At 33.9% G+C, this 107,608-nt stretch overlaps 7 protein-coding genes and 3 long non-coding RNA genes across 18 annotated transcripts; 5 read left to right on the forward strand and 5 right to left on the reverse strand.

Annotated features, from left to right (window-relative positions):
* Nucleotides 1–3,635: 3,635 nt before the first annotated feature.
* Nucleotides 3,636–4,181, reverse strand: LOC109120959 (uncharacterized). Its single transcript, XR_002028383.3, has 2 exons — nucleotides 4,040–4,181; nucleotides 3,636–3,863 (listed from the first exon to the last, which is right to left on the reverse strand). It is a non-coding gene; the product is annotated as an uncharacterized lncRNA (long non-coding RNA).
* A 2,342-nt stretch (nucleotides 4,182–6,523) lies between these two features.
* Nucleotides 6,524–8,755, forward strand: LOC138337795 (uncharacterized). The gene is made up of 2 exons (XR_011211241.1): nucleotides 6,524–6,639; nucleotides 7,846–8,755. It is a non-coding gene; the product is annotated as an uncharacterized lncRNA (long non-coding RNA).
* A 2,911-nt stretch (nucleotides 8,756–11,666) lies between these two features.
* On the reverse strand, nucleotides 11,667–12,266 carry LOC101266057 (uncharacterized protein At5g43822-like). The gene has a single exon (XM_004245386.3). It carries the CDS (start codon nucleotides 12,264–12,266, stop codon nucleotides 11,667–11,669), a length of 600 nt encoding a protein of 199 aa, XP_004245434.1.
* A 4,390-nt stretch (nucleotides 12,267–16,656) lies between these two features.
* Nucleotides 16,657–21,116, forward strand: LOC101249567 (probable cyclic nucleotide-gated ion channel 14). 4 transcript variants are annotated; one of them, XM_004245262.5, is made up of 8 exons: nucleotides 16,657–16,919; nucleotides 17,009–17,043; nucleotides 17,123–17,663; nucleotides 18,243–18,455; nucleotides 18,565–18,866; nucleotides 19,158–19,269; nucleotides 19,529–19,765; nucleotides 19,929–21,116. In XM_004245262.5, the coding sequence occupies exons 2-8, from the start codon at nucleotides 17,015–17,017 to the stop codon at nucleotides 20,673–20,675; spliced, it is 2,181 nt and encodes a 726-aa protein (XP_004245310.1). In that variant the 5' UTR covers nucleotides 16,657–16,919; nucleotides 17,009–17,014; the 3' UTR covers nucleotides 20,676–21,116. The 4 variants fall into 4 exon arrangements, with proteins under 4 accessions (XP_004245310.1, XP_010325200.1, XP_010325199.1 ...); XM_010326898.4 differs by having other exon boundaries at nucleotides 16,657–16,840; XM_010326897.4 differs by having other exon boundaries at nucleotides 16,663–16,840; nucleotides 16,991–17,043.
* A 2,589-nt stretch (nucleotides 21,117–23,705) lies between these two features.
* LOC101249843 (trihelix transcription factor ASR3) lies at nucleotides 23,706–29,104 on the forward strand. Its single transcript, XM_004245263.5, has 2 exons — nucleotides 23,706–24,332; nucleotides 28,413–29,104. The coding sequence occupies exons 1-2, from the start codon at nucleotides 23,885–23,887 to the stop codon at nucleotides 28,913–28,915; spliced, it is 951 nt and encodes a 316-aa protein (XP_004245311.1). The 5' UTR covers nucleotides 23,706–23,884; the 3' UTR covers nucleotides 28,916–29,104.
* A 2,606-nt stretch (nucleotides 29,105–31,710) lies between these two features.
* Nucleotides 31,711–37,566, forward strand: LOC101266357 (pollen receptor-like kinase 4). Its single transcript, XM_004245387.5, has 4 exons — nucleotides 31,711–32,575; nucleotides 34,209–34,802; nucleotides 35,822–36,149; nucleotides 37,001–37,566. The coding sequence occupies exons 1-4, from the start codon at nucleotides 31,903–31,905 to the stop codon at nucleotides 37,356–37,358; spliced, it is 1,953 nt and encodes a 650-aa protein (XP_004245435.1). The 5' UTR covers nucleotides 31,711–31,902; the 3' UTR covers nucleotides 37,359–37,566.
* Nucleotides 37,567–37,813: 247 nt separating this feature from the next.
* LOC101266660 (U-box domain-containing protein 52-like) lies at nucleotides 37,814–45,349 on the reverse strand. 6 transcript variants are annotated; one of them, XR_002028292.3, is made up of 11 exons: nucleotides 45,061–45,306; nucleotides 42,274–42,503; nucleotides 41,728–41,831; nucleotides 41,479–41,600; nucleotides 40,897–41,102; nucleotides 40,743–40,818; nucleotides 40,310–40,601; nucleotides 40,088–40,189; nucleotides 39,600–40,028; nucleotides 38,309–39,132; nucleotides 37,814–38,220 (listed from the first exon to the last, which is right to left on the reverse strand). XR_002028292.3 is itself a non-coding variant. In XM_069288179.1 (10 exons), the coding sequence occupies exons 2-10, from the start codon at nucleotides 42,470–42,472 to the stop codon at nucleotides 38,359–38,361; spliced, it is 2,304 nt and encodes a 767-aa protein (XP_069144280.1). In that variant the 5' UTR covers nucleotides 42,473–42,503; nucleotides 45,061–45,306; the 3' UTR covers nucleotides 38,308–38,358. The 6 variants fall into 6 exon arrangements, 1 of the variants encoding a protein (XP_069144280.1); XR_002028290.3 differs by having other exon boundaries at nucleotides 37,814–38,225; XR_002028291.3 differs by lacking the exon at nucleotides 45,061–45,306 and adding an exon at nucleotides 42,595–42,623 and having other exon boundaries at nucleotides 37,814–38,225.
* A 23,017-nt stretch (nucleotides 45,350–68,366) lies between these two features.
* Nucleotides 68,367–70,136, reverse strand: LOC104648867 (uncharacterized). Its single transcript, XR_003247688.2, has 2 exons — nucleotides 69,834–70,136; nucleotides 68,367–68,751 (listed from the first exon to the last, which is right to left on the reverse strand). It is a non-coding gene; the product is annotated as an uncharacterized lncRNA (long non-coding RNA).
* Nucleotides 70,137–74,787: 4,651 nt separating this feature from the next.
* Nucleotides 74,788–75,443, forward strand: LOC101266962 (mitochondrial import inner membrane translocase subunit PAM16 like 2-like). Its single transcript, XM_069288534.1, has 4 exons — nucleotides 74,788–74,845; nucleotides 75,016–75,146; nucleotides 75,212–75,271; nucleotides 75,357–75,443. The coding sequence occupies exons 1-4, from the start codon at nucleotides 74,788–74,790 to the stop codon at nucleotides 75,441–75,443; spliced, it is 336 nt and encodes a 111-aa protein (XP_069144635.1).
* Nucleotides 75,444–84,467: 9,024 nt separating this feature from the next.
* On the reverse strand, nucleotides 84,468–89,802 carry LOC101250142 (uncharacterized). The gene is made up of 3 exons (XM_004245264.5): nucleotides 89,532–89,802; nucleotides 84,830–84,961; nucleotides 84,468–84,710 (listed from the first exon to the last, which is right to left on the reverse strand). The coding sequence occupies exons 1-3, from the start codon at nucleotides 89,667–89,669 to the stop codon at nucleotides 84,624–84,626; spliced, it is 357 nt and encodes a 118-aa protein (XP_004245312.1). The 5' UTR covers nucleotides 89,670–89,802; the 3' UTR covers nucleotides 84,468–84,623.
* Between the last annotated feature and the right edge of the window lie 17,806 nt (nucleotides 89,803–107,608).

Here is a 107,608-nt window from a genome sequence, read left to right on the forward strand (position 1 = left end):
ACTGCTACAACTTCCACACTCACTTCTGCACAAACAGTCACTGGAAACACATCAGTGATTGATCACAATCACCCTTATTATCAGAAGCATTCATGCTTCTGATGCTCCTGGTATGACTATCGTGAATAATCCCTTTGATGGAACAGGTTATCAAGGATGGAAGAGATCTGTTCTTATAGCCTTGTCAGCTAAAAACAAGCTGAGATTTATCACCGGAACACAATCAATCCCAGCTGATGGTTCTCCAGATTTGCAGGCTTGGAATAGATGCAGTGACATGGTGACCTTGTGAATCTTGAATTCATTATCAAAGGAGATCGCAGACAGTGTGATCTACTCAAAAACTGTGAGAGAGCTATGGATAAGCTTGGAACACAGATTTGGGCAGTCCAATGGTGCAAAATTGTATCACCTGCAGAAGGAACTCAGCATGTTAATTCAAGGCACATCCAACATTGTAGGATACTTCACCAAGTTGAAAAGACTATGGGATGAACTAGATTCTCTAAATACTAATGTCAAGTTTAATTGTGTGTGCATGTGTGAAGGAAAACAAAAGTTACAGAAATCTTTGGAAGATGAGAGACTCATCCAATTCCTTATGGGATTGAATGACACTTATTCACAAGCTAGGGGTGATATATTGATGATTAATCCTTTACCAGATATTAATTTTGCATATTCTCTGATGCTGCAGGATGAAAATCAAAGAGAATCTTATGTCAATTCTACTATCAATCCTGATTCTTTAGCTTTTATGGTTGGAAATTCATATCAAAATAGAGTCTCTAAGCAGGGACAGAGATTTATGGATTCTTCAAACAAATCTGGAAATGCATACCCTAGATCTGCTCCTGCTACATCTCAACAATCACAGGCATTTCAAAGACAGAATCAGTATCCAAGACCCAAAGTCAAGAAAGCAAAATATGACCCCAATGTAACCTGCACTTATTGTGGGAAAACTGGACATGTGGAACTTAATTGTTTCGGACGAATTGGATTTCCAGAAAATTTTCAGTTTACACATGAGAAAGGTTTCAACAATCAGGTAAAGGGAAATGGAGATCAAATTAGGGGAAATGGAGTCATGACTATGGAAGACATAGAGAACAAACAGAACTTTGGAATGGACACTTCAAATCAAAACTACTCCCAGGAATAATACAATCAGTTTGTGAAAATGTTCAAACACATGAAGATGGAAGAGGGTATCAACTCAGGGATGGAGATCAATGCTAATGCAGTGGCTGGTACGATTGTTAAATATCTTGGTTCATGCTTTTCTGTGACTAATTCAAGCACCTGGATCATAGATTCAGGTGCTTCTGAGCATATGTGTTTTGATTCAACCTTTTTCAAATTATTATCCTCTCTTACTCCTCCCTTGACTATTAATCTTCCTAATTGTCAAACTATTCTTGTCACTCACATTGGAACTGTATCTCTATTTTCTAATCTTGTTTTAGAAAATGTCTTATATGTTCCCAGTTTCAAATATAATCTTATGTCTGTACATAAGTTTTGCAGTCAATTTTCTTACACACTATTTTTCACTCTTAATCATTGTGTGTTGCAGGGCCTTTCAATGAGGAGGTCTCAAGTTTTTGGTAAAGTTTCAGAAGGTCTATATCTGCTCAAGCCTAAAGTGAAAGAGTCTGTTTTCAATTCTAGCAAGAACAAAGCTATTTTACATTCGACAGTTTCTACTAGTTCTTCAGTTTCTTTACCTAGTTTCAGTAATCCTAATTGTAGTAGTACTACTTCTAATGTAAAGTTATGGCACATTAGGTTGGGCCATTTACCTTTCTCATCAATGAGGAATATCAGTTTCATTTTCATTCCTTCTAATTCTGATTGTTTCTGTGACATTTGTCCCAAAGCAAAGCAGTCCAGACCACCTTTCCCAATCAGTAATATATCAACTAAGTCAAGATTTGATCTTATTCATATAGATACTTGGGGACCCTACAAAGTTGTTACACATGATAATTATAAATATTTTCTTACTATAGTGGATGATTTTAGTAGAGGGACATGGACTTACCTCTTGAGCACCAAAAGCAATGTTTTTTCGGTTTTACAAAATTTTCTTTATATGATAGAAAGACAATTCAATCATAAAGTGAAGAGGATCATATCAGATAATGCAATGGAATTGGGGAAAAGTAATGCAACCATCAATTTTTTTCAATTCACAAGGTATCATCCATGAAACATCATGTGTTTCCACCCCTCAACAAAATGGAGTTGTTGGAAGGAAGCATTGACATTTACTTGAAATGGCTAGAGCACTGCTGTTTCAAGCTCAGATTCCTTTAGCCTACTAGGGGGAGTACATTCTTACTGCAACTTTCCTAATAAACAGATTACCTTCTAGAGTATTTCATGGAATCACACCTTATCAAATACTTCACGGAAAAGCACCAAATTATGATGGTTTAAAGTGCATTGGATGCTTATGTTATGCTGGCACTATTTCTCATGGAAGGGGCAAGTTTGAACCAAGAGCTAAGGCTTGTTTTCCTTGGATATCCCTCAAATAAAAAGGGATACAAAGTCCTCGAATTGGATAGCCAAAGAATAATCATATCAAGAGATGTCTCTTTCTTTGAAACTATTTTCCCCTTCATTGTTACTTCTCCTATTTCTACTTCTATTTTTTCCTAATCCTGCTACTCCCTATTCTAGTGTCAATGATTCTACTTGTGATGTTCCAGTTCCTAACATTTCTTCTCCAGATTCTCTCCCTTCAGACTCTCCAATTTCTGCATCTCCACTTCAAAACTGTTCTTCTCTTAAATCATCCTTTATACCTGATTCTAATTTACCCACTACTTTTCTTCCTTTAAGAAGATCAGAAAGATCAAATAAAGGAATTAAACCAGTTCATCTTCAAGATTATTTTTGCAACAATATGTTTCTTAGTCCCGTCTCTGAATTTTGTTTTGCTGCACCAATCCCCTCTACTGGTCTATCTCATACTGAGATTTCAACATCTAATCAATTCTTCTTGGAGTCAGTTTATCAAATCACAGAACCTAACAGTTACTATCAAGCTTCTCTTCATCCAGGTTGGTCAAAGGCTATGCAAGAGGAGATAGCAGCTTTAAAAACAAATCACACGTGGGATGTTGTTCCTCTTCCCTCGAATAGAAAGGCATTGCCTTGCAAGTGGGTATACAAGGTAAAACATCGTGCAGATGGTTCTATTGAGCGCCTAAAAGCCAGATTGGTTATTCGAGGAGACATTCAGCGAGAGGGTATTGATTTCAATGGAACTTTTTCCCCCGTGGTTAAAATGACAACGATCAGGTGTCTTTTATCGATTGCAGCTAAGAAACAATGACCTATATCACAATTTGATGTCAATAACGCATTTTTGCAAGGAGATTTACAAGAGGAGGTATACATGAAATTCCCTCCTGGTTTGGCTCCACCTGATTCTACTATGGTTTATCGTCTTCGCAAGTCCTTATATGGTCTCAAGCAAGCTTCCCGGCAGTAGTATGCCAAACTTGCTGGTGCTTTGCAATTCAAGGGGTATAATGCATCACTGAATGATTACTCTTTATTTTTTAAACATACAGGTGATTTGGTTTCTATTGTTGCTGTATATGTCGATGACATTCTCATTACAGGAAATGACGTGATAGAAATTCAACGTCTCAAAGATTTCTTACATGTTGAGTTCAAAATCAAAGATTTTGGTTTGCTTCATTATTTCCTAGGAATGGAAATTCTGCGCGATGAAAATGGGATAATAATCAGTCAAAGGAAATATATCTTAGATCTTCTTGCGGAGTTTGACATTTCTCATCTGCACTCCGTGTCTTCCCCGATGGATCCATCTTGCAAATTAACTGCAGATTCAGGAAAGCTTATGTCAGATCCAACAATTTATCGGCACCTCATTGGAAAGCTTAATTATTTGACACACACACGTCCAGATCTATGCTATGCCATTTTGAGCCTCAATCAATTTATGCAACAACCTTCTGAAAAATATTTTACAGTTGCTTTAAGAGTTCTTTGTTACCTGAAAGGTTCACCTAATCAAGGCATTTTTTTCATAGCTTCTCATTCTTTCACCATCTCTGCCTTTTGCGATGCAGATTGGGCGTCCTATCCCGACTCTCGTCAGTCGATAAGTGGGTTCTTTATTTGTTTGGGAGGTTCTCCAATATCCTGGAAGTCGAAAAAAACAAGCTTCCATTTCTTTATCATCCGCGGAAGCTGAGTATCGCTCAATGTGTCGATTAGTTGCCGAGCTGACTTGGTTAACTCGCCTTCTTGCTGATCTCTCTGTTCCTCCTTTGTTGCCGATCCCTATTCGTCCAGATAGTCAAGCGGCCATTCATATAGCCAAAAACCTAGTGTTTCATGAGAACGAAACACGTGAAGCTTGACTGTCATTTTGTCTGGCAACAGTATCTTTCCGGGCTCATTTCTCTTCAATTTGTTCCCTCCAAGGATCAACTTGCTGATCTGGTCCTGCTCATCATAGAATTCTTAACAAGATGGGTGTCGTTTCCCTACCCTCCATCTTGAGGGGATGTTGAAATTACAGATAAGATGAAGGATATGAAGAAACAGGAACATGGTCTGAATTTTGACTCATTAGTACGTGGCAATCATCAAGACCTATCAAGGAATATGTTTAATCTCAGCCACACATGTAAGAGATCAAATCCCAACCATCCATCTTATAAGACCTAGAAGTATCTACAAGGTCACGTGAGAAACACAAAAAGGAATAAAAGTTTGTTTTAGAGGTTACATAGACAACCAATAGGATTTAGACAAATATATTTGTATTTAGAATGATTTTAATTCTTTTAATTAGTTGTGCAGTATTTAAATACATGTATGTTGTACTGAGAAATACACAAGCAATTCTTCTTCAATCTTCCATTGTTCTTCAATTTTTTCTTCACAGCCTATGGTTTTCTTCGGTTCTCATCTGAATTTCTCCTGATTTTCTCTGTGAGAAAACCTTTGTGCTTTGATTTGATTGTGAAAATGAATTTTTGACATACCTTGAATATATTGAAATCTCAACCGAGCTATAGATTTGCGTTTGATGACAGGAATTAGTCAGATCAGGTGTTGATGATAGAGATTGTACCGGATTCAATGGAGCTCAGATCAGAAGGTTACAATATTGATGATTCAGCCTGAAAAGGCAAGCGTAAGAGAGGAGAAATCAAAAACAAAAAGAAGTGGTTTGTTTTCCTTAATTTTAATTTAGGGTTTAGTTTACATTTTTTTTTTCATTTTTGGTGTGAGAAAAGAAAAAAAATCATGAAATGTTTGTTTTTTGAAAGCTTGATGAATTGATTTTCTATTTTCACTTCATTACAGATGAAAAATCTATCTACGGAAAAAAAGGATAGGTTTTTCATCTGCAATGAAGTGAAAACAGAAAATCAAATCATCAAGCATTCAAAAAAACAAACATTTCATGATTTTTTATTCTTTTCTCACACCAAAAATCAAAAAAGTTAAATGTAAACTAAACCCTAAATTAAAATTAAGGAAAACAAATCACTTCTTCTTGTTTTGATTTCTCCTCTCTTACGCTTGCCTTTTCAGGCTGAATCATCAACACCACAACCTTCTGGTCTGAGCTCCATTGAATTTAGGTACAATCTCTATCATCAACACCCGATCTGACTAATTCCTGTCATTATACGCAAATCTATAGCTCGGTTGAAATTTTGATACATTAAAGGTATATTGAAAATTCATTTTCACAATCGAATCAAAGCACAAAGTTTTTTTTCACAAGGAAATTAGGAGAAATGCATATGAGAATCAAAAAAAATCATAGATTCGAGCACTTTAAATAATTGTTTTGCTTTATTGTTTAATTTGTACTTTAATTAATTACTAATTTTCATAATTGTTTGTTGTGTAATGCACAAATAAAACAAAAATTTTAAGCCAAATTCAATCATCATTTCAATTATGTGTACTTTTTGTAGATAACTGCAAGAGTTTATGGTAAGATTCTTTATTATGTGGTGTTTCTTGAATCATTTTCCTTCAGCTCTACACTTGGAGGGAGGGGATGTCATAGATAATATTTTTCATATTTTTAGAGCGAAAAGAACATGTCATGTGATAAATTTTATATATATTATTGACTTCTTAAACTAATATTATAATTAAGTCTTATTTGTATAATAAAATATATTTATTACTTTTGACTTGTCAAACATGAAAGTTTTTAATGGATTTCGTGCAAAGCCAACTTCAAGTCTCCAATCATATAGATGGCCTTGAATGAATCTTTCTCTCTATCGCAACTTTGTCTCAAATTGAGGCGTAATTATTATGGTTAACTCCAGAGAACTTTTTGTGATAAACAACCTAATAACTTAATGAAATATATTAACTGAACATCCACGTTATCTAGCATTTTTCAAACTAAAAATAGTTGAGCACATATAATATAATATTTCTGAATCTGTCACTGAGTTAACCAAATGCTTCAATTTCTTCAACTTTCAATAACACAGATATGTCAGATCTCTATGAAGAAATTGAGTCTCAACTTTTGTTAATTAGAACATAGATGGACTGCAGCGCCTCCAAGACCTATTTACAAGGCTGACTCTAGGGTTAGAAAATGAGGTATCTATCTTAGGTCTCGAAATTTGATTTGTCGAGTTTTAAAGCAATAAATGGAATTTATTATAGTTTTGCTTTAGAAAAATTATTTTGTTGTTTCATTTCAATTTGTTTGTCTTATTTATTATTTTTAGTCTGTTTTAAAAAAGAAAAAAAAGAATATTTTTTTTTGGCTAACTCTTTAATTTTTAACTTTGCATATTGAATGTTTAAAATCATGTGATTTAAGTGACATTTGAGTATCTTTTACATATCTTTAGTTTAACACTACAAGATTCAAAACATATTTTTTACTTTCCTAATGATCAATGATAATTCATATGATTAAATCTAAAGTTAGGAGAGAATGAGATTTTTGAAGTGTTAAGTATATTTGAGTCCTAAATAAAACAAAGTAATATTTGAACGCAATTATCAATACTTAAGTGACTATTTAGGGAACTAACTCCTATTCATAATATACATAGTTAATGTATACTTCCTCTATCCCATTTTATTTGAGTTAGTTTGACTTGACACAAAATCTAAAAAAGAAAGAAAGACTTCTAAAAGTTGTGGTCCAATTAAATGAATGATATCAATTTGTGTGTAATATATAAATGTGTCACTCTTTTTGAAAAAAAACTGACTAAAAATGAAAGTAAGTCACATAAATTGCGACAGAGAAAGTAATTATTTTTCAAATACACTCTACCAAACAACTAGAGAGTATAACTCGTGTACCAAATTCAATCAACTATTGTAAACGATGGAGATGGTGGAAGTCAGTTCTGATTTTATCTGAAAATAATATCTTTATTCTTGTTTTTCTTAAAGATCACTGATTTAGACATCTTTATCTATATGGATTTGAGTCTTTTTCCCCCTAATAATAAAGAGTCTTTCTTTTAGTATTTTTTTTTATGGATGGTGCATAATTGTTCTCTTTCTTTTTTCATGTTTCTTTATAAATTATGTATAGAAATTTGTTTGTTTGTTCAAACGCCTCTTATGATATAAAAAGGCAGAATAAAGAAAGAAATAAATTTCCTAAACCTTTTTCTTGCATCTAAAATTTGTTTGTATGAATTCATATTGAAGATAACTAGAAAAATTAAACGATTTTCTAAGTTAATATTACCCTACTTCTTATTCGTTTTAAATGATTTTCTAATCAATATTATCCTATTTTTTATTTGTATAATGTATATCATCATTTTTCGATTGCAGGTACCACATGAAGAAAATTAAGAAGTCCAGATGGACAACCATAAAGATGGGTGTTAAACCTACCCTCTCTCGGATATTGAGTGGGTCAATCATTTCCAACTTTGATATGAAGGTATGGGGGAGATCAAAGGGAAGTATGTTAGTCAAATAGAGGGCTCTCACGGGGATGTAGTCCACGACTTTAGCCTTAAGCTAGGTTGAGTTGTAGTTCTTGTATTGGGCGAAGCGAAGCGTTAAATAGCGTCGTTTAGTGGCGTGCAAGGAGTATTCGTCTTGTTGCTGGTAGGTGCGACTATGTGAGTTGACAACAATACACTGCGGTATGTGTGAGTCAAGATTTTACTTAGTGATTTGAAGGAGCAATTTGAATTACTGCAGATTGGTTTCCTCCCATTTACCCCCGCTGATGCCTATTTCCTACCATTGAAGAAAATAGAGAAAACTGTTAATTCCACCCACGTCGTAAACGGATGCCCTACCTGATCCATTTCAAGTCTAGCCAGAGGTTTTCGAGCCTTGTTACGGACTAAAGTCCTAAAGAAAAGCGACCCCAATCCCTCCCCAGCCCAGTTCAAAGGTCTTCCCGCCCTTTTGGGGGCAAAGTCAAGTTCGTTACGGTCAGCAAATCAGCCCCACATCGTATCGATAGCGATTCTTACACATTTACATGTTAAGTAAGAATCTTTGTTAGAATTTGGAATTGTTTACTCATGCTAACTGTTGGAATAGTTTATTTTCTTTGAATAATTGCATAAGCCAGAAAAGTGTATTCCTCTGCCACTACACTAAACAAATCACCTCATCATCTGTAGTTAATTGTGTATACTTCGTGAAATGGTTTGCCAGGAACAACAAGATTGAGCAAGTAAGAATTAACACTTTAGTTCTATTTCTATTGTTGATGATCATAGTAGCCCTTTTATCATTCTGTATAAATGAGTTTTTTTATTTTTACATATAGTAGCCCTTGTCAAACATATTTTTTTTTGACTTTTTTTTGTTTTAATGACTAATTTATAATTATTATTTTGATAATCAAATTTATTTATGTTTCACTAATATTCTTGTAAAACTTATCATAGATGACCAAATTTTTTCTTCGAATACGAAATTAAATTACAATACACACAAAAAAAATAGTTTAATTTTTTTTCTTTAAACTAAGGAATGAATGAAAAAACAAAATAAGAATAAGAAAATCAAATAATTATAATAAAAGAAGTCAAAAAATAATTTATGTATGAAAAAAATTAAAATATACCTTGAACTTTGATAAAAGAATCATATATACCCCTAAATAATTTTTTTTAAAAAAATTAGAAGTAACAAATATAAATTTAAAACTAATTTTTCAAAAAAAAATTAGAAGTATATGTGAGCCATTTTGTAACGGCAGGGGTATATGTGAGCCGTTTGTATAACGGTAAGAGCATATATGAGCCACTTTTATAATGAGGGGTATATCAGCTCTAAATGACAAAGTTGAGGAGTATATAAGACCCTTTTCCCTTCTTTTTATCTAATAGTTTTCAGTTCTTATCTATGGCGTGTGGTAGAGCAATTTGATAGCTCACAAGTCTCGTAACCTTGAGGTCACGGAAACTGCAGTTACTTTTTTATCCTCATTTTGTAGTCATATTCCTTTGTACATGACATGTTTTATAACATTTCATTACAAAATTTCCTCTTGGATACATCCCTCCCTTTATGAATCATGCTCATAATTATGTATTGACATATTGAGGAATGTATCCAACACAACAGAAGAGTAGAAACCAATGTATCCAACAATAGAGAAATGTATTTGACACGACATAATGAGTAGAGATCAATGTATCTGACAATGGAGGAGGAGTGTATCTGACACAACAGAGTAGAGACTATGTACTCGACAAATCCAACACAATTAAATCTTAAGTAAAGTCTCATTTGCAATGTATCGCACAACCGAGAAATGCATCTGAGAGTAATGAAAATTTTAAAATTATTGTAATTATGAAGACTTTCGAAATAGTATGTAATTAGCACCATATAAAATTTTTCTGTTTTATACAAATTTTAAAGAACATTTTACATTATGCCTGACATGTTGGGCCCATGCACAACTCTAGTCTTAAAATATTTGTCAAGTTTTGTTTTCGAGTATAATTTTTTGTCAATATTTTAAGATAATTTTTTTTAGAAAATCATATTTATGAAAAAAAATATAATTTATAGTATTTTTCTCACCGTTTTAAATAGCTAACTCCTCATTTAAAATATTGAATTAACTTAATTCAGTTAGCTTCAATAAATAATCAAATTCGCTCTCAAAAATCACATGGTAACAAATATACTCTTATATAAAAACTACATAGTATTTCTTTTTATTTTGGTTATCTTTTATCTACTCAAATTATTTATGTTCATTTTGTATATTTATCTTATATGTATTTTCTATTATTCCAAATTTTATAAGAGATTAGCGGATATTATGTTTTCCTCGCACGTGCCTACAACATTATCAGGCGGATTTTACGCTCCAATTTTGGATCATATCGCACGTGCATTTTAATTCGAATTTTATCGAGCTGTGAAAATCAATATTAACACCACTATTCTCGAAGACAGTTTTAGGACTTGTCTTGAGGTTGAATATCAAAAAAATATTTAGAGATTCATGTTATGAGGTTTAATACTGTGCTATTTACGTCATTAAATGTTTATTATAAATCTTAAATATGTCTAACAACAAAATTATGTATCAAATCTTTTATTAATATTATTGACACTCGTAAATCCTCATAAATGAATCAAGCTTCATACTGTTTTTCATCTATAGATATAAATTTTTTTGAAGTAACTCAAATAATAAGTTATAGTATTGTTTATTTACTTGATATTGTTAAGGTAAATCACTTAACATTTCTTTATAAAATATATAATTGAATTTACATCTTTACTTATCATTGATCATCACATTTTACTTAATGTCTCAAAATTATCATATATTTACCTATTTCTCTATTTGAAAATAATTTGACATTATCCAAAAAAAAAAAAGATTGTTCTAATTATAATATCGACAAAGTTTATTGATTATTTTCTGTTGAGAAAATAGTTCAAAATATATTTGAACTTTGATTAAAATTAAAGATATATACATTTCCATGTAGATATTATAAATATGACATCATCATAAATAGTAACTTGTCAAACTTGACACTTGTATACTTTTAAAATATACCATTAAATAATTTTTAAAAATAATAAATATGATTCAAAATTTAAAATTATTACAATAATTTCAAATAAAATTTAAATATATTTCAAACTTTCCCCCTTCCCTTTAATGAGTTAAATTGTATAACATGATTGATTATAATTTTTTTTTTTTTTTTTGTTAAAATTGTATTATTGGATTTAGCTGTTTAATCAAAACCATGCTACTGACCAAGGAAAAATAAAACAAAAGGTTGTTTATACAAAGTTGCAGACATATAAATAAATGAAACTGAGTATACACAACACTTAAAGTCATCTCTTCCATTTCCAAGGTCCAAAACCTTCCATCTACAGTGATCAATCAAGATAATTCTCTGCTTCACCAAAGCGGTGTTGCTTGGATTCTCCAAAAATGTCGCCACACCCATGGCGGATCCTCTAAAAATACACTGGTTTTTGGAAAATCTGACACATACACTTGAAGAGTTCGAACACTCTAGCACCCAAGTGCAAGATATTTCCTGCTCTTTAGCCAGAACTGAAGTCTTCCTTAACTTAAAACACATTGCAAGTTCCAAAAGCACTTCATCAGTCCAAGGATCCATGCTTAGTAGACATCAAGCTATCTCTTCAGCAAATATGATTTCAAAAATGACTTGAACTTCCTCTTTGGGGATGTTAGGCTGATCATCCAACAGTTGCTGAAGTGCAGCTAAATCATCAGTTGCACTAGGCTGTAAAGCAAATGCTGAAATTGCTGATATGACCGACAATTTCAGACGGTACTCTGATTGGTGCATCTCATAAAGAAGTTGTAGCCCATCCAAGCAATCAGCAATGCTAGGCTTCATCCCGACGTGTTGCTGTAGCTGTTTCACATTCTTCTGAACGGATCCCCCTTTTATGAGCTGTCTACCATCACGAACCATCTTATCAAGCGACAACACAACCACATGAAACTTTTCCATAGTTTCATTCATTGAAAGCAAGATATTTTGTAGAGAATTCATCTGTTTCAGCAAGACAGCTTCCTGAATGGCTTCAACACATGTCAAAGCACCATAGTTCTTAGAATCCTGAAGAATCTGTAACCTCTGAATGATGGAAGAAGCATTGTTGAATTGAGATAGTAATCGAGATTGTAGCTCATTCCACTTCTCCATCTCTTCCTTCACTTTCCTGAATCTCTGCTGATACTTTTTAATTATAACGTCCATCTCCAATTTACCCAAACCTAACCGGAGTTGGCCGGAGAAAGAGAGGTAGCGAGGGGAATTAGTGGTTGTTAGTGAAAAGTGGGATCATCTTAATTAGGACAAAATATGTTTCGCCACATCATCAAACACGTGATAGGTTTTAATCAAAATATGTAAATGTTTTTTTTATTATTATAAAAAAAAATTGCAAATCATTTTGAATGTGTTGTTTGCCAATTTTGAAGCGATAGAAAATAAAATTGTAATCACAAATAAAATATAAAAAAATAACTTTATTGATAAATAGCAAATAGCGCGGGTACAAATATAATTATGCTCCTCTCTTAATTCTTTTCTCATAAATTATTTATTCGTGATTTGAAAATCATATTTTTTGAATTAGGAAGATTTTGATTTAATCTCTTGATTTGATATGTCTTTTAAAGAAATTTAATAGCCTAAAATATAAAGAGTTTAGAATTGAACAATCTCCAAAAATTCTAATTAAAATTTAACACATATAGACTTAACTCAAATTTAATGAATTTTGTAGAGTCTCACAAAATTTGAATGTTTCCATATGAGCATCTAATGAGGACATTTGGCAATTCTTTTGCCATTTATATTTTATTATATTATAACATTGCATTATTTTGTCACACCTAACACAAGCTATTGTCTTTATGTTTACACAGAAAAAGGGACTCTACCGACATATGAATATACTCATTTTGAGTTTTGACACATGAAAACCACAAAAGTTGATTTTGGGCTTATTCTCAGTGGGACCTGTGATTACATCATCTGTTTTAATATATTTTATAAAAAAATAATAATTAATTTTAATATATGTATGACATATTTATGATTGAGGTGATAAATGAGTTATTCATACGGAATTTAAGTAAAATAAAATGAGTTAAACCAACAAATGAGTCACGATAACTGATTTTTTGTTAGTTAAATATTTTAACGAAAAATAATAGGTTAGTTTGGTTATATAACTTAACTCAAATCGATTTCAACTTTCAATTAAACTAAATTGAAATGGATTGTATAACTAAATAACCAAGTCATTATATATTTTCAAACTTAAATAAATGAATTAATCATACTTTCACGAGCTAATTATATTATTTATATTCAAGACTATAGAATTTTAAATAATATATTTATACTTTTTTGTTTATCCTCATACACAACACATAATTTGAGTAATAAAAAAACTTTTTATCTCAAAGTTTTTCATATATAATTTAATTAAATATTATTATGAAACGGAGAAAAAAAAAGATAAGTTGTGTACTTTAAGCCTATTTTAAATTAGTCGCTCAAAAAGAAAAGATAAGTTTTAAACAGAAACGAGAAGATAGAGTGATTGGTGAATTGTGTGATGATTAACCTTGAAAAAAGATTCTTTAGTTTCAATTTCGTGAAAAGAAGAATTGAGGGAGCGTGGATTGAGGTCCGTGGTGAGGAAGAGGGGGTGGGAAGTGACGTGGTTGGGTGGGTGAGATAACATGGGTCGTAGGTGGAGGGTGGTTGCCACTGGTAGAGGCGGGTATGGTGAGTGGTGGGTATGGAGTATTAGAGTTAGAAAAAATTACTATTGATGAAACGTGACAACTTTTTGAGGAGGGGTGTGCATCAGTCGGTTCTGTTCGATTTTATGTATTATCGGTTTGGTTTATCAATTTTTGATTTTTAAATATGTTATTCCAGTAACAAATCAATAAGATATTATTTAGCGATTTTTGATTTATTTGTTTTTGATTATTATCGATTCAATTTTTGATTTATCCGATAAGAAAGTGTCCGTAAGATAGTATATGCCTTCTCACTTCTCTAAATGTTTTGATATAGTGAAACAAGAAAGAAAATAAGAAATTGCATCAACAAGAGAAATATAGTGTGAAGGCTATAATAGATGTTATGTTACCACCAAAACATAGCATGAAATTTTATACGTTAACAAAATTACGAATCTTCACAAACTTGCAAATGCTATAACCTACAATTACAGACTAAAACTAAAATAAAATAGTCCATTAAAACTAAAACTAAAATTAAAATCAAATAGCTATAAATATGAACCCCTTACTTAAATCTTTAGGTTTTGATTAACAGTAAAAACTAGCAAAACGACCTAGTGTGAAGTTGATAAAGTACTAATAATTTGATATATTTATAGTATCTAATCATATATTAAATTATTAATATTTAATAATTAGGAAGAGTAAAATAATCGTCTTATTGAGTTATCGGTAATAGTAAAATTGATACCGGACCACTAATTCAATAATTTTTTTATAAACTTATTAGAAATTCAATAATAATAACACAATAACATTTTTTTCGATTCGATTTATCGATCATTCAATTTTTGCACACCTCTAATTTACATAGAATATTATAGACTCAAAAGATTTATATAGAATCTTATCATATAAATAAGTACTACTTACTCCGTCTAAACAATAATTGCTTACTATACTATTTTGGAATGTCTAAAACTATTTATCCTTAGTTCCTAATCTAACCTTATCATTAATTATCGTCATTTTCCTATTACATTTTTCAAGAGATTATATTACTTTTGCTAGTCACTTATTTTAAAATTTTTATCTTTACTTGTTACTTTTGATATATAAATTTTATTTTCATGTTTTACCCTCAATATTAAATACTTACTTATTTTTTAAGACATTATTTCATGGAGGACAATTTAGTAAAAAAGTTTATATTATTAATTATTTTTTTAATAGTAACACGAACTCAATGGTTGACAAGTAAAATTAAACAGAGAAAATAATAAAATTATATTTTTATTTATAATTTTTAGTAAGTGTGTGAAATTAATAATGGATGAATATTATTGATAAGATAGCAGTACTACAAGTTTGTTCATTCAACCCTCTCTCTTCTTTAACCAGTGATGCCTCGTAGTTTCTCCGTTTATTTTATTTTATGTTTATTTGATTAATTTTTAAAGTTAATGTAGATTATATTAATTTATATTTTAAATTAAAAATAATTTTGATATTTAAAAAATTATATGAAAAATATTATAAATTATAATTTTTTTTTATATCGATATAATGAAAAATCACATCATAAAATTTTGATCAAAATTTTATAATTTAATTCTTAAAAAGAAAATTATGAAAATTAAAAATATACGAAAATAATATTAAATAATTACCAACAATACTTTTTAGCAAGTTGTTTATGCCACCTAGGTGGAGTATTTGATGCATTTAGTAAATGCATTTCTTGATATTAGTGTCCATTTCATCTGTCCCAAAAATTCTCTAATATAATTTTATGCAACTCTTGATTTCCTAATTATTAAATTTTTTCAGCTGAAGATATTATTCTCATTTCATAATAACTGATTTTTTTATTTTATAAGATTTATAAGAAACTATAAATAAAATAATTAATTTATTAATTTATCATTTATTAATATTAATGAATTCAAAATAATTTATGGGCATAAAAAAGGTATACATACTTTAAAATGAGTGAGAGCAAGAGTACAAATGAATAAGTAAGTATATAATGAACTCTTTGGAAAGTTCAAAAGTTTTGGAAGAGAAATCATGGAAACATTAAACATGATGATGATATTAATTATAAGGGTAAAATAGAAAAAAATTAATTCATTTTATCATAATTTAGTAAGTGATCAAATAATTTGGGATAAATATTTTTAGAAAAATGATCCAATAATATGAGAGAAATCGAGTATTTATTATTTCTTTTCATAAAGAATAATCTGGTTTGATTTAATACGAAGTTTAAGAAAACAAAGAAAACTTTTGATCATGTGATCTTAAGTTAAAGTTATGTAAAATGTACAAAGTTGCTCTTTAATCTTGTGACCTTAAACATGCCACGTAAAAAATTGTTAAAAAAAAAAATGTTATTCTTTTTGAAATAAACTAAAAAGGAAAGAAATTATTCTTTTTAAAATGGAAAAACTTTATCTATCTTTACTTGTTCATTATATTAAAAATAATTATCTACCAATACTTATTCAGTTTGAAAATGAAGAGATTATTTACACTTTTTTATTTATTTTGTTGATTTTTTAACCGTATTAAATATATTAGACATTTCTCAAAACGTTTAAAATTTATATATTCAAAATATTACCCTTATAATATGTCAAGATAATAATAAATAACTAATGTTGAACAAAATAAGTACTTTTTCTTCGAAAAATATAAAAATATTCTTTTCGTCCATTTTTACTTGCCTAATCTCAATTAGACTGTTTTTTCTTCTCTAAAAATAAATTAAAAAGAAAAACTGCCGTCTATTATGGCCTGCACGACTGTATTCACTTGAACTTCCATATCCAATTTGCAGTATCAATATATATATATATTTTAGTTATATCTGAGCTGTTTTTATCTATTTTTCTTTAATCTACTCTTTGTCTTTTTGTGATCTTCCAAGTAAAGTCAACCCCTTTAAATTAAATATACACAGAAAACCAGAGTTGTTTCTGCCCACTTCAACTCCTCTTTCTTCATTTTTATGGTTACTTTCAAACCCCATTTGAGAAAATTCTTGAATTTTTCAACTATGTGAGTATTTTTGAGCAAAGTTTACATTTTTATTTTATAAGTTATAAGCATATACTTGAAATGGAACTTCTTGAAAAGGGTAAAGATTCAATTTTTTTTTACCATTTCGGTATTTTCTTGGCTTCTGCATTGTGTATTGAAGATTTGTAGGTATTTTTGTCTGTAAAGGTTCTGATGGAGTTCAAGAAAGCCAAGACGGTTAGGTAAATTTTCAAGTGTATTTTTTTCTGTATTTTTTGATCTCTAGTTTTTTTTTGTTGATATTTTTGAGGATTTTATTAGGTTTTATAATGATGGGAAACAGAATCTTGAAAGTTCATGGGAGAAGAATGAGAACCATGTTCTTGAAAAGCAGCTACCTTTGTATCTTGATGGTAGAAATGTTGACAAAGTTGGAGCTAGTAAAGTTCCTAAATTTGGGAAATTTAAGGTTTTCCCAGAAAATTATGTACCTGGGAAAAAGAAAATTCTTGATCCAGGAAGTGAAATTGTTATACAATGGAATAGGGTGTTCTTATTTTCTTGTTTGATGGCTCTCTTCATGGATCCATTGTTTTTTTACCTTCCATCAGTGGTGAATAGGGGGAAATCTTCATGTATGACAATTGACTTGAATCTTGGGATTAGTGTTACATGTTTTCGAACAGTAGCAGATGTTTTCTATTTGTTACATGTGATATTTAAGTTTAGGACTGCTTATGTTTCAAGAAGTTCAAGGGTGTTTGGAAGGGGTGAACTTGTTATGGATAAGAAATTGATTGCAAGGAAGTACTTGAAGTCTGAATTCTTCATTGATGCTATTGCTGCTCTGCCTCTTCCTCAGGTACTTCATAATCATGATTCAACAATGAAGTCCGCTTTAGTTTGTCTTTGTTTAGTTGATCATTTGTTTTAATAAGATCGAAGAACAAATAATCCTGAATTAGGCTAGTATAACATGTCTTGACGAGTGGAGAATTGTTGTTAGTGTGATTGTTGTTGTACATTTTGAACATTATGTATCGAAAAGCTATCTTTATAAATGGAGAAATGGCCTTTTCCTAATAAGTGCATCTGAACCCCCTTTGGCGGAAATACATTGTTTATACATGGTTAAAACTATCTTTTATGTATATATGAGTAGATGTTGAATTTCCTTTGGCTTCTTCGAGTGTTAACTTCTTCATATATTTTGACCCCCTTAGTGAAAATTCTTGTTCCGCTATTGTTTCTGCCTAAACAAATTCAGCTATGTACGGTTCTTTTAAACTATTGGAATCTATGTCGATGCTAATTATTATAGGAAACAATTACATTACAAGTCATGATAGATCAATTAACCATTTAGTATTGGAGTAGAATCCATCTTCATGTTATAAAAAGAGAGAAATACTCATGGATTTAGCTGTTTGTCCTTTTGCAGATTGTAATATGGTTCATCATACCGGCAATTAGAAGTTCTCATTCCGATCACACCAACAATGCGCTTGTATTAATAGTCCTGCTGCAATATCTGCCAAGACTCTATCTGATTTTCCCATTGAGTTCTCAAATTATTAAAGCTGCTGGAGTTGTCACGAAAACAGCTTGGGCCGGGGCGGCTTACAATTTGCTACTCTACATGTTGGCAAGCCATGTAAGTTTAGTCCTGTCCTTAAATTTAGGTACTTGCAATTTGTATAAATAGAAATATTTTGTTAATGTCTTTGATACTGTTGATAGTGAATCAGGTTCTTTTATTGTAGGTCCTTGGTGCTTCCTGGTACTTATTGTCAATTGAGAGATATGCTACATGCTGGAAAATAGCTTGTGAAAAGGAGCTTAGTCCTTTACAATGCTCCAGTCGTTTTCTCGACTGTGGTACCACAGACCATGCAGACAGGATAACATGGGTAAACAGCACCCAAGTTTTCAGCAACTGCTATCCTTCTAACTCGACCATTTTCGACTTTGGAATATTTGCTAATGCAGTTACAAACAATGTTGTATCCTCTAAGTTCCTTGAGAAGTACTTGTACTGTTTGTGGTGGGGTTTACAAAATTTGAGGTATGGTTTCCAATAGGACCATTAACTTGGCCACTAGTATCGTCGATTATCAAGCAAAATTTCTTTAATATCAATTGCATATATCTCAAAGGTCCAAAATGGTTTTTGTTTATGGTGTATAAGGTTTTATCTTTAAGTCAATATTCAAAATCAGTTATTATATATTAAATAGCCATGTAAATAACTTTGCTTAAGTATATCTTTGGTAATTACGATTATCTGCATTTGTGCTATTTGCTGCAGCATCACGAATCAGGGATATTGAGCACTTTGTTTTCTGATCTTTTGCAGTTCTTACGGCCAAAACTTGACCACAAGCACATATATATGGGAAACTTCATTTGCCATTCTTATTGCTATTTTTGGGCTAGTTCTGTTTGCTCATTTGATTGGAAACATGCAGGTATGAGTGACAAACCTTGTCTTAATATCACATTTGAAATGCTCATATAGACTACAACTTTGGATTTTGGCGAAGATTGGCCTCTCTTTCTTTTGATGCTTTTTGGTTGATGTGTATTTGGACCAGTAGTCTTTCATTGTTTTTGCAGTTACAACAGAGAATGCTGCTTTCTACATCTTCTATATTGTGAACTTAAACATTTCATTTTGAAGAAAGCTCTTCTAACTCGAGTCTAATTTCTCCCTTTTTATTGATGAAGACATACTTACAATCTATCACTGTGAGGCTTGAAGAGTGGAGGCTCAAGCGACGAGATACTGAAGAATGGATGAGGCATCGCCAACTTCCTCAGGATCTACAAGAACGTGTTAGACGTTTTGTACAGTACAAGTGGCTTGCGACTCGAGGAGTAGATGAAGAATCTATCCTGCTTGCTTTACCTTCAGACCTTCGTCGTGACATCCAACGTCACCTATGTTTAGACCTTGTTCGGCGTGTAAGTCATTCTCTCTGGGTTCGCTCATTACACCCATACTTTGTAATATCAATAGTTATTGAAATGACGCAAAGTACTTGCATTTTGGTACTGCGATAATCTCAAACAGGTGAAATGTATTTTTCTTTCTTCTTTGATTTGCTTGAGTTGTTCTGTTTTGCAGGTTCCCTTCTTCTCGCAAATGGATGATCAACTGCTTGATGCCATATGTGAACGTCTGAGTTCTTCGTTAAGTACTCAAGGAACGTACATTGTACGTGAGGGTGATCCAGTAACTGAAATGCTCTTTGTTATTAGAGGAACATTAGAGAGCTCAACTACAAATGGGGGGCGGACAGGCTTCTTCAACTCAATTACTTTGAGGCCAGGTGACTTTTGTGGTGAGGAACTCCTTGCCTGGGCGTTGTTGCCACGATCCACTCTTAACTTGCCTTCATCAACGAGAACAGTGAGAGCGCTATCAGAAGTAGAAGCTTTTGCATTACATGCAGAGGATCTCAAGTTTGTAGCCAATCAATTCAGACGTCTTCATAGTAAGAAGCTACAGCACACTTTCCGTTATTACTCTCACCACTGGAGAACTTGGGCTGCCTGTTTTGTTCAAGCTGCTTGGCGTCGTTTCAAGAGGAGAAAGCTAGCCAAAGAACTTTATAGAGGTGAGTCCTTGTCTTATGCTCCTGAGGATGATCAATCAGCATATGAAAGTGAATGTGAACACGAGGATGATCAACAAACAAAGACTACACCAACAAACTCTTCAAATGTAAAGCAAAACCTTGGAGTTACAATATTGGCATCAAGATTTGCTGCAAACACAAGGAGAGGAGTTCAGAAGATGAAGGATATGGACATGCCTACGTTTCAGAAGCCCGAGGAGCCTGACTTTTCGGCTGAGCCAGATGACGACTAGCTCAACATATGCCCGATTTAAAGACCATTTTCCACAGGTGAAATTATACAGAAAACCAAAGAAGCAATATAAAGACAATACTAGTGAATTTGAAGAACATTATTCAAGTTTCTTACTAATAGAAAAGAAGGAAAAGAAGACAGGTTGTGCTGCAGTTGATTAATTATAATCATCAATAGACTGTACTTGTAAGTAAAAATTTGGTGAAGGGAAAATAGGTCCCTATAAAATGTGAGAAGACTTAACAGGAATTGTAGGATAGTGTTTGTTGAAGAAAAACAAAAGGGTAAATTTTATGTTTCACTCTTTATGTTGGCAAACTTGAGACTTTTAACTTAGTGAACAATGTATGTTAATGTAAAGTTATATGAAAACTAGCTTAACATTTTTTTTATAGGTCAACTGTGAAGCATGTAATAAATTTTACTAGTTTTGATCGAATCATTTCCATTTACTATGTTGAATATTTTAGTAACTTTAAAGAAACTTCTTAATTGATAATGCTCTATTACTCTTATCACATAGACCTGCAACGCGCCCCAGCCCCTGCATTAGTTTTTTAAATAAACCTGCCTCGCATTCCTCTCTGCCCCGCACAACCTTAAACATGTGTCGTTTTGTTCCCGCGCCCTCATTGTCAGACTTAATCGGGATGGTCGTGATAAATGATGGTGTTAGGGGTAGAGATCAATGGTGATAATGAGTAACAATAACGATTAACAATGATAACTGATGGTGATAGTGATTGACACCATGTAATAGTAACTAACTAGTTAATGATAATAATTATTAGGATAATGATGATCGTAAATAAGGATCAACAATGATGATGATAATTGATAATGAAGTATGACGGCTACCTGCAGGGGTGACTAGTAACATGGATAGCGATATTCAAGGCATGAAACTAAAAAAAGAGAAAATGATCAAAATAGTCCTTAATGTATGGACTTGGATTGTCTTTAGAGTTAACTCAATCAGGATCCCCATCTTCATGTAACATCTTTTTTTGAATTTCAGCAGTAACAAGCTTTCTGTCATCGTCAAAACAATGTTTATAGTGTCCTTGTTTATCAACCATCATCTCGTCGCTGGAGAATTCATTTTCATAATCCTCAAAATCATCTCCCAAGGATAAGTTTTCCCTTTCAAACTCTTTGTCAACAGGTCCAACGACATCTTCATTCTCTGGAATGCGACTAGTTCTGCAACCAAACTCAATTGTATCGACTATTCCAATATAAGAGTCCAAATGCTCAATATATAACTCTACTACTCTATCTTTAAGGATGAATTTTTTTAACCACATAAGTCGACCATTATATTCAAGTCAGTTAGATTGAGATTCTTCAATTTAACATAATTAAAGTAATCAATGATACCACCAACATACTGTTTGTGTGGTTGATGTTTTATCAATCCTTCATGATATCATTGAACACAAAATCTGCAGTTAAAAGATTACATATTTTAGCCGATTAAGACCACATTCTAGGTGTTAAAAAACTTGTATACTTTTTATACCATAACATCTAAATATTCTTGAAAAGTTGATTTTCGTATCACCAAAAAGAAAAAAATAATCTTATATAAAACATTGGAAAAATAGTACTAACAACCCAACAAATTTTGAATACCAAATAGGCGCTGGCCCTTGGATTTCCTCGACTAGAAGCAAAGTAAATTCTTACCATATATAAGAGGGGCTCGATCTATTGGAGTTTCTTTTGATTAACATGGTTCAACGATGGAAAAAACTTGTATAGTTTGATTTTACAAGAAAAAGAGGTTTTTTTTTAAAAGACGAGAGTTTTCATTCTTTGGAATTGAGTTAAGAAAACGGAGATTTTGTTTAAAATCTTTGTATGTCATGGTGAGCTGCACATTTCTGTTTAATTTGACAGAATTTTTTTTTGTGTAGTTAAGGTTTTCGAGTGAAAGACTAAATTGATAAGTTTTTAACATAGATAAAAGACGTTTTCCATAAGCTTCATATACGAGGGACCAAATCAATCTAAGTCCATACATTTAAGGACTATTTTGATCATTTTTTCCTAAAAAAATGTTAATCTTTATAAAAGTCTTAAATAAACATGTTATAATATCTAATTCTTTTATAAATTTATTTTCAAATTTTTAAAATTGAAATAAAATAAATTTCTTTTAGGTTGATTTACCATTCACTCCCTAGACCTTGGTATGAAATCGTTTTATTTGGGAGTATTAGCCGAAATATAAAACTATTTAAGAATAATTCAAAAATGCTATTTTTTGAATGCGCATATTAACTCGCAAAGCTCATAAACAATAATTCTCATTAAGTAAGGGCCCGTTTGGATTGACTTTTGTCTTGTAAGCCAAAAGCCATAAGTTGAGATTTCTAACTTATGACTTTTGACTTATTTTTGTTATTTTAGCTTTAACACAAGTGCTTGTAAGCACTTTATAACTTTATCCATGCACTTTAAAACTGTAAAAATTTCTTGGCTTAAAACCCCCAAAATTAGTCGATTCAAACTGACATTAAGGGTGTGTTTGGTATGAAGGAAAATGTTTTTCTGGAAACAAGTAGATTTATGACTTATTTTCTCATGTTTCATTGGTGAGTAAAAAATATTTATAGGAAATAATTTTTAGTTTTTAATTTATGAATGAAAAATATTTTTTAAAAATAAATTTAATTTTTTTTGGGAGGAGAGGAGGGGGTTACCGGGGGTGGGGGTCTGAGATCGGGTGAAAAAAATAAAGTTTTGAAATTAATTTTTTTTAAAAAAAATTAATTCTTTTTGGAGGGGGTGGAGGGATGGTCGGGATAGAAATATAAAATTTTCAAATTGAAAATACTTTAGAAATTGATGTTTCTCCAAAAAAAAAATGTGATTTGAAGTTAGATGAGAGTTTTGAAAAATATTTTCCGACTATTTTCTTTAAATTTGAGGAAAATAAATTGATTTGAAAAACACTTTTTTCCCGACAAAACATTAGAAAATTGGAAATTATTTTATACCAAACACACCCTAAGTTTCAAGTTCACAAACCTCTACTTTGACTGAATAAATTTCTAAAAAATATTAGTGTAAGCAAGCAAACAAATTGAGCACAAGTTCCCATAACATCATCTAACTTCTTTCTTCATACTGCTCTTCTTCCCAATTCCAGCAGCTATGTTGAGCGTCAGGCAATAGATTCAGAAAAATTGGGCGTCAAAAATGGAGAGGAGCGGCGGTTCACTAAGGACGCGTTCACAGGCGGCGCCTGACTGGACATTACATGAGTCAGTTACCCTTGTGAACGAAATGAAAGCAACTCAAATTGAATGCGGCAACTCCCTAGCCTCTTTCCAGAAATGGCAATCGACCGTGCACAATTGCAACTCACTGGGCGTGAATCGGAGTTTGAATCAGTGTAAACGGAGGTGGGAATCTATGTTGGAACAGTACAATAAAGTGAAGCCCTGGGAATCGGCCTATTGGGATTCCTTCGATGAGGAGAGGAAGAGGGAATTGGAGCTGCCGGAGCAGTTTGATTTCGAGTTGTTTAATGCGATTGCTAGGTATTTGAGTTTAGAGGGTGAGGATGGTGGCGGTGCTGAAACTGACCCGGATACCGACCCGGAAGCACAGCAGGTTCAAGGAAATAATGCTTTCTTGGAAATTGGTACTGCCTCTGTTCTAATCAACTTTTGAAGTATCATGAATTTGTTGTTAACCAGAAATATGACATGCAATTTTATCAAGATGACTCTTTTGTATCTTTCTCTTTAGAAAATAATAGTTGTTTGCTTCTATTAGCGAGAAACTTTTTAGTTACTAGTTTGTCGAAAAAATTATGAAGGGTGTGCTTTTGTTTAGAAGAGTCCTCTGGTTAAGTCTTAGTATAGATCATTAAAGAGAACTTCGTGCCGATAATTGATGACCCTGTTTGTAAAATTAAGATTGTATTCAATCTTATTTGATGATTTAGTGGAGATTTGAGTTCAATGTTATTGATAGATTTTGTTGGTGAAAGGATTGTAGTTAAGAAAATAATGAGGCACTTGGCTAAAGTAAGGCTGAAAAGAAGTTAGACCAGCTACTATAATATGAATGGGAACAAAAACCTCTCATCGGTTAGACTGGCTGACCAGCAACGTAACAGAAGATGACAGGGATTAGTGGAGTAGTACACTTGAGTCTTGAAATACCTGATACTCTGTGATTTTTTACTACCGAAGGGAAAGATTTATTTAATAACCTCTTTTTTTATATATGTTGAATAATGTTAGGAAAAACTTTTGGATTCAGCCTGCTACCATTGGTCTAGCATCTGGTTCTTTCTAAGAGTTCTTACACAGTTCCACTTTGTGAGTATGTGTTGATGAGTACTGAGATTTGTATGGCAAACCTCATAGAGTTTGGGATCGAGTCACAATTGGTTGATTGATGTGTGTGGAAAAAATTTATTTATAACTTCAAAGGTTTATAGAGTCAAAAAGTTGATTCAATTCTAAGCTATTAAATTTTGAGGGAATGTGAGATTTGGTAATTTAGAAGTGTGAAAGGAAACTGACAGGGTGGAAGGCTCAATACTTATCTTTGAGGGGCAGGGTCACTCTCATTAGTTCAGTGCTTGATGCTCTGCCAATATATGATGTCTTTATTCCCCAGCACAGATAGGGTTATACAGAGGATTGATAAGATTAGGAGGGATTTTCTGCGGAATGAAAGGAGGAGTAAAAGGGGTTTCATTAAGTTAAATGGTGCAAGGTGACGCATGGGAAGAGAAAAGATGGGTTAGGCGTCAGGAATTTGAAATGGCACAGTAAGGCACTCAAATTGAAGTTGCTGTCGAGATATTCTCAGTAACCTCAAGCTTATTGGGTGGGCATAATAAGAGCTAGATATGATGGGGGATCACACCTCTGTTTGTTGAGATCCATTAGAACACTTTGGCTTCTGATGAAGGCTCACACCTCCACTAGGGTAGTTAATGGTTGCAGAACATCTTCCTGGGAGCACTAATGGCTTGCTAATTCTTGTATGGAAAATCTCTCTCCAAACATCTATGGCCTGGTTCTACGTTAAGAGAAAACAGTAGAAGGAGCATTGACAACACAGTTATGGAACTTCCCGTTCAAAAGAAACCTAAATGATTGGGAAGTGGATACATTAGTTGTGCTCCAAAGGTTTGAGCATATTCCAAGACTCGCCTAGCCCCTTGTAGGAGAGGAGCATACCTTGTTGAACGCTTGCAATTGCAAAATCCACATCTAAATTAAACCTTTTGGAAGAGAGAAAAATCCATAAAAGGAATTGACCAAGTAAGCATTATCAATGATCCTGTTTAGAAAGAAAATAGTAATGAAGTACAACCTAGTCTTCACACCTATATTTCTTTAATGAGCAACTAGATCAGGTTGTTTTTTTCCTTCACAATATACTTGTAAAAGAAAATAGGTGTGAAGAACGTGACTGATTGAAGTAGTGATCGCAAAAAGCTATAGCCTGTAGGTGAGGCGTCTGGAATGACTGGTGGTAACAGCGGCTTCAAGAGCCAGTGGACAGAGAGAAACCAAATGTAGAAGCAGCGACCTTGAGATTGAAGTGAGGAGATTTTACAAAGAAACGAGAAAAAAACATTTTGGTCTTAACTTATCCAACTCTAATGGGCTATTTGTTTGTGTTTGGGAAAAGAACTAATTAGCTCTTAAGAGATGAAGAAACAGGAGGCTTATCTTTATTGTACAAATTGTTCGTAAGATTCTCTGTTCACTTAAAAGCTAATGTCGGGCGTTCAACTTTTGTACAAATAATACGTGAAAATGTTTAACCAAAAATCAGTATTTTGATGAAGAATGATTTTATCCTATTGCAGTTATTTTGCCTTGACAAGAAAATGGTTATAGTTTCATCTTATAATAGGAAATTATATTATATTTCCTTATACGCTTTGTTTTTTTTTTTTTGGAATTTTCTACAACATTTATGTAATTTAAACTTTTCTTTTGTAATTTATGTTTACAAGCAACAACAACAAAAACAATATCAACATTACCTTATCAGAAAAATATTAATATGTTAAATATTCGTTGGACTTATGTCCCACATCTTGGGAACTTGTACAAAGATTGTGCCAATAATTACATACAGAGCAGTTCCTTTACAATTACTGTAGGGAACTGAGAAAATCTATCATCCTATAAATTGTACTGACATCTTCTAGTTTACACCGAAAACCTAAAAGGGAAATACATCTGTATTACAGTGTAAATATTCTCATATTTAATCTCAAAAACATCTTTGGTTCCTCTCCTACCAATCAACCACCAAACACACGCAGGAATGTCTGCCATATCTTCCGCTTCCCCTTCCCCTTCCCCTTTCCTATGCCCTTTCCAGTCCAGTAGTGTGGCAGTTGTCTAATGGTTCTCAGTATAACCCAACTGACTTTGGAGAGATTAAAGAATAGGTTCTATATCTTAGGAAAGTTATAGTGCAGAAATAAGTGATTAGCTTCATGTTTATTCTTTTTGCACAGCAGGCATTTGCTACAGTGTAAAGTAAATTGCTTGGGAACTACGGCTCATACAATGTAAAGCAAAGTGGTTGGCCTTGCGCCTCTTGCTATGTTGCTTGACTCTTCAAAAATTCCATGGGTGTGTGTCCGATTCTCCAAAAGTAGTGTATTATTGGAGAATCAGACACGGGTGCAGCATCTAATGTGAAGAGTCCGCACAACTTAGGCCTCTTGTACCTCCACTTCTTAAAACATTGATTAGGTTATAAGGATAAAACGTATCTTATTTCGGTAAGTTTATTAAGTATGCCACCAAGCTCTCCTCCACCAAAAAACGGAAGGGGTTGATTCCTTGGAATGCACATGTCAGCATTCAGTATTTTTTTTAAATCGGCATTCAGTTCACTAGCCATGAATATGGTTCTTTTCTCTCTTTTCCCTTCTTCATTTAAGTGAGCATATGAATTTGTAATTTTATCTGCTGGGATCTGCTGCCTGATTTAGTGCAAAATGACTTGGTGAATCTTGTCATTTGCCGAAGTTAATGACTGCAGATCTTCATTATTATTATACTAGCATTCTAGAATTAATTAGCACAACTATCCATCCTGCACTCTATAAAACAAACTTTGTAGTGTAGTCATGGTTTCTTATATAATAGTGTAATATACCAAAGATAAAGAAGAATTTAAAAAGAAAAGCAATCTCTTGAAAAGAAAATTGGATCCACCCTATGTCAAGGGGGTGTCAACCGACACTGCTTTGTTGACTTCTTTGTATTATATATATATATATATATATCTGAAAAGAACAGAATATAATTAGAAATAACATAAATGACATTGCTTGAAAAATGAGCTTCCATGGTTTGGCACATGGCTAGTGCAGTGGTGCTCCTGAGTTCAAACCTCAGCAAGCGCAGCTTTATGTTTGATTTTTGAGCTTTTTCAGTAACTTTTGTCTGTGATAAACGTAAATGTTGTTAAGGAGTTTCGAATCTCCAACCTCCAAGTCCTAGTCAAATTAGGAAGGATAAAATAGACCAGTTGAACTAGAATTCAATTTGTGTAGTAATTTACTTGATTTATGTTTTATTATTACACTTTAAATAGTTTTTACTAATATAATGTTGTTAGATCAATTTTCATTTGTTTATTTTTTGAAATATCGCTGCTGCCTACAAAAGATCTTGTGTACGCCACCTGGCTATCTTCTAAATGTGTTAACATTCTTGAACCACAGGTCCTAAAAGGCAACGGCGGAGGACGAAGACAAAAAGGTACAAAATTGAGGAAAGATTGAATCCATGGAGACGCATCTTAAATGAGAACAGGAAGTATGAGCAATCGAAGATGGGTATAAAGCATGAAGCTAGCATAGATGCAGGTTTGGAAGCCCCAAGGCATGAGAATTCAAGTTTAGAAATAAAGCGCGAGACATCCAGTCCGGAGGAAATGACTGAACTTCCAAACCTTAGCATGGTTAATAAGGTAAAAGCTGAGCAGTTTCATGTAGATAATCCAGAAGAACTGATGGCTGCAACTCTTAGAGAAAATGCAGAAATGATCACTGCAATAACTGAAGGAAATACAATGGATGATAGAGATTGCAGCCTTGCGGGTTTGAACAATTTTGATGCTGGTCGCCTTCATTTGATCAGAAGTCAAGGCAACCAACTTATCGATTGCCTTGGAAAAATTTCAGACACCCTTATTCAGCTTTGTGATGCAATTCACAAAAAATAACTAACCTTAAATAGTTTAGATTTTCAACTATGGCATGCTTTGTGATGTAACGATTAATCATCACATGCTTTTACTTACATCTTTGTCAATGTAATGATGAGGTAACCAGTATTGTCAAGGATCACAGGAAGTTTTGAAATGGTTAAATTTTCTCTATGATACAAGAAATGCAAGATATTTTCACTGGAATGAAGTGATGAGGATAATTTTAATAATGAGTTTACAGGCAATATTCCAATGACGTTATTATGAATTCTGAAACTTGTTGAGCTGCAGGTACAACATAATCAGTTTGATGGTAGAGTACCGGCATTTGCTCAACAGGATTTACGATTATACGTTGCAGCCAATTTTATTTATTTCGTTCTATTTTATGTGAGTTTGTACTATTTGCGGGGATTTTGAATCGTTAACTTGTACTTTTTGAATGGTTTTGAAATATATAAATTTTATTTTAGAATTTTTGAAGTATCTATTCATAGTCAAATTAAGTGTTTTAATCTAGTTATTTTAAATTCCTTCGCATAAATTCCAACGGAGTAACAAATAGTAAATTTGGATCATATACTTTTAAAAGTGTAATGATTTTTATTAGCGAAAAGAACTTGAATATAGCGTTGAATTCATTTATTTAAATTCCTAAATCGCCTTAGAACAAAGTATTTGTAGAATGCATACAAATCATGAGCATGCATATGCTCCAAATACTTTTTAATTTTAGTTAATATAAACATTACATATAATTTTCTTATATTGTGCTCACTTTTTTGTGTGGATAAAACAGGAAATTTGGGCCTACGTGGGAAGCCAATGCCACCATGTCCACCTTCAAAGTAGAAGAAAAGAAACAATGAAATATATATATTATCGGTCGAGGCGTAAGAAAATTAATTTTAGATACCATATTTATTAAAAAAAGAAAATTAAAAAAAATAAGTTGTTGAAATGTAGTTAAGTTATGAAAAATACAAAGTATATGTTATTTTGTTTTCTTAGTAATTATTGACTAATGGAAATTACGAAGGTAAAGATGTATGTGTTTGTTTGATATTAATTTTCAATTAGTAAAATTATATTACTTGGTTTGATGTAAACATGCAAATGAGAAATATTTACCATATTATAATCAAAAGTCTCAATTGTAATCAAGTTTAGAACCAACTAGTTTTCATCAATTAACAGTTACTTGCCAAATTTAATTGTAGAAAAATTCAATACATTTTTTTTTATCTTAGAATTAAAATGAGAAGTTACACACTCCATTTTATTTTTTTTAAAAAAAGGCTTAATCTTCTTAACATTAAACTGTGATACTCTCCTACTATTTTTACTTATTTCTATACTAAATAAATAAATGTTTATGTTTATTTATTTAATTTAAAAATTTAAGAGATAGTTTGTCATTTACATTCTAATTTATACTTATCATCAATTATAATTACATTTTTAAATATTAATTTTTTTATATTCAAAAAACGATATAACAAAATTGATATTTTATTTATTTATTAAAAGTATGTCAAATCAATGCAACATTTGTCATTTGGTGTTAGGCCTTCCTGATTAACAAGAAAAAGTTGAAAGAGAACAAGCAGAAACGTGTAAATTAAATAAATAATTTGTCCAAAACTTTTGAGATCTCTAAGATATGTTTGGAGAAAAACATTTTATGTTTTTTAATTTTGGTTGATTATAGGATTTTTCTTTAAAAAATAAATAAATGATATTTTCAAGTTTATTATCAGCTCTCCAATTATTCAACGTCTATATATTGATAACACAAATATTTTTCATAGACTATTGTATCACCTAAAAAGTAATTAATGATATATATTCATGAGAAGTAATATTAAAAATTCATAGAATAACGCAAGTTACCTTTTATGAATTTCATTTATCGTGAAAAAATTGTTTATACTGTTTTGATATGGAGTAATTCATATCCAAATAAGAAAGGTCAAAATCAATAAATCCATTTTTGCTTGGTAAATATTTTTCTATTTTAATTCGTTTGATTTGATTCGATTTTAAGTACAAATATCAAATTAATTAATATTTGATGTGAATTCAAACATAAAATATTTGATAATCAGCATATGTAGAAAATATTTGAAAAAACTTGTGACAAAAATAAAAAGTGATAGTCGAAAAGTACTTTTTCTGTTTCAATTTATTTGTTTCACTTTTCTTTTCAATTTATTTTTTCTTACTGATTTCTTAGCAACTCATTAATTTTTAACTTTCAACCTAATATGTTTTAAGATTATAATATTAAAAATATTTTGATATTTTTATACTTTATGACCACAACATACGAAAGTATTTTAATTTTAAAACTCAATATCAAATAAAATTATGATGAACAAATTAAAACAAAAAGAAATAACTCAAACAAACCAAACTATTGTTTTTGCAAGAATATGGAGGAATTCCACTCCCTCCAATGTAGCGGTGGAACTAGAGTACGTCGAGGGGGTTCATCACTCGATGAAAAATTACATTATATATTTAAGATATTTTTAAGAAATTATATTTATATATTGATTTTAAATCTCCTTAATATAAGATTAGAGGTTGGCCTAGTAATTTAAGAGTTCAAATCACTATTTTCTTTTTCTTTTTCCGAATAATTCCTTTCAATAAAAATTCTAAATTCGCCAGTGCTCCGATCCCCGTTAGTCAACCTCTCACCCCACCCCCACAACCCACCCAGTACAAACTATGTGAACAATATATCTGGAAACTGGCAAACAAGTTATACTAAAATAGCCGGCGAATACAGCTAATCAGACCTTGTCAATCTCACCATTACTCAATTTGTTCTCTATCCTTATTGCCCTATCTATCTAATCATCGCAATTCTCTCTGAATATCATAATCATCGCAATTCTCTCTGAATAAATTATCAAAAATATAACATCCTTCATTTTTATTTCATCAAAAATAAAATAAAATATATATATAGAAGAAAAAATCACCTTCAAACGATGGCTTCTTCAGCAAGAAACCATCGCTGCTTGTTGTTGTTTTGTCTCCTGACGACGATGATGATAACTTCATCTTACGGTCAAGAGTCTGAACCAGCACTACTCATAAAATTCAAATCATCTCTCGAAAATGCCACGTCATCATCATCACTCGGAAACTGGAATTCATCGGTGCCGCTTTGCACCGGCAACGATTCCAATTGGAACGGATTGCTTTGCTTAAACGGACAATTCTACGGTCTCCGTCTCGAATCGATGGGATTATCGGGGAATCTCGATGTCGATACGCTTTCTCAGTTGACTAATTTGCTTACTATGAGTATTATGAATAACAATTTTGAAGGCCCGTTACCGAACGTGAAGAAAATCGGAGGACGATTGAGAGGTTTGTTTTTGTCGAATAATCGATTTTCCGGTGAGTTGCCGGACGATGCTTTCGCCGGGATGAAGTCGATAAGGAGGATTTTAATGGCGAATAATGAGTTTACGGGGAAGATTCCGACGTCGTTATTGGGAATTCCGAAGCTTGTTGAGCTTCAGATACAAAATAACAAATTCAATGGAACAATACCGGCGTTTAATCAACAGGATTTTCAAATAAATGCTGCAAATAATAGACTTGAAGGTCCAATACCATCTCAGCTTAGCACCCAAAGTGCAAGCTCGTTTGCAGGTTAGAGTTTAAAGTTATACTCTCTGTACCATTTTGTTTTCCTTTACCGAGAACAGAAATTTGAACATAAAATTTTTAAAATAAAATTTATATATTTATAAATTTTATAAAAATTATTATAAATTATAATAATTTATCATTCAAAATATTTTAAATATAAAAAAATTATTTAAATTTCAAAATTCAAAAAAAATATCACATAAAAAAAAACATATCAAAAAATAATATAATTTTATGGTTCGATAAAAGCGTTAAATACTAAAAGACCAATTCGAATTGAAACGGTAGAAAGTGAGAAAGCATTTTTTTACCATCGTGTTAAACTTTATTATTATTACTACAAGAAAGAAGTTTACTGGAAATTGCTTTAAAAATAATTACTATTTAACTTACGCCTATTAATACGTATATTAAAATTTATATGTTTGAATATGAATATTAAAATTGAATTATTAAATAATTAAAATTATTTTTTAATTATTAGATTTTGTTTTAAAATGTAAAATTACTAAATACTATAAAACTTTTAAAAATACTGTATATTAACTAATCAAATACATATGAAAATAATTTTTTAAAATTACATGAGGTGTCGTTGGTGGGATGATGACTACCAATGATAATTGTAAATTTTGTTTGAAAATGGTGTTGGCTAATTGTAATGATTAATTGTGGTAAATTCATCGAGACTAATAATTGTGATGGATGATAGTGATAACTAATGATGATAGTTGACAATATATAGTGATGACTGATGTTAAAATTATCGATAGTAGCTAATGATACATATATCTTGATTATCAATTAATAGAATCGAAAGACCTTGTCTGAACTATTAAGTATCGTGCCATTATACATTATGGTAATGAAGATAATATGTCAATTAGGGTGATCTATATAAGATCCCATGAGATTGATATATATTGTCACTACTACATGAGCGCACGTCCTAATTAGGTTAAGTCAAATATTGATACCCTCTCGATCTCTTTAGCTGTATCAAATATAATAAGTAATATTAATTATTATTATTATGCTGTAATTTTTTACATTACAATCTTTTAAATAGACGTACGTGGCAACTTTGTTGATCTCCTATACATCTGTGTACTCTATGAGTGTATGACTTTTCTTTAGGCCGTTTAAAAAAGAATCATATATTTTATATTTAGTAAATATGTATTTATTTTTAATAAAATGATTTATGATAATATACATATTTATGATTGATTTTAAATCATAAAAGTCTTTTTTTGGGTTAAAGGTTTGATATATATCTGAATTTTGATTGAAATTGCTGTAATAATTTCAAATATTGGTCAGAACGTATTAACTTCAACACTTTTTAATAGTGTATTTTAAAGATATATAAGTACCGATATAGAGAAGTAACTATTTTATAACAATACAACATTTATATATGATGTTCACGTGGACACTTATATATATCTATAAAACACACTATTAAATAGAATGGGGGTAATAGGTCCCGTCTAAAATTTGAAATTTTTATAGTAATTTCGATTAAAGTTTGAATATATTTTGAATCCTTATCCGTTCTTTTTTTTCTTTTAAATCTAATAATAAGTCAGACTAACTCATATATAAGTTCAATGTTGTGCGAGTGAATCAGGAAATTTGGAGCTATGTGGTAAGCCAATGGCAGCATGTGCAACATCAAAGAAGAAAAAGAAAATCCCAATAGTGGCCATAATCCTTGCATCCATAGGAGGATTAATCATACTAGCCATTATATTATTTGCTCTTTTCCTTGTCCATAAACAAAGGAAAAAACCAACTCAATATGAAAAATCATCAGTAAAAAATCTGAACAAAAAACCCTCAGTACTTGGAGAAGAAAAGTACACGAAAAGTCGTCACCATCATCATCATCATCATGACAAGGCTGGTAAATTATACTTTGTAAGAAGGGATAGAGAAAAGTTTGATTTAGAAGATCTTCTTAGAGCTCCAGCTGAAGTGTTGGGAAGTGGAAGTTTTGGTTCTTCTTATAAAGCTGATGTTCCTATTGGAAAACCAATTGTTGTGAGGAGATTTAGACAAATGAGTAATATGGGCAAAGAAGATTTTCATGAACATATGAGAAGCCTTGGCAAGTTGTCACATCCTAATGTACTTCCTCTTGTGGCTTTCTATTATAGGAGGGAAGAAAAGCTTTTGGTTACTGATTTTGTTGATAATGGAAGCTTGGCAAGTCATTTACATGGTGAGTTTTACAAAAAAGAATTACTCGCACTTGATATTTTACGTGAAATTATGCAATTTAAATTTTAATCAATTACTTTTTTCATGTCAAAATAAGTGATTTTTTTTATATTCAAGACAAATATAGTAATAATTGTTTTCAGTGTACGTTTATATTTAAGTACTAGTTCTTTTAAACAATGTTCAATTCTCAAGAAATATCTAATAAATAAGCATGCATTATAGTATTTGTTATTTTTCATAATAAATTTGAAATGAGCTAAAATAACACTTATTTATTTAGAAAAGAGAGCGAAACTTAAAAGTAAAATTAAGACATGTCACTTAATTATAGTTAAATGATGATAGATATGTGTATAAAAATACATGGTATATTTTTATTAATTTAAGATCCACATGAGTGCAAATAAATTTTAACCACTCAAGTTAAGCATGATATCTGTCTCAATTTGTATGAAGCAGTGACATCATTTGAAGTATTAGATTATAAAAAAGTTTTAAACTTTTTATACAGATTAAAGATCCTTTACAATAATTATAGATAGTTGTACATAATAATTGGAGTTAGCTAGTTATCTCAAAATCAAGTGAATAGTGTAAAATTAATGTTTGTATTGCCCATGTATTAAAACTAATTTCTATTGACTTTAACTTATATATACTGATTATATAAAAAAGTGTTACACTATTTTAATATTTTAACATATGTAGTACCTAATTTTTTTAGAAGATTTATTAGTGTAAAAGCATTGAAGACCATCTTGGTCAATTATGAGATAAATGGTCTCTTTATATAGATTGAATAATTTTTATCTACTTGAATTAATTTTTGAGATTAAATCATACTTAACATCCATAACATGACATCAGAACAAAGCATGACTCATCTCAAATCTCCCTTACGATATGGAGCCTCACCCATGCTCGAGATATATATCCAGCCCGCCTCTCTTGAACTAGTTTTGAGGTTGACTTTGGGTTTCTCTTGATTTTGAACTAATTTTAGATTTTCTTGATCAGGCAAAAGAAATTTTAACCAACCAAGTCTTGATTGGCCAAGTCGTTTGAAAATCATAAAAGGAGTTACAAGAGGATTGGCTTATCTTTACAAGGAACTTCCAACACTAACACTCCCTCATGGACATCTTAAATCCTCAAATGTTCTACTAGACTACAAATTTGAGCCACTTGTAGCAGACTATGCCCTTGTGCCAGTAATCAACAAAGACCATGCCAAACAGTTCATGGTGGCTTACAAATCACCAGAATACATGCAAAATGAACGTCTCACAAGAAAAACTGATGTATGGAGCCTTGGCATCCTCATCCTTGAGCTACTAACCGGCAGGTAATAATACTCCATCCCCATCTCTAAGAGACAGTCTGATGCATAAAGTATCTCACATTCACATAGAGACAGAAAAAATACTAATACTTTCTCCATTGCAAATTATTTTGCTTTTTCACATTACGAGTCCTTTATAAAGTAGTACTCCCTCGTTTCTCAAAGAATGACCTGATTTGACTTGGTTCGGAGTTTAAGAAAATGAAGAAAACTTTTGAATCTTGAGGTTCTAAATTAAAGTTATGTCAAATGTACGAAATTGCTTTTTAATCTTGTGGCCTTAAACATACCACATGAAAAGTTTAAAATTAAAATGTACAAAAAAGAAAAGAAAAAAGAGACCATTCTTTCTGAAACAGACTCAAAAGAAAAAAAAATCATTCTTTTTGAAACGAAGGGAGTATTAATTACGATAATTATAGTGCTTTAACGACCTTATATATCAAAGTTATACATCTTAGTATGCAATTATCAAGATCATTTTGTGCATATACCAACACAAATTACTTCATTTTGAGTTTCATATAGTGACAAGGAACCAAATATTAACATTTTAGGTTCACAAATTTTGATCCACCAACTTGTGAAATAAAAAGAAACCTCATATCAGGAATGTTAGTTGTCCACGACTTTCATGATCGCCTAATTCGGGTTAAGATGTGGCTAAGGTCTCTCAGTAATGTTAGTTGTGCACGACTTTCTTGATCTTCTTATTCGGGTTAAGATGTGGCTAAAGTTTCTCCGAGGATAGGAATGTTTGACTGGATACATAATTTTAAGACTTTTAAGTATACAAGTCATTTATGTGAGTAATATAAAAGCATGTTACTAAATATTAAGCTTAATTAACACAGGTTTCCAGCTAATTATCTAAAGCAAGGCAAAGGTGCAAATGCAGACTTAGCAATGTGGGTGAATTCAGTAGTAAGAGAAGAATGGACAGGTGAGGTTTTTGATAAAGACATGAACACAACAAAACATAATTGTGAAGGTGAAATGCTTAAGCTATTGAAAATTGGAATGTGTTGTTGTGAAATGGATGTTGCAAAGAGATGTGATTTAATGGAAGCTTTACACAAAATTGAAGAATTGAAAGAAAGTGATGAAGAAGATTATTCTTCTAATTCTTATAGTTATGCAAGTCATCAAGGAGAAATGTATTCTTCTAAAGCCATCACTGATGATGATTTTTCCTTTTCTAGAAATGCTTAATAAAAGTATACATATATTTGAAATCTAAAACATAATATTTTGTCTTTTAATTTTAATTAAAGGGTAGATATATGTGGAAGTTAGAAAAATTAAAGGAAGCTTGCATCATGTAATATTCATGGATACTCTTTTTTTTTTCCTATTGGATTTTAAGTGTATAATTTGTTACAAGTTTTTTACTCAATAAAAGATGTTTGTTCATTCCTAATTGAGTTAGAAAATGATCTACTTTGCTTTTGGAATACAAGTCTTTATTTGTTTAATACTTCTTTATTAATGATATTGATAATTTCTTTTGCTGTCAGTGGCGGAAATAAAATTTTTATTAAAAGGTCAAAATATAAAAACATAAATACACAAAACGTCTAGAAGATTTAACATATAATATGCGTATAAAAAAAGATTGACCTATTTATTACATTGTATTTCCTTTTCATATAATTTTAAAGATGACCTTATGCAAAAAAGAAATAAGGATAATTTAGTTAAACAAAATGTCCAGAGAGATAGATGATTTAGAGTAGAGAGGGAGCAAAGTTGCACATTTGGATTTATTAACAACCAAATGTGTAAAATTGAACACTACTGGAATCAAAATCGAAATAAAATAATAAATGAAGGACTAAAAATGCTATTTTCACTATTATATAAGGATGGAAATGTACAAACCTTTGTTATACTATAAAAAACAATGATCATGTCAAACTTTCTTTACTTCTCTTTTGGCTCTTCCCTTCCCTCTTGAGTACGTTAGAACTATTCTCCGCTAATCTATATGAGAGGACTGTACGTGCTTCATGATCGATGTGATCATCGAGCTCTCAGAGCCATATCATCTTGTTTTGGTAGCTAAAGTTTTGTCCTGCACTGATTATGGTGAAAAATGTATCAAGAATAACACATTGTATCAAAAGAACAGAATATGTGGATATAGTAATATATAGTCATACCACTACTAATTAACAAGTTAAGTATTCGTCAAAGATAGAATGTTGTTAATCTATTCGTGTTGACTTGCTTGGGAGAAGGAAGCTTGACTCGGATTTGTTGAGTGGCTTGAACTATAGAAGCCTGTTTGGCATGGATTTTCTTCACCAAGTGTTCTCAATCTCTCTAATTCCGGCATAATAACCTTGCTTAGATCTGGTCTATCTTTCCTTCTTAGCTCAGAACATTTCAATGATAACTTAGCTAGGCTTAAAGCATCATCACGGGGCCAATCAGGAACGGATGAATCAAGCATATCGTTGAATGTACCTTTATCGATTGCCCTCTCAACATGGTGAGTTAAACCCATAGGTGGTTTGGCTGTTAGTATCTGCAAGAATATGATACCTAAAGAGTAGACATCAGATTTTATACCAAGCATCCCCGTTTGCTGATATTCGGGGTCTATATAGCAGAAAGTTCCAGCAGTTGATGTCATTCGATACTGAGTTACAGTATCTGCCACTGATGGAGGGACAAGCCGAGCCAAACCAACATCACTAATCTTACTCACAAAGTTTCGATCTAGTAGAATATTTGCTGGTTTTAGATCACGGTGCACTATTGGTTCTGGTTTGCTTTGGTGTAAGAAAAGAAGACCAGCACCTATTTCAGCAGCAATTCTAAATCTATGCTGCCAAGAGAGTGCTGGTGAATTTCCTTTCTGGAATAGACGGTCTTCTAAGCTTCCGTTGGACATAAACTCATATATTAAGCAACCATACTCGGGACATGCTCCAAGAAGAAGCACCATATTAGGATGCCGTATGCAGCTCAATACTTCAACCTGCAATGAAAGAAGAGAGTGAGTGAGATAAGGGTACAATGCTACATATGATGTTCATTTATGAACGGAAAAACAGGACTCTTATGTGCATATTATCCGCTTATAAGTGGAATTACATGAAGATGCATTGGTTCTTAGTTCTACTTTTACGATGCATCTTTTTTTTTTCTTTTGCAGACTATATAGCAATTATTGGCTAGAAATGGATGCTAATTATATTGTTGTCCTGTTCCGGTGCCATCAACAAACCAATATAGCCATTCATCTTGTTTTATTTAAACTATTTTCGATGTACTTCAGTGGCTTGTTGCATTATTATCAACTGACAAATATTTTTTACAGATCATTCAATTTTATATAGCTTTAATAGGTTTTATGGAAGAGTCATTGACATGTTGGTATCAGGGAACACTATTCTTTTTCTTAGGTACATCTCGAAGAATTAATAAGTATTATTGGCTTTATACCTCTTGTTGAAACTGTTGTCTTCCATGAGCTGCATCGGGGCGAAGGACCTTAACTGCAACATGTGTGTGGTCCATGTAACACTTGTACACTGGTCCATAACCTCCTTCTCCAATTTTATTAGATTCAGCAAAGTAGTTCGTTGCAGATTCGATCTCCTCTATCGAATACCTTCTATACCTTACATCTGAATTTGAAAGTTTATTTAGTACTTTATTCCTCTCTTCTGCTTCTTTTAGAGCTTTCATTTCTGCATTAATTCTCTTCTGAGATTCTAGTTCTGCAAGCCTCTGAGCTGCCTCTGCATGCTCAAGGGCTGCTCGAGATTTTGCCTTCTCCTTCTCTGCAAGTGCTAATGCAGCTTCTTCTGCAAATCTTGCCTCTTCTATTCTTCTTTGTTCTTCTGCTTTCCAACGCTGGAGTTCTGTCGCCTACAATTGACAACGCGTTAAGTCATTGATGCAAATCACAAAGAAGCAGAATTCCCTACCTTTTGTTGTGCTGTGAGTGCTTCTTTGCATGCTGTACTATACATTTCCATTGTTTGCTTGAGCTCCAGCTTCAGCCTTCTCATTTCTGCTGCTACGTCATCCTTTAAATGAAACGAAAAACCTTTAGAGGCTTAAGTGCTTGGAGTATAATTATGTGTAGCAGTTCTGATCTTAGTATCTGTAGTTTTCAAAAGCTCAAAATGATATCTTTGATTGCCTACCGGTGTCGAGGAGAATGATGGTCTATCACCCTCCATTGAAAGCAATGACATCTCTGATGGCATGATGTCCAACGATCTGCGCCCCATGGGCATGGGTTCAAAACTTTGCCCCTCATAATCAGAGAAACCTGATAGCCGGGGTGGGGTTGTTCCGCTATCAAAGGAATCAGCAAATGAAGGAAACATATTGTCAATACTTGGCCTACCAGAACTGACAAAGGATATGTCAGTATCTGGCTGAGAAATCTCATATGGTTTGCCATTTGGGCCTTTCCTATGAGTGAAAGGGGACCTGTTTACAATAGCGATACACAACTTAGGTCTCGGAATGAAAAAAATATGCAACATTGTCCATTTTCCCTTACTTAGCAGTTGATTATTGTAATAAAAACACGATATGTTTTGAGTAGGAAGTGAAGATAATTTGACTTACTTCATGTTGAATGTATCACTATGAAGGTTGGACATGGGCATATCAGATACAGGCTTTGGAATCCCAGATATAGAACCTATTCGAAACATATCATAATTAGCTTTGCACAAAGAAATGAGCTGAATTGAAAAATTTGCTTCTAGTGTTTGCATACCTCTGGGAGGGACATTAAAATCTTCAAATGAATTAGATTTGACGTTGCCATTCTGCGTGAACTGGTGACGTAGTGGGTGAACAAATGGTGCGAGACGAGCAGCAGATCGTGTTGATGAAATCTTTCCAGATTTGGAGATGACATACACAGTGCAGAAATCAGGAGCACCTTTTAACACATTTCCAGGAATATCTTTGAGTTTAAATCTGATAAGCAGAAAGGCTACTGTAATTAGTCCTTCTGAAGATGTTATTATCTTCCAAATATAAACGCATAACTAAAACAAACGGTCCATATAAGAATAGTGCAATGAAATGCAGATGTAAATCTTCACTTTTCTTCTTCACAAACTTCTGATTTAGCTTCGGAATCAAATTTGCTAGTGTGTTTTATGTATTACTTAAACAAATATAGCTTCAAATGAACTGAAACTGTGACTATACATATAATACAAGTTACTCATCTAGGTAATTCCTTCATTCAAGAGATACCTCGCATATACTGCTCCCTCCGTCCCAAATGTTTTTGGCGCCTTTCCAACAAGTACAAATATCAATGCATGCATAGAGAGAGTAATCATACCTGAGAAGGCCTCCTTTCGCTGCTGCACCAAGAATTAGTACTTCTATAGCTGTTCGATTAATATATTCAACGATTGCTTTGACCACATCGGCATCCTCTAGCACAACATCATGACACTGAATCTGTTATTTATTGATGCGAAGAATCTATATTAGAAAGAATAAGGAAATGACTATGAAAATAAGCAACTCTAAATGCCAAAGATGGATTCTTGATCTATGTTTGAAGGTTCAGTGTTTGAATACTAACATCTTTACGTGTACAAAATACTCGGAAAGGAAGAAAGAGTTCCTTCAACTGTGGATCCAATTCAGTCATTCCTGATCCATCATTGCTACCATCCTGGTTTATTCCTGATATGTAAAAGTAGATCAGTTAGTCCTTGTTACTCTTCTCATAAAATTAACTCCAAAGAAAAATAATCCTCACTTTTCCTTTCTCCACTTTTTGATTGAGCGAGGGACGGATAGAAATGACACAAGCATAAACTAAATTAACTGATATCGTAAGCCCCAAACAACCAACCAAACAAACCAAACCACATTTCGCGAATAAGACTTCACACAAATTTGTCTCTTAAAAGGAATATGGTGATTAAGAACAATCTCCTCTTTCCAAAAAAAATCTCTAAGAGTCAATATTTGTACATGATCCCAAAAATAAGTTTATTTGTCATATTATATCATAATAACGTGACTTTCTCAGATAATAACTATTAGTTGAATAACCATCCACATTCCAACTTCACATATTGATCCACAAAATCATATAGATATGTAAACTCGAGAGACTTACTGTTCCCTGATTGAGAAAAAGGCGTGCCGGATGGTTTCACTTTGACATGGATCAAAATAATAGTCTGTCCCCTGGCTAAAAGGTTATCAACAGCCCATTTTAGAGCAACTTGGCTTCCTCTATCTTTGTCTATGGCCACAGCTATCAATTTATTCAATGGAGGTCCCCCATGATTCATTGCTGTTGGTGGAGCCCACATTCTATACTATTTCTCAAATAATTTTACCCATCTGTTTTTGAATCAACAACACATTCCAAATTCTGTTATTCTTGAAAAATTCAATCATGAAAAGTTACTCTTATTTACTCATTTGCTTCTACCTTTTTTTCAGATTCAAGAAAATTGTGAGCAAAAAAAAGTTTAGCTCTGTTTGTTTAGAATGCCCAAAAAAGAATGAAGATGATTTTGAGGTGTAGTTAAAATTTGAAGGGAGGCCCATGTTTGGCGGGTATTTTGGTTGTTACAACATAACAAGGGGTAGTACTATGTCACTCATTAAATATTAGGGAAAAATATAATTTTAATAAAATAATATTATTATTTGATAAAAAATTAAATATTTACGTTTGTGAATGATGCTAGACAGGTTTGTAGTTGTCCTGTGGCTAGTAAAAGTGGAGGTAGTGATTGTTGGTATTAGTGGCTAGTAATGACGATGATAATATTTGTGATGGTAGAGATAGTTGGTAGTAGATTAATCATAGTGATAGCAGTTGCCTATTATTATAATGGTGATGTGGTAGTAACTAATAATAGCGCGGTTGTCATCAGTAGTGATTGTGATGATAGAGATGGTTGGTGATTGACGATTAAGGTTTCGGTAGAAGTGATTAATGATAGTGACTAATGGTTGTAGACAAAGTGATGATAACAAAATAGATTTTGTTATTAGGAAAGAATATCTCTACCAACACAAATTAAAATAAATAAACGGTGAATGACCTAAAATATTCTTAAATTATTGAATTGATATAAAAATACTATACATTAACCTAGTGCCAGAGTTATACTGGAAATAATTTAGGTTAATGGGTTTTCGTGTTTAGAATAATTGGGTTTTTTGTTGGGTCAGATATTAGGTGGACCTGTGTTAAGGTAAATTAATTTTTCTAACGAATCAGATCATGCCACATATTGAATGAAAAGATCAATTAATTCAATTAATGGGCCATTTGTGAATAAGGGTGATAAAAAGCCACATAGGTTTACTCCAAGGACATTTTGTGATCAATAGGTTCACAAATAGTATTTTAAAACCAGTTTCAATAGCTTAAGAGTATTTTATGCCCTTTCACGATAATGAATAATAATATTCAGTATGAAACACATTTACATTATTACTTTTTTCACAAGTTTCACATCCTACAAACAATCACCACTTATTCTATTTTCTTATATAAATTATCACCAATTTTGAATTAACATAGAAAAATAAGTTATGAATCCGTCATTTACTAAAAATTGTATAATGGAAAGGAGTAAAGAGTACCCCTTAATTTTAATTAATTAGTTGACTATATCCTGTTAGAATGATAAAGATTTTGATAATTGACAAATACAGAAACAGATGAAAGAAACAGGTTGTACAGACGCGTTCCTTACAGAACGAATTCGACTTGGATAAGGAGAACGTCAACCACGTGAATTAGAAGTTATAAAGCTGTGGAATTATTATTTTTTCGACAAGCAACAAGCACAAAAAGTTTCCTTTTATAAAGGAGTTCAAAGCCAAGTGAAAGAAGGAAAACTAATTCCTATTTAAGGAAGTCTATTTAAGGAAATTGTGTTTTCTTATTTATTAAGGAAATTCTGTAGAAAAGGAGTCCAAGTAGAAGTCAACAAGGATTTGTAGAAGGCAAATACAAGTTGAATTATACAAGGTTTTGTTGAAGTTTTGATCTATAAATAGGGAGCTATTTGCATCAAAAAAAGTGTGCACTTACATAGAGAGAATATCAAAACACGATCAAGAAGTTTGACTTTTGAGATTTATTGGGAGTGTAGCAATTTGTGAGGAAAAATTGTAAGATTGTATTCAAGAGTCTTGTTTACAATTTGAGTTTTGTGAGTAGGAGTTGTTCAACAAGTTGTAGAACTTGAAGAACATTGGAAGATATTAAACCGGGGGTTTTGTGTCTTTGGGTAGCTAGAAATTAGAGTTTATAATTCCTTAGGTTACATAGCTTTGTAATCTTTTGTTGAGACGTGAAATTTAATAAAGTGGAGTTAAATCCTACAGAGGTGTAGGTCGTGGTTTTTACCCTTGTGAGTTGGGGTTTTCTGCGATAAAATATTGTGTCATTATTTTATTTACTTCACAAAACGTATCTGCTGTAATTTCTCAAAGGAACATATAGAATAAACCTGTTCCTAAGGCGAATTTGGGGGTCAGAAATCCAACATATCCTTACTTTAAAACAAAGTCGTTCTTACCTCTGCCGTTACAAAAGGATTCATGCTTTTCCATAGAGTTACAATGCTATGCATAATTTATAATTCAGTTATTGTATTACTACGTTCCAATCTTTCTTCTTCATCCAAAACAAATGTAGTATTCTCTTGAAAAGTCAGTTTTCGTATCCACGGTATTATTTCAATCTTATTTTCAAATTGGATTTAAAGAAATCACACTCATGTTTTCTCGTTCTATCGAATTAAATTAGTGTACACATGCATAAACAAATTAAGAATAAGATCCAGTAGTTCATAAAGCAATCTAAGAGAAATTCATTTTCACAATCACAACTAATTCACAAGAAAATCATAAAAATGAAAGAGAATTTTGCCTCTATTTCATCCTGTGCCTCAAAGGTGTTTCTTCTCCATCAACGTGAAAAAAACATCTTCAAAATTCAGCAAATAACTCAATGGATGTTAATGAAACTTTGTAGAAGAGTTTTTTTTGGATCGATTCGATCCATTTAGGACGAAATTATATCTTGTGGCTTTTGGGAGGTTACTAGGTTAGGAGAAACAAAGTGATTGTGTTTCTGAGATTTGCTTTAGAGATGGAGGTGAAGTAGGTATGAGTTAAGTTTGTTAGGTCGGGTTTGGATTATATTTTGTTATTTTCTTGGGTTGATTTTTGTTGATCATGGGAATTCTGTCCAAGGTGGGGCATGGATGATACGTTTTGTAACATTATGGGTAAGAATAATTTTATTTTAACGATAAGAATATAGTCAACTAATAAATTAAAGTTAAAAGATATTTTTGATCTTTTACCTGATATGTGTATTATTCTAAAAAATATGTAGTATTATCTTAAGACACTTATGGTCGAAAGAGATTGGACTGATGCATTTGATGAGAGGTGATCTTAACTGCTTCAAGTTAAATATTCGAATCTCACTTAATATCATTTGATTCTTTTTTAAAAGGCAGAAGTATTATAAACAAACTCAAACTCAAAAGTGGATTATTGGTTTCTTGTACAAACTATTGATAGGCTTAAAAAATTCTTATTTTGACGAACTAAGCTTAAAAACACCCCTCTCATTTCATATACAAAAATATGTCATTTAGGCGCTACACGTGGATTTTCCAAAAGGCAAAAGGGTCTGGTGAACCATTATACTTGTATAAGTTTGTATTGTAAATCTTTTTACTTGCTCATTTTTCATCTGAACCTCTGAACTCATCGAAACACAATATTTTAAACACTAGTTTTGACTTGGCAGTCTATGTGGCAGTTAATTTCAAAGAGTGCGTGACACACACCTATTAGGAATGTGAGACTCTGGAAAAAGGGTTTAACAGTCATATTAGGGCATTATAAAGCCACCATCTTCCTGTTTGTATCTAACACCATTGTTGGACAAAATTTGAGGTTTTCTTGACCTTTTTTTTTTTTTAATCTTTTCCCCCATATTTCTTCTCTATTGTTTTTTCATTATACTACTTCTTTCGTATGAAACATGCCTCGGAAGACCTAACACTACGACCAAAATATCAAACACTAGAATTAGGCACAAAAGAAGCAAAATCCCAAAAGATTTCAACAAAGTTAATGTAATAGACTAAAACCCCAAAATCAAATAAAGACACAAACAGAGACAAATCTAGACTACATAACAAATAAATTCGAAAATAATTTTAAAAACCTACCTAGATAAGGTGAAAATCAAACAAAAAAACTAAAATAATTTTTTAGCTTGACCTCTGTTTCAGTTCCAAACCAAACCCAAACTTATTGCCTTCTTCTCATATCCTCCTCACCTTCTTCGACCAAACTGCCTTCGTTCTCACCATCTCCGACAAGCTTCAACCAGTAACTATAACCAAGAACAGACAACAACAATTAAAACCCCAACCTAATTCCATTAATAAATCTTGACTTTCATAACACCGCCAGTTGTAAACATCTGGAAACAATCATACCACCCAATAGAATCCCAACCTTCCTTAGTGCCACTAATCACCACCAAAACCACTATCTAACATAACCCAAAATCAACACTTAACTCCGACAAGATTGTGAACAATTAGAAATCATGCCAATATTGTTACTTCGAACCAGATTTTGTAGCACTATTGCTTGAAAATGAGCCTCAAACATTTAAAGCAGCTATGTCTTCGTCAGGGTCAACTTATTGGAAAGAAGCAGTCAACAGTGAGATTGAATCAATTTTAAGCAATCACACTTGGGAATTGACTGATCTTCTTCCAGGAAATAAACCTTTAGGATCAAAGTGGATCTTTAAAAGGAAAATGAAACCTGATGGGACTATCGACAAATATAAGGCTAGACTGGTAATCAAAGGGTACAGACAAAAGGAAGGTCTGGATTACTTTGACACATACTCTCCAGTAACAAGAATAACTTCAATTAGGATGTTAATAGCACTAGCAGCAGTGCACGATCTTAAAATCCACCAAATGGATGTAAAGACAACCTTCTTAAATGGAGAGTTGGAGGAAGAAATTTACATGGAACAACCTGAAGGGTTTATAGTTCCTGGTAAAGAAAAAAAAGTGTGCAGACTTGTGAAGTCCCTTTATGGACTCAAGCAAGCACCCAAACATGGCATGCTAAATTTGACCAAATAATGTTGGCAAATGGATTCAAAATTAACGAATGTGATAAATGTGTTTACATTAAAAATGTTATGAATCATGAAGTCATTGTTTGTTTTTATGTTGATGACATGTCAATAATGAGTAAAGAAATTGATGATATAAATGTTACTAAGCGCATGTTGTCTAGCAAGTTCGATATGAAAGACTTATGAGTTGCTTATTTGATATTAGGGGTCAGGATTATCAAAACTCCCTAGGGACTAGCATTATCTCAATCTCATTATATTGAAAAAGTATTGAATAAGTTCAAATACTTGAATTTCAATGTTGTCAAAACTCCAATTGATTTAAGCTGTACATTTAAAAATAATGAAGGTCAAAGTGACTCTCAATCGAAATATGCCAGAGTGTTGGGAAGTTTGATGTATATTATGAATCGTACGCGACCAGATATAGCATGTGCTATTAGTAAACTGAGTCGGTACACTAGTAATCTAAATCAAACTTACTGGATGGCTATGAAACGTGTGTTGGGTTATCTAAAATATACACAACATTATGCTTTGCATTATAATAAATATCCTACTGTAATTGAAGGATATAGTGATGCAAATTGGATCACCGGGTCAAATGATGTAAAATCTACGAGTGGTTATGTGTTCATACTTGGTGCAGGAGGAGTTTCTTAGAAATCGTCCAAACGGACATGTATTGCTCGCTCCACAATGAAATCTGAAATCATTGCTTTGGATAAGGCTGGTGAAGAAGCGGAATGGCTCCGGAATTTCCTAGAGGATATTCCATTCTGGCCCAAACCTGTTGGACTAATTTGCATACATTGCGATAGTCAAGCAGCAATAGGTAGGACAGGGAGTGTTATGTACAACGGGAAGTCTCGTCATGTACGAAGTAGACATAACATCGTTAGACAACTGCTCTCTAGTGGAATTATTACAATTGACTATGTAAAGTCAATCGATAATGTGTCAGATCCACTAACGAAAGGCCTAGTGAGAGAGGCAGTTGAAAGATAATCTAAGGGAATGGGTTTACGGCTTAGGACAAGTCAGCATGACGGTAACTCTATCTAGAAGACTGGAGATCCTAAGAGTTAGATTCAAGGAGAAAAACAAAGTTGTGGCTAACGGTTCGACATTGTCAATTAACTCAATCCATTCCCATGATGAAGACAATGTTCAGGAAAAGGTTAAGACTTTAAGGCTTGTTAATAAGGTAATAAAGCTTAAAGTTTTTAATGATTTGCTAAGTTTGGTAGATTGACCAAATAGTGTATCTACGAGATGACACGGTTAGAAATCACCTATGTGAGTGTGAAGTGGAAGTCGCTTCAAAGAGAATTTTATGTCAAAAGCCTATTCTCTATACACTCATGAAACCAGGAGGTGTTCATGGCTAAAACGAACACAACCGTAAGAATCATAAACAGTAAAGGGTTAATTGTGTGACATATGGTTGTCTAGGTATACACCAAAACTCGACCGTTCAAAGATATCACTTTTACCGATTGACCGAGTATATCCGACATATGTTCACTACGGAAAGTCCAAGGGGAAACCTACTTATCCAGATGCAATTAATCCTTGCTTGTAAAGTACACAATTGTCTGTGCATTCCTATGTTAACCATTCCCCATCAATGTGGGGGATTGTTGGGTATGTAGAAAGAATTGATGGGAAATAGAGGGAAGGAGAGGAATTTGAAAAGTTGAGAACTTGAAAAGTCCTCTTATGCGTTAATGAAAAAGGCAATTGTCCCTCATCGGTAATGGAAAGGAAAATAGGAGAGTTTAAATACATAAACATTCCTACTAATTGTTAAAAGGGTTGGAAAAAGGAACCCCCCTCGCGCCGTCGTCGTCGTCGCTCGCTTCGGCTTTGGCAAATGATCGATCGAGAGATTATTTTTCGGACAAAATTTATTTTATTTATTTATTTAATTAATTAAATGGACAAAAAATATTTTCAATTAATTAGTTTATAACAAAAGTTAACCGAAATGTTTTCAACTTTTTAGTTAACCCGACGCAACTCCGATCCGCGCGCGTGACCCTTTTGGTTTTTCATTTTATTTAAAATTTCCGCCATGACTGTTCTGAAAGGTTGCAACTTTCAGGAACAGTCAATACCATTTGAAAGGTTGTAAACTTTCATTAATGGCCGTGTAAATTCTGAAAGGGTTGCAACCTTTCAGAATATATTCTTCTTGCCTATAAATACCACTCAGTATTCAGAGTATTTTTCAACGAAATTATCTGATCTTTCTTCTTCTTCTAAAACACATTTTTTATTCTTATACTTTCCTGCTGTGGATTGATTTGCTGACTGTAGAGTTTTTGGTATCTACACTCTACTGATTAAGATTATTTTACCCTGGGAGGTTATATTCCAAATCAAACCTCGGATACTAGAGGGGAATAATTTTTTTAAGGGGACACTGTGAGTTCAGTGGATTTTATCTTCTTCCAAACTAAAAGATTGTTTCAGATTCTGGTACGTTCGTTTTAAGTATTTTGTCATATAAATTCTGGTTCACCTTGCTTACTGATTCTATAAATTTCAGTTACTTCGTATTTTTGACCAATTTATTACAATCAGTAATTTCTGATTTTGATAACACAGATTGGTTGATATGAGTTACGGTCATTCGAAGTTTCAACAAATGTAACGTTAAAGGGGTAGTTGTGAAAAATTGAATTTCAAACGGACATAAAACGCACCTTCGATGTTCGATCGAGACAATTTTTTTCCAATATGATTATTTTTCGATATCTATGCAAAAAAACACCACATACAGCCATAGGACTTATAGTTTTACGTTTATTGATTTTTACCATATATAGGGCAAAACTATAATAAAAAAATAAAGTCAAATCTGATAAAGGGATTGAATTTAATGCGTAGATATCAAAAAAATAAGAAACTTTTAAAAAAGAATCGCCTCCAAAAGATACTCGAGGAATGAGTTACGACCATTTGAAGTTTCAACAAATGTAACATTAAAGGGGTAGTTGTGAAAATTTGAATTTCAAACGGACATAAAACGCGTCTCCGATTTCCGATCAAAGCGATTTTTTCCAATATAATTATTTTTTCCATATCTACTCGATAAAACAACATACACAGTCATAGTACTTATAGTTGTATGTTTATCGATTTTTCACCATATATAGCGCAAAATTATATGGAAAAAAAGAAAGTCAAATCTGATGAAGGAATTCAGTTTACCCCGTAGATCTAAAAAATATAAGCAACTTTAAAAAAGAATCTCATACAAAAGACACTCGAGGAATGAGTTACGGTCATTTGAAGTTTCAACAAATGTAACGTTAAAGGGGTGATAGTGAAAATTTGAATTTCAAATAGACATAAAACGCGCCTCCGATATCCGATCGAAGCGATTTTTTTCCAATATAATTTTTTTGATATCTACGCGACAAAACAACACACACAGTCATAGTACTTATAGTTGTATGTTTATCGATTTTTCACCATATATAGGGAAAAATTATATGAAAAAAATGAAAGTCAAATCTGATGAAGGAATTCAGTTTACCTCTTAGATCTCAAAATAATAAGCAACTTTAAAAAAAAAGAATCGCCTCCAAAAGATACTCGAGGAAAGAGTTACGACCATTTGAAGTTTCAACAATTGTAACGTTAAAAGGGGTAGTTGTGAAAATTTGAACTTTACACTGACAGAAAACGCGCCTCAGATGTCCAATCGAGGCGATTTTTTTCCAATATGATTATTTTTTCGATATCTATGCAAAAAATCACCACACACAGTTATAGGACTTATAGTTTTACATTTATCAGTTTTTCACCATATATAGGACAAAATTATAAGGAAAAAATGAAAATCAAATCTGATGAAAAGATTGAGTTTACCCCGTAGATCTTAAAAAAATATGCAACTTTAAGAAAATAATTTCCTTCAATGATACTCGAGGAAAGAGTTACGACTATTTGATGTTTTAACAAATGTAAGGTTAAAGAGGTAGTTGTGAAAATTTGAACTTTAATTGGACATAAAAAGCGCCTCCGATGTCCAATCAAGGCAATTTTTTTCTAATATGATTATTTTTTTGATATCTATGCAAAAAAAAACCACACACAGCCATAGGACTTATAATTTTACGTTTATCAGTTTTTGACCATATATAGGGCAAAATTATATGAAAAAAATGAAAGTCAAATATGACTAAGGGATTGTGTTTACCACATAGATCTCGAAAAATAAGCAACTTTAGAAAAAGAATCGTCTCCAAAAGATACTCGAGGAAAAAGATATGGCTATTTGAAGTTTCAACAAATGTAACGTTAAAAGAGTAGTTGTGAAAATTTGAACTTCAAACGGACATAAAACGTGCCTCCAATTAGAGATCAAGGAGATTCTTTTTTTCAATATGATTATTTTTTTGATATCTACGCAAAAAACACCACACACAACCATAGGACTTACAGTTTTACGTTTATCGAGTTTTGATCATATATAGGGCAAAATTATAAGGAAAAATTGAAAGTCAAATCTAATAAAGAGATAGAGTTTACTGCGTAGATCTTGTAAAAATAAGCACTTTTAAAAAAAATCGCCTCCAAAAGATACACGAGGAATGAGTTACGACCATTTGAAGTTTCAACAAATATAACGTTAAATGATTAATTGTGAAAATTTGCACTTCAAAAGGACATAAAACGCGTCTTTGATGTCCGAACGAGGGGATTTTTTCTCCAATATTTTTTTATATCTACGCAAAAAACACCACACAACCATAGGACTTATACTTTTATGTGATCGGTTTTTGACCGCTTATAGTGCAAAATTATAAGGAAAAAATGAAACTCAAATCTGATAAAGGGATTTAGTTTTCCGCATAATTCTCAAAAAAACAAGCAACTTTAAAAAAAGAATCGCCTCAAAAAGATACTCGAGGAAAGAGTTACAACCATTTGAAATTTCAACAAATGTAACGTTAAAAGGGGTAGTTGTGAAAATTTGAACTTCAAACGGATATATAAACGCCTCCGTGTTCGATCGATGAGATTTTTTTCCCAATAAGATTATTTTTTAAATATTTACGCAAAAAAATACCACACACAGCCATAGGACTTATAATTTTACGTTTATCGATTTTTGACCATATATAAGGCAAAATTATAAGGAAAAAATGAAAATATGGTCTGATAAATGGATTGCTTATACCGCGTAGATATTGAAAAAATAATCAACTTTAAAAAAAGAATCACCTCCAAAAGATACTCGAGGAAAGAGTTACGGTCGTTTGAAGTTTCAACAAATGTAACGTTAAAGAGGTAGTTATGAAAATTTGAACTTCAAACGACATAAAACACGCCTCCAATTTTTGATCGAGGCGATTGTTTTTTATAATATGATTATTTTTTTGATATATAATTAAAAAACACCACCTACAACAATATGACTTATAGTTTTACGTTTATCGATTTTTGACCATAAATAAGGGAAAATTATTAGGAAAAATTGATAGTCAAATATGATAAAGGAATTTAGTTTACTGCGTAGATATTGAAAACATAAGCAACTTTTAAAAAAAATCGCCTCGAAAAGATACTCGAGGAATGAGTTATGACCATTTGAAGATTCAACAAATGTAACGTTAAAGGGGTAGTTTTGAACATTTGAACTTTAAACATATATAAAATGTGCCTCTGATGTCCGATCGAGTAGATTTTTTTTCCAATATGATTATTTTTTTGATATCTACAAAAAAAGACATCACGCAGCCATAGGACTTATAATTTTACGTTTATCGGTTTTTGACCGGATATAGGGTAAAACTATAAGGAAAAAATGAAAGTCAAATATGATAAAGGGATTGAGTTTACCGCGTAAATCTTGAAAAAATAAGTAACTTTAAAAAAAATAAACACCTCCAAAAAAAACTTTGAGAAATGAGTTACCGCCATTTGAAGTTTCAACAAATGTAACGTTAAATGATTAGTTGTGAAAATTTGAACTTCAAACATACATAAAACGCGCTTCCGATGTCCGATCGAGGCAATTTTTTCCAATACGATTATTTTTTCCATATCTACGCAAAAAAAACACCATACATCCACAGGACTTATACTTTTACTTTTATAAGTTTTTGACCGCATATAGGGCAAAATTATAAGGAAAAAATGAAACTCAAATCTGATAAAGGAATTGAGTTTACCACGCAGTTATAATAAAAAAATAAGCAACTTTAAAAAAAGAATTGCCTCCAAAAAATACTCGAGGAAAGAGTTACGGCCATTTGAAGTCTCAACAAATGAAACATTAAACAGTTAGTGGTGTAATTTTGAACTTCAAACAGACATTAAACGTGCCTCCAATTACCGATTGAGGAGATTTTTTTCCAATATGATTATTTTTTCGATATTTACGCAAAAAAACACCACACATAGACATAGGACTTATAGTTTTACGTTTCTCGATTTTTACCATATATAGGATAAAATTATAAGGTAAAAAATTAAAGTCAAATTTGATAAAGGGATTGATTATACCGCGTAGATCTTAAAAAAAAGAAACTTTAAAAAAAGAATCGCTTCCAAAAGAAACTTGAGGAATTAGTTATAGTCATTTCAAGTTTCAACAAATGTAAATTTAAAGGGGTATTTGTGAAAATTTGAAGTTCAAACTAACATAAAACGCGCCTTCGATGTTCGATCGAGGCAATTTTTTTCCAATTTGATTACTTTTTTGATATCTACGCAAAAAAAAAACTACATACACCCATAGGACTTATAGTTTTACGTTTATTGGTTTTTCACCATACATAGGACAAAATTATAAGGAAAAAATGAAAGTCAAATCTGGTAAAGGGATTTAGTTTAACTCGTAGATCTCAAAAAAAATATTCAACTTTACTTCAAAAGATACTCGAGGAAAGAGTTACGGCCATTTGAAGTTCCAATTAATGTAACGTTAAAGGGGAATATGTGAAAATATAAATTTTAAACGGACATAAAACGCGTCTCCGATGTCTGATCGAGGCAATTTTTTTAAAATATTATTCTTACTTTGATATCTATGCAAAAAAATACCACACACTAACATAGGACTTATAATTTCACGTTTATCGATTTTCGACCATATATAGGGCAAAATTATATGAAAAATGAAATTCAAATCTGATAAAGGGATTGTGTTTATCGCATAGATATAAAAAAAATAAACAACTTTAGAAAAAGAATCGCCTCAAAAAGATATTCGAGGAATGAGTTACGGCTATTTGAAGTTTCAACAAATGTAACGTTAAAGGGGTAGTGTGAAAATTTGAACTTCAAACGGACATAAAACGTGCCTCAAATTACCGATCGAGGCAATTATTTTTCCAATATGATTATTTTTTTGATATCACTCCAAAAAAATAACAAACACCACACACAGCTATTGGACTTATAGTTTTACGTTTATCGAGTTTTTACCATATATAGGGCAAAATTATAAGGAAAAATTGAAAGTCAAATTTGATAAGGAAATTGATTTTACCACGTAGATTTTGAAAATATAAGCAACTTTTAAAAAATAGAATCGCCTCCCAAAGGTACTTGAGAAATGAGTTACGGCCATTTGAAGTTTCAACGAATGTAACATTAAACGGTAGTTGTGAAAATTTGAACTTCAAATGAACATAAAACGCGCTTCCGACGTCCGATCGATGGGATTTTTTTCCCAATATGATTATTTTTTTGATATCTACGCAAAAAACACCACACAACCATAGGACTTATAGTTTTACGTTTATAGGTTTTTGAACGCATATAGGGAAAAATTAAAAGGAAAAAATGAAAGTCCAATCTGATAAAGGGATTTAGTTTTTTGCGTAGTTCTCAAAAAAATAAGCAACTTTAAAAAAAGAATCGCCTCCAAATGTAACTAGAGGAAAGAGTTACAGCCATTTGAAGTTTCAACAAATGTAACGTTAAAAAGGGTAGTTGTGAAAATTTAAACTTAAAACGGACATAAAATGTGTCTCCGATGTTTGATCGATGAGATTTTTTCCCAATATGTTTATTTCTTTGATATCTACGCAAAAGAACACAACACGCAACCATAGGACTTATAGTTTTACGTTTATCGATTTTTGACCAAATACAACGTAAAATTATAAGGAAAAAATGAAAGTCAAATCTGATAAAGGAATGAATTTAACGCGTAGATCTCAAAAAACTAAACAACTTTAAAAAAAAGAATCGCCTCCAAAAGATACTCGAGGAAAGAGTTACGTCCATTTGAAGTTTCTACAAATGTAACGTTAAAGGGGTAGTTGTGAAAATTTGAACTTCAAACGCGCCTCCGATGTTCGATCGATGCAATTTTTTTCCCAATATGATTATTTTTTTTGATATATAAGCAAAAAAACACCACCCACAACTATATGACTTATAGTTTTACGTTTATCGATTTTTGACCATAAATAAGGCAAAATTTTAAGGAAAAAATTAATGTCAAATCCGATAAAGGAATTGAGCTTACCGCGTAGATCATGAAAAAATAAGCAACTTTGAAAAAAGGATCGCCTTAAAAACATACTCGAGGAATGAGTTACGCCCATTTGAGGTTTCAACAAATGTTATGTTAAAGGGTTAGTTGTGAAAATTAGAACTTCAAAAGGATATAAAATGTGCCTCTGATATCCGATCCAGACGATTTTTGTTCCAATATGATTATGTTTTTGATATCTACGCAAAAAACACCACACACAGCCATAAGACTTATAGTTTTACGTTTATCGGTTTTTGACCATATATAGGGCAAAATTATATGGAAAAATTGAGAATCAAATCCTAAGAGGGATTGAGTTTACCGCGTAGATCTTGAAAAAGTAAGAAACTTTAATAAATGAATCTACTCCAAAAGATACTCGAGGAATGAGTAACAATCATTTGAAGTTTCAACAAATGTTATGTTAAAGGGATAGCTGTGAAAATTTGAATTTCAAACGGACATAAAACGCGCATTCGATGTCCGATAGAGACAATTTTTTTCCCAATATGATTATTTTTTCAATATATACGCAAAAATAATCCCATACTACCATAAGACTTATAGTTTTACGTTTACTGATTTTCCACCATATATAGGGCAAAATTATAAAGAAAAAATGAAAGCCAAATATGATAAAGGATTGAGTTTACCCTGTATATCTCGAAAAAAAATATGCAACTTTAAAAAAGAATCGCCTTCAAAAGTTTCTTGGGGAAAGAGTTACAACAATTTGAAGTTTCAACAAATGTAAAGTTAAAGAGGTAGTTGTGAAAATTTGAACTTCAAACGGACATAAAACACGCCTTCGATGTTTGATTGAAGAAAACATTTTTTCCCAATATGATTTTTTCGATATATACGCACCAAAACACCACACACAACCATACAAATTATAGTTTTACGTTTATCAGTTTTTTACCGTATATAGGGCAAAATAAAAATAAAAATCAAATCTGATAAAGAAATTGAGTTTACCGCATAGATCTGGAAAAAATAAGAAACTTTAAAAGAAGAATCACCTCCAAAAGATACTCGAGGAATGAGTTACGGCCATTTGAAGTTTCAACAAATGTAACGTTAAAGGGGTAGTTGTTAAAATATGAACTTCAAATTGACATAAAACGCGCTTCCGATATCCGATCGAAGCAATTTTCTTCCAATATAATTATTTCTTGATATCTACGCGATAAAACAACACACACAGACGGTCATAATGCTTATAGTTGTACGTTTATCGATTTTTCACCATATATAGGGCAAAATTATATGGAAAAAATGAAAGTCAAATTTGATGAAGGAATTCAGTTTACCCCGTAGATCTAGAAAATATAAGAAACTTTTAAAAAAAGAATCGCATACAAAAATATTTGAGGAAAGAGTTATGGCCATTTGAAGTTTCAACAAATGTAACGTTAAAGAGGTAGTTGTGAAAATTTGAACAAACATAAAACACGCCTCCGCCGTCCGATCGAGGCAATTTTTTTTCCAATATGATTATTTTTTTGATATCTACACAAAAAAATCACACATAGACATAGAAATTATAGTTTTACGTTTATCGCTTTTTGGCCATATATAGGGCAAAAATATAAGGAAAATATGATAAAGGGATTGATTTTACCGCATAAATATAGAAAAAAAACAAGCAACTTTAAAAAAAGAATCGTCTCCAACCCGAGGAATGACTTACTGTCATTTGAAGTTTCAACAAATGGAACGTTAAAGGGGTAGTTGTGAAAATTTGAACATCAAACGGACATAAAACACGCATCCGATGTTCGATTGAAGAAAACATTTTTTCCCAATATGATTTTTTTCGATATATACGCACCAAAACACCACACACAGCCATACAAATTATAGTTTTACGTTTATCAGTTTTTTACCGTATATAGGGCAAAATAATAAGGAAAAAATAAAAATCAAATCTAATAAAGAAATTGAGTTTACCGCATAGATCTGGAAAAAATAAGAAACTTTAAAAGAAGAATCACCTCCAAAAGATACTCGAGGAATGAGTTACGGCCATTTGAAGTTTCAACAAATGTAACGTTAAAGGGGTAGTTGTTAAAATATGAACTTCAAATTGACATAAAACGCGCTTCCGATATCCGATCGAAGCAATTTTCTTCCAATATAATTATTTCTTGATATCTACGCGATAAAACAACACACACAGACGGTCATAATGCTTATAGTTGTACGTTTATCGATTTTTCACCATATATAGGGCAAAATTATATGGAAAAAATGAAAGTCAAATTTGATGAAGGAATTCAGTTTACCCCGTAGATCTAGAAAATATAAGAAACTTTTAAAAAAAGAATCGCATACAAAAATATTCGAGGAAAGAGTTATGGCCATTTGAAGTTTCAACAAATGTAACGTTAAAGAGGTAGTTGTGAAAATTTGAACAAACATAAAACACGCCTCCGCCGTCCGATCAAGGCAATTTTTTTTCCAATATGATTATTTTTTTGATATCTACACAAAAAAATCACACATAGACATAGAAATTATAGTTTTACGTTTATCGCTTTTTGGCCATATATAGGGCAAAAATATAAGGAAAATATGATAAAGGGATTGATTTTACCGCATAAATATAGAAAAAAACAAGCAACTTTAAAAAAAGAATCGTCTCCAACCCGAGGAATGACTTACTGTCATTTGAAGTTTCAACAAATGGAACGTTAAAGGGGTAGTTGTGAAAATTTGAACATCAAACGGACATAAAACACGCATCCGATGTTCGATTGAAGAAAACATTTTTTCCCAATATGATTTTTTTCGATATATACGCACCAAAACACCACACACAGCCATACAAATTATAGTTTTATGTTTATCAGTTTTTTACCGTATATAGGGCAAAATAATAAGGAAAAAATAAAAATCAAATCTGATAAAGAAATTTAGTTTACCGCATAGATCTGGAAAAAATAAGAAACTTTAAAAGAAGAATCACCTCCAAAAGATACTCGAGGAATGAGTTACGGCCATTTGAAGTTTCAACAAATGTAACGTTAAAGGGGTAGTTGTTAAAATATGAACTTCAAATTGACATAAAACGCTCTTCCGATATCCGATCGAAGCAATTTTTTTTCAATATAATTATTTTTTTGATATCTACGCGATAAAACAATACACACAGACGGTCATAATGCTTATAGTTGTACGTTTATCGATTTTTCACCATATATAGGGCAAAAATATATGGAAAAAATGAAAGTCAAATTTGATGAAGGAATTCAGTTTACCCCGTAGATCTAGAAATATAAAAAACTTTTAAAAAAAGAATCGCATACAAAAATATTCGAGGAAAGAGTTATGGCCATTTGAAGTTTCAACAAATGTAACGTTAAAGAGGTAGTTGTGAAAATTTGAACAAACATAAAACGCGCCTCCGCCGTCCGATCGAGGCAATTTTTTTTCCAATATGATTATTTTTTTGATATCTACACAAAAAAATCACACATAGACATAGAAATTATAGTTTTACGTTTATCGCTTTTTGGCCATATATAGGGCAAAAATATAAGGAAAATATGATAAAGGGATTGATTTTACCGCATAAATATAGAAAAAAAAACAAGCAACTTTAAAAAAAGAATCGTCTCCAACCCGAGGAATGACTTACTGTCATTTGAAGTTTCAACAAATGGAACGTTAAAGGGGTAGTTGTGAAAATTTGAACATCAAACGGACATAAAACACGCATCCGATGTTCGATTGAAGAAAACATTTTTTCCCAATATGCACCACACACAGCCATACAAATTATAGTTTTACGTTTATCAGTTTTTTACCGTATATAGGGCAAAATAATAAGGAAAAAATAAAAATCAAATCTGATAAAGAAATTGAGTTTACCGCATAGATCTGGAAAAAATAAGAAACTTTAAAAGAAGAATCACCTCCAAAAGATACTCGAGGAATGAGTTACGGCCATTTGAAGTTTCAACAAATGTAACGTTAAAGGGGTAGTTGTTAAAATATGAACTTATAGTACTTATAGTTGTTCGTTTATCGATTTTCACCATATATAGAGAAAAATTATATGGAAAAATTGAAAGTCAAATTTGAAGAAGGAATTCAGTAAACCCCGTAGATATTGAAAATATAAGCAACTTTAAAAAAAGAATCTCATACAAAAGATATTCGATGAAAGAGTTACGGCCATTTGAAGTTTCAACAAATGTAACGTTAAAGAGGTAGTTTTGAAAATTTGAACTTCAAACAGACATAAAACGCGCCTCCGGTGTCCGATCGAGACGATTTTGCTTAATATGATTATTTTTTGGATATCTGCGCAAAGAACCACCACATAGACATATGACTTATAGTTTTACGTTTATCGTTTGACCATCTATATACCAAAATTATAAGAAAAAAATGAATGTCAAATATGATATAGGGATTAAGTTTACCCCGTATATCTCGAAAAAATATGCAACTTTAAAAAAAGAATCGCCTTCAAAAGATAATCGAGGAAAGAATTACGGCTATTTGAAGTTTCAACAAATGTAACGTCAAAGGGGTAATTGTGAAAATTTGAACTTTAAATGGACATAATACGCGCCTCCAAAGTTTGATCGATTGAGATATTTTTTTCCCAATATGATTAATTTTTCGATATCTATGCAAAGAAACACCACACACAACCATAGGACTTATAGTTTTACGTTTATCGATTTTTGACCACATATAGGGAAAAATTATAAGGAAAAAATGAAAGTCAAATTCGATTAAGAAATGGAGTTTACCGCGTAGATCTCGAATATAAAAAGCAACTTTAGAAAAAGAATCGCCTCAAAAAGATACTCGAGTAAAGAGTTACGACCATTTGAAGTTTGAACAAATGTAATGTTAAAGGGGTAATGGTGAAAAATTGAACTTCAAGCTCAGATAAAATGCGCCTCTGATGTCCGATCGAGGCGATTTTTTTCCAATATGTTTATTTCTTTTTGATATCTACACAAGAAAACACCACACACAGCAATAGGACTTATAGTATAATAACGATAATTTCACCATATATATCGCAAAATTATAAGGAAAAAATAAAATTCAAATCTGATAAGAGATTGAGTTTACCCTGTAGATCTCAAAAAAAAATGCAGCTTTAATAAAAGAATCGCCTTAAAACGATACTCAAGGAAAGAGTTACGGCCATTTGAAGTTTTAACAAATTTAAGGTTAAATGGGTAGTTGTGAAAATTTGAACATCTAACGGACAACCTCCAATGTCCGATCGAGGCTATTTTTTTCTATTATTATTATTTTTTGATATCTACACAAAAAAACACCACACGCAGTCATAGAAATTATAATTTTACGTTTATCGGTTTTTGACCATATATAGGGCAAAATTATATGAAAAAAGTGAAATACAAATCTGATAAAGGGATTGTGTTTACCACATAGATCTAAAAAAAAATAAGCAACTTTAAAAAAAGAATCGCCTCCAAAAGATATTCGAGGAATGAGTTACGACCATTTGAAGTTTCAACAAATGTAAGGGTAGTTGTGAAAATTTGAATTTCAAACAGACATTAAACGCGCCTCCGATATCCGATCGAAGCGATCTTTTTCCAACATAATTATTTTTTCCATATCTACTCGATAAAACAACACACACAGTCATAGTACTTATAGTTGTATGTTTATCGATTTTCACCATATATAAGGCAAAATTATATGGAAAAAATGAAAGTCAAATCTGATGAAGGAATTCAGTTTACCCAGTAGATCTAAAAAATATAAGAACCATTAAAAAAAGAATCTCATACAAAAGATACTCGAGGAAAGAGTTACGGCCAATTGAAGTTTCAACAAATGTAACGTTAAAGGGGTAGTTGTGAAAATTTGAACTTCAAACAGACATAAAATGCGCCTCCGATGTTCGATCGAGGCGATTTTTTTAATATGATTATTTTTTTGATATTTACGCAAAAAAAACACCACACACGGACATACGACGTATAGTGTTCCGTCGATTTTTGAACATAAATATGGCAAAATTTTAAGAAAAAAATGAATTTCAAATTGATAAAGGGCAATATTTACCCCGTAAATCTCAAAAAAAAAATAAAGCAATTTTAAAAAAAGAACCTCCTTACAAAGATACTCGAGGAAAGAGTTACGACCATTTGAAGTTCAACAAATGTAACGTTAAAGGAGTAGTTCTGAAAATTAGAACTTCAAACGAACATAAAACGCGTCTCCAACGTCCGATTGAGGCGATTTTTTTCTCCAATATGATTATTTTTTTGATATCTACGCAAAAAAATACCATACATAGATATACAACTTATAGTTTTACGTTTATCGATTTTTGACCACATATAGGGCAAAATTATAAGGAAAAATTAAAGTCAATTCTGATAAAGGGATTGATTTTACCGCGTAAATCTGGAAAAAATATGCAACTTTAAAAAAAGAATCGCCTCCAACTCGAGGAATGAGTTACGGTCATTTTAAGTTTCAACCAATGAAACGTTAAAGGGTTAATTGTGAAAATTTATACTTCAAACAGACATAAAACGCGCCTTTGATGTTCGATTGAGGCAACTTTTTGTCTAATATAATTATTTTTCAATATCAACACAAAAAAGAATACCACACAAAGCCATATGATTATAGTTTTACGTTTATTGGTTTTTTCACCATATACATAAAAAAATTATAAGGAAAAAATAAAAGTTAAATCTGATAAAGGGATTGAATTTACCCCATAGATCTCGAAAAAATATGCAAGTTTAAACAAAGATCTGCCTTCAAAAGATAATTGAGGAAAGAGTTACGACTATTTGAAGTTTCAACAAAGATCCGCCTCCGATGTTCCATCGATGAGATTTCCTTCTCAATATAATTATTTTTTTCGATATCTATGCAAAGGAACTAGGACTTATAGTTTTACGTTTATTGATTTTTGATCATATAGGGCAAAATTTTAAGAAAAAAATGAAAGACAAAGCTGATAAAGGAATTGTCTTTATCGCATAGATCTAAAAAAAATAAGCAACTTTAAAAAAAGAATCGCCTTCAAAAGATACTCGAGGAAAGAGTTACGACCATTTGAAATTTCAACAAATATAACATTAAAGGGGTAGTTGTGAAAAATTGAGTTTTTAAACAGACATAAAACGCGCTTCTGATATCCAATGGAAGCAAATTTTTTTCGTGACATAAAATTTTTAGTTTTACATTTAACGATTTTTTACCATATATATGGTAAAATTATAATTTTACGAGTCCTCAGGGCGCACGCCCCGAGGCCCCCACCCCCCCACCCCCGGAGTCCTCAGGGCGCACGCCCCGAGGACCCCACCACCGGAGTCCTCAGGGCGCACGCCCCGAGGACCCCACCACCGGAGTCCTCAGGGCGCACGCCTCGAGGACCCCACCCCCGGAGTCCTCAGGGCGCACGCCTCGAGGACCCCACCCCCGGAGTCCTCAGGGCGCACGCCTCGAGGACCCCACCCCCGGAGTCCTCAGGGCGCACGCCTCGAGGACCCCACCCCCGGAGTCCTCAGGGCGCACGCCCCGAGGACCCCACCCCCCACCCCCGGAGTCCTCCGGGCGCACGCCTCGAGGACCCCCCCACCACCGGAGTCCTCCGGGCGCACGCCTCGAGGACCCCACCACCGGAGTCCTCCAAGCGCACGCCTCGAGGACCCCACCCCCAGAGTCCTCCAGGCGCACGCCTCGAGGACCCCTCCCCCCCCGGGAGTCCCCAAGGCGCACGCCTCGAGGACCCCACCCCGGGAGTCCCCAGGGCGCACGCCTCGAGGACCCCACCCCCGGAGTCCCCAGGGCGCACGCCTCGAGGACCCCACCCCGGGAGTCCTCCGGGGCGCACGCCTCGAGGACCCCCCCCCGGGAGTCCTCCGGGGCGCACGCCTCGAGGACCCCACCCCCCCCCCCCCGGGAGTCCCCAGGGCGCACGCCTCGAGGACCCCCCCCCCCGGGAGTCCCCAGGGCGCACGCCTCGAGGACCCCCCCCCGGGAGTCCCCAGGGCGCACGCCTCGAGGACCCCCCCCCCCCCGGGAGTCCCCAGGGCGCACGCCCCGAGGACACCCCCCCCCCCCCCCGGGAGTCCCCAGGGCGCACGCCCCGAGGACACCCCCCCCCCCGGAGTCCCCAGGGCGCACGCCCCGAGGACACCCCCCCCCCCCCCGCCGGGACCCCACCCCGGGAGTCCTCCGGGGCGCACGCCTCGAGGACCCCACCCCCCCCCCCCCCCCCGGGAGTCCTCCGGGCGCACGCCTCGAGGACCCCACCCCCCCCCCCCCGGGAGTCCCCAGGGCGCACGCCTCGAGGACCCCCCCCCCCCCCCGGGAGTCCCCAGGGCGCACGCCTCGAGGACCCCCCCCCCCCCCCGGGAGTCCCCAGGGCGCACGCCTCGAGGACCCCCCCCCCCCCGGGAGTCCCCAGGGCGCACGCCCCGAGGACACCCCCCCCCCCCCCCGGGAGTCCCCAGGGCGCACGCCCCGAGGACACCCCCCCCCCCCCCCCCGGAGTCCCCAGGGCGCACGCCCCGAGGACACCCCCCCCCCCCCCCCGCCGGGAGTCCCCAGGGCGCACGCCCCGAGGACACCCCCCCCCCCCCCCCCCGGGAGTCCCCAGGGCGCACGCCCCGAGGACACCCACCCCCCCCCCCCCGGGAGTCCCCAGGGCGCACGCCTCGAGGACACCCCCCCCCCCCGGGAGTCCCCAGGGCGCACGCCTCGAGGACACCCACCCCCCCCCCCCCGGGAGTCCCCAGGGCGCACGCCTCGAGGACACCCACCCCCCCCCCCGGGAGTCCCCAGGGCGCACGCCCCGAGGACCCCGCCCCCCCCCCCCCCCCGGGAGTCCCCAGGGCGCACGCCCCGAGGACCCCGCCCCCCCCCCCCCCCCCCCGGGAGTCCCCAGGGCGCACGCCCCGAGGACCCCGCCCCCCCCCCCCCCGGGAGTCCCCAGGGCGCACGCCCCGAGGACCCCGCCCCCCCCCCCCCCCCCCCCCGGGAGTCCCCAGGGCGCACGCCCCGAGGACCCCGCCCCCCCCCCCGGGAGTCCCCAGGGCGCACGCCCCGAGGACCCCGCCCCCCCCCCCTCCCCCCCCGGGAGTCCCCAGGGCGCACGCCCCGAGGACCCCGCCCCCCCCCCCCTCCCCCCCCGGGAGTCCCCAGGGCGCACGCCCCGAGGACCCCGCCCCCCCCCCTCCCCCCCCGGGAGTCCCCAGGGCGCACGCCCCGAGGCCCCCCCCCCCTCCCCCCCCGGGAGTCCCCAGGGCGCACGCCCCGAGGCCCCCCCCCCTCCCCCCCCGGGAGTCCCCAGGGCGCACGCCCCGAGGCCCCCACCCCCTCCCCCCCCGGGAGTCCCCAGGGCGCACGCCCCGAGGACCCCACCCCCTCCCCCGCCGGGAGTCCCCAGGGCGCACGCCCCGAGGACCCCACCCCCTCCCCCGCCGGGGGTCCCCAGGGCGCACGCCCCGAGGACCCCACCCCCTCCCCCGCCGGGGGTCCCCAGGGCGCACGCCCCGAGGACACCCCCCCCCCCCCCGGGGGTCCCGAGGGCGCACGCCCCGAGAACACCCCCCCCCCCCCCGGGGGTCCCGAGGGCGCACGCCCCGAGAACACCCCCCCCCCCCTCCGGGGGTCCCCAGGGCGCACGCCCCGAGGACACCCCCCCCCCCCCTCCGGGGGTCCCCAGGGCGCACCCCCCCCATCCCCCCCCAGGGAGTCCCCAGGGCGCACCCCCCCCCCCCCGCCGGGGGTCCCCAGGGCGCACGCCCCGAGGACACCCCCCCCCCCCCCCGGGGGTCCCGAGGGCGCACGCCCCGAGAACACCCCCCCCCCCCCCCCCGGGGGTCCCGAGGGCGCACGCCCCGAGAACACCCCCCCCCCCCCCCCCCCCCCCCCCCCCCCGGGGGTCCCGAGGGCGCACGCCCCGAGAACACCCCCCCCCCCCCCCTCCGGGGGTCCCCAGGGCGCACGCCCCGAGGACACCCCCCCCCCCCTCCGGGGGTCCCCAGGGCGCACCCCCCCCATCCCCCCCCAGGGAGTCCCCAGGGCGCACCCCCCCCATCCCCCCCAGGGAGTCCCCAGGGCGCACCCCCCCCATCCCCCCCTGGGAGTCCCCAGGGCGCACCCCCCCCATCCCCCCCCGGGAGTCCCAAGGGCGCACCCCCCCCATCCCCCCCCCTGGGAGTCCCAAGGGCGCACCCCCCCCATCCCCCCCCCGGGAGTCCCCAGGGGGCACGCCCCGCCATCCCCCCCCGGGAGTCCCCAGGGGGCACGCCCCGGGGACCCCCCTCCCCCCCCCCCCCCATCCCCCCCCAGGAGTCCCCCAGGGCGCATGCCCCGAGGACCTCCCTCCCCCCCCATCCCCCCCGGGGAGTCCCCCAGGGCGCATGCCCCGCGGACCCCCCTCCCCCCCCTTCCCCCTCGGGAGTCTCCAGGGCGCCCAATCCCCCCGGGAGTCCCCAGGGCGCACCCCCCAATCCCCCCGGGAGTCCCCAGGGCGCACGCCCCGAGGACCCCCATCCCCCCCGGGAGTCCCCAGGGCGCACACCCCGAGGACCCCCCTACCCCCTCCCCCTCTCCCCCCGGAGTCCTCAGGGCGCACGCCCCGAGGACCCCCCCCCCCCCCCTACCCTCTATTACTACCTACGTAACCCCTTATCCTTCTTACCTACCCCCTTTATTCTACCTACCCTACCCTTTATCTTGCTTACCCTACCTCCCTTGAACCTACCCTACCACCTATTTATCCTAACCCTTATCCTAACCCGTATCCTACCCCCTTATCCTAACCCTCTTCATACCCCTACCCCTCTTAAACCCCCCCCCCCCACCTTGGGACCTCGAGGCGCCTTATCCCAAGACTCCCCCCCCTCCTCGGGACCTCGAGGCGCTGTGCCTTGTGGTCCCCCACCTCGCCCTTAAAAAAAGCTCTTCAAAACAAAATTAATATACCAAAAAATTTTAGTAAACTATTCGAAGCCTGGAGTTATTCATTTAATTAAATTAATCTAAAGTATCCAAAGTTAGAATTAACCAAAACAAAAATAACTAAATACAATCCAACTATTGAGAGAGAGAGCGTAACACTGTATAACAGTGTATATAGGTCGTTTATCAGCTCCTTCCACTTGTATGTTAGCTTTGGTTTTGACAAGGTTGGCTTGAACAAAGAATGTAAAAAAGGAAAGGATTTAGCGATATTTTCTTTTATATTCAATTAGATTTATTAGTTAATATTATCCACTAATAAATATTGGCCTAACAATGCTTGTATACGATGTTATATGCAAAAGGTACCATTTAAGTATATATAAATCTGTTAAAAAGGGGAAAAAACAGACAAGCTTAGAAAATCAGTAACCTGCAAAACTTGTGCCGGAAAGAGGGAACATAAACAAAGTTGCTAGATGATGATGAAAGCTATCTTTTGGAATATCAACACACAGGAATTCTTATTAGATTGCAAATGTTAAATAGACATCATAAGTTCTTATAAGCTTTTATGGAGCCATTTCAACATATGAAACACCTGCAGATGTATATATGAATATTAACACCATGGAAGCCAAAAAAATAATAACTAAACAATGCCCAAACACTAACCACATAAGAATAAGACAGCTAAATATGGCACATTGTGAATGCAAATGTATGCTAATAAGTTAGCTAGACAGGAATTGCTTTCACATTACTCAAATCTAAATCAAGGCTGATGAAATTTCTAGAGATAGCAAAATTGAGCAAAATCAGTGAAAGAAAAGTTACAAGCTTGAGCTCCATCGAGATTTAAATACATAGCACCTGGTGAGAGTTTAAAGGTGACTTGAAATGTATTCGGTTCAAAACATCAGATTTTTTACTCAAATTAGATGAAAAAGATGACAGCAAAATTATAAACACAAGATGGAAGCCAAGTGAAAAGCATAATTATGACACTATGATGGATTGAGGCAGTGAACAATACTAACATACTCATTCAATTTTTTTTAAAAATTCAAAGGGTAAAACAAAGTGCTTGACCAAAATGGACTGATTTAGAACAAGAATATGGTATTTAAAGAGAAAACTAAACCATGATCATGAATTATACACTAGTAGAAATAAAATCACTTGAGAGAAAAAGTGATACATGTAACAGTGAACACACTTAAAAATGAGCATAAATAGTTTCTAGATTAATCAACCTATTTTGAGCACAAACTAAAACTCAAATAAATAATGAAACATTGACAATAGATAACAAATTAAAAGAAACAGGACATCCCCTCCAAATTCTCTCCATTAACACCATTTTCTTTGAAAATTTGACGATAGCTTCCAAGCTTTATATTTTAACCATTAACGTACAGCCTGGCAAAACAAGAGCAGTAACACAATCTGAATTGTTGTTTATTCCCTCGTGGATGTATTTTATTCGTCAAACTTGTGTTTTCTCGTCTCTCTAAAAAAAACCTTAATCAAATGGATAGAGGTCAGACCACATAGGATATTAAGAAGCTCTACTCCCTGTTAGAGATTTAAGTAACTAACCATATAGAAGTTCTATTTAACAAAGAAAGAAACAAAAATATATATACCATCTAATCCATCTAACATCAGATGCTGCTTATTTTTTGAGGCAATGCAATAAGCCCAAAGTCAGAAACTTGTAAAATGATCCAAATAAGTACAAGGCACAAACATGAAAAACACTGCCATGTAAATTTCAACATCTAAATTTGGGTCTTAATTTATCACAAAACAAAGAACTTCAGCCATTGTGTGTTCTTTAAACCAAACCCCTGTTTCTAATTCAACAGAGGAAAGTTCTTCTTCATTAAAGGCATTCTCTGAAGCACTTGCTTTGTCTTCAATTCTTTTGTCAGCACCAGTTCTTCCAGCTTCTGCTGATATCTCAAGGCTTACACCTTGCAAGGACTCAAAACAGTTTGCTAAAAGGGAGAAGCAACAGATCAAGAAGCTTCAAAATTCTTTGAAATTTTATGCACCTGATAGCGCCCCTGCACTTGCTATCAATGCCACTATTGAGAAAACTAAACGCAGGTTTGCCTTCAGTATCTTTCTTCACAATTTTCAAAAAGTTTTACTTCTTATTTGCCTATTTTCCCTAGTTATCATTTTTTGATTGTGTACTAGATAGAGAGTACTTTGGAGCAGAGGTTGTTTGTATAGGATCCAAACTCATGGTGATACACAAAATATTAGTTAAACAGAAATTCAAAACAAACACAAACAGGAGCGGAACAGCAGTGAATGAGATTGCAAACAATAGCAACAAATTGACCATCCATGAAGCTATGAAACCAGATTCCCCTGTTACATATACTACCTTTCCTACTCCACTATTCTTAGGATCCATTCCATTCCCAGAGGCTTATGAGGGAAAGAAAAAAACAGGGGGTGCTCCTCTCCTTACAGTCAAGTGGCTTTCCGCTCCTCTACAACTACCTTTCGCCCAACATGATCACGAACGAAGACAGAGAATTGCGTAGATAGGAGGACGAAACGAGATGTTATTCAAAAACAATACAGAAATGTAATTCAATTTGGCCATAAGGCATATGTACGAGTGTTTATGGTCTTGGAAGTATTCACCAAAGCATCACTTTAGTCATTGAATTGATGTTGTTTGTTTCATCTCAATTGAATTACTAGAATTCATCAATATACAAGAAGAATGGTTTCAGCAAAACAAAATTGAAAATGCTTCATTGCTAATTCTAAGAAGTAACAGCACAGTGAACTATTACTCATGTCTGATATACCAAATCCCCCATTCCTACAAGTTAATTTCGAGGTTATATATAAATTATTCGATCGATCAACTAAAGCCCTGATCCTAAGTCAAATGAAAATGAGAAAAAGTAAATTATTCAATCAAATCAATTAAACCCCCAACCCTAAATCAGATGAAAATGGGAAAAAGTAAATTATTCAATCAAATCAACTAAAACTCCAACCTAAATCAGACGAAAATGGGAAAAAGTACCTGAAATCTAGCAGTGGCATACGAAAATTGATTCAAGAAGCATAGGAATATCTCTACTCATTTGCCAATTTTATCCTCACCACCATCATTTCGCCATTTTCTTGCTGCAACACCCACAAAAAAGTGGTTTTGTTTGATTGAAGAAGAAGTAAAATTGAACCCATCTTCATTGCTACTATGGAAGAGTATGATAGTGAAGAAAGAAGAGAACAAACTACTGTATTTGTGTTGAAATGAAAAGAGCCGTTATTTGTATTCGAAATTGAAATGAAAAATATCAAAATAAAGGAAGCCGGGCGTCAATTCTTAACGTATATAATCAAATTTATAAAATTCAAAGGTTTTTGATTTTAATGAAATAAAATACTTCCCCCACCTATATTAACTCAAGTTTTGAGTCTTTTTTTGATTTTTTAAATAAACTTAAATTTTCAATCTTCTTTTAAAATATTCTTTCAATTTTATCCTTTCAAATTAGAATCGGAATTAGTTAGTATAATTAATATTTATTTTTATAATAATTAATAGCAGTAAAAATAAACACCTTAAAGTTACTTCAAAACTTAAGCTAATGTGAAATAGAGAGAGTAAGTATGAACTAATTAATTTGAAAATATAATCTACTAACTAACTAATAGTACTAATTTAACAAAAAAAAATCAAGTGAATTTTTAATATTCATAAAATATACTAATTAGTTATACACATAATTATATAAAAAACATACACATTATTTCAAATTCGTTAATGTGCCTAATTAGAATCAAGTTTCACTTCATATAGTAACATAATTATTTATCATTCCAAGTTGTTCAAAATTCTACAGATGATACACCAAATTTTTTCTCACTTCGATAAGTCAATTAGTAATGAAGAACTCATACAAAATTCTAGATCTAAAAAATTTAACTGTAATAATAAGAACTCTTGTCGATGTTATTGACTACAACTTAAAGAGTCCAGAGTAGCCCTTAATAGACAACTTTGTAAAATAAGGTTTGAAGAGATGGTTTCGATATAATGGTAAGAGGGTCATCGTCTTGTGAAAAATTAAACGGTTGAACCACTTTTTCGACGTGAGCAAAAGTTGTGCAATTTCTTTTAAAAAATCTGTTAAATGTAAAAAATAGGCGTTAAGAAGGTGTGAACATATGTGTTGGTTACCCAACTAATTATGGAAATAAAGTTAGAGGTTTTGGCTATAGTTTAGTGTCTCACCTCTCTTCCCTATCAATAAATTTTCTCCAATCTCACAACATAATCCTTTGGTTCCATGGAATCAGAGGATTTTAAGCTTGAAAATACTGATTTAAGTGGCAAGGGTCTTGTTTTCTTTATTTTGTATTAAGCTTGAATCTTGTTGCTTTCTCCAAACTCGTTGATGCTTAACTACTATGTGCATGTTTAACTGGCCTTATTAATAAAGAAAGGGAAACATGTTTAACATTTGATTCTAGCTTTTTCTATTTTCACTATGAATAGTTATTTATGTTTGCTGTTTGGTCATTTCTTAGGTTACACATAAATGTAATATAACTCTACCGGGCACGAAGGCAGCCTGTCCCATATCAACGAAGCTGTCAATCACACCTTGTAATCACTTAGTTAGCACCTTGGAGATCAATTTATACAACATGAGATTGGTCGAAATACCTTTATGGAGGAAGGAGATGGTACCTTAGGCACCAATGTGAAAGAACTGAACATAGCTTCTGAAATCTCCTCTCCTGATCATGATAGCAATCTCGCAATTGTTCTTGAATCTCTAGCAAATGTCTTCTAGATTCAAGTATTCTTTGCTCCACTTTAGAGAAGTCCTTGTTATTTAACTGTTTCATAGCAACTTTCATTTACTTTAACTTGTTCCATACCTTCACCATGTAAGTGCCCTGTACAGGCACTTTGCGCAATGTCCATAAAGTCTTTGTGGTGACTCAGGTGATTAAGAAACCTGAAGGGTCTGGCGTGCTTCCCTTTTATCTCTTCAATTGTGACACAAAAGAAGGACATGATCAGAGAAGTGTGGGACTTGCAGATGTGGCCATGAGTCATCCAAGAAGGGTTCACAACGGCCCTGTCAATTCTGCCGCGAACATGAGAATTTGTCCAGGTATATAACCTTCCAACAGTCTTAAGCACGGACAATCCAGTATTAGTCAGTAAGTTCCCTCCTTCACCTCAGCATCCTGAATTTGGCTCCCCAACCTATCGTCTAAATTTAGAACAGCGTTGAAATCACCCATTATCAACCATGGTTGTTGATTGGTGGGTTCCATTCCTTCAAGCAGTTGCACATGTCAATCCTATCCTTGATGGTATGAAGTCCATAGACTGCAGAGAACATTAAACTTATTTATATCCCCGTTTCTTTGATGAATAGAACAGTGCACCAGTGACCTTTTTCATTTGATCCATACCAGCTCCATTGGGGAAAAACTTTCTTCGCTATGACGGGAGCCTTTTGCTTTGTGACTCGATGTTCGGTTATAGCTAAAACTACTATGTTCTCCTTCTTTATTACTCAAGGCAGCTCTTTGTGTTTGAACTGCTTATTGAAGCCCCTTACATTCCAGGAGGCTACTATCATTGAGTTTTCGGTAAGGGTGAATCAGGAGTCTTGTCCCCTCCGTGTCTGCTACTCTGCCCCCTTTCTACCACGTACGTCCATTGCAACTTGAAATACCTGCTGGAAAGTAGTCTCCTGCAGTGGACTAAAGCAATTATTAAAATCACCTTGGGCTCTCTCTTGACTGGTGCCAACAAGGTGTTTGCTGGTAGACTTCCCCTTTACTTGTTTCCATCCCTCATCATTCACTATATGGGTTACAACCTCTGGTCCTGCTTCAGTCCCAACAGCTGGCTGATCTTGTTTATTTATCCATATCTGCTGATTTTTCTTACTCCTACTTTTTGTCTGCTTTGGTTTATTCTGTTTAAGGTCCTGTTTATGTGGTTTAACATTGCAAATAGGTCCAGTTTGGCAGCAAGATTGACAGTATTGCAGACACCATTCACACTCAATAGCTTGATCAAACACTTCCCCGTAAAAAAATTATTTCGTATACGGGCTAAAAGGAAAGTAAGATAAATAAATTATAAGGGAGGGAGTAAGTGAGTGGAAGAAAATGCATAGCATGGAAGACTCATGAAGGAATTATTTCTTTGCCGTGATACTTTTAGTCTGATATGTTGTCAGTAAGATTTTTTTCTAATCCGGATATTTGTGTTGCTGCTTTCTCCAAACTCGTTGATGATTAACTGCGTGCATGTTTAACTATTCAAAAACAAAGGGAAACATTTGATGCTCAGATTCTAGCTTCTTCTGTTTTCGCTATTAATAATTTATCTTACTGGGAACTAGTCATATATGCATTCAAGTAGATTTTGATTCTTGAATCTGATTGATCTTCCATGTTGTTTGGTCGTTTCTTAGGTTGCACATTGCCGATTTCCTGGTTAGAGCCACCTTAGTATATCAGCAATGGTATGTTCTACTGTCATCTTATTTATTATTTATTGGTATAATGTTTTCCAGGATATGCTTGCCGATCCATTCTTCCTTGAATTTGATTATCATTGTTTGGTTGGGTTGTTGGGTTTTCTTTAATTGTTTAGCTGGTTTATAGAAGTCTTTAAAATCTTTTAATAATGTTTGGATCTTTGATTTTTAATTCTTCAACCAATATCAAATTGATACACTGTTTCATTATGGAGGGAGGAGGGAAACGTTGATGTATGTTTTGGGACTCAAAATGTTAGTCACCACCTTTGTGCTTAATGAAATGACTCTTAGGTTTTTGTAGACATGATTCCTTATCTCCTATAACTGTCCTTCTAAAAGATATAAATCTGGATGATATTCAACTCAAGCTTTTGGTAGTGGTAAGAGCGCAATGCTGGATGTGCGGGTTTCTCTGCTCTTTTGGTATACTCTAGTTGTATTGATCTCCCAATACTGATCAAATCATTTACATTATAATTAGCAAATGGAGCAAAATGAGAAAAAATATCATGGTGGGGGATTTTTAGGGGTGGAGATTAGCTGACAAAAACACAAAAAAGACTTTATCCCAGACTTGTTGTATCTGAATCCTTAACTATTGTTTTGCTAAGCAAACAGTAGACCTAATGTAAACTTTTCAACATGACTAAACTGTAATTTCAACTAGTTATGCTCTAATTAATTTTGCTAAATATGCATAAATTCCAAGAGATTGTAGGTTTACCTCTTTCTCTTAACACATTCTGATTATAGTTTCACATTTATAGATTAGTGCATCAGAGATCAACATAGGACATGATTAAACCTTCTCAAACGACCTTCTCTCCTTTTATCCTCTACGGGTGTTACTTGTCCCTTCTGCTGCACACGAACATTTCTAGTCTTGTCTGATTTTGTATATCCACAAAGTTCTGAATAAGTGTGATTTAGTCCTTTGTTTTGCAGTGTTCCAGTTAATCTTTTAAGGGTAGTCACTGTTTAGTTCAAATATGGCTAATGTGATTGAGGTCAATGAAAAATGAATTATTTAGTTCAGCATCTAGTTTTTACCTCTAAGCTTTTCAAAGTATTTGTCTCCAGTATGCTTTCGTTCCTTCTGCCATTGTTAATTATGTTTCCGTTACTTAGCTAGGTTGCACTGGCAACCATATTTGATGGCTAAGTAAAAATAGTTTAATGAATAATCATGTGACCTCCCCTCTGCCCCCTAGACAAAGTATTGTTGAGGATTCATATTAATTGACTAGTTTTACATTGGCTATTGCACCCCTCCTCTTTTGCCCGAGCTCCCCCAGGCAGAGTAATCCCCCTCGTAAACAAAGTAAAATCATAAAGTTTGAAACTCTTTCACCAACACGGTTCTTACTTGAAATGGTATCTTATTTTGGCAACTATACAATCATGATGTTGATCTTGAGACAGGCTGCAAAAATTCTTGCTAATTTAATTGTAATGGGCTCTTCTATATTGGCAAGGGCTTTTGTTCAAGCATATCGTCAGGCATTGTCTAGTAAGTATCTTCTGAATTCATGTTCCTGTTCTTTTGAAAATAATTAATCTGAGTCGTTCTGTTCTGCATCATAAGTATTTTGGGGGCTGTTGGGATGTTTGGTTTGTTTTGTTTTCTCTTGCTTCCATGCACATCTTGCACACTTTGTACTTACTCTATCCTGATGGCAGATGCCTCGAAGAATGGTGTTGCTCAAGAAGCAGTGCAGAATATAAAAGCAGCTAGCAAAACCATGACGGAAGCAGAGGCAAGACAGATTCTTGGTGTCACAGAGGATTCATCTTGGAAAAAAATTGTGCAGGTTTGTTTAAGTGTTTGCCATTATCTTGTGACACATTAATACATTGCATCTCATTTTTCTTGCAGAATTATGAGAGCTTGTTTGAGCGAAATGCTAAAAACGAGAGTTTTTACCTTCAATCAAATGTACTTTTACAAACTTAAAGAACCAGAAACAAAATAAGAAAATTAGTGCTGATGTTTAGTCTATATTCTTGCTTGGTGATAGCAGTTGAAGTTTCTGTTTAAGAACTTCAATGTGGTGGTGAGTGTGTTAGAGACATCACAAACAACACAACACACTCACACCATTTTGTAGTATGAATGTGTACAAAGGGATCAATTTATTGAGTAGCTTACAAGAAAAGAAGTTGAAAAAACCCGATAACATTTTCGACCATTATATTAAATTGTTTTCATTATTCAAGCATCTTATATGTTACCTTGCATTGTTTTGATGATAAAGTATCGTGATGCATAAAATTCATTGTAGTTTAAAAGGCAAGGCAAATGCCTCTTATACGAGCTTATTTTTTGTTGGAAACTATATGTATCGTCACAAAGGAGCAAATAGTTCGAAAATACATGTAGAAAATGACAAATTCGTACTAACTCCAATAGTTTATATCAAATCAATAAAGGTCTTTCGCTTATCAAATCTCCTAATCGTGGTAAATTTATATGATTTAATATAAATATCACGTGCGAGTAAGTTTTTATCAATTAAAACTTAAATTACCTATGACATAACAAAAAAAAATTTAGACACAACATCATATCTAATACTGATAGAAAAGTATTAGCCAATTTAAATTCCTTTTTCATCCCAGCTTGCCAAACTCCCACAAATTGGGAACCTTTATAAAAAAATAATTATGCAATAATCTGTAGCACTATAATAATGCGTGAGATCACAAAGAATTGTAGTTCTGAACTGTTTTATTTCACTTTCTTTTGTGGTAATTGGTTACAAAAATATCAGGAAAAATTACATATTCACACATTGTGATGAACTTGCAAGTCAATAAAATTAAATGTATGATAATTGGGGCAAAATTATAAGAAAAAATATATGTCAAATAGGTCAAAGAGATTGGGTCTACCACGTAAATCTCGAAAAAGTAAGCAAGTTTACAAAAAGAATCGCCACAAAAGATGCTCGAGAAAAAATCTACGGCCATTTGAAGTTTCACGAAATGTGACTTTAAAGAAGTACTTGTGAAAATTTGAACTTCAAATGAACATAAAACGCGCATTCGATGTTCGATCGAGCCGATTTTTTTTCCAACTTGATTATTTTTTTGATATCTATGGGAAAAAACACCACGCACTGCCATAGGACTTATAGTTTTACATTTATGGATTTTTGACCATATATAGGGCAAAATTATAAGGAAATATCAAAAGTCAAATCGGTCAAAGGAATTGGGTGTACCGCATAGATCTCAAAAAATAAGCAAGTTTTAAAAAAGAATCTCCCAAAAAGATGCTCGAGGAAAAATCTACGACTATTTGAAGTTTCACGAAATGTAACTTTAAAGGGGTATTTTTAAAAATTTAAACTTCAAACGGACATAAAACTCGCATCCGATGTCAGTTCGAGCTGATTTTTTTTTCAACATGATTATTTTTTTTATATCTACGCAAAAAAATAACACGCACTGCAATAGGACTTCTAATTTTACGTTTATCGGTTTTTGACCATATATAGGTCAAAATTATAATGAAAAATCGAAAGTCAAATCGGTCAAAGGGATTAGGTCTACCGCGTAAATCTAAAAAAAACAAGCAAGTTTTGAAAAAGAATCGCCCCCAAAAGATGCTCGAGTAAAAATCTACGGTCATTTGAAGTTTCACGAAATGTGATTTTAAAGGAGTACTAGTGAAAATTTGAACTTCAAACGGACATAAAACTCGCATTCGATGTCCGTTCGAGCTGATTTTTTTTCAAACATGATTATTTTTTTGATATCTATGCGAAAAAAATACCACGCACTGTCATGGACTTATAGTTTTACGTTTATCAATTTTTGACCATATATAGGGCAAAATTATAATGAAAAATCGAAAGTCAAATCGGTCAAAGGAATTAGGTCTACCGCGTATATCTCAAAAAAATAAGCAAGTTTTAAAAAAGAATCGCCCCCAAAAGATGCTCGAGGAAAAATCTACGGCCATTTGAACTTTCACGAAATGTGAATTTAAAGGAGTACTAGTGAAAATTTGAATTTCAAACGGACATAAAACGCGCATCCGATGTCCGATCGAGCCGATTTTTTCAACCTGATTATCTTTTTGATATCTACACGAAAAATACCACGCACTGCCATAGGACTTATAGTTTATCTTTATTAGTTTTTGACCATACATAGGGCAAAATTATAAGGAAAAAAAGGAATGGAAAATCGGTCAAAGGGATTAGGTCTGCTGCGTAGATATCAAAAAAATAAGCAAGTTTAAAAAAAGAATCGCCCCAAAAAGATGCTCGAGGAAAAAATCTACGGCCATTTGAAGTTTCACATAATGTGACTTTAAAGAGGTACTTGTGAAAATTTAAACTTCAAACGGATATAAAACGCGCATCCGAAGTCCGATCGAGTCAGTTTTTTTCCAACTTGATTAGTCTTTCGATATCTATGCAAAAAAAATATCACGCACTTCCATAGGACTTATAGTTTTACGTTTATCGGTTTTTGACCATATATAGGGCAAAATTATAAAGAAAAATCAAAAGTCAAATCGGTCAAAGGGATTGGGTCCAATGTGTAGATCTCAAAAAAATAAGCAAGTTTAAAAAAAATCGCCCCAAAAAGATGCCCAACTAAAAATCTACGGCCATTTGAAGTTTCACGAAATGTGACTTTAAAGGATTACTTGTGAAAAATTGAACTTTAAACAGACATGAAACGTGCATTCCATGTCCGATCGAGCCAATTTTTTTCCAACCTGATTATTTTGTCGATATCTATGCGAAACAACCCCACGCATTTCCAAAGGACTTATAGTTTTACGTTTATCGGTTTTTGACCATAAATAGGGCAAAATTATAAGGAAAAAACGAAGTCAAATAGATCAAAGGGATTGGGTCTACCATATAGATCTAAAAAAAATAAGCAAGTTTAAAAGAAGAATCGCTTCTAAAAATTATCGGTCATTTTAAGTTTCACCAAATGTAAGGTAAAAGGGGTACTTGTGAATTTTTGAACTTCAAACGGACATAATGGTGCCTCCGATGTCCGATCGAGGTAATTTTTTTATCAATTTGCTTATTTTTCGATATCTATGCGAAAAAATATCACACACTAAGATAAGATTTATAGTTTAAATTTATTAGTTTTTGACTATATATAGGGTTAAATTATAAGAAAATAATGAATGTCAAATCGGATAAGGGGATTAAATTTATCACGTAGATCTTGAAAAAATAAGCAACTTTGAAAAAGAATCGCCCCTAAAAGATATTTAAATTTTCACCAAATGTAACGTAAAAGGAGTAGTTGTGAATTTTTGAAATTCAAACAAACATAAATCGTGTCTCCAATGTCCGATCGAGGCGATTTTTTTATTCAATCTGCTTATTTTTTCAATATCTACGCGAAAATATACCACACCTTGATATAAGATTACGGTTTCACATTTAATGATTTTGGATCAAATATATGGTAAAATTATAGGAAACAGTGAAAGTCAAATCGGATAAGAGAATTGAGTTTACCACGTAGATAAAAATAAGCAACTTTAAAAAATTGCCTCTAAAAGATATTCGAGGCAAAAAGCCTTTAAAAGATATTCGAGGCGAAAGTTACGGTCATTCAAGTTTCACCAAATGTAAGGTAAAAGGGGTAGTTGTGAATTTTTGAACTAAAAATCGTGTCTCCAATGTCCGATCGAGGTGATTTTTTTCAATCTGCTTATTTTTATATATCTACACGAAAAAACACCACACACTGAGATAGAATTTATAGTTTAATATTTATCGATTTTTGACCAAATATAGGGTAATATTATAAGAAAAAAGTTAAAGTCAAATCGGATAAGGGAATTGAATTTACCAGTAGATGTAGAAAAAATAAGCAACTTTAAAAAAAGAATCGCCTTTAAAAGATATTTGCAGCAAAAGATACCATCATTTGAAGTTTCACCAAATGTAACGTAAAAGCGGTAGTTGTGAATTTTTGAATTTCAAACGGACAAAAGTCGTGCCTCCGTTGTCCGATTGAGGTGATTTTCTTTTCAACCTGCTTATTTTTTCGATATCTACGCTAAAAAATACTACACACCGAGTTAGGATTTATAGTTTTACATTTATCGATTTTTGATCACATATATAGGGTAAAATTATAAGGAAAAAAGGAAAGTTAAATAGGATAAGGGAATTAAGTTTACCACGTAGATCTCAAACAAATAAGCAACTTTTAAAAAAAGAATTGCCTTTATTTAAAAGATATTCGAGGCAAAAGTTACAGTCATTTGAAGTTTCACCAAATACCAAATGTAACGTAAAAGGTAGATGTGAATTTTGAATCTTCAAGTGGACATAAATCGTGCGTCCGATGTCCGATCGAGACAATTTTTTTTTATTGAATATGCATATTTTTTCGATATCTACTCGAGAAAATGGTTTTTGACCATATATAGGGTAAAACTATAAGGAAAAAATGAAAGTAAAATCGGACAAGGGAATTGAGTTTACCATGTAGATCTCTAAAAAATAAGCAACTTTAAAAAAAGAATAGACTCTAAAAGATATTCGAGGCAAAAGTTACGTTCATTTGAAGTTTCACCAAATGTAACGTAAAAAGGGTAGTTGTGAATTTTTGAACTTCAAACGTATATAAATCGTGCCTCCGATGTTTGATTGAGGCAATTTTTTTAATCTTTTTATTTTTTTCGATATCTACGCAAAAAACACCACATATGATTTATAGTTTTACACTTATCAGTTTTTGACCAAATATAGGATAAAATTTTAAGAAAAAAATGAAAGTCAAATCGGATAAGGGAATTGAGTTTACCACATAGATATCGAAAAAATAAGCAATTTTAAAAAATAATCGTCTCTAAAAGATATTCAAGTCAAAAGTTACGGTCATGAAGTGTCACCTCATATAACGTAAAAGGGATAGTTGTGAATTTTTGAACTTCAAACGGGCATAAATCATGCCTCCGATGTCCGATTGAGACGATTTTTTTTTTCAATCTGCTTATATTTTTGATATCTATGCGAACAAACTTTACATAAGATTTATAGTTTTACATTTATCGGTTTTTGATCATATATAAGGAAAAAATGAAAGTAAAATCGGATAAGGAAATTGGGTTTACCATGTAGATTTCAAAAAAATACGCAATTAAAAAAAAATCATCTCTAAAAGATATTCTCTTAAAAAAAATAAGGTTATAATTTGAGTCATCAAGGAAGCAAAAAGAGAAAAAAAGACTTAGATCCCAGACTTGTTGGATCTGAATCTTTGCACAATATGGACCCGTCCAATTCGAATACTCAACAATTTAAGTTATCCATCACTAGAGTTGCACATTTTCTATTAATATGCAAAACATTAACAAGCTCTAAGCAAACATTAGACCTAATGTCAACTTCCCAACATGACTAAACTATAATTTCAACTAGTTATGCTAAATATGCATAAATTCCAAGAGATTGTAGGTTTACCTCTTTCTCTTAACACATTCTGATTATAGTTTCACATTCATGGATTAGTGCATCAGAGGTCAACATAGGACATGATTAAACTTTCTCAAACGACCTTTTCTCATTTTATCCTTTGTTGTACATGAACATTTCTAGTCTTGTCTGATTTTGTATTTCCACAAAGTTCGGAACAAGTGTGATTTAGTCCTTTGTTTTGCATAGTTCAAATGTGGCTAATGTGATTGAGGTCAATGAAAAATGAATTATTTTACCTCGAAGAGCTAGCAAAACCATGATGGAAGCAGAGGCAAGACAGTTCATCATGGGAAGAAATTATGCAGGTTTGTTTAAGTGTTTGCCATTATCTTGTGACACATTTTTCTTACAGAAGTATGAGAACTTGTTTGAGCGAAAAGCTAAAAACGGGAGTTTTTACCTCCAATCAAATGTACATAACAAACTTAAAGAACCAGAAACAAAATAAGAAAATTAGTGCTGATGTTTAGTGTATATTCTTGCTGCAAATGATGACTTACCTAGTTGTCAATGAAACTAAATTTAATCCAGAATCTACATCTACGGACATTATGTCGTACTACCATTGCAAATATGCAGCTGTTTTGTTGCCAGGATCACCATAAACAGCATCCATGTTAGCTTCCATTAGTTTCTTCATGAGTAAACTAGCCTTCTCTCAAGCTCTCACTGACCCTCTAACCGAGTGATCAGCTAGTACAGACGAAAACTCAGGCAGCCTCAAAGCATCTCGTATGCATCCCTCACTTCCATCGAATAAACAGAGTAAAATATCAGCAGCTCCCTCTTTACTCAACATACATTTCCCCTTCAAAATTTCGATTAGTAATGCTACGATTTTATCCATCTCTTTCAAAGCAGTTAGTCCCTCTTCAAACCTCGCCAGCAAGCATAGTATCGCCAAACTACATAGGAGTTGAATAATAGTTGATGATGGAGACATCGATAAGCTGAGAAAGGTAGAAACAACACCATTTGTTTGCATTAACAAGTTTTGATTTTGAGGACTCACCTTTGTGATTGAAACCGAAGTTAGCAGAGCTTTCTGCTGATTCTCATGAGATTCAGATTGCAATTCAGAGAGGCATTCAGCAATCGCCTCGCCATTTTTGGGACCATTATGACATCAATTTAACTATATAATTACAATTTTTCGGCCGGCCTTCAAATCATTGGATTCTCAACAAACAAAAAAACAGTTTGCACAAGCAACCAAATACAATCAGTCTCTGCTAATTAAATGTATATTTTCCATATGGCTGGCAAATTGACTTCGATGATAACATAGTTAATTTAATCAGATAAATAGTCATGCAGTCTGAAAATCATAATAAATTTACAAATCCAAAGAGAACAGGACAACAAACAATTCACAACCAAGAATGTAAGTTAATGAATCACCAATATACCAACCTAAACTCAAACCTGAGACCTCATGAGTCATGATTCTTAACTCACTTCATTGATCACCGGGTCATACCCTTGGGCCTCGGTGAACCTCCGACCACATAAATTCAAATGAATAGTTTGCAATTTATCCTATTTCACTTATATGTTCCTCAGTTGAGAATTAAAGCAACAACATTACAATGATGAATGTAAATAAATATCACAACCTTGAAACAGAACAGTTAAAGAATGACCAAAGTCCCATATCGGTGGTTAATGAGATGGGTGGACTTCCTTATGAGGTTTGGACAATCCTTGTTCCTTTAAGATAGCTTTTGAGGTGTAAGTTAGACGTTAGACCTAATTTAACATGATATCAGGCAGGTCCTATCTCACCCGATGTTTGGGGTGTGAGTTAGGCCTAAGTCATATTCAACAAAGACATATAATCAAATGTAAATAGTCAAGGTACTGCGGACTGCAGTAGTATGAGCTAATATAACATTTGAAGCTCTAACTAAAAATAAAAGAACATTTGAAGTTGGCATGAAATTGTAAATGATGACTTTGTCCTTTCATATTGATCTTACATATACAATCTCCATTATAATTAGGGAAAATCACATAAATCTTGAAATTACATCCTATCTCAAAAGTTTCTCTAATTGCGAAAATTTCTTATATCCCATCACTTGTGGATCATTGCTTTGTGATCGGTCACACAGGTTATTAAGAAGAGAAACCATAGATTTCTATCATTTATCTATCAGTATGGGAACCTCCAAGAAATGCATGTTCTAACACTTGTATACCAGTATTTTCCTGAAGTATCAACAAATTATACTTCATAAATGATATGTTCTTCAATGAGGGAATGCAGTAGTTCCCCTCAGCTTTTCTTCTGTCTCTATATCTCTGCGGAACAACTTAGAAATAGATAGTAGCCTCAGGAATATCTGAGAAATATTCACCAAGTGTAGGATGTTCACCCACCAATAGGGAACGTAAGCTGGGTTTAGACCGGCGTGAGACAAATTAGTTTTACTCTACTGATGACAGTGTCGCATAGTAATTCAACCTAGTACGAGAGGAACCGTTGATTCACACAATAGGCCATCGCGCTTGGTTGAAAAGCCAGTGGCGCGAAGCTACCGTGTGCTGGATTATGACGGAACGCCTCTAAGTCAAAATCCGATATGAAATTACACATCCACCAATTATTTTTGTACACGAATGCACACTGGTAGCTAGAAACAAAATCACATTTAGTCACGCCCCGAGGACCCTCCCCCTACCCTACCCCACCCCCCGAGAGTCCTAAGGGCGCACTCCTCAAGGACCCCCCTACTCCACCCCCCGAGAGTCCTCAGTGCACACGCCCCGAGGACCCTCCCTACCCCCGAGAGTCCTCGGTGCGCATGCCCCGAGGACCCTCCCTACCCCCCCCCCCCCCCACCTCGAGAGTCCTCAGGGCGCACGCCCCGAGGCCTCCCCTCTACCCCCCCCCCCCCCCTACTCGAAATAATTTGGGAACTACATATTCATAACAGAGTAAGTGATACACACTCTTTTGAAATCACCTCATCAGTGATGGAGTTAAGATTAGTAATAAATGTTTAAAATCTAAAAAACTAAACATGTGAATTATGAATTAATTGAAAGTGGTTCGACATCTATTAATGCGGATAAACCCCTAACATACTATTGGCTCCGCCTCTGCTTAAGATATGAAATAAATTTATTTTTAGGCTTAGCGATTTCACCCTTCCATCCAATTACAAATTCATTAAGAAATTAGAACTGACCAAAGTTAAATCTCAATCTCCATTTTTCTAGAAAGCGGGCATTTGGCTCCTAAATATCTCTACTATTCATATTTGAGTTTAATAATGTCCACTTTTATTATAATAGATAAAAAATTTTAAATACGTGGCTATCATCTATTGATACATTTTAATTTATGTAAGTTAATCAACAAACCCATTATACTCGATTCAAATTAACTGAATTCAACCAATTAAATCAAATACAATAAAAAGAAAAAAAAAGTGATAATTGATTACAAAAATATTAGCCAATTTAAATTCCTAAATACATTAAAATCCAATTTTTTTTTAGATACAACATGATATCTAATACTGATAGAAGAGTGAGTATTAGCCAATTTAAATTCCATTTTCATCCTAACTTGTCCCACAAATTGGGAACTTTTATAAAAATAATAATTATGCAATGATATGTAAGACTATAATAATGCGTAAGATCTCAAAAAATTGTAGTTCTAAACTGTTTTATTTCACTTTCTTTCGTGGTAATTGACTACAAAAATATCATGAAAAATTACATATTGACACATTGCGATGAACTTCCAAGTCAATAAAACTAAATGTATGATAATTAGTCGAGATGAATCTGACAAGTTCAAAAACTGAGAACTTCACCATCTTCATCATTTGGAAAGGTAACACATTTGAAAACTTTGCATTTTGTGCACAATAAGTATCCCACCTGCGCGGTAACATCAAGAAAAAACTTATTGAGATTATCTTCCATCGAAAAATAATAGAATGTGAGATGATTACAATTCCTAGAAATTAATATAGGAATATAGTAAAAAAAAAACTTACAGCTCTACATGATGGACACCGACGATAAATTTTGTTAGTCTCAGATTTCACATTGGTCTTCTGACCTTTACAAAAATCACAGAGCAGCCACCCAGTGCCACCACAAGGTTCACATAAGACTCCTTCCTCAACCTTTCAATTGAAAACAGACGGATAATGAGTTTGAAAACAGCACACCGTCTCAGTAAGCAAGAAACAGAACACATATGTTGCATGAGGCAAGATGTAAAGATTCAGTATCTTAAATCGAAGAGCAGATAATATTAATAGAAGAAGAAGTATCTCCACTTAGAACGAGGTGGTTAAACCAATGCAGATCTAAACTATCTACCAAAAGGGGTCATTGTAAAACGGAAAAGAAATACATGAGAAGACAAACTGATCAGGATAGTAATGACATATCAGAAATTTTAGACTATAATTAACCAGTTGATCTCACCATGTTAGTCGAGATACCAGCAACACTCATGTTAACATGGTCCAAATAGAAACAGATTACATTATCGTATCAAGATTATGGAATGAAAGGGGGCTCCGTGGAGTATTTTGTTGACGTCCTCCTATCACAGTTTATTAAGAAGAGAGACCAGAGATTTCTATCATCTATCAGTATGGGAACCTCCAAGAAATGCTTGTTCTTTTCACCAAGTTCACAGCAAAGGGCCATCCTTACAGTTGAAGATTTGAAGAGAAGGAAGATCGCATATATGCATTGCCAGGCTGCAACATGATTGTGGTGGACGGTGTTGTATCTGTTTGGGGAACACTGAACAATGCTAGCTATAGTTTGGGATATGGTGTTTAGGTGGACTTCAGAAGAAGGAAAAGAAGGCGCAGAGCATAAAATGTGGTTCCTATGTGGGTACTTTAAGACTAGGAAATGATTTCGTGGGGGGGGGGGGGGGTTAAACTTTTGGTGCAATATAACAATATAGCTGACTGGCTGTTCATTTTCAGAGAGTGATATTATAGATGTTTTATATCTTTACAACACTTGTATACCAGGATTTTCCTGAAGTATCAACAAATTATTATAATTCATAAAAGATATGGTCTAACAGAAGGCTATTTCCTAACTAGACTGAGGCATATGTTCCTTAGAAATTTAGAGGAACCTTATGAGGTATTCATGTTATACCCACACCAAAGTTAGAACATCCGGTAAATTAATTGTGCAGTAAAAGTTAATGTGAAACGAAATTCAATGAGGGAATGCAGAAGTTCCCCACAATTTCTTCTGTCTTTGTATCTCCGCGGAACAACTTAAAAATAGATAGCCTCCTGACTAGCAGAGATAAATTCAACTTAAAGAATAGCTAGGGCAAAGTGAAAACATGAACCAGTAAGATATGACAGATAGAAATTACACATTCACCAACTATTTTGTACACGGGGCGAGGCAAGCACTGCTAATGAGAATGAAAGAATTCACTTTGTGATGTAATCATCTAGCAGTACATGAAAAGTCCATAGAATTAGATAAACTACTTTCTACAACTTTGTAGAAAGCTGCAATTATTTAGTAAGCATAACATAATTGGAGTGTAAAAAAGATATTTCATGTATTTACTAGCAACAAAATCACATCTACTTTAATACATTCGTGTCAAAATTGTTAGAAACCAGTTATCAGGAGCAGGTGGAGTCATCCATGAGAGACCTGTCTACGTCTCATTCCAAGACCATTACTTGGAGATCAATGGACAAAAAGCCCAAAACTACTCGCGAAAATATTGGCAGTGGGATGAACCCAGCTAGGCTGATCCTAAACTGTTAAAAATGATCAGGACAGATAGAGAAGCTGATAACGAAAGTGCAGGATTGGAAAAGTGAGTGAAGGAAGAAGACGAGGGTGGAGGAGAGGAAATATGATCAGATCTATCTCCACCAATAGAGTTGATATTGGAACAGCAAAACATGATAATGTGGATGCTTGTTCATGATATCAGAGACCTCAACATGTAGGTGGCACGATCATTCAGAGGTGGATAATAACTCTACCACAAAGTAAAAATAAAAAAGTACAGGTTTGGTTAGAGATGTAGCAGTTACACAAACGAAGAAAAAGAGTAAGATGACTATGGCATTACATTGCAGGTGAGCTGCAAGCACATCAGAGTAGGATGGAGTACATTGTCTACCAAATCCCATATCTAGAAGGATTGAATTCTTCATGAATCAATAATTGCAGTAGTTCATTCCCCTGGTGTTAAATGTATGTGTTCTTAAGTCATGTGTGTATTGTGTTTGACATGTATATATCTTCTCTTTTTGCTATCTTATTTCTCCAAGTCTCTTCCTATATGACATTCAACTTTCTCTCTCATCCAAAAGTTCAGATTGTTAGTTAGGGTATACTTTAATACACTACTTAACTATATGCTTTTAACATTTGGATGGAAAAATTTTGGTGACGTCCTCCTACCACAGTGTATAAAGAAGAGAGACCACAGATTTTTATCATCTAGTATGGTCTCCTGAGATCTGAGAAATGCATGTTCTTTTCACCTAGTTCACAGCAAAGGGACCATCCTTACAGTTGAAGATTTGAAGAAAAGGAAGATAGCATATATGCGTTGCCAGGCTGCAACATGATTGTGGTGGGCAGTGTTGTATCTGTTTGGAGAACACTGAACAATGCTAGCTATAGTTTCGGATATGGTGTTTAGGTGGACTTCAGAAGAAGGAAAGAAGGCGCAGAGCATAAAATGTGGTTCCGATGTGGGTACTTTAGAAGGAAAAAAAGATGAAATTTTTTGTATGGAGTATGAAATGATTTCGTAGGTGGGGGCATGTCTTCATTCTTAGTTAACTTTTGGTGCAACCTTAAGCTTTCTAACAATATAGCTGACTGGCTGTTTATTTTCAGAGAGAATTTTTTTTATAGGTGTTCTATTTCTTTACAACACTTGTATACCAGGATGTTCCTGAAGTATCAACAAATTATTACTTCATAAAAGACATGGTCCAATAGAAGCCTACTTCCTAACTAGACTGAGGCATATGTGCCCCAGAAATATAGAGGAACTACATGTTATACCCACAACAAAATTAGAACATCCTGGTAAATTAACTGTGCAGTAAAAGGTAATCTGAATCGAAATTCAATGAGGGAATGTAGAAGTTTCCCTCAGTTTCTTCTATATCTAGAACTCCGCCGTACAACTTCGAAATAGATAGTAGCCTCGGATTCAGGAATAGCTGAGAAATAATCAACTTAAAGAATAGCTAGGGCAAAGTGAAAACATGAACCAGTAAGATGTGACAGATGGAAATATTCACCAATTATTTTGTCAAGGAATGCACAAGGGGAGCTAGAGCCGAGTCAGTTACTGCTAATGAGAATGAAAGAATGCAACTTTGTGACGTAATCTTCTAGCAGTACATGAAAAGTCCATACAATTAGATAAAGTACTTTCTACAATTTTGTAGAGAACTGCAATTATTTAGTAAGCATAACATAATTGGAGTGTAAAAAAAGATTCTTCATGTTTTTACCAGCAACAAAATACGCAAAACACAATTGGAGTGTAAAAAAGATTCTTCATGTATTTACTAGCAAAAAAATCACATATAGGATTAAATGGTGTCCCTACTTTGATACACTAGTGTCAAAATTGTTAGAAACCACTTATCAAGAGCAGGTGGAGTCATCCATGAGAGACCTATCTACTTCACATTCCCAAGACCATTGCTTGGAGATCAATGGACAAATAGCCCTAAACTACTCGCAAAAATCTTGGCACTAAGACGAACCCAGCTAGGCTGATCCTAAATATTTATGAATGAGCATTCTCTGTTATATCAGGAAAGATAGAGAAGCTGATAACAGAATTACAGGATTGAAGAAGTGAGTGAAGGAAGAAGACGAGGGTGGGGGAGAGGAAATATGCTCAGATCTATCTCCACCAGTAGAGTGGATTTCTGAGTAGCAAAACATGATAATGTGGATGCTTGTTCATGATATCGAGACCTCAATATGTAGGAGGCACAATCACTCAGATGTGGATAATAACTCTACCACAAAGTAAAATAAAAAAGAAGTACAGGTTTGGTTAGAGATGTAGCAGTTACACGAACGAAGAAAAAGAGAAAGATGCCTATGGCATTACATTGCAGGTGAGCTGCAAGCACGTCAGAGTAGGATGGAGTACATTGTCTACGGAAATCCTATATCCAGAAGGACCGAATTCTTTATAAATCAACAATTGCAGTAGTTCATTTCCCTGGTGTTAAATATATGTGTTCTTAAGTCATGTGTGTATTGTGTTTGCCATGTATATATCTTCTCTTTTTGCTATGATGCAAATTTTATTTCTCCAAGTCTCTTCCTATGTACTCCCTCTCATCCAAAACTACTAAACTACAATATGCCTTAAATATTTTGATGAAAAAACTTTAATTTATTACCTTCCTCTTTATTCATTTCTCATCCACTCCGCTATTTAACAAAATTCTTCCCAGGCAAATCCATTTTCATACTTAGCATACAGCTTTATCTTCAAATACTGATCTTTAGAGGTAATATCAATAACATTAATTAAATTTCAAATATCATCATTAAGTCAGCCCGGTTCACAAAGCATCCCACATTGCCAGCACAAACATTAGTGGCTGCTTTCATAGCTCGAACCCATTTAAATGCTCCGTAATTGAGCAAGAAAAATTACACATGCTTACACCAGATATGAATTCTGAATACCTGCTGTTCTACCGGAAAACAACGCACGGGGTTGGAGAAACCACGGAAGGATTCAATAGGCACCTTATCCATCTTCTTTACAATTGGAAAGTTCAACTTCACAGTGATGTTAGCAGCTATGAACATAGAAACCGCCATTGTAGCAGCCTGAGCTTAAGTTTTTTCACTTTCACTATCAAGAAACCAACCATAACCACACATTCCTAAACAAATCCATTCCAGACCAAAAACACCTTTTGAAATGAAAAAAAATAAATGTGTGGTATTTTAACCCTCAATTTGAAAATACTACAATATTGCCACTTATTAGAGTTACTAGATTTTGAAAACGTGCGTTGCACGTTTGTTCATTGTAATTACTACAAAATGTATGCATACTTAATAAATTGAATTTCTTAATAGAAAATATATTTATATTGCACGCTACTTAGTATAAATATTCGTAAATTAATTAAATACAGTCACAACATGTATAAATAGTTATTCATAAAATTAAGTAATCAAAAGAGAAAGAGTGTAACACCAAATAAGCTAATGAATTCGAAAATAAAATGAAATAGAGTAGAGTAAAAACAATAAAATAGCTAATGAATTCTAAAACTTTTAAATAACAAAAATTAAAGAAAGAAATAGTTCTATTTTATAATAATAGAGGAACTTCCTCAATAACTAACAAAAGCATAAACAGATCTATCTCTTTTTTATTGCATATGTGATGAACAATTAGATTCATCAATAATTATCCATCAATAATTATACATTAGAATAACAAAGCGTTTCCATCAACAAAAAGTAATTGTGTTGAACAATGTGTCAGTGTAATTACATCCACCAATAATCATTCATCAACAATTATACATCGGAATAACTAAGTGTATGCATTAATATAAAGTGATTTTGAAGATAATCTTTTGGTATTTATAGTTACAAGTTTGGAATTGTAAAAGTCATCTAAAAATTGATTATATACATAACGTCTATGAGAATTAGATTGTTTAAAGTTGAGAATATGTAAAGTTTCTTACTAAAATATAAATATGTGTCATATTAAGATGTATGGTAATTCAAAGGACATTTTTGTTCTTTAATGTTAAAGGATATTTCGGATATAATTTACTGTCTTTTGTTGTTACGAAACACTTCATCTACCAAACTCTATTTTACAATAAAAAAACAAATCAAACATTTCTCCAATTAATCCTACCTAGAAACATAATGGATTAATACCATATAAGTATTATTTAAGTAATATTTTATTAATTATTTCTTTAATAATATTTAAATTAGTAAAAGGGTAGAATCATATTCCTATTTTAAAGTTAAGATCTTCTCACTTATAATAACAATAATAATAATTTCTGAACTCGCCCTCCGCTTGTTTGCTTATATCAGTCAATACCCATTTTTTTTTAAAAAAAAAGTATAAAGATTATTAATAATATTGTTTTATGTTTATAAATTAAAAGGAGTATATACTCTTTAAAATGAGTATAAAGAATCTATGAGATTTTTTATCCAAATACTTTTTTTTCTAGATAGAATAAATAAAATAATAAGTTCTAAATTTAATCAATAAAAACATAAAGTTGCAGAATATAAAAATATTTAGCACTATCGTTTTTCTTCTTCAACGCTTCCTCTTCTTTCGTTATTAGGGGTATTTATTTACAAATATGAAATCACACCATGATTTTACTTTCATACAAGTAGTAAATCATTTATAAATTCTAAAAAAGCACATAAAATATAATGCATGCTAATTTTTGTAGATTTAATTATGAGAAAAAACTAATTACATGAATTATTCAATTCTCTTATCCAATAACCTAGAGTGTTCACTATATGATAATCAACTTGTTATAACAACATTATCATTAAAAGAAGATTTGTACATCAGACATGTAAATGAATTATTTTTTTTTCATTGCCATTATTCAAGAAAAAGTAGTCAATTTACCTTCCTTCAAACGAAAAATTGAATGTAACAAACAATGAAATAAGTAAAAATATGCAACATTGAAATGAAAAATAATACTTATCAAACAACAAATAAATGTCCATGACGCCTTTAACCTTCTTGAAGAATGCATTGAATGCACTGAAATAATTAAATTTTAATTCAGATACTATATTCTCCAAGAATTTACCGTCAATAAATTAACGAAACAACATACAAATTCTTTCTCACACAAGTAGGTTTGTTTTACCTCATGAATGTTGAGCATACTTTTTGTCCAAATAAAAAACTCTCTAGAATTATTTATCACCTGCTGCATTAAAAACATAAATTTTTCGATGAAAAAAATGAAACAAAACATGTAATATTAGTTCTATCTATATACATGTATGTCTAAAATTTATTGATCAAAAGAAACATGAAAAATTTGGAGAAGAATTTTGTGAGATAAATCAGTTCACATTCTATTGTCATGAGAAGACATCAAAATAATGTATTTTGTTGGAAAAATCATGTATATAATTTTATCAATGGAACTCTTCAAATTCTTTAACTTAAAATTAAATAAGAGATGTTTTGAAATTTTTGAACTTCCTTTGTTTTAATGACTATTTATCTTTAATTACATCTTTATTACTTTATTGTTTATTATCTAATTATTTATTAAAAATATTTTTACATTTTAAAAAATAAAAAAATATTTAAGTGAAAGGTAAAATGGTAATTCAACTTTGAGGTTAGAAGCTTCCTACTTATAATAATATATGATATATGATATTGTCCTTCAAGTTTTTAGTTAATAGTTTTTCTATCGTTTATTATACTTTGTGAAATAATAAAGTCAAAAATAGATAAAAGTGAAAATTATACATCTCAATTCTCATGGATGGAATGGAAAATCATTAAGTTTTCTACTTTTATATAGTGCTTATTAATTATTTATAATTCATAAAAATTATAAAATTAAGAATATTTTTATTATTTGGACGAAAATTATAATTTGTCATTTTTTTTCTTTTCGGGAGAAATACAATTGGGAGGAGATAAATATATCTAAACTAGTACAAAACAACATTATTAACTACACTAATAAACATAAAATTATTTAGGTATTAAGTGCAATAACATTAAAGTAATCTTAATTAGGTTTCACTAGCTAATATTAATTAGTAATAAGGTGCAACATGTGTACTCAAGCGTATATAAAATAGAATAATTACTTTAACACGAAATTCTTATTCTGAGTGAAAGAAACAGCAATGGTCTGTCTATACCTTATTCACCAATAAATTTCCTTCTATAGGATGAAGTGTGAAAAACACTACTCCCTCCATCCGGTATTATTTGTCATGATTTCTATTTTTAAAATCAAATTATAATAAATTTAACTAACATTTTAAAATATATTTCTCATCATATTAATATGCAAAAAATTATAATTTATAGTATTTTCATATAATTTTAAAATATTTAATTTTTTTATTTAAAATATCGAATTAATATAATCTAATTTACCTTTAAAAATTAATCATATTAACTTTCGATAAGCGCAACATGACAAACAATTCTACCCGAAAAAATATAAATTAATTGACTTTTCAATTTCCTTCTTTCCCCTTAAAGAGGGATTAGGAGAGTCTTCTCTTTTTAATTATCGTACAGTTTTTAAATAGATAGATTTTTTGTCCACTTTTATTTATTATGTGTGCTTTTAGAAAGTTAATTTGTTTAATTTTTAAAGTTAAATTAATTTACGTTAATTTGATATTTTTGTTATTAAAAAAATGATATTCAAAAATTATATGAAAAATACTATAAATTGTAAAGTTTTACATATCAATATAATTAAAGTATACATTATAAATGTCACGACCCAAATCCGGACCGTGACTGGCACCCACACTTACCCTCCTATGTGAGCGAACCAACCAATCTAAACCTTAACATTTCAATATAATATAAACAGAAAGTAATGCGGAAGACTTAAACTCATAAATAAAATCAATAACTATTATTATCCCCAAAATCTGGAAGTCATCACCACAAGAACATCTACGATCAAATGACTAAACTAAGAGTATTCTAAAAGCTAAAAATACATAAGAAGCTAGTCCATGCCGGAAGTTCAAGGCATCAAGACTTGAAGAAGAAGATCCAGTCCAAGCTAGAAGCATTAGCTCACCCTGAATTTCCGTGTAGTAAGACTGGCTTGAATTACTGTTGAGTCGAAGGCGACGACACGTTTGCTGCACTCCACAAATAAACAAGAAGAAAACATAAAAGTAGGGGTCAGTACAAAACACGGGTACTGAGTAGATATCATCGGCCAACTCAAAATAGAAAACGGTATATATCAGATAATATCATAAAATCAACTAATATCCTTAGCATGCAGCATTTACAATTACCATAGCCCTTGGTTACAACACCAAGCTCATCAATGAGGACTCACGCCTCCTCATCATACTCATTTGGGAATTAGGTTCATTAGATTGAATATATTAACATCTTTCAAGATTCTTTATCTTTATTCCCTCGTGTCGGTACGTGACACTCCGATCCTCATATACTATCCTGGTACCGGAACGTGGCACCCGATCCATATTCTATCCTGGTGTCGGAACGTGACACCCGATCCATATCCTATCCTGGTACCGGAACGTGGCACCCGATCCATATTCTATCCTGGTGTCGGAGCGTGACACTCCGATCCTCATATACTATCCTGGTACCGGAACGTGGCACCCGATCCATATTCTATCCTGGTGTCGGAACGTGACACCCGATCCATATTCTATCCTGGTACCGGAACGTGCCCGATCCATATTCTATCCTGGTGTCGGAACGTGACACTCCGATCCTCATATACTATCCTGGTACCGAAACGTGGCACCCGATCCCCTAATCTCACTACTTTCATTCATCAAGCCTTCTTTTATACCAAGGCATCATCATTAACAAAGTAGATTAGGGTTTCTTTTCAAGATTTGGGATTCAATAGCTTCATCATGCTTATTTATTCATAATTACATAATCACATCATTCATGCAAGCATACAATTAAGCATATAGAAGGTTCACAATACTACTAACACATATCATTCGCTATTAAGAGTTTACTACGAATAGCATGAAAACCATAACCTACCTCCACCGAAGAGTAGTGATCAAGCAAGCAAATTTTCTCCAAAGCTTTGTGTTTCCCCTTCTCGATCGTCTCTCTCTCTATCGATTCCCTTCTCTCTCTTCCTGTTCTTTTCTTTTTCTTATTCCAACCCTCTTTCTTTTACCCTAATTAGTATATAATTAAGAATAAAAGATGGCAATAATGTCCCACTAATTAACTTAAGTTTACCTCTTTTAACCCCCAAGTAATTAGACTTATTAACATTAACCCACTAACTTTATAATTAAGGCAAGAATAGTCAAAAACGTCCCTTAAAACGTATCAAGAAATCCGACCCAGACTGGGATTACGCAGTCTGTGACGGCCCGTCGCGCCTGCGACGGTCCGTCCTGCTGCCCGTCACAGAGTTCAGAGACTCAATTTCTCTGAAGGTTTGTGACGGTTCGTCCTGCCATTCCGTCACGAAGTTCAGAGAGTCGATTTTCAATACCCAATTTCAGATTTTCTAAGTGTTTTGAAACGAGACCTTGCGACGGTCCGTCGTGCCATGACGGTCCATCGCGGGGTCCGTCGTTCTGCCAGTTTCTCCAAAATTGAAGTTTGCTGCTCAAAACGACTAAACAGGTTGTTACAATAAAATATTGATGAAGTTTTTATAATTTAACTCTAATAAAAAACTATAACACTTAATTGTGAACGGAGAGAGAAACTACTAATATTTAATTAAGGCTAAGGAATCAAAATTTAATAATATTTCCTAACGCCCAACCACTTATGGTTGATTAATATAGAGGGATTAATTGCTACAAATACGTGTAACCAAATCAAGCTAAATAAACCAAATGCACCTAAATTGTGACTTCGGTGTTTGATCAAGGCTTTTTTTTCAATCTGCTAATTTATTTGATATCAATGCGAAAAAAAACACCACAAACTGAGATAGAATTTATAGTTTTACATTTAACGATTTTTGACCATATATAGGTTAAAAATATAAGACAAAAATAAAAGTCAAATAGGATAAGCGAATACATTTAACCACGTAGATCACAAAAAAATAATTAACTTTTAAAAAAAGAATCGCCTCTAAAATATATTTAAGACAGAAGTAACGGTCATTTGAATTTTCACCAAATGTAACGTAAAAGGAGTAGTTGTGAATTTTTGAACTTCAAACAGACACAAATTGTGTCTCCGATGTCCAATCGAGGCAATTTTTTATTCAATCTGCTTATTTTTTTCGATATCTACGTGAAAAAATACTGCACACTGAGATAGGATTTATAGTTTTATATTTATCGGTTTTGGATCATATATAGGGTAAAATTATAAGAAAACAATGAAAGTCAAATCGGATAAGGAAATTGAGTTTACCACGTAGGTCTCGAAAATAAATAACTTTAAAAAAATTATCGCCTCTAAAAGATACTCGAGGCGAAAGTTACGGTCATTTGAAGTTTCACCAAATGTAAGGTTAAAGTGGTAGTTGTAAATTTTTAAACTTTAAAAGGACAAAAAATTGTGCCTCCAATGTCCAATCGATGTGATTTTTTTTAATTTGCACGCGAAAAAATACCACACACTGAGAAGGATTTATAGTTTTATGTTTATCGTTTTTTGACCATATAAGGTAAAATTAAAAGGAAAAAATGAAAGTCAAATCAGATAAGGAAATTTATTTAACCACGTAGATCTTGAAAAAATAAGTAACTTTAAAAAAAGAATCGCCTCTAAAAGATGTTCCAGAAAAAAAGTTACGGTCATTTGAAGTTTCACCAAATATAACGTAAAAGGGATAGTTGTCAATTTTTTAACTTCAAACGGACATAAATCGTGCCTCAGATGTCCGACCGAGTGCTTTTTTTTCGATATCTACGCGAAAAAACACCACACACTAAGATAGGTTTTATACTTTTACATTTCTCTATTTTTGACCATGTATAGCGTAAAATTATAAGCAAAAAATGAAAGTCCAATCGGATAAGGAAATTGAGTATACTACGTAGATCACAAAAAATTAAGCAACTTTAAAAAAAAATCGTCTCTAAAAGATATTCGAGGCGAAAGTTACGAACGTTTGAAGTTTCACCAAATGTAAGGTAAAAGGAGTAGTTGTGAATTATGACTTCAAACAGACATAAATCGTGCTTCCGATGTCCGATCGAGGTGGGTTTTTTTCAATCTTCTTGTTTTTTTTTTATATTTTCACGAAAATACACTACACAGTGAGATAAGATATATAGTTTTACATTTATCGGTTTTTGACTATCTATAGGATAAAATTATAAGGAAAAATATAAGTCAAATCAAAAAAGAAAATTGAGTTTACCACGTAGATCTCGAAAAAATAAACAACTTTCGAAAAAGTATCGCCTCTTAAAGATATTCGAGGCAAAAGATATGGTCATTTGAAGTTTCACCCAATGTAACGTAAAAGGGATTGTTGTGAATTTTTCAACTTCAAAAGGACATATATTGTGCCTCTGGTGTCCGATCGAGGCAATTTTTTTCAATCTGCTAATTTTTTTGATATCTACACGAAAAAATACCTCACACTAAGATAGAATTTATACTTTTACATGTATCAGTTTTAACCATATTTAGGGTAAAAAAAATAAAGAAAAAATGAAAGTATAATCGGATAAACGAATTAATTAAACCACGTAGATCTCAAAAATAACAAGTAACTTTAAAAAAAGAATCGCCTCTAAAAGATATTCGAGACAAAAGTTACGGTGATTTGAATTTTCACTAGATGTAACGTAAAAGGAGTAGTTGTGAATTTTTTATCTTCAAACAAACATAAATCATGTCTTCGATATCCGATCAAGGCAATTTTTTAATTCAATCTGCTTATTTTTTCGATATACGCAAAAAAATGCCACACATGGAGATAAGATTTATAGTTTTACATTTATCAGTTTTGGACCATATATAGAATAAAATTATATGGAAACAATGAAAGTCAAATCGGATAAGGAAATTGAATTTTTCACGTAAATCTCAAAAATTAGCAACTTTGAAAAAAGAATCGCCTCTAAAAGATATTCGAGGCAAAAATTACGGTCATTTGAAGTTTCGCCAAATGTAAAGTAAAAGGGGTTGTTGTGAATTTTTGAACTTCAAAAGGACATAAATTGTGCCTCCGGTGTCCGATTGAGGCGATTTTTTTTAATCTGCTTATTTTTTTAATATATACGCGAAAAAAACACCACACATTGAGATAGAATTTATAATTTTACATTTATCAATTTTTGGCCATATATAACCACATATATCTCGAAAAAATAAATAACTTTAAAAAAAGAATCGTCTCTAAAAGATATTTGAGACAAAAGTTACGGTCATTTGAATTTTCACCAAATGTATCGTAAAAGGAGTAGTTGTGAGTTTTTGAAATTCAAATAGACATAAATCGTGTCTCCGATGTCCGATCGAGGCAATTTTTTTATTCAATCTGCTTATTTTTTTGATATCTACGCGAAAATATACCACACCGTGAGATAGGATTATAGTTTTACATTTATCGATTTTGGATCAAATATAGGATAAAATTATAAGAAAACAGTGAAATTCAAATATAATAAGAGAATTGAGTTTACCACGTAGATACGAAAAAATAAGCAACTAAAAAAAATCGCTTCTAAAAGATATTCGAGGCGAAAAGAATCGCCTTTAAAAGATATTCGAGGTGAAAGTTACGGTCATTTGAAGTTTCACCAAATGTAAGATAAAAGGGGTAGTTGTAAATTTTCAAACTATAAATCGTGTCTCCAATGTTCGATCGAGGTGATTTTTTTCAATCTTCTTATTTTTATATATTTACACAAAAAAACACCGCATATTGAGATAGAATTTATAGTTTTATATTTATCGGTTTTTGACCATATATATAGTAATATTATAAGGAAAAAAAATAAAATCATATCGGATAAGGAAATTGAATTTACCAGTAGATCTAGAAAAAATAAGCAATTTTAAAAAAAGAATCGCCTCTAAAAGATATTTGAGGCAAAAGATACCTTAATTTGATGTTTCACCAAATGTAACGTAAAAGCGGTAGTTGTGAATTTTTGAACTTCAAACGGACATAAGTGGTGCCTCCGATATCCGATTGAGGCAATTTTTCTTTTCAACCTGCTTATTTTTTTTGATATCTACGCTAAAAAATACTACACATAGAGTTAGGATTTATAGTTTTACATTTATCGATTTTTGATCATATATATAGGTTAAAATTATAAGAAAAAAAAGAAAGTTAAATAGGATAAGGGACTTGAGTGTACCACGTAGATCTCAAAAAAATAAGCAACTTTTAAAAAAAGAAATTGTCTTTAAAAGATATTCGAGGCAAAAGTTACGGTCATTTGAAGTTTCACCAAATACCAAATGTAACGTAAAAGGTACTTGTGAATTGTGAAACTTCAAATGGACATAAATCATGCTTCTGATGTTCGATCGAGACAATTTTTTTATTGAATCTGCATATTTTTTCGATATCTACTCGAGAAAACGGTTGTTGACCATATATAAGGTAAAATTATAAGAAAATAATTAATGTCAAATCGGATAAGGGGTCGAATTTACCACGTAGATCTCAAAAAAATAAGCAACTTTAAAAAAAGAATCGTCTCTAAAAGATATTTGAGGTAAAAGTTACGGTCATTTGAAGTTTTATTAAATGTAACGTAAAAAGGGTAGTTGTGAATTTTTGAACTTAAAACGGACATAAATTGTGCCTCTGGTGTCCGATCGAGGTTATTTTTTTCAATCTGATTATTTTTTGACATCTTCGCGAAAAAATACTACACATTGAGATAAGATTTATAGTTTTACATTTATCGTTTTTTGACTATATATAAGGTAAAATTATAAGGAAAAAATTAAAGTCAAATTGGATAAGGAAATTGAATTTACCATGTAGATCTAGAAAAAATAAGCAACTTTAAAAAAAGAATTGTCTCTAAAAGATATTCGAGGCAAAAACTACGGTTATTTGAATTTTCACCAAATGTAATGTAAAAGGGGTACTTGTGAATTTGTGAATTTCTAATGGACATAAATCATGCCTCCGATGTCCGATCGAGGCGATTTTTTTCAATTTGCTTATTTTTTTTGTTATTTACGCAAAAAAACACCACATTGAGTTAGGATTTATAGTTTTACTTATATCGATTTTTGACCATATATAGGATAAAATTATAAGCAAAATATGAAAATAAATTAGTTAAGAATTGAGTTACCACGTATATCTCGAAAAAATAAGTAAATTTTAAAAAAGAATCGTCTCTAAAAATATTCGAGTTGAAAGTTACGGTTATTTAAAGTTTTACCAAATGTAACATGAAAGTGATAGTTGTCAATTTTTTAACTTCAAATGGACATAAATTGTGCATCCGATGTCCGATCGAGGTGATATTTTTTCCAATCTACTTATTTTTCGAAATCTATGCGAAAAATACCACACACTTAGATATAATTTATAGTTTAAATTTATTGGTTTTTTTACCATACATAGGATAAAAATTATATGGAAAAAATTTAAGTCAAATCGAATAAGAAAATTTATTTAACCACGTAGATCTCGAAAAAATAAGTAACTTTAAAAAATAGCCTCTAAAAGATATTCGAGGCAAAAGTTATGGTCATATGAAGTTTCACCAAATGTAACGTAAAAGGGGTAGTTGTGAATTTTTTAACTTCAAACGAAATTGTGCCTCCGATGTCCGATTGAGGCGATTTTTTATTCAATCTGCTTATCTTTTCGATATTTAAGTGAAAAAACACCACGCACTGAGATAGGATTTATAATTTTACATTTATAGGTTTTTGACCATATATACGGTAAAATTATAAATGAAAGTCAAATCGAATAAGATAATCATGTTTACCACATAGATTCAAAAAATTAAGCAACTTTAAAAAAAGAATCGCCTCTAAAATACATTCGAGAAAAAAAATACAGTCGTTTGAAGTTTCATCAAATACAACTTAAAAGGGGTAGTTTTGTTTTTTTAACTTCAAACGGACATAAATCATGTCTCCAATGTCCGATCGAGGCGATTTTTTATTCAATGTGCTTATTTTTTTGATATCTACTAGAAAAAATATCACACACTAAGATAGGATATATAGTTTTATATTTATGAGTTTTTGACAATATATAGGGTAAAAATATAAGAAAAAAATCAAAATCAAATCGTATAAGCGATATGATTTAAACAAATAGATCTCGAAAAAAATAAGTAACTTTTAAACACATAGTCTCGAGGAAAAAACTATGGCCATTTGAAGTTTCACGAAATGTGACTTTAAAGGAATAGTTGTGAAAATTTAAATTTCAAACAGACATAAAACGCGCATCCGATTTCCGATCGAGCCAATTTTTTTCCAACCTGATTATTTTTTTGATATACACGCGAAAATACACCACACACTGTCATATGACTTATAGTTACGCTTATCGGTTTCTGACCATATATAGGGCAAAAATATATGAAAAAATAAAAGTAAAATCGGTCAAAGAGATTGGGTCTACCACGTAGATCTCGATAAAATAAGCAAGTTTAAAAAAGAATTGCCCCAAAAAGATGCTCGACGAAAAATCTACGGCCATTAGAAGTTTCACAAAATGTGACTTTAAAGGGGTATTTGTGAAAATTTAAACTTCAAACAAACATAAAGCGCACATCCGAATTCCGATCGAGCCGTTTTATTTTTCCAACCTGATTATTTTTGTGATATCTACGCGAAAAAATACTACGCACTGCCATAACACTTATAATTTTACGTTTATCGGTTTTTGACCATATATAGGGCAAAATTATAACAAAAAAATGAAAATCAAATATGTCAAATGAATTGGGTCTACTGCGTAGATCTAAAAAAAAGCAAGCTTAAATAAAGAATCGCCCTCAAAATATGCTCGAAAAAAATTTACGGCCATTTAAAGTTTCAAGAAATGTGACTTTAAAAGGGGTACTTGTGAAAATTTAAACTTCAAACGGAGCTAAAACGCGCATCCGATGTCCGATCGAGCCGATTTTTTTCCAACCTGATTATTTTTTCGAGATCTACGCGATAAAACACCACACACTGCCATAGGTCCTATGGTTTTACGCTTATGGTTTTTGACTATATATAGGGCAAAATTATAAGGAAAAATAAAAGTCAAGTCGGTCAAAGAGATTGGGTCTACCACGTAGAACTCAATAAAATAAGCAAGTTTTAAAAAAGAATCGCCCCTAAAATATGCTCGAGGAGAAATCTACGGCCATTTGAACTTTCACTAAATGTGACTTTAAAAGGGTATTTGTTAAAATTTGAACTTTAAACGAACATAAAACACGCATCCGATGTCCGATCGATCCGATTTATTTTTCAACCTAATTATTTTTTTGATATCTATGCAAAAAAATACCACGCACAGCCATAGGACTTACAGTTTTACGTTAACTGGTTTTTGACCATATATAGGGCAAAATTATAAGAAAAAACTAAAAGTGAAATCGGTCAAAGGGATTGAGTCTAATGCGTATATCTAAAGAAAATAATCAAGTTTTAAAAAAGAATTGCCCTCAAAAGATGCTCGAGGAAAAATCCACGGCCATATGAAGTTTCACGAACTGTGACTTTAAAGGGATACTTGTGAAAATTTGAACTTCAAACAGACATAAAACGCGCATCCGATTTCTAATCGAGCCAATCTCTTTCCAACCTGATTATTTTTTCGATTTATACACTAAAAAACACCACGCACTGCCATAGGACTTATAGTTACGCTTATCGGTTTCTGACCATATATAGGGCAAAATTATAAGAAAAAAATAAAAGTAAAATCGGTCAAAGAGATTGAGTCTACCGGGTAGATATCGATAAAATAATCAAGTTTAAAAAAAGAATTCCCGCAAAAGATGCTCGAGGAAAAATCTACGGTCATTATAGGTTTCACGAAATGTGACTTTAATAGGATATTTGTGAAAATTTGAACTTCAAATAAACATAAAACGCGCATTCGATGTCCGATCGAGCCAATTTATTTTTCCAACCTAATTAATTTTTTTGTGATATCTACGCGAAAAAATACCACACACTGCCATAGGACTTATAATTTTACGTTTATCGGTTTTTGACCGTATATAGGACAAAATTATAAGGAAAAAACAGAAGTCAAATCGATTAAAAAAAAGGGTCTACCGCATAGATTTTGAAAACATAAGCAAGTTTGAAAAATGAATCGCCCCAAAAAGATGCTTGAGGAAAAATCTACGGCCATTTGAAGTTTCAAGAAATGTGACTTTAAAGGGGTACTTGTGAAAATTTGAACTTTAAACAGACACAAAACGCGCATCCGATTTGCGATCGAGCCAATTTTTTTCAAACCTGATTATTTTTTCGATATATACGCGAAAAAACACCACGCACTGCCATAGGACTTATAGTTACGTTTATCGATTTTTGACAATATATAGGGCAAAATTATAAGAAAAAAACAAAAGTAAAATCGGTCAAAGAGATTGGGTCTACCGGGTAGATCTCGATAAAATAATCAAGTTTAAAAAAAGAATTGCTCCGAAAAGATGCTCGAGGAAAAATCTACGGCCATTATAGGTTTCACGAAATGTGACTTTAATAGGGCATTTGTGAAAATTTGAACTTTAAACAAACATAAAACGCGCATTCAATGTCCGATCGAGCCGCTTTATTTTTCCAACCTAATTATTTTTCTGATATATACGCGAAAAAATACCACGCACTGTCATAGGACTTATTATTTTACGTTTATCGGTTTTTGACCATATATAGGGCAAAATTATAAGCAAAAAAAGGGAAGTCAAATCGATAAAAAAAACGGGTCTACCGCATAGATTTTGAAAACATAAGCAAGTTTAAAAAATGAATCGCCCCAAAAATATGCTCGAGGAAAAATCTACGGCCATTTGAAGTTTCAAGAAATGTGACTTTAAAAGGGTACTTGTGAAAATTTGAACTTCAAAAAAACATAAAACGCGCATCCGATTTGCGATCGAGCCGATTTTTTTCCAACATGATTATTTTTTTGATATATATGCGAAAAAACACCACGCACTGCCATATGACTTATAGTTACGCTTATCGGTAATTAACCATATATAGGGCAAAATTATAAGAAATAAACAAAAGTAAAATCGGTCAAACAGATTGGGTCTTCCGCGTAGATCTCAATAAAATAAGCAAGTTTAAAAAAAGAATTACCCCCAAAAGATGCTCGAGGAAAAATCTACGGCCATTAGAGGTTTCACGAAATGTGACTTTAATAGGGTATTTGTGAATAATTTGAACTTCAAACAAACATAAAACGCGCATTCAATGTCCGATCGAGCCGATTTATATTTCCAACCTAATTATTTTTCTGATATCTATGCGAAAAAATATCACGCACTGCTATAGGACTTATAATTTTACGTTTATCGGATTTTGACCATATATAGGGCAAAATTATAAGGTAAAAATGAAAGTCAAATCGATCAAAAAAAGGGTCTACTGCATAGATTTTGAAAACATAAGCAAGTTTTAAAAAAATCGCACCCAAAAGATGCTCAAGGAAAAATCTATAGCCATTTGAAGTTTCTCGAAATGTGACTTTAAAGGGGTACTTGTGAAAATTTGAACTTAAAACGGACATAAAACAAAGGGACTGGGTCTACCGCGTAGATCTCAAAAAAATAAGAAAGTTAAAAAAAAGAATTGGACCCAAAATATGCTCGAGGAAAAATCTACGGCAATTTGAAGTTTCACGAAATGTGACTTTAAAGGGGTACTTGTGAAAATTTGAACTTCAAATGAACATAAAACGCGTATCCGATTTCCGATCGAGCCGATTTTTTCTAACATGATTATTTTATTAGATATCTACATGAGAAAACACCACGCACTGCCATAGGACTAATAGTTTTACGTTTATCATTTTTTACCATATATAGGGAAAAATTATAGGGAAAAATGTTAGTCAAATCGGTCAAAAGGATTGGGTCTACTGCGTACAAACAATAAGAGAGTTTTAAAAAATAATCGCCTCAAAAAGATGCTCGAGGAAAAAATTTACGGTCATTTAATGTTTCACGAAATGTGACTTTAAAGGGGTACTATTGAAAATTTGAACTTCAAACGGACATTAAATAGTATCCGATGTTCAATCGGGCAGATTTATTTTTTCAACCTGATTATTTTTTGATATCTACGCGAAAAAATATCACGCACTACTATAGGACTTATTGTTTTACGTTTATCGGGTTTTCATCATATATAGGGCAAAATTATAAGGTAAAAATGAAAGTCAAATTGGTCAAACGGATTTGGTCTACTACATAGATCTCGAAAAAAATAAGCAAGTTTAAAAAAGAATCGCCCCCACAAGATGCTCGAAGAAAAATCTACGACTCTTTGAAATTTCACGAAATGTGACTCTAAAGGGATACTTGTGGAAATTTGAACATCAAACGGAAATAAAATGCGCATCTGATGTCCGATCGAACCTATTATTTTTTTCGATATCTATGCGAAAACACCACGCACTGCCATTAGACTTATAGTTTTACGTTTATCAATTTTTGACCATATATAGGGCAAAATTATAAGGAAAAAATGAAAGTCAAATAGGTCAAAGGAATTGGATCTACCACGTAGATCTCAAGAAAATAAGCAATTTTAAATAAATAATCGCCCCCCAAAGATGCTCGAGGAATAATCTAAGGCCATTTGAAGTTTTAAAAAACGGTGACTTTAAATGTGGTACTTGTGAAAATTTAAACTTAAAACGAACATAAAACGGGCTTCCGATGTACGATCAAGCTGATTTTTTTCCAACCTGATTAGTTTTTTGACATCTACACAAAAAACATCACGCACTGCCGTAGGACTTATAGTTTTAAGTTTATCGATTTTTTATCATATATAGGGCAAAATTATAAGGAAAAAACGAAAATCAAATCGGTCAAAGGGATTTGGTCTACCGCGTAGATCTCAAAAAAATAAGAAAGTTTAAAAAAAGAATCAGACCCAAAAGATACTCGATGAAAAATATACGGCAATTTAAAGTTTCACGAAATGTGACTCTAAAGGGGTACTTGTGAAAATTGGAACTTCAAACGAAAATAAAACGCGCATCTGATGTCCTATCGAACCAATTATTTTTTCCAACATGATTATTTTTTTGATATCTATGCGAAAAAATACCACGCACTACCATTGGACTTATAGATTTACGTTAACCGATTTTTGACCATATAGAGGGCAAAATTATAAAGAAAAAAATGAAAGTCGAATAGGTCAAAGGAACTGGATCTACCACGTAGATCTCAAAAAAAAATAAGCAAGTTTAAATAATGAATCTGACCCAAAAGATGTTCGAGGAAAAATCTACGGCAATTTAAAGTTTCACGAAATGTGACTTAAAGGGGTATTTGTGAAAATTTGATCTTCAAACGGACATAAAATATGCATCCGATGTCCGATCGAGCGGATTTATTTTCTAACCTGATTATGTTTTTGATATTTACGTGAAAAACACCACGCACTGCCATAGGACTTATAGTTTTACGTTTACCGGTTTTTGACCATATATAGGGTAAAATTGTATTGAAAAAATGAAAGTCAAATTGGTCAAAGAGATTGGGTCTACCCTGTAGATCTAGAAAAAATAAAAAGTTTAAAAAAATAATCGCCCCCAAAAGATGCTCGAGGAAAAATCTATGGTCATTTAAAGTTTCAAGAAATGTGACTTTAAAAGGGGTACTTGTGAAAAAATTTAAACTTCAAACGGACGTAAAACGCGTATCCGATGTCCGATCGAGCTGATTTTCTTCCAATCTGATTATTTTATCAATATCTACGCGAAAAAACATCACGCACTTCCATAGGACATATAGTCGTACGCTTATCGATTTTTGATCATATATAAGGCAAAATTATAAGGGAAAAACGAAAGTCAAATAGGTCAAAGGAATTGGATCTACGACGTTGATCTCAAAAAAATAAGTAAGTTTAAATAAAGAATCGCACCCAAAAGATGCTCGAAAAAAATCTACAGCCATTTGAAGTTTCAAGAAATGTGACTTTAAAAGGGGTACTTGTGAAAATTTAAACTTGAAACGGACATACAACGCGCATCTGATGTCCGTTCGAGCTGATTTTATTTCCAACTTGATTATTTTTTTGATATCTACGCGGAAAAAAATTACGAACTGCCATAGGACATATAGTTTTACGTTTATTGATTTTTGATCATATATAGGGCAAAATTATAAGGAAAAACAAAAATCAAATAGGTCAAAGAGATTGGGTCTACCGCGTAGATCTCAAAAAATAATAAAGTTTAAAAGAAGAATCTGACCCAAAAGATGTTCGAGGAAAAATCTACAGCAATTCGAAATTTAACGAAATGTGACTTAAAGAGGTATCTGTGAAAAATTGATCTTCAAACGGACATAAAATACGCATCCGATGTCCGATCGAGCAGATTTATTTTCTAACCTGATTATTTTTTTGATATTTACATGAAAAAACACCACGCACTGTCATAGGACTTATAATTTTACGTTTATCGGTTTTTGACCATATATAGGGTAAAGATAAAAGGAAAAAATGAAAGTCAAATCGGTCAAAGATATTGGGTCTACCGTGTAGATCTAGAAAAAGTAAAAAAGTTGAAAAAAATAATCGCCCCCAAAAGATGCTCGAGGAAATCTAAGGCCATTTGAAGTTTCAAGAAATGTGACTTCAAAAGGGGTACTTGTAAAAATTAAAACTTCAAACGGACATAAAACGCGCATCCAATGTCCGATTGAGACGATTTTTTTTTCCAACATGATTATTTTTTGATATTTATGCTAAAAAATACCACGCACTGCTATAAGACTTATTGTTTAACGTTAATCGGTTTTTGACCATATATAGACAAAATTATAAGGAAAACATGAATGTCAAATCGGTCAAAGGTATTGGGTCTACCGCGTAG

This window comes from Solanum lycopersicum, chromosome 8, assembly GCF_036512215.1.
Source record: "Solanum lycopersicum chromosome 8, SLM_r2.1".
Classification (NCBI taxonomy): domain Eukaryota; kingdom Viridiplantae; phylum Streptophyta; class Magnoliopsida; order Solanales; family Solanaceae; genus Solanum; species Solanum lycopersicum.

Excerpts from the sequence above, each read along its gene's own strand:
- LOC101266057 (XM_004245386.3), bottom strand. The coding sequence starts at position 12,266 with ATGGACGTTATAATTAAAAAGTATCAGCAGAGATTCAGGAAAGTGAAG.
- LOC101249567 (XM_004245262.5), top strand. The coding sequence starts at position 17,015 with ATGGAGTTCAAGAAAGCCAAGACGGTTAG. Across the intron at positions 17,044-17,122 it reads AAGAAAGCCAAGACGGTTAG|GTTTTATAATGATGGGAAAC; the intron begins GTAAATTTTCAA and ends GGATTTTATTAG. Across the intron at positions 19,270-19,528 it reads ATTTGATTGGAAACATGCAG|ACATACTTACAATCTATCAC; the intron begins GTATGAGTGACA and ends TTATTGATGAAG.
- LOC101249843 (XM_004245263.5), top strand. The coding sequence starts at position 23,885 with ATGGAGAGGAGCGGCGGTTCACTAAGGACGCGTTCACAGGCGGCGCCT. Across the intron at positions 24,333-28,412 it reads TAATGCTTTCTTGGAAATTG|GTCCTAAAAGGCAACGGCGG; the intron begins GTACTGCCTCTG and ends CTTGAACCACAG.
- LOC101266357 (XM_004245387.5), top strand. The coding sequence starts at position 31,903 with ATGGCTTCTTCAGCAAGAAACCATCGCTGCTTGTTGTTGTTTTGTCTC. Across the intron at positions 32,576-34,208 it reads AAGTGCAAGCTCGTTTGCAG|GAAATTTGGAGCTATGTGGT; the intron begins GTTAGAGTTTAA and ends CGAGTGAATCAG. Across the intron at positions 36,150-37,000 it reads CTTGAGCTACTAACCGGCAG|GTTTCCAGCTAATTATCTAA; the intron begins GTAATAATACTC and ends TAATTAACACAG.
- LOC101266660 (XM_069288179.1), bottom strand. The coding sequence starts at position 42,472 with ATGTGGGCTCCACCAACAGCAATGAATCATGGGGGACCTCCATTGAAT. Across the intron at positions 41,832-42,273 it reads TTTTTCTCAATCAGGGAACA|GAATAAACCAGGATGGTAGC; the intron begins GTAAGTCTCTCG and ends TTTACATATCAG. Across the intron at positions 41,103-41,478 it reads GCGAAAGGAGGCCTTCTCAG|ATTTAAACTCAAAGATATTC; the intron begins GTATGATTACTC and ends TCTGCTTATCAG.
- LOC101266962 (XM_069288534.1), top strand. The coding sequence starts at position 74,788 with ATGGGCTCTTCTATATTGGCAAGGGCTTTTGTTCAAGCATATCGTCAG. Across the intron at positions 74,846-75,015 it reads ATATCGTCAGGCATTGTCTA|ATGCCTCGAAGAATGGTGTT; the intron begins GTAAGTATCTTC and ends TCCTGATGGCAG. Across the intron at positions 75,147-75,211 it reads CTTGGAAAAAAATTGTGCAG|AATTATGAGAGCTTGTTTGA; the intron begins GTTTGTTTAAGT and ends TTTTTCTTGCAG.
- LOC101250142 (XM_004245264.5), bottom strand. The coding sequence starts at position 89,669 with ATGGCGGTTTCTATGTTCATAGCTGCTAACATCACTGTGAAGTTGAAC. Across the intron at positions 84,962-89,531 it reads GTTTTCCGGTAGAACAGCAG|GTTGAGGAAGGAGTCTTATG; the intron begins GTATTCAGAATT and ends TTCAATTGAAAG. Across the intron at positions 84,711-84,829 it reads GGTGTCCATCATGTAGAGCT|GTGGGATACTTATTGTGCAC; the intron begins GTAAGTTTTTTT and ends GTTACCGCGCAG.